Below are 144179 nucleotides of genomic sequence, written 5' to 3' on the forward strand. Positions count from 1 at the left end.
TTTCTCTTCGTTGATTAACAGTTTGAACAAGAAATATGTAACTTTTGAACTTTCTACATCGATTGCAAAACCAAACCGATTCGTTAAGAATTCTTTGCGCTTTGTGGGATCAGAGTGATGTTTCCTATGATGAGTTGCTGAAACCGATTGTGTTAGTACGTTACAAACAGTAAATAATCAAATATGGCCAATAAACATTGTTGAAGCGACCAGAATATGGTATCAGCCAGAGGAAAACGACATTCCTTAATGACAATGCTTCGTATCTCATTTAAAGTTTGACAGTGAGCATATAGAGGAGTTCAAACGGAATGTGATATCCCATGCGGCTTACTCACCTGACCTAACCTTTTCTAAATTGCGTCAATGGGACACGAACTCGGTGACCGCTTACTTCGAAGAGGTAATGAAATAAGTCGATTCATTCTTCAAATAGAAAGTAATGTATTTTTTTCTTGAGAGAATACCGCAAATGTGTGTTTAGCAATGGACAATACTTCGGATAACCAGTGGCGTACCGAGGAAATTTAGCGCCCGGTTAGATTTGCCGCCTGAACTCCACTGGAAAAATGACTTAGGCGAGCAAAAAAAAGGCCCCCATCAGAGCCCCCCCCTCGAATCGGCTGCGTCATCTTTTGAAACAGAAAGGTCAAACTCAACAAAAGCTTCGCTTTTCAACCTAATTTGGAAAACACAGAAAGCAAAAACCAGGCACGGATTTTGCAACCGGACAAAAAATATTTGAATGCATAAAAACTTATTCGGTTCTCAAAACCGATATTTTTATCCGGTTTTTGAATTCAAAGTTTTTTTTTGGATCATGTCGCCCGTAACAAATAAGCAAACCATGCTTCGTCCTAAGGGCAGTCAACAACAACTTTGAATAAAAAAAACCTGTTTTAATCCACCTAGTGGTGTAATGATGCCTTTCTTATTTTACTTATATTTCCAAAAATATCACCAGAAGATTTTGTGAAGATTTGTTTTTCGATCTGGAATAAAATAATAAAACTTTCTTTGGGTATAAACTAGCATAACCTTTTCAAATTCTAAACAGTTATGTCAAGTTGATAAGAATTTTTCTTTATTTTGCATCGTCGCACTAAATGATTAAACACTCTTTACCCTACATACTTTAAAAAAAACCCTGTGATTTTACATCTTATTAGATGGCATGAAATTCATTGGAATAAAAAAAAATACTGATAGCAACCGCCGCGACTTGAACCGAGAATCATTAGATCGCAAGTACGTCTGTTAATCGACTGAGCCACAGGAGCATGCATTTGCTTGGCTGGTGCATTTAAATTTATACAGTCGCACCTGCTAGCAGAACGCAAGTTACAGTCGAAACCAGTAAAATTCAAGCTCATCTAACATTAAGTCATTACAAATAAAATCTTCAGTGATTTTACAAATTAGGTCTTTATCAATTACATCATATAAGGGGTTGAGTCACCTGTAAAATTCAAATTTTTTGGAGTGTATGGTTCTGGAACCGGAAATCGGACCCAGATGAAATTAAACAGCATCCTATGAGACTGTCGGAACTTTTATTTGAGTCTGTTTGTGGAAATCGATCAAATCTCTAATCGATCTAAGAAAATAGAGTGAGCCTCGTATTCAACTTTTTGACCACTACTTCTGGTACTTTTGGAACCAGTACAGCCAAAGTCGGTTCGTTTAGTAAGTAACTAATATAGCCTACGAATTGAATCAGTTTTAAGCTAAATCTAGAAGAATTTTACCCTTCGTCGCTTTAAATGACGGTGTGAAATTCAATAGCAACCTACAGGACTACGAGATTTTTTTATGAGTGACATTATTTGACACATACTTACACACAGACACATACGTTGCTCGATGAACTAAAGACTGTCCCAGAAAGTATGGACGCACTTTGATTTCGCTGTAAATAATTCACAAGTGTTAGATATTCAAATCTTATTTGATATACTGATAATATTAGACTACAACAACAAAATATTATTCTCAATATTTGCTGTTTAGCCATTGTAGACTAGCTGGCGCACCTTCTTGCGAACGTTCCTCATTAAATTCCGTACAAACTTCTTGGCGACAAGTTTTGACACTTTTTTCCAATCTTGAATGGTTCCGGCTGCCGAGACATGTTTCCTAAGATGTGCCTTCGTTAATGCCCAATATTCCGCAATTGGTAGAAGTTGTGGGCAATTTGGTGGATTCATGTCTTTTGGGACGAAAGTGACATTTTCGGTAGTATACCATTCTACCGTTGATTTCGAGTAGTGGCAAGACGCAAGATCTCGCCAGAAGACAACAGGATCCTTGTGGCTTCGAATCATGGGTAGAAGTCGTTTTTGTAAACATTTCTTGATGTATATTTCGCTGTTCATTGAAACAGTGGTGATGAAGGGTTTCGGAATCTTACCGCAGCTACATATTGCTTGCCAGACCATAGCTTTCTTACCAAATTTTTCGACTTCAATCGATGTCTAGGACTGGTTTAACACTTGCCCTTCTCACATCGTATAAAATTGTGGTCCCGGTAAGGATTTGCAATCGAGTTTCACGTAGGTTTCGTCGTCCATGATTATGCAGTTTCGGACTATGTTTTGGTTGTTTCTGCTTCTTATAGGTTTGAAGATTCAAACGTTCTTTAGCACGAAGAACGTTTGACTTCGAAGTGCCCACTTTTTTGGCCACATCCCGAACTGAAACCTCCTTCTTTTGCTCGAACGCCGTCAGTATACGTTTATCCAACTGAGGGTTAGCAGGACGTTTTTTTCGACCCGTTTATCCTCAAAAATGTTATCCTCGTCGAACTTCCTGATTGCATTTCGCACGGTTTTTTCACTTACTCCTTCCATTTTTGCTATCTTTCTAAGTGACAGTCCGCGTTCTGTGCACCATTTGCACACAATTTTTCGACGTTGTTCTGCTGAAAGTCCACGCATTTCGAAACAAACGAATGAAAACGAATGAACAACTGCACAAGTGGTTAGAGAAGAGTGTAAACAACAGGACGCAGCCATAAAAAATGACAGATTCTGAGCCATTGTGAAATGGCAGCGGTTTTCGGTTGCGTCCATACTTTCTGGTACAGTCTTTATGTCGAATTATATAGAACATATTGTATAAAGCATCGTTTTCATGATCTTGTAATTACACTAACAAGTAGGTACAAATTGAATAAAAGGATTAGAAATTTACATATTTTTCTCCTTAAAAAATATAAATTTTAATGTGGCAACCCTGCACGCTATATGAAATTGAAAACCAGTTTTGCATCGTCATTTTTTTTCGATTATAGAGGTTTTAATATTGTTGTCATTCACCTCTTCGGGCCAGAAAAGTTTTCTGACCCTATGTGCGCGGGGTGGGAATCGAACCCAGGTGGGCAGCGTGAAAGGCATCGACTTACCCATAACGCTATACCCGTTCCCCTGCATCGTCATTTTAAATTTGAATGTTATGACACTCCTCGCCCTATAACTTCGGAACCGGAAGTCGGATCAGGATGAAATTGCATAGTATGTTTAAAGGCAATGAGAGCCTTGATTTGAATAATGAATCGTGAAAAACGGCTTAACCGTTGCTGAGAAATCGACGGGAGTTCCGTTTTTGGAGATTTTCTTCACTTTTATCGGTGCTTTCAGAAGCGGAAACCGGGGACTAGTAGTTTCAAAGTAGTTTTATAAATTCACTAACTAATAAGATCCGTCAATTAGATCAATTTAGCAGTAAGTTTTATAAAAATGTGCACCTCGTTTCGCCATCGTTAGTGAAAAAATACTCATGAAATTGAATATTTTCACTAATCGCACTGTAATACCGAAACCGGAAGTCGGATCTGTATAAACTTTTCGGGGACTTTTTAAAGAATTTCAATACCTTTCATTGGCTTCTTAGTTTGTGAAAATTGGTCAAGAAATTTCCGAGAAAATTGATTGCATATTTTTTCATGAATTTTAACATATTTCTTTTTAATTCCGGAACCAGAAGTCGAATCCAAATAAAATTGCATAAGGTCATAAAACCTTTTATTTGAATCTAAGTTTGTGAAAACCGGTTCAACCATCTTTGAGAAACGTGTGTGACTATTTTTTTCCTTTTTTGGTGCTTATCACTCTGTAATTCCGGAGCCTGAAGTCGCATCCATATGAAGCTCAGGAACTTTGTATGGAACCTGAAGACCTTTCATTTGAATTCAACTTCGTGAAAATCGGTTCAGCCATCTCTGAGAAAATTGAGTGACATTATTTGTCACACACACACACTTATACATACATACATACATACATACATACATACATACACATACACACACAGACATTTTGTGATCTCGACGAACTGAGTCGAATGGTATATGTTACTCCGTTCAACAGTCGGTTTTCACAGTGATTGCATAACCTTTCTATATCAGAAAGGCAAAACCGGACAAAACATTTGTTTCGGAAAATCTGGTTTTTACATTGAACGGTTTTTTTTTGTTCAGTTCTTGCAAAAAAAAACAGATGCTAAAAACAATTTGTGCATTTCAATATTCGTGCCTGGTTTTTCTCTCTCAAAGTTGTAGTTATAGCTGGTCTTCAATTTATTTATGATATACAGGTCATGTTAGTTGATGACCATAACTCATTTTTCATTTCATGACCATTTTTTCCAAGTAGTAAACATGATAGTTGTATTGTATTTCTTTACTCTTCGCTTAACTATTGTGCAATTGGAAAAGCGCATCTTGTTTCGATGATATGCTACAATTATCAAGCTTGGAAAACATCATACTAAGTTTTCTAAGTTTCACCGCATTAATATTTGATAAGTGAAAAACGATAAAATTTAGAATTAGAAAGTCGTATGTCTACACCGACTGCTGTTGAATTATATCAGGATCCGATCTCTGGTTCTGGAGTTACAGGGTTAAATGTTTTTGGAGGTTTCTTCATGATAACGTTAGTTTAGAGAATTATATCCAGAAAAAAAAATTTGAATTTCATTATGAGAAAAAATCTCTCAAACAAATCTAAAAAATAAAGAATATATTATTAAGTTACAGTGAACCATTTCGCAAACATTTTTTTTCTTGCACATTTCTTCAATCTCGGACCAGTCTACTGTGGTCTACATAAATAAAACGTTTCACGAAATACGAACATGCTTGTAAGCATATTATTGTTTCGACGAGGACTAAACAAACAGTAGGAGGAGCATAACATCCCTCTGTTTCATACTTCTGAACGTTACCCTTGACGACAGCATAAAAACGAGCAACGCGCAGCATTGCTAGTCGACTCCTGCTTTTTGCTCATTTTCTTTACTCTTCGCGCTTCTGTTTATCTGATGGTCTAGAATTTCAATATTGCTGTTTCCTGCCAAAGCTCGTTTCTACTCTTTCCGTCTCACTCTCAACATTACCATCGTTAGGACCTCTTTCTGCACACAATCAAGCTACATACACAAAGGAAAACACAACTTAATATTGTTGACAATTCCATTCGACTAGCACTAACCGAATAATGGTGCGTTCAGCTGGGATTGGGTGGTCAGAAGTTCCAGGAATGAGGGAGAGAAAGGTGGAAACTTATGAATGAAGGAACTTTTTGAAGCCGTTCAGTTCAATTCCAAAATTGAGAAGACTCAGATGTAGGCATAAAATTCGTGAAAAGTGTCTAGGTGGAAGAAATTTGATGTGATGATCACATATTAAAGAAAAAATAATTTTTTGCTCATGTAAACAGTGTATCAAAATCATATTTTGTATATTTGATCTCGAAAATTGCGTATGGATACCGCAGTATTGTCATCGTTGGCTGATTTGGATTCCAACTCAGAAGGATCAGATGCCGTCAACACGTCCTTGAACCATTTTGGAACAAATCTCTATATACCGCAAAATAGTGAGTATAATGTATTGCAGTTATTCAACGAACACGCGAGATGTTGAAATGTGTTGATCGACTATCCATCAAATATAAGTGTTTCAGACGATAAAATGTTCAGTTGATATGAAATGAATATTCAAATGTGAATTCTAACAGCAATTTCGGTATCGTAGTATTACTCTAAATCTTCAAATAAGGATTATGTATATTAAACTTTTTTATATGGAATCTTTTAATGAAATATAATTTAGTGTTTGAATACAGTGACCATTTATATAGGAAACCTCACATCAACTGTCGAATGCAGAAATCGAATTGGGGCAACTTAGTTTGAAAAACCCGTTTTATTATTTCTGAATGCAAAACCGGATAAAAAACATTGAATGCAAAAACCGGATAAATATTTCCGGCTGTTCCGAAACAAATGTTTCCGGTTTTTGCAGTCAACGTTTTTTTTTGTTCGATTCTTGCTAAACAGATGTTTTTAAAATATTTTTGCATTGTAAATTACGGGTCCGAGTTTTGCTCTCATTGTTTTTAACCGATTTTATTATTCAAAAATTCATAAACATGTTTGATTGAATTAATGAAAATTATACTTTCATATATCCATGCTTCAGTATGCCCCTTACTAAAGGATTACATGCATAAAATTATCAATAGTCTGTGGATATGTTTGCATGAGTTATTCACTTACAATTTTTATTTCTATGCCCTAAAATGGTACGATTGGTAGGCTTCATTACGCGAAGTCGAATAGATAGAAATCCATATTGACATTGTACGAGTCCAATGCCAGGTTTAACTTAAGTTATGCACTGACAATTTTAGTCAATGAATATAAGTTTGGGTTCACCAATCGCTTGGAATTATGGATTTTTTAACTTTCGGAAATCTTATGATAGATAGTAAGCAGATGTGGAATATAAACCACACAAAGAATGAAATTTCAAAAAGTTTGTTTGGTCGGTCGCATCGAAATTTCATGTTTCTTAATGTATTTAAAATTCATTCAGCAATACCATGTTGGCGGAGTAATATTAATAAAACCAGCAAATAACATTAACATGTATGTTGTGATTATCAATGATAATGATAAGAAAAACATGTTCAATCATAAAGCATGTCATGCAGCTGATTAATTTACCCTGTTTAACTTGAATATCATACACAGAAGTAACAGCCCGGGTAGAAGTAATCACTGCAAACCAATTATCAATACCAAACATCTCAATGGTAGAAAATTACATTATTTAGTTTGAAATAAGAGTTAAAATATAAAAAATCATTTCAAAGTCTGCATGAAAAAATATCAACAAAATATAAAATTCTACCATTGTAACTTCAAAGCAAGAGCAAAACATTTATAGAAGACGAATTTTTCAGTAATTTGATTTTCTAGCTTTGAGAATAGTATATCATAAGAATTTCTCTTATCTGATTCTGATGCAGTTTATTCAATTGTATTCCATTTGAAAAAGGAACCACTGGATCAATTGTACTTAATGAAATTGGTATGCCTCATCAATTACGAAATAAGATATAATAACAAATCTTGATGCTAAATAGATTTTGTCTAATCTGTCAAGAAGATTCCTTCGATTGAATATCAAGAAAATAAGAAGTATTACTATGACAGCACAGGAACATCTTTCTTTTCCTCTTCTTCTTTTCTGGTTGGCGTCACCTCACTTGAGATGACGCCGATTTGATGGCACAGCGACTAAGGCGATATTGGCAGTTAATTATCGTTTATAGTCCAATAGACTTTCTTTTCACTGGACTACAAGCGAAAATCTCGCTGTGTGGCTGCGTTGAATCGTCAAAGTACGGATGAAAATCCTTTCTTTCTTGCGAAATACTCCAATTTCCTCCGGACTAACACGATGCAACGTACACACCCGTTGAGAGTTTCGCCGGAAGTCGCACAGGAACATCAAGACAAGATATGATGGTAATATTCGTTATTATTTTGATTTTTGTTGACTATTCACATCTACTCAGGAGAAGTGCAAGTTTTGCTAGGGCAATTTAAACGCGCCTTTCAAACGCAGCGCCTGCTGTGTGCTAAAACTGCTGCTTCAAACGCAGCGCCTGCTCTGTGCCCCTGTTACTTCCATAAATGTCAATGTCATGTCAAAAAGCGTTTTATTGAGTTTCATCTAAATAGTGCATCATCATAAACATCATCATCAGTGTTAACCAGCTGGAAGTAAAACAAAGTCTTTTGTCGCTCTAATCACTATATGGTGTGAAATATTTTTCTAAACTAATTTTGCATGGAGCATTGCTATTGCGTAGAGAATGGTGTTAAATTAACAATATCAATGTGATTACGATCCAAACTTTTTATTTTCATGAAATTTTCATCTAGCATTTATTTCTCTTAATCAAGTATTAATTTTATTGCGAATGTTGTTTCATTGCGAAATCGAACACGGGATGCATCAAACGAGAATATATGTTAAAACTTCGTAAACCGTAACGTAACGAAACCGGTCTTATTGACACGCGTAACCCTTAGTTATAAATTCCTGTAGGATTACTGTTATTACTAATTTCACACCCTTCAGCGGGGGATCAACGATTTCAGACGTAGATCATGTCATGTCTTATCTTGATCATATGTGATTTTCCTCCACCAAGATCAAAGCTGATCGAATCATCCAATGATTGAACTTACATGAATCAAGAATCATTTTAGCTCAAAATCACTACCGATTTTGTGTGACGGAAGATCCGTACCGATTTTGATCGATGTGATCACTGATCACTGATCAGAAGTGATCTTTATTGGGAAAGATCACAAGCGATCTCAATTTGATGTGGTTTTGAACTTTATTTTCTCAGCCTTGTGCGCTAGACCAAGGAAATATTATTTCTTAGCTAAAGAAATAATTTATATGTGCACCCCTAGGAGAATTAAAACAGATCATATAAATGTTTCATCAATTCCAATCAAATACTTTTGTTAAATTATAAAATTACTATTAATAAAATAATTTCGATGGTTTTGTAGTTTCAGAGATATTTTTTAATCTAATGACAGCATGTAATAAATCGATTTTTCCCTCATATTTGTATGGTGTGTTATGTATTGTTATGTGTTGTATTGAGTATGTATTGAGATGAATTTTATTTATTTTGAATTCGTGACATGTGACAAAGGGGAGGTGGGGGGTCTTTGCTGCTGTGACAATTTGTGACAAAGGGGGGATGGGGAGTCAAAAATTGCCAAAAAAACGTGACGTCTTTCATGGACAGCCCCTAATAAGAGCGTCAGCAAAACCGTAAGTCAGAGATCTTAAATAAATAAATAAATAAAGTTTCCTTAATATATCAGCGACTGGATTTTTTAAAAGTTCTGCTAGTAAACCACCTTGAGAACACCCACATACACTTAGCTTTCTAATTTCTGCTTAGCGTAGCGATGAGAAAAGAGGTTACCATTGAGTGTATCCAATTTGTGATACTTAAAGGTATGCCATTACCACGGGCTGCTTCCAGAATTGAATGATGTGGAACATATCTTTACTTTTTATATAAAGGTGCAAATCAGAAACTGAAAGAAAAATACACGTAGCAATGTGGTCAGGTTTTAAACACTTACCGCGCAGTCTATTTTGTATCAATTATTAATATTATTTCATCATTTGATTGGAAATATGTCTAAGTTTCGATTTGAATTTATCAAGCCACGTATTTTCAATTATAAATTTTGATTAGTAGCGAGCAGTGTCCTGTTTTGTCTGCTAAACATCTCTGGCATACCGGATTTTCCTGCCATAGAAGACGGTTTTGAAGGAGTAAGCGATATATCAAAGGGAAAGCATCACTCTTATTGGTCGATCGATGCAAAAGCGAAGCTGTTGGAAGAACGCGAATCGATAAATAGAAGCGAAATTATAGCTAACGTTTCAGCTGAAGGAATACCTTTAATCACACCAGTAGAGAAGGCAAATGCGCTAGGCCAGCAGTTTGTGTGTTCTCACAATTTAGGACTCAACATTGTTAGTCCATATGAAAGAGCCGTTGCAGATAGCGTAGCTGAGGTTGACCAATCAGACAGCTTGGTTCCTGCGGAAAGTAGAGTCACTGCGAATGAGATGATGGCTATTGTGAAAAAATCCAAAAATATGAAGGCCCCCGGTTTCGACAACACATTCAACATTGAGCTGAAACATTTGAGTATTCGCTCATTTGTCTTCTTAGCTAAACTTTTTAACAGGTGCTGGGAGCTTGGTTACTTCCCGTCAAAGTGGAAGTTAGCTAAAGTTATCTCAGTTTTGAAACCGGGGAAAGATCCTTCCTTTTCCAAGAGCTATCGGCCCATCAGCTTACTCTCTGCCCTATCCAAGCTGTTTGAAAAGTCAATACAAAGGCGAATTCTTGCTTTCGCAGATGAACAGGATATATTACTGGAAGAACAGTTTGGGTTCCGGAAAGGAAGATCCACCATCCACCAACTCACAAGGGTTAACAAAGTCATCCAGCAAAACAAATCAGTGTCCAAAACGACTGTCATGGCAATATTGGATATTGAAAAGGCATTCGATAATGTGTGGCACGATGGCCTGGTGTTTAAACTGCATAGGTATAATTTTCCCATGTATCTTATTAAAATTATCAAAAATTATCTTGCAGATAGAGCATTCCAGGTTTTTCAGAATAATGCACTTTCAGAAAGATTTACTATTCCTGCTGGTGTACCCCAAGGAAGTATCCTAGGTCCCCTTTTATATAACATTTTTACTTCAGACATCCCACCTCTTCGGAGTGGTGGTGTTCTGTTACAATTTGCTTATGATACTGCCATTGTTTACAAAGATAGTGTCATTAATGCGCTGAAGAATAAACTACAGACAGGTCTGGACGCTTTAACTGAATATTTTACAAGCTGGAAAATTGTGATCAATGCAGCAAAAACTCAGGTCATCTTGTTTCCACATTCAAGATCTTCAAAACTTGTTCCATCAGACAAATGCCGAATACGATTCGATGAAAAAAATCATCATTTTCGCGAATTTTTTCCAGAATTATCATTCAACAAAATGAGTTCCAATGTTTTGCATGATAAAAAGCATCATTCGAACAACATTTTGTAATTTTTTCGTGGAAAAATTTGGAGAAATAAGTCGGTGAAGAGATATTTTTGAGAACGCTTCTTAAAAACTGTATCTCAGCGCAGACTAATCAGAAGTGAGCAAATGAACGCAGCACAGTTAGAGTGGAAGTTTTTCTAGACCCCAACGTTTCTGTTTGATTTTTTTTTTCAATTTTTTAAAATTGAAAATAATTTTTTCACGAAAACATCCGCCATTTTTTAGCTGTAAAACCTGACCAAAGTAACAAACAAGAAAACGAAAACGTTGGGGTCTGGTTTTTTATATGTAGAAAGTTTGTGCAAAATTTGAAAAAAATTGGTGCAGTAGTTTTTGAATGACGAGGGACACGGACCTACTTTCGAGAAAAACGCGTTTAAAGTTTTTTGTCTATAAAATCAATGGAAACAAATAATTACTCCAGGGAGCCCGTAGGGTCTAACATTTTCAAAAAAAAATATGTTTTTTTTCTGTTAATAATTTATTATAATGAAACATTTCAAGAATGTTTTGTCAAGTTTGGAAGCCAATCGAAGGAGAAATCTTGGGCCTGTGCGCCGAGATCTTGCTTCTTCGTAGAATGAGATAGCCATAGATAAAGGTCCATAGCTTCTAGAGTTTCGTTTAAATAGGCTTGAAAATTTCACAGAAAATTCTTGAAATGTTTCACTATAGGAAAATATAATGAAAACAATAAATGATTTTTCTAAAGTGTTAGACCCTACGCGCCTACGAGCCGATACGAACGCCTCCAAACCATCCATGCGTCGGTGGTTCCAAGCTCTTCTGCATAGTTTCCTTAGTCTAGCAAGTTCAGCATTCCACCAAGGAGTTCCTCAAGTATCTCGCACAATTCGAAATGGACAAGTCTCTTCATATGCTGCCATTATGAGTGAGTTTGTCTTATCGACAGTATTTTCCAAGTCCATTAGGATGTCAACTGTTGATTGACACCCGTAAAATATAGTCGACAAGCCCTCTTCATAGAGGTCACAGTTGGTAGATTCGAGATTAAGATATGTGACAACTTCAAATTAAACGTAAAAATGTACTTATGATGAACACAAAAGAGTACTTATGATTAGATTACGAAGCTCAACGGGAATGATCCAATTAACCAACTCATGCCAAATTCTATCAGAGCAGAGAGCTACGTTCAAAACTTCCAGATCTCGCACAATTTTGGACCATTAGCTCCATTGACTATGGATTGGTTTGTACTGCTCATGAATTCCAAAGCCTCTCATATTAATATATGAACTGCCCCAAATGATATGGTCGATTAAAAGTGATGAACCACTTCTGCAGCAGTATGATACAACGTTTTTGAACTTGGTGAAGGTTTGCTATGCGACAAATACGCCGAACAATAGACATATTTCCTGTCTATGCCATCAATAGTCAGTCTAATTGTGACAGCAAAAAATATCCCGAGTTGTGAGCTCAGATAAGAGAGATACATCTAGAGTAGGGGCGAATTGGCAGCCTTGAGCACCCAGTGTTTGAACAAAAAGTATTGAAGCAACTTATTTAAAATTGTTATTATAACTGAAGTGAGTAATTTCTATATCTCCCATTCAAATTTCATCAAACATATTTGATTACTTCAAAAGTAAAACTAAAGTTAATTGTAGAAACCAATTTCGTTTCAAATTTTTTTTTTCATTTTCACTTGCATGATATTATACATTATAATTTACAATATAACTTCTAGGTAAAATATAAATTTGTGGGCAAGTTTCGCAATTATTAAACAGTATTTTTCAAAGTTTTATCAATTGAAATAATTATAAATTCAAGGATGATAGTTGTGTTTTTATGAATAAACTAGCTGACCCGTCGAACTTCGTCTCTCCCAAAAATGATTTGTTCGAATTTATATTTTCGGACAGCAGAATTGTCAAACGACTAAGTAGTTAACGTTTATCTCCATTATTTTTCTGATTACTTAACCTACAATCAAGGAAATTCGACACTCATTCGCTTTAGTTCAAAAAAGCAATATCAGCAAAAATTAATGTGAAAATGTGAAATACATCTGTTAAGAAAAAAATGAGCAAATGCACAGATTGTCATCCCATCCTTTGTGTCAATAAACAATCTAATGGATAAAATATCTTCCTAACCAGAATTTTGTATTGATAACTTATTTGAATTTTGTATTGATAAACTGTATTGATAAAAACACATGCATACAAAGCATTCTGAACAGTCCGTTTTAAGGAATTACTCATACTTGAATGTTCGCCCGACGCAACAGAATAAACTTTGAAGCAGTTCCTTGTACAGTTTTAAGCAGATGATGAAGCAGAACTTGTTCTGTATATTCAAGTTGCCAAAAAGTGCCACGCTTACTTTAGGGCACTAATAAAGTGGATATTGTTCAGGTATTGATCTTACCCATTTGAACATTCTTCTCGCGCTTCTACAGAACAATCTTTTCAATTACTGATTTGTTAAACTCGCACTCACAATGACCAATATTATTCATCTAACTCCATTACACACAATCCATCAACTGGTAAACGATATCAGAACTTCTGCCTACAGCGGTTTTCTAGAGCAGTCATATGCATTCCGTTATTGAGTCATTTGGCATATATGTAGATTACAGATTACAAAAGGATCTTTTAAACAAAATTTCACAATGAAGGTAAGACGGTATACTAAAATGCTAGAGCCCGGAAGTTTTTGATACCTTTCATTTACAATTATAAAAAAAATATCAAGAGGCTGCCAACTCTCACCTCTTGTTTCGCAAGTATGCCTGCTCGAGGAGTTTCGAGAAATTTACCTTCTTGTTGAAGGAAACGAAGCTTTCCTTTTGAAAATATAATTCATAACTAAAGCTTTTCCTTTTGTAGAGGTCTGGATAAGTTCATAGTTTCTGTATTTTTATGCTGGAAATGTATTTATGCTACTTTAAACATTATCAATCATTCCATCTTCAGCACTTATCATATAACAACCGGAGAGAAGAATCATTCATTAATTCGGCATTCAACAATTATATGATTATGATTGCAAGCGGAAGCTCTACAACAAAGTTTTTGTTGTATTATTACATACTTGCTTGACGATGAGATATGAGTAATTAAATTTTTCATCCAAATCCCATTTTTCAAAGTGTTTTCAGAGCGTGTTTGACAAACAGTAATTAAAACCAATATCTTATTCAATCCTAACATTAGCATCATAATTCTAGATAGTGTCTTACAATTTATTGCCAATTTTCAAAATTCAATTCAGAAATTGAAAGTTTAATGTCCTCAAGATCGTATCTTGTAAACAACCCTGTAATTTTTGTTACTCACATTTCAACACAAATTTTCTCCTTAATACTGTGTTTAAACAGTGAATACTATTCAGTTAGAGAATATATCATATAAATGGCGTCGAATTGAAATTTTACATTGTCTGCAAAGTGATGCGATCTAGGGGAGCGGGTCATTGCGCCGAAAGCCATTTCACCGAAAGTCGGAAGCGGCGGCCTCTTGCATACAAACCTGTAACCGCCTCGTTTGCCCGGTCTACTCAAAGCTAGGTTTCTTTGCTTTAGTTAGGTCCGAACGAGCGGTAGCGAGGTCGGACAGCACACGAATCAAATCGATGTGGCGAAGCCGCATTAAATATTTTTTATTTAGTAAATGGAAAATACCACATACATTTGCTTGGTAGATACCTATGGAATTACTTTGGTGATTAGTAGTCAACAAGTTTCTTTGGGAACTCCGTTCTGAGGTTCATGAATCAATCTTTATTCAAGAAGTACAATTGTAGGTCAACAAAACGGGCGTCACGTTATTATCTTTAATTTGTCTTTATTTTAAATCGATTCCCATTACGATTTTAAGACATTTGTAGGAATCGGCGAAATGACCCTTTCGGCGAAATGGCTTTCGGCGAAATGACATTCGGCGAAGTGGCCCATTTGGCGAAATGACATTCGGCGAAATGACCCTTTCGGCGAAATGACCCTTTCGGCGAAACGGCTTTCGGCGAAATGGCTTTCGGCGACATGACCCTGATCCGCGATCTAGTTCGATGCATCGAAAGAGACCAAATCCAATAGTTGATTTCATTGAGAAACGGTTCCACAGCTCACACCCTTTGTTCTATCAAATCTATTAATCACTTAGAGAAAATATACTTATATTAATACAAATACCTACATTCTATCTAACGGTTTTAATAGATGGTATGAGTAATACAAACGGTTACTCCAAATCAATACGATAAGATAATTTATCAAATCTATTAAAGTGCAACTTGACTTAAATGAATTTTTTTACGACATGTTTTGTTCTGCAATTAGTAAGCTATTAACATTCAACGCGTCATATTTTTTTAGGTTTCCGAGAAACAGGAAATGCAATAAAAACGTTGTTTTTCTCTGATAAACTTCAAGAGTTCACTGACAAGGAATATGAACGAAAATATAGTGAAAACGTGTACCACATCAAAGTCCAAACCCAACCAGATGTAGGATATTATACAGGTACGTTCAAAATCGCCATTGTCGTGTTACCTAATGTTGTTCGTTTAAAAAAATTCAACCTACAATTTCTATGCTATCCATGCTTATAATTAGTGTATAAAATATTTTCCACCAGGAAAATTGTCATCTGATTTACATCCATCAGTGCGAGAAACCGAAAATAATGCTGCATTTCTTCAAAATGTGCAATGCCCAACAAATAATAACGATCTCGAGCGCAAATGTTTAAGCTTCAGCGGAGATCAGATACAGTGTATGTGCGAAGCATTACAGCAACAAGGTGACATAGACAAGCTTGCTTCTTTCCTATGGAGTATTCCTCAGAACGAAACGATCGTCACCAATGAAAGTTTGCTTCGAGCAAGATGTATGGTGGCGTACCATCAGGAATCGTTTCGTGAGCTATATGCCTTACTAGAATCACATTTATATTCACCGAAACATCACTCGGCTCTACAAGATTTATGGTTTAAAGCTCATTACCGAGAAGCGGAAAAGATCCGAGGAAAACCTCTGTGCGCTGTGGATAAGTACAGATTGCGCAAAAAATATCCTTTGCCAAAAACAATCTGGGACGGTGAAGAAACAGTATATTGCTTTAAAGAAAAAAGTCGTAATGCCCTCAGAGACTGTTATACAAGGAATCGATACCCAACTCCAGATGAAAAGAAAACACTTGCGAAGAAAACAGGACTCACGCTGACACAAGTGTCCAACTGGTTTAAAAACAGAAGACAGCGAGATAGAACACCACAAGCAAGGCCGTAAGTATTTTAGTGTTATTTACAACACGTGTTTTTAATAAGTTTGTGAATCCAAGCGTATCTTCTATTCCTTGTTACACAAAATGCATCTATGAAGCTGTGAATAGTTATGTAAAACTTGATTCAACGTATGTATAGCGAATGTGTTTAACTTGAACATTTGTGTGTGTCTTAGAGCAGCTCTACCACAGTTGATGTGTTTTATATTGAAACAAAATCAAATATCATCAACAGAAAAGTAATTGATTTTTCACTGCCAGTTCTTTGTCAAGTTCACATTGCCTACGGTATATGATTCAAAGTACAAATTCCACCAGATGGTATAATAATCACAGACTAATTGACATTTCGTCAAAAGAAGAATTAGAATTTACAATTTTTTCTACACTCTTAGAAAAAATTAAATTTACGCTTGACGTACTTTCAATGATGCCGTAATTTATTCGGTGATGACACAATATTAAATCTTCTAACATGTAAAAATAAATTTTGCGTCTGCATCGATGTAAGCTTGAGCTCAATAAACTGTGAAGTGAATGATATGACTTACCTTTACATGCTTTGAATTGCGAACGTAAGTGATTCGCGACGTACCTTTTATGTGCATCTATGAAGATGTAACACACAGTTAAAAAAAATGTTGTGGTTTTACATATTATAGGATGCACGCGTCTCCATTCACGCAATTTTACATGCAAGAAAATGGGTTATTGACTGAGTCACGGGAGTACATATCACTCTAACGAATAGTGTTTGTACATGCAATGAATGGGGTTACACATAAAAAAATAAATGAATATTTCAGATGACATAATTCTACAAACAATACAAACAATTCAAATTCATAACGATTTAGCTTGTCAAATGACGCAATATTTCATTCCTACAGAATTTTACAGGTTTCGAGGCTACCAAGTGCCGCTGTATGGATTTATATGTAGCAATTATTCATTAAGCAGATATGTGCTTCTGTGGCTCATTTTATTGAGTGATTTGTAATATAATGTTCCTCGGTTCAAGTCGCGCTGATGCTATCGATCTTTTGTTTTTTTTTTATTTCATTCGATTTCAAGCCATGTACTTTTCAATTCTGACAATTTTATAAGTTCTTGAATATAAATTTGTGTGAAATACGACGCTCCATTTTTGTCCATTTTATAATATGTAAAATCACAAGATTTTTTCGAGCTATGCATATAATAGTTCTGTATGCAACAAATTGGCTGTGAATCCAGTTGAAACGTAATAGATTTTTATATTCTAGATGAATCACTTGAAATAGAAAAAAAAATTTTTTTATTCAAAAATTCAGTATCCAGAGGTACGATTCCAACCTGAAACGTTTTTTGATGCGAGAGGGGATATAATTCTACCTAGAAAGCTACTCGATTGAGCAATACTTCTAACATGTTCAGATTGTGCATCTAATATTCATTTATACCTCTCGATTGTATGCACAAAAATCCCGGTTGTTTAAAATAACAAATCGATGAATGTCTTGACATAACCACACGAAAGAAATCCCTACTCACATCCAGCCCCCTGCAGTAATGACAACTTTGATCATATCGAAAGAAGCGGACTTTTCTAAACAAAAAAGTCTACTAAAGGCACAAACAAAAGAAACGCATGTTTTGATATAATCCAACTAGATATAGAGAACTTAGGTGTTTTCGGAAATGTTGTAGACCATTAACCTTTTGAAATCGATCGCTTTCGAAATAAGAAGCGTTGTTTATTGGAAACTCCAAAATGTAGTTCTTGCACAATAACTCTTTTCAAATAAATTGTTCGAATACATCTACTAGGTGAAGATTTTATATACAAAAAGTTTGTTAACACATTAGCGAACAAATACTACTTTTTTAAGTATCAATATCTCGAAAATGTAGAAATATGAAGAAAATTTTTTTAACTGCTTTTGGAAGTTTGATCATACCCAAAATGCTCTATGCGAAAAAATACAGGATTGTGTATGAGAAACGATAGATCACGAGGGCATCAAACAAGCAATTTTCAATTTCATCAAGAGGTTCTAAGGATCATTGTAATAGGCCCGCTAATTGAGGATTCTAATACTTTCCAGGCATTACTTACCTTACCTAACTGCTATAGGCCTGGGGTGTCTTTTGCTGTATCAAGCATACGTCTCCACATAACTCGGTCCATGGCAATAATGAACAAGATACAAGAAAGTCCATCACCTTGCCGCAGCCCTCTCCGAGATTCGAAGGGACTCGAGAGCGTCCCAGATACTCGGACGTAGCACATCACTCTATCCATCGTTGCTTTGACCAATCGCGTCAGTTTATCCGGGAAACCGTATTCGTGCATTATCTGCCATAACTGTTCTCGATCGATTGTATCGTATGCCGCTTTGAAGTCAATGAATAGGTGATGCGTGGGGACGTTGTATTCACAACACTTCTCGAGTGCTTGTCTCATCGCGAATATGTGATACGTAGTGGCGCGGGCTCCAGTAAATCCCGCTTGGTACGGCCATACGAATTCCTTTCCAGGCATTTCGATGTATAAATAGAAAATATTCATTATAACATGTGCATATAAGAAAAGTATAAAGCCTTTTTCAAGTCATTCAGGGGTTTTGGTTACACGTAACCGATTTCTTCTAAGTGCACATGATTGTTTTTATTATTTTTTGGTACACATATGATTGAAAATAATTCAATAAGGAACAACAATCCCAAAAACGGACGCTTGCCACTCAGAAAAAAACCACAACAATCTATGCTTGCAACTTCAAATCATTTTGTACATTTTTTTTCCGGCAGTATGGCCGGAGGATGACTTTTATCTATCAAAGAACGCTCGCTAGCAACTCTTCACACTATTTAATCAGTGCCATCAAAGAGAGACGGATATCATCTCAGCAACAAAACACCGTCATGGTTCATATAACATAGAATGGACACCAGTGCGAAAGCGAATTCCTCTCGATGACCTGTCTGAGAATCAAAGGTTAGCTCGCTGCTGTTGGGATTCTCTCTGAAGCAACAAACGGTCGCTTATTCTTGTTTTGTGATCCGATTCTATACGGACAGTGGATAATTGCGATAGAATCATTTTACTATTGCCGCTTATTCTAACTATGTGCATATAACCTTTGTATAAGTTGTATCTATGAAAATAGCTGTGACTGCTCCAGACCAGGGTTTTGAAATATTGTATATTGTGACCTAGTATGAGAATCAAGTCGAATTATCTGCGATAATTATCAACTTGCGATTCTCTCTTGGTAAATTCCTCACCGCACCGATCATTGCCGGACTGTATATATTTTGTTAAGGGCTGTGAAATACTCAGAGTATGAAGTGGAGTGAATTCTCTCACGGTTCATGCATTGAGCGACAGCGAGTTCTTGTAGCATCTTCTACCAGATTGAAAATATTGTATACAATGTAGAGAAATATCGAACCACTTTCTGCCAAATTATCGGCAATAACAAACACTGATGATGGCACAACGAATCTAACATAATATGGTCATTGCCAGTGCTTCGGCCATGGGACAATAAATTGTTATATGGACATATACTGTTTAAAGTATGTCGCTTGCAAGCACATCTGTTCAATGAACGATACCATCAGATGAATTATCATGCTGTGATTGTGACGAAAACCATAAAACCAATTATTAACAAAGTTCTGTCAGACCAACAATTTTAAATTTTCATGTAATAGAATTGAATTTAAAATCGTTAGATGTATTAGATGTGTGTATTAGAAGATTTCGCCAAACCGTTCGGCTGCCACGACTTGCTCTTTTAAAACAGCAATTTTTTCTAATGTATCTTTTAGTCAATAAACAATATTTACGATTTCGATGCGTTGATGGGCAAATAAATAAAATGATAGCAGTTAAAATGCACAATATATTGATCTGTTTTTTTCCTAATAGGATTTTAAATGCTCGTAGAGTAATCAGAAAGTACTAGTTCTTCATGATAAACTCTCCGCTGGTTTTAAACCAGTTTTATTACCAATAGCTCAACTAATTTATCTATATGAGAAATTTTTCGACAATTGATCTGATTCTAGCAGATCAATCAATAACTTTCAGGGTTTCAAATTAAGCAATGATTAGCTCAATTAGTTATACATTCTACCAGCTTAGAACTAATCGGCTAGAATACTATCGAATATAAACCCTGAAATTGTTTTGGGAAAAAAAGATAAGGCCGTATATAATTTAAATCATTACCTTATTAAAATTCCAGCATAAATCTACCATGTAATTGACGCTTACTGACAGAACCAGACTTTTATTGCGTATCACAATGAACAGACATACGTTCATCAATCTGCAAAATATTTCTCGCGTTCATGAAGTATTTCCAGGAGATATACGTATTTAGAAGTATCCAGATTTTGTCACGAACGAGCCTAAAAATAACTTAAAATGTCAATGTTCAAATCCGACTTGACCATCCAAAAAGTTGTCATCTTGGATTTGAAAATAACTTAAAACATTACTCGTTTTACCCGTTCCGAAAATGTTAATATTCATCCACTTCGGAAGTCTACTCATCGAACCCTTACTCTGTTAGTACAGCATCAAAAACGAACAAGATGTGCAGCAAACGAAAACATGACTGAGCAAAAACTATAGTGAAAAGTAAGGTATTTTCAATGCCAAAAAGTACCCTTAGATTCTCCACGTAGCACTATTTTTTCCATTATCTATGCCGAACCCATTATCTATAGCTCTGATGGAGAAGCAAAACATTATTAAAACAAGTTCGATTCAAAACTGCTTAAAGCTGTAATTTTTTAAAGAACAAAATTTCATACACCCGATTCAGTTTTGGCACTCAATTTTTCAGCCAGGTTTGTTTTTACACGGTTTTGACCATTCTTTACAGAATTGCTGTAAAAACCCTATTTTCGAACGTACTCTCGGAGACCCATAATGTTATGTACCATTCGTTTCAGCTCGATGAGATCGAAAAATATCTTTGTGCACCATTATAAGATTTTTCTAAACGCTCAAATTTCTCGGAGATTTTCACAAGTTTAATCTCTGGTTCCGGAGATATAGTGGTACAAGTGACATTACCGACGAAGCGCACTTCTTTCATCGGCTCAGTTTTTTCGATTATAACTCAACGAATTTCGACGAAATTTTTTACGCACAATATATGTGATTGATATCTACATCAATGTCAACGTTCTTGTGATCCTACTATGGAATAGTTGAGGAGCTTTAAAAGAAAATTAAACATAGATTCACTGAACAAATTATTCCGTTTTCTAAATTTTTCTAAGATTCTATACAAGTCCTCAGAAACCAGTTTCAACTCTCAAAAAGGAACTCAAATACTTCCTGTAAACGGTGAATAAGATCAAAGTCGACAACTCTTCCAATCTTGCGAGTCCTATTGACATCTCACAGAAATATAAGCATAACACAAATATTGTCTCAAGATGACATTACTGAGACAAATTATGATGAAACTTAAAAACATGAAGGCTCCTAAAAATGTTCAATAGTTTTATTAAATGTTTCCCTATGTTACCTTGAGATTTTATCATAAATTTTGCAGGTGTGTTGAAAACTTATTCAAAAATTTTATAAAATCCAACAGAAGCATCCAAATTATCCTTATTTTTCAAAATGAGCTTTCATTATGCTGTTATTGATAACAACTAAAAAACTCTGATGCTTCCTGTTTGATTTGAAACTGCCTGCAAGCCTCTAAAAATCGTTGGACGAGACATGGGCTGTGGGCCCAATTTAAAATGGACAATAATGGCGTTTTTCATTGAGAAACACTGGTGGCGTGGATTGCTCTGGTTTTGCACTTTCGAGCAGAAATGGCAAGGAAACACCGTCAAAATGTTGCATTTCTACTCGAAAGTGCAAAATCAGAGCAATCCACGCCACCAGTGTTTTTCAATGAAAAACGGCATAAGTTATTTCAACGCTTGTACTGAACATTTCGCTCAAACGCAAACTTGGGTATTGTCTCGTACTTTTCAATTGTTGAAAAAAATGGTACAAGTGACATTACCGACGAAGCGCGCTTCTTTCATCGGCTTAGTTTTTTCGAATATAACTCAACGAATTTCGACGAAATTCTTTACGCACAATATATGTGATTGTTTTTTCCTGCATTTGTTAGTATTACTCCAGTTGATCGTTATTGTTTTAAGTTTGTTATTATTGATAATTTCACCCATTTCAGCCTACTTTAATCTGTATTATTCTTTAATGTTTCAAATTTTGCAGGGATATGCTGGTTCCTGTACTTCCAGTTACTTCGGCTCAAATGGATGGAAGCTACCAAAGATTGTTCAATGTTTCCAACTACGGTGGTCATGCTTATCATGCAAGTGATATGTATGCGACTCAGTGAACAAGATTGTCGCGTGCTTGTACAGTGTATAATGTTATGGAGCTAAAACAAAAGAGTGTAAAACTGCGCTAGCTGATGCATACCTTTCCTTCCTGATCTATAAGAATTTACGGGTTAAGCGTCGCGAAAAGATAAGTTGTGATAAATTGTCATTTGGATTCATCAGCTATTACCTCTGCCAATGTACATACTAAATATATTAAGAAATGAAATAAATTGTATCGCAAACAATGGTTGCATATTTTATAAATCTTTTACCGCGATACAGTTGAAATCGATTAGATAGATAATATTATGTAACTAGATTTTTGAATACGAATTAAGCATGTTATTCTCCAGTCTCTTACTTGAAAAGAATTGTATAGAAAAAATTTATTTGTGGGCCCTCAACGTTTTTCTTAAATTGTTTTTTTTATATATATTTTGATTGTAGAGCTTTAACCTTGAAGCCATTTGACCAGAAATATTTTCTGACCCAAAGTGCGGGGATGTTGGGAATCGAACTTAGGCGAGTTGCGTGGAAGGCATCGATCTACCGATCACACTATACCCATCCCCCTTTTGAATTGTTCACAAACTAACTTCATTCACTTTATTAGCTGTGTTTTGACGACGGGTGTTTTTACAAAAATAAACAAACCGAGTTTCTTTTTTCTTCGTTGAAGGTTTCTAAACCGAGTTCCTCGCCACTGGAAATGATAAAATTACACTCAGATATTTCTTAACCCTCATCTCATCAAATAATGATTGGAAAATATACGATAATATCTAGCACTGTTTTTGAGAAGGGATTTTCCCGCTGTTGTGTTAATTCTTACGAATGCAAAATCCACAAATTCGGTGAAAAGTTTTAAAGGAATATCAATTTTTAAAAGGTGTGGTATCTCACCCGTATGTATCCAATTCGTTCATTTGTTTCTAAAAAATTTTTCTTGTGCTGAGGGTTTGGCAACTTCTTTTCAGTATGGAAGTTAGCTAAAGTTATCCCTGTACTGAAATCGGTGGAAGGATCTTTCTTTTCCAAGAGCTATAGGCGTACATTCAATTCCCTCCAAACTGTTTGAAAAATAAATTTTTGCATTCAATGATAAGAAGGATGTATTCCTGGAAGAACAGATAGAATTCCTCAATAGAAGATCCAACAACTCACAAGGGTTAACAACGTCATCCAGTGAAACAAATCGGTATCCAAAACGTCCGCCATCGCGATTTTGGATATTGAGAAGGCATACAAAAATGTGTGAAACGATGGGATAGTGTTCAAGTGGTTATACATGAAGTTGAAGGGGAAAAGTGGGCTGTGACTAAATAATTTATTTAAGCAGTTTATACAAATTTTATTTGAAAAAGTGAAACGCAATTCGTTAGAACTACTATCGAGAAAAAAAAGTAGCAGGAAAAAAAACTGTCAGAATTATGGCCATTTCTAGAAAGCATCTTTTTGGTATTTTTTGTAGATTTTGCGATGAACACTCTCCAAGGCAAACCACTTAACTCATTAACCTGTTCTAATCCATCTAGTGGTGTAATATTCTCATAAATATTACTGTGGTATTAGAAAAAACATTCCGATGAATCTTGTTAGGGCGTAATGTAGCTTAATCTATAAATTGAAACAGATTTTAGCAAAATTTTGCTTTATCACTCTAAATGATAATTTTAATTTTTAAGCGCACTTTACCTTATATTTCCGGAACCGAAAGTTGCATTCTGATGAAATTCAATTGAACTGTTGTAAACAATTTTAACAATTGAAATAAATTCTCAAGCTCTAAATATTGAAATGCCGAATTAGATCGACAACACGACATTTTACTAATTGCTCAGTAATCCCCATGCTTTTTTTCGAATTTCGTTGAAGTACTATTCTGATTAGTCCCGGGTTTGCGGTTCAGGGCCCTGGTCCTACAAGCTAGTTGTCGTATATTCGAGTCTCGATCTGGAAGGATTCTTAGTGTCAACAGAATCATAGTACTAGTACTAGCCATGCAATGACTCTGTACGTTATGAATCGGCTGCGAAGTCTGTTTAAACACAAGCCAAATTCCACAAAAGGAATGTAATGCCAGGACTTTGTTTTGAAGTACTATTCTGATACCTTGGTAAAGCGAGTGGTTTCACCGAAGTTCGACAAAATATTACACTGAACTTGTCAGTAAAGAACACATATACCGAGATCAGCAGATCCGTTTGCAGTGATTCCGAACAGTAAGTTGGCTTTTACTGAAACTCAATGAGACACTTACCATCTAATGTCTCTTGTAGGTTTACCAAAGCACCTCGTCGCCATTGCTCGTGGAGCAGCAGAACATATAAATTGAATGAAAGAAAAAGATTTTTATATATCGTGAAAAGATAAGTGAAACTATCTACTTTTGTGATATTCAGTTCAAACAATAATAAAGAAAAATCCTTTTTATTTTCGAATAATGATGACTCGGCAATTCATATTTCAATCCTGATCGTTTCTGCCAAGCTAACAGCAAAATCACTACTGATAAGTTCGGCAATAATTGACAGTTATCCTAAATTTGTTGGATTTCCGAGATTCTCAATAATTATATATTTTGCCAAGACGATTACCAAGCACTCTACTGTGCAAATATCGGCATTTTCTACCGAGGTTCAGCAATCGTTTTTTAGTGTGTATCACCTTTCATTTAAATCTAACCCACTGAGAAAGCGGTTGGATCTTATTGGGTGTTAAGCGTTTGTTGAACGACATATAGAACAAAATACTCGTACAGATTTTTGGAACGCTTTGTTGTTGTTTTTTCATCATAAAAATAGTTTGAAAAGTGGGCATTCTCGTCATATAATATTATTAGTGTTTCCTCCAAGAGTTCAGTCGTTTTCCAAATCTCGTATCCAGATATTGGGCCGTATGAATGAAATGTAGTAAAGTCTGTTGTTTGTAGTATCTTCTCAAAAACAAAGTTCACAGAGTATAACGTAATTTGGTTTAAAAAAAAACAAGTTCGAACATGTAGTTATGCTACTTTCGAATTTAAGCATTTACTGTATGCCGTTTCGCCACGGAGCCGGAAAAGCTGGAATAAATATGCACAAAACGAGAAACGTACTTACTGCTGCAACGTACTTACTTACTTCACTTTATCAACAAACACACGAGTAGCAACCTCTAGAGCTACCTACCGAAAAATTCAAGTAAACACTACAGTTTGTAGCATGTTCGAAAGTTGTTGCCCTCTTAGAAAAAACGTTCAACGGTGGTCCTTCATTGGTCCAATACGTTGGATCATTGGTCCAATGAAAGTCCAATCAATCGTTCAACGAGAGGCCAACACGGGACCTTCGTTTGCCGATTTTGAAACAAACCGTTGAACCGAATGCCATTTTTTATTGTTCAACAAACCCGGCAGACAGAGGTCCATTGTTGAGCCATTTTTAATATGAGGAATTGGAACCCCGTTGGACTAGTTTTACTGCAGAATTTCTGAAGTTTTTTCCACTTATTTGTTTAAACTAACACTACATACCTGCACAATACTTCTACTTATTTTATTTATTTATTTATTTATTTACTAATATACATAATCAACAGACAAAATATGGTCCTAATGATTATTTCTAAGTATATTTAAAAAACTAGTTTTAATTCGACTGCGCGGGACATGGAAATCGAAACCCGTCGAAACAGCATTGAAAGAACGTTGCAATCCAATGATGGCGCCATTGATTCCATAATTAGTGCGGCGTAAAGGCATTCTGAGGAGGTTGTTGTTGCGAAGAGCTCGTGCGCGAACATTTATGTTTATTTGACAAAGAAGTGCTGAACAATCGACATTGATCAACAAAACGTCGGCGATTAGCAATGCACGGGACAGATCACGTCGCACCTTCAGTGTATCGAGTCCGATAAGCAGTCCGCGGCTTTCATAACTCGGCAACTGATGAGGATTATTCCATGGTAACTGGCGAAGAGCGAAACGAACAAATCTGCGCTGTATTGATTCGATTCTGATATTCCCATTATGGTAAAGCGGGTTCCATACCGCCGAACAACATTCGAGCGTTGAACGTACAAGCGAGCAGTAGAGAGACTTCAAACAGTAGATATCTGTGAAGTGCTTAGCAGTTCTCATTACAAATCCCAGGCAACGTTAAGCTTTTGCAACAATGTACGAGATATGTTGCTTGTAGTTCAGTTGTTCGTCAAGAAAAACCCCAAGGTCCTTGGCACATGTGACTCTATCTATCGTAGATCCTCGGAGACAATAGTCGAAACGTATAGGTGTTCTTTTCCGTGTGAACGTGATGATCGAGCATTTACTGATATTTAATGTCATTCGATTAATCTCGCACCACTCCGAAAAAATTTCTAGTTGACTCTGGAGGGAAATGGCATCCTCAGTTGTCTTAATAATTTTGAATAACTTAAGGTCGTCGGCAAATGATAATCGTGGGACACTCAGTAAAAAGTTCACGTCATTGAAGTACAGGAGGAAAATCAGTGGTCCGAGATGACTGCCTTGTGGAATGCCAGAAAAAGCATAAAAATCATTAGATAGATCATCACCGATCTTAACCGCCAACCGTCGATTGCAGAGGTACGATTCAGTCCACTGAAGAATACAGGAACCGAAACCCAGTCGGTCCAGTTTGGCGATAGTAATAGCGTGATTTATTTTGTCAAAAGCAGCGGAGAGGTCCGTATATAAAACATCTGTTTGAAAACCGTTTGACATAGCATCTGTTATAAACGTCGTAAAGCTTAATAGATTAGTAGCAGTTGAGCGTTTCGGCATGAATCCGTGCTGAGTTTCTAGGATATACTGCTTACAGTGATTGAAAATAGGTTCCAGAACAACCAGTTCGAACAGCTTAGGAATTGCACTAAGCAAGGTAATGCCGCGATAGTTGTGTTACTTCACGTAGAATAACAACAAATCTTCTTTCTATGTAAAGGTAACACCCAATTTTCACACTATTTTTGCAAGAGAAAAAACAACAATAAGCCGTTCCAGCATACTGAACGAATATTTCGTGCAGTATGTTGTTCAATAAGCGCTCAACGACCAACAAAATAGAGCCGCCTGCTGAGAAGGGTCTCTGCTTTTGACAGGAACGTGATCCACATATAGTATTTACTACCGAAATTCAAGCCGCCCATTGTCAAGTTTTCTCGATTTCCTCATGCACAACATAGCTTGCGTATATGTGAAATATCTCTATCACAGTTTCAAGGATATTTGTCATGATATGGTCGTATGATGCTTTTTTCAAGAATGGTGGTATCTGTTGCTCCCAACGCCGTTTTTTCGTAAGCATGACTCGAACTCATACGTCACAGCAATCTTGAAACCAAGCCCACGTGAATCCATATTATAAAATTGTACGTCACTGTTACAAAATTTACATTTCATAACATATTGCAAGAATTAATGATTAATGATTCATCAAGTAGTAAAGTAGTAAAGTACTGTCTCCTTCTTCTCGGTCACGATTTTATCTCCGACGTACCTGATCGGTTCTTCCGGAATGCTTTCTTTTGCCCCATATTTAGAGTATAGCGGCTGGGTTGTTTGTTCTGAAGCAACAGTACAGAAATTAAATCAATTCGACCAGAAGACATGTTCACATGTTCATTTTTGCTCGAGCGCCACAGCTGCCTCCAAAATCGCATATTAGACGACAATATAGACTCGATTTTTAGGCCAAACTAACCTCTTAGACTGCATCAGTACAAATGAACGGCGGAATGCAAAAATTGGATGAGTAAAACATGGAATAGAAAACCCGTTTGAGTATTTACGAATGCAAAACCCGGATAGAAATATTGAGTACGAGAACCAAACACGGATTTTGCAACACAAAAAGAAACAGAAAGGGAGAACCTCCCTACCTTGAATCCCCATCCTCCTTCCCTTGAAACCCCCCCCCCCCTCCCACATTTTGCATTTTGAACCATCCCTTAAACCCTCTCTTGACACTTTAACCGACGACACGACCTGCCACTCGCTTTTAAAACTATATCGTAAATTCAACTACCCCTCAGTAACTCGCAATGTCAAAATGAGATCTTGGTAAATATGTTTGGAACTGGCAACCCAGGTTGATGAACTGTTGATTCTAGAATAACAATATCCTTGGTTACGTTTGTTGTTCAATTGAAAAAATTGAATAGAACAAAACAAATCAATAAGTATTTCACCACGTTTCTATTGTATGTTGGAAAGGAAGAATACGAAATTGCAATTATAAATGTATTATAGGTTTAATTAAAATGGTTAGCTTATACGGTAACCAATTCTTCAAAATATCAATGAAAACTCATACAGGGAAAATATGACGAAAAATTAAAACGATTAAGACGACTTAGATTAACTTCACCAAGATTCATAGTGAAAAATTATTTTTGATATGACAGAATTAAAAGTTTTGCGAGTCATACTTAAGATAATCCACCTGTATTCAAACACTCGGTACTTGTACAAACAGAACATCCATGAACGAGATGTAAAGTAAAATACCTTTGCAACAACTATTTTTAGTTCTTTATTGAAAAATAAATTAATAGGCATTTAGCTGCGGTCGGTCGGGTCATAATAGAATCGATATTTATTCTATGGACAGATAACAATTTGAGTGAGTAACCGGCCGTAATCTTGGGCTGTTTTATACACGCTCTCTCTTCATTTCTTATCAGGAAACAATTAAATGGTAACTTCGTTAAATTTTTGAAATTTTGATAGTGAAGTTCGCAGTCGAAGTTTATGTAGAGCTCCACAGCGAAATCTGGTATATACACAGCTAGATTTCGTATATTTTCTGGTTTGTAGGCTCTTCCAAAACACCACCATCTGGTCAGACTGAAATTATAAATCTGTTATGCGAAATATTTTAAATAATCTTCAAAGCTTCACAGAAGCAATCTTGCGATATTCGAAATCAGACGAAGTTTCTCAATTTATTTGTTTATTTTTATTTCTAGGGTACCTTGGTAACTATGTTGTAGCAACCAGAACAGTGTTGCTTAAGAATTTCATTTTTAAAATTAACAAGGGGTCGCTATATTTGCGGTAACTGGCGGTAAATCGCTCACGAACACATTTCATTCCGATTTTCCTTCGGAGTGCCTGGTCGTGTCGTCGCTTTAAACCCTCCCCCCACCCGACACCAAACCCCCCCCCCCCCCCCCCATTGAACGATTTCTGCACACGGGCCTGATTAGGATGGTCATAGATTTCATTCAGTTTCAACCAAAAAAGTTTTGATCCCCAAACATATCCGCTACCATTATTTCATTCGACATTTGAAGAGAGATCACAGTTCCGCAACCATTATGTTAGGATTTCTTTACCTCGTTGGCTGGTTTTTCCGTTCCTCTCATCTGTCTGATACCTAAGTAAAGCTATTATTATCTTAAAACTTGAAAAATAATGGAAATAAATACACTTTCTTCGACAATAAATCATGTTCATATCTTCGCCCTCGGTAGCTCAAAGTTAAGGTTGTGTAGCTTATTAAATATAATGTTTAATTTGAAGTATTTCTAAGTATTTCTAAGATTAAACGAAACAATGGATTACTTTTCTCACAACGGAAGGTATACAATCTATTAACATGATCTTACGCATTGATAACAGAGTTTAGTGATATAAATTGCAATCATTGAAATAAATTTAAAATGTTTTGAATGCATCTATTTTTATTTACATCTAGATCGATACTGATAGTTCTCCTACAATGATCCTTATATTTTAATGTTTGACCACATATTATTTGAATAGAATGAAATTTTCCTGAAAAAGATGACTATTGCTTTGCTTCAATAACGTGTGATCACACAATTGTTTCCAATGTGAATTTATATAGTCATGATTCAGAAGAGTCATTGTATGAGTTTCCGAATAACTACGAATATGTTAATGAAAATCTCACACAGAAAATTCAAATGACGATGAAATATATCTTCCTGTTTTCGGGGCAACTAAGAATCATTACTATTACCAACACATTTCTGTATATAAAATATCATATTATTGTATTGTTTTCGCATTTGTACTGTACTTTAAATAAGATAACAATAACTGCTCACTACTTGAACTTCAAAAGGGACAGATCATCGCAGTTTATATAAGCCTGATGCTGCCATTTTACATGTCAGTTACTCCCTTATTCAATAAACGAGGTCATTATCGATGGATGGGAAAAACGCACAAATCACATCTTTGGATCTTATCAGCAGTTACTGAAAATTCTCAAAAAAGTTATCACTAACCAAAATGAATCAAAACTATTAAAGTGAGTGAGAATTTTGTGTATTATTCTGTATTGACGGATTGCGCGTCAAATCAAAGTCAGATCTCAATGGATCTTTCTGGACATTTAGACTTTGTCACGACAATCCACTTTGCTTACTTTGTGTTTCCTAAATTGATCTAGACTGTGTTTCGAGAAGGGCCAAACTTTGTATACCAGTTAAATCAAAGTGTTAAACACAATTTGTTTTAGTGTAAGACTCAATTTGAATTATTTGCAGAGTTTCCATTCAAAAATTTAAATGATTTTAGGAAAACCACTGATGCAACACATTTTTGTAGGATTCGCAGCAACTATTTTCGTCCACGTATTGCGAGATGAAAATTTTCAAAAATAAATATTTTTCTTACTAAAAGCTTTTCTAGGTCAGTACTGATATTTTTTTTGCAGACTACTAGCAAAAGAGTATTCTGTAAAATCGCCTCTATATTAGATCTATTGGATTCTTGGATGATCACGACTTTCAATTTGGTTTAGTTTTCGATGAAAAAACACTGGAAAAAATTCAGCTCGGAAAAACTTTTTCTCATTGAAAGTGCTCATCTTGCTATGCACTAACAGTTGGTAGGGAACATAATTTCCGATCTTGGACCAAATTCCATCAAAATATGTTAATCGACTTTAAATATTTTTTTAGTGTATGACCAAATGAAAATTTTTCAATATAAATAATTTGACTGATTTCAGGAAAATCACTTGTACAATACATTTTTGTAGGATTATTAATTTACCGACTAACAGATCGGCTGAAAAGTTCGTATCGTTTCTATGAGAGGGCGCCACTAGAATTAAATCCATACCATTTTCAGTTAGTACCAACCTTCAAAAGATACGTGTATAAATTTGACAGCTGTCTGATTATTAGTTTGTGAGATATTGCATTTTGAGTGAAGCTACTTTTGTTATTGTGAAAAAAATGGAAAAAAAGGAATTTCGTGTGTTGATGAAACACTACTTTATGATGAAAAAAAGTGCCGCCGATACCAAAAAATGGCTTGATGAGTGTTATCCAGACTCTGCACCGGACGAAGCAACAATTCGTAAGTGTTTTGCAAAATTTCATATTCATTTAAAAAAATATATGTAAAACATGTTTGGCCCTTTTCAAAAGGCATTCTAGATCTATTTTGGACAAACAAAGTATGAAAAGTGGATTTTTGTGACGGAACTCCATTAAAATCAAAAAGGATGCTACCCACATTTGTTTGAGTTGGCGCGAAACTGATCTTTTCTTAGGGAGTGCACATTACCTCCTTACGACCAGTAATTAACACACGCATGCCTTGAATGATTTTATCAGTTAATTAGCCTTGCGCTTTCTGTAGATAAGTAAAAAGATTACCATAGAATCAAAATTCAACATTCTGGATAATACGAAACTCTAAAATCAAACTTTCGTTTTTGTTGTCTTTTAAAAATTATTAACAATTCTTCCTAAACTGACATTCTATATTCTAGACCTGTCGACATATCTTCAACTTCAGAAGAAGCTTCGTTTATAAACATAATCTTCGAATTAGTCGAATCACCATGGAACATGCCTAGATTGTGGGCCCGATAAAAAAGACATGACATTCGAATTTCGTCCGGTACATGGAATCATATTAGTAAAAACTGAACCTGACTCTAACTCAATGAAAAGGTACAGTATCTATAATGTTTTTCTATATCTTACAAACTTCATTTTTAAACAGTGTATGTCTGGCGGTAATAAGCGATTTGATGGAAAATCTAGAAAAATGATATGAAATTTGCCAGTTCCTAGCTATGACGATCATGATTATATTTAGTAGATATGTTATATTCATAGGAGCAAATATAGAAATAGGATAAGAAGCGAGACACTCATCTAACAGGAGTAGTTTAGGATGAATACGGTTTATTTTCAAGAATTATCGTATTGACCGATAAATTTTTAAATCATTCTTACACATGAAATTTACAATTTCTTAGACTTGTCGATTTTCATTTTATGTTAAGCGAATTGATATGTCACATTTTTGTGGTAGCAAATATAGCAGAAAAGAATTTGAGTAGGATACCCATTATATCAGGAAACTTTACACAAATCATAATTAAATGTCGACGTTTGTAGAAATTGTGCTTTGTATGCAAGAGTACGGACTTGTTATGTAAGTTTTTTTATTTATCTAATATATAAAGCAGAATAATTCTATTGATTTTGAATAACATCAATATGGTTTTATTTTCAGCGTACTAACAAGTCTTACCGCTGATGTGGAAGCATTTTTTATTATTATTTATCACCATACTACCGTCGTTTAAACAAATATTCCTCGTATTGGCATGATGCTATTCTTAACATTGCAATAACAAAAATATAATAAATAGTAACTAAATTAAACAGCTATCGGCGGTAATCCAAAAAGAATTTTTTTTATAAATACTCTACTCATCGATATCATTGTAACTTTAATAAATAAATAATTTGATTTACCATTCAAACAGTCTAAGTTTAACAAACATCATTTTGTCTTTACGTTACGATTTCCTAGAATAAAACAAATATCTTACATTGCTATATCAATAATTTTAACAGTTTGGTGAAATAAATCTTTGATTAAACATAGAAACTTAGTGATTTTGCAAAATATCGTTTATATACAATTTATCACAATTTTCTCGAACTTATTTCTTATCGACAGTAATTGTGGTTGCATAGTAGCATATAAGGTATAGATGTTTTTTTTTCTACTTAGAAATGCAGAGCCACGATTCTTCCCATCGTTCACGGAAGACTTTTAATCATCTTTGCATGCTATTCAGACTCTAAAGAGTAAAAAACTATAGTTTGAACAATACTTTCACTTACATTTACGATATCAACAATTGTAAAACCATAACATATTATTGCAAATAACATTGATATCAGTTTATATATCCTTATCAAATGATACGATCGTGCATTTTAATTAATACAGGAAGCAGCACGAATATCAGTTTTAATTTCAGTGCTGGTTCTATGCAATTCGAACAGTACTGTATTTGGTGTTCTTATGAAAATGACAACACCAAACAGTAACTAGAATAAGTGTTAATGCAAAGCCGAGAACTAACAATATAAGAACCCATAGTTGGATATTGTGCACATGAATACTGGTATTGTTGTATGGCTTATAGGGACCTGTAATATTGTCTTTTGTAATAATTGCGTTGCCTTTCACAATAGCAAACTCAGTTCCGTTAGTTGTTTGAATCCGTAATGGTCTAGCGCATTCACATAAGTCACAGTTTCCTTGTTGACGATACCCATACTGGCATTCAATACTGCAGAATTGAATATCTCGACAAAAGTTAGTAGCGTTGTTTTCACAAATAGGGCAGCATTCGCCGGGTATCAGCTTGTAATTCAGACAGTCCGGTGGTTGGCAATAAGATTGCTGACATTTAACCTCACCGTAGTAGCATTCACAAGTTGTACAGTCATCACTTCGCCATTTTTCACTATGCTTTCGAAATGTATTCGTTATACAGTAGCTTTTTCTACAAGGCATGCAACAATTTCCAGGGACTCCATATGGTAGATCATTCGGATCGGTGGGTGCGGTCGTATTGACTGGTATTTCATTAGGAGGACATTCTTGGTTACAGAAATTTGGTTTACATATGCATTCGTAATGTGGGCAGCAATATTGAATTAATATATCTTCATCATTGATACTCCGTTTCTGGTAAAGGTGATCCAAAGTAGTTGGCCAGATTTTATTGGGGTCTTGTTGTCGCGTACTGAAAACATTATCACGTTCTAAGCGCATATCTTCAACACTGCTTCGTTGATGATGAGGAATGTGAACCGGCAAATGCTTCACCAGGAGCTTGTGGTAACTATCCGCAGGACATGGTTCTGGTTTAGGGCAAGCTACGTTTCTGCATCCGGTTTTATCTGTAAATGAATAAAGAAAAACCTATTTTAATTCAGAAGTAATGACACCTTTTTCGAAAGAATGTTCGAACCTTTAAAACACTCATTACCTATGACTCCGGAACCGGGGATCTCATGTGACACTAGATATGGTATGGTATGCAATTTCTTAAGCCCTTACCCGATCGAAAGTGAAAACTTCTATCCCTGAACCAGTGAATAATTTTCAAACCCGACCCGATCATCTCTATATGACATCTTCAATAAGAATCTAATTTCGTGAAAATTGGTTCTGCAATCTCTGAGAAAAGTAAACGAGTTCCACTATGTGATTACTATTTTTGGGATTTCCGGAAACGGAATCCGGGGACCGGTAAAGCCGAATTCATCAATAGATTCTCATCTATGAATGAAACTTTCGAAAATACAGGTATTATCTCTAAATTCGAATATATATGTATTAACTCTAAATTTGACACCCTGTTGAACAAAATAATTTCTGCAGAAATTTACTTTAGAGTCCTTATACAAAACTATCACGTGTACAACTTTGCTTCCGCCGTTTCTTTTCCAAAATTAAAAGCTTTATTGCGAAAAAGTGCTTACAGATGTATTATTCAAAGTATTGTCCGTCGCTAGCGACAACTTTTCGAAACCCGGGCTTTCCCCATGATTTTCTGCGTTTAGAATTATCGTATCGAACCCACTTTTCATCACCGGTTAAAATTCGATGTAAAAACCCCTTACGATTTTGTCTTTGTAGCAGTTGCTCATGTACAAATAGACGGCGCTCGATGTCCCTCGGTTCAACTCGTACGGCACCCAGTTTCCTTCTTTCTGAATCATGCCCAGGGCCTTGAGACGTTTTGAAATGGCTTGCTGACTCACTCCCAACGATTCGGCAAGCTCTTCTCTTCGACATCGAAATCACCATTTTTAAAACGTTGAATCCACTCCCGACACGTTCTTTTACTCAGAGCAGCATCACCGTAAGTTTCTGAGAGCATTCGATGCGCTTCAGCTGCATTTTTTTTTCGAATTCTAACAGAAAAGGAAAACTTCTCGCAAATGGCGAGAATTGGGCACATCCACAGACATTTTCGAGCGTGAATAATACGAAAACAAGAACAACTGTCACTGAAACGGCGATGACAATTCGTTAGGCAATGTACACACTCACTTTAAAGGCATTATCATCTACGTATTTTGACCAGCCTCAGCCGGTACAGCCACCTATCGGAAAATGGCGGAAGCAAAGTTGTTCATCTGATATTTCAACGGTTTGATTAAATTTAGTTTTAATAAATGATAAAAAAAGAAAAGAAATAAATTACGTGTTCATTCATTTTCGAGACGCAATAGTAATTTTATTTTCCATGTAAATGAAAACGATTCGGAACACGATATTAACATTTAAAAGCACTAATTAGACTGTCGTTACAATACATGCTTTTTGAAATCTGAAAGCCCTGCATCAAAGGTTTCATCATCCTAAACCTTGTAATCAACTTCATTAGCTGCTTGTGCGACCGACCGACTTGAGTAAGTCGACAGTAAGCAAACCCTTGGTTTTTGTGGATTTTGACATTCTGCTACTACAGACTACGCAGACGATTAATAGTGTACAAAACCATTGCATGCAGGCACGTATCCAGAAGAGGACTCCCGAAATCATAAACAGAAACCAATAAAATGTTTTACTCGAAGCAAACAGTGTCGAAATTGTTGAAAGTGGAGGTTAAATCAGGGGTGAAATAGACGACAATAATAAAATGACACTAAATTGTACTGGATGACAGGAAAAAGAAAGTGTGTGAGCTTACCATAGTTGGGTAAGATTCCCCGAGTAGCAATCCGCAACTAGTTCTGATACGAAAAAGTCCAAACTATGTTGAAACAAGAGCACGAATATGTTTTTTATCTTATACTGGTTAAAACAAGGTGACAACAATGTTTCTTCATAACAAAACTAGTTACGAAATAGTTATTTAGGTTTCAAATCACCACATCTTTTTGTCATATTGAATTAATTATAATTTATAAGCTATCGTTACTTAATCCAAACATATCTTTAATAACAACTATGCTTCTAGCTACTAGTTGAAAATAAGTTTATTTGACTCCAATATTAGCAACCCGTAACTAGTTCTGACCAACTTGTACCAACTATGTTGTAACAAGAGCACGAACATGTTTTTTATGTTATGCTGGTTAAAACATGGTGACAGCAGTGTTTCTTTATAACGTAAACATTGAACTAGCAATCATTTGTAAGTTATCGTTACTTGATTCTAACATATCTTTAATCACAGCTCTGGTTTTAGCTACTAGTTTAAAAAAGGTTGCGAAACCATTATAAATACGTAGGCGTATATGTAAATCGTTACGGTTAAGTGATGTAGCAATATCTTTGATATTATAAGATTATAACATACAATTTCTGCATTGATTCAGATAGTTATCGGTAGGTTTTCGCAACGTTATGATAACGAAAATGTAACCAAAACAACTTTTATTGGCTTGAATATGGCGAACACAATATGGAGTCTCAAGAAGTGTATGAAACGTAAATAAAACCAGGATATTACTTTTTTTAAAACTACTTTTTGACGGAAATAATGAAAGGCTGATTAGTCATTTTTGTTCTATGCACTTTTTTAAACTCGAATAAAACAATTAGAAACATCGATTCTAATAATATTATAATTCTCATGATATATGAATTCAAAATGAAGAGAAATCACTCTACTTGGAACAATTTTGAGCATTCTGAACATAGGGTTATTTATTTGTTTTTTTTTTCTATATCTTTGTAAACAGATTTTGATTGACGGCGCATAAAAAACAGTTAAGTAAAATTGAATTCCGCTCGACAGTTTTATAATCGTTGTGAAATTTGTACCTTGTATTAAATTTTTAATTTGAAGTACTATACTGTCTTTTTATTGTTGATAGGAAAACATTATGGATTCATACAATGTTTATAATGTCAAAGGCAACAAAGTTTCAACTAGTTTACTTGAAAATAAGTTATATTCAAGTTATGGAAAATAAGTTATTTCATTATGGCATTACAACGTAACGACAACTTATTTTTAACCGACATATAAACTAGTAGAAACTGCGCTTTTAGAGTCACGCAAGTGGTTAGATGTTAGTAACAATAACTCAAATATCTGGTTGCAAACTAGTCACAAATAAGCTAGCATAACAAAAATTGTTACTTGGGTCTGCACATGGGAAAGATATCCTACCGCTGGATACCGCACATACTTATTTAGGATTAAAAAGACGAACGCAAGTGCACTTCGAGTACATGTTTGCTTAGATCTATTATTATACGTCAGAGAACAAAATGATTACCCGACAATGGACTGAAGTCGTGCTTCGAAGCGGCACGAGTGCCTGGAAGGGAGGATCAATAGGTTTTCTGGGATTGGTATCGTATACTTTAGGAGGACTACCTCAATGCAAGTATTAGCGTGCGTTAATGGAGCGATTAAAGGCCGAAATCGCTGTGAAAAAGACTCGCACGCTACCAAGGTAAAAATCAACGGTTTAGGGTTCTGATTACCTTGTTCACCTGATTTGGCCTCCTCGAACTATTATCTGTTCCCAAACCTAAGATTCCTAGATCTCTGAAGAATCGATGTGAGTTTCGTTTTAGAATTTTAGACCGCTACTTCCGGAACCTGATACCGAAATATGTATAGCCACAGTAAGTTTGTGTGGCCAACAACTAATATGACCTACAAATTTAGAAGATGTTTTCCGTTCTCCACTAATTGAAGTCAGGGAGCTATCTTGGACCACTTCTCAAAATCTATCACAGTCTTCTGGATTGTTGTGTTCGAGAAAAGGACATTCAGAAAATTTGAGACACTAAGGTTCCTTCCATGTCGGGCTCGAGAATAAACGACAACTGGCTTGTTAGACCAGCGCCCTGCGCATTGAACCGTCAACCAGGGTAAGTCGACAGTCCTGCTAGTTTTTTTTTAAATCATTGCACATTGCATTCCCTGCTTACTTGAGAAATCTTGCATAGAAAAGTTCCTGGCAGTCGACAAACGTTCTTCGAAAACATTTTTTACATTCGTAACAGCTAGTTTTGTCACATTAATTAATTTCGATATCAGATGACTGATTACACTGTACTATTTAGATTAAACCCAATAAAACGCTATTGAGCATGAATTTGATTCATAGAAGTAACATGAGCGCAACATTGTCAGCATGTCTCGAACACACAGTAGGCGCAGTGCTTATGATTCAAGCTAATGGTGTTTTCGTTTTTAATTTGCAATACACCGGTGCAGTGCTACACGGAGGCATGAATAAACGAACAAAAATGACGAAAACATAAACAGTAACCATTGACTACCATAAACGATTCCATTGCACAAAGCTACACCAAACTTTTGATAGCTACACCAGTGGTATCGGTGCAGAAAAAGTGTAGCACTGGTGTAGTGCAATTGGCAAAAACAAACGGTATCAGTGCAACCTTATCTACACCGGTGTAGTGCAATTTAAAAACGAAAACGACATAAGTTGGCTAATACTTTTTAATCAGCTGCATAATATGCTTTGTGATTGTTTTTATTAATGTTTTTAATATCATTACAACTATAGTTAATCACAGCACTTGCTGCTTCGATTAATGATTGAATACGCACATTGAACATTTCCAGCAAGGTTCAGTTTTTGTTCATCAGTGAATGTATTCATCATGCATTCTGAAAAGGGCTGAGATACAATGGCTATGAAAATTCATTTCCTAAAAATCTTCTGGTCGAGATTCATAGCAGATATATTCAATGTGTGAACTTTTTTCTTAAGTATAATCGATCAGAATGTTCGCTAAAGAACTTTTCACAACTGTTTTTTTGCCAGGTGAAATCAGTTTCAGTGAGAATCACGTTGTAAAAAAATCAGTACTGAACTTTTTAGCAATGAGTTTTCTGATCGATGATTTTTTTGTGTACAAATCACTTGTGATTTTCGAAATTTTGTTTTTTACCCAACACTGGTATCAAACCGATAAACTGAGACCTCTCGCATTCCTCTATCATTCATACCAATCGAATCTATCTTTGATTCTCCGGCTGAACAATGGTACCTATGTTTGATTTTGTTGTGTTTCTGTAGTTGTCTATTCGACTTACCCAATGTATGCTCGATAGGACCTAGAATTAACATTCCATTTCAACCTAGTTGGATTTTAAGCAAAACCTAGTCTTTTTACAGTTTCTCTCTATTTTACGTTCGAAACTCAAAAAACAAAAAAAAAAAAAGTTGATCCACCATCCAAAATTTTAAATTTTTTAAACTGGGTTATTGTAACGGTGAACCCGGTGAACGACCATAATTATGTTAAGACCGGGGTACAAAACAGTTTGGGAATTACTTGTCAATTTTGGAATAGTAAAGTATGCAAAGCGGCTTTTTGTTACAAAGTCTACATATCCGGAAAGTTTCAATCACATCTGAGAGGGTGCTGCCAACTTCAAATACGATTTGAGGCGGAATTCGTTACATGAACAAACAGAAACCGGCAGCCGGATCCTAATAAATTTCGATAGTAACTTATGAAACTGTAAAACCCTTATTTTAAATCTAGTTTTGAGAAGAATTGCTTCAATATTCCCGGTATGTACGGAACTACAGACTGAGACAATTGAAAAATTGTGTATACGGCTAGGATTTTGTCTTCTTTTTCAGTGTCATGTATAGAAACATACTCTTGAAGTTGAAAATTTCATACATATCAGTCTGAAACTCCGGAACAAAAAATCAAATCCAGACAACATAATTATAAGCCCATTCAATTGAACCAAAACAGGGGGAAATCAGTTTAGCGGTACCTGTTAAAATCGATCGAAGTTTTTTTTTAATTTTTTGCATATGCTACTCGGGAACCGGATGTCGTATACCGATGAAATTCAATATCAACCTAAGGGACTATAGGACTTTTAGTATAAATTCAAGCTTGTGGTCTTCGATAAAATCAAGCGCCCATTTTTTGCAGTTTTGAACGAGACGTTTCATTTGAATCAATGTTCGTAAAAATCGATCAAGCCATCTTCGAGAAAATCGAGTGCCTCAGTTCAAAGAAAGATTGGGAGTTTTCTCAATAATGATTACTACCTTTTTGTCCATTCATCGGGAACATGTTCTTCGATCTATTTCACTTTCAACCTTCCGAGTCACAGTCAAGCGCTTGCCAAATGGTTTGCAAACACAAAACACGGTACTTTCCGGTAATTTTAATTTCTTGGCATCGGATTTTGCTGACGTTCGTGCAAAATGCGTTTGCGCAATTTTATTTTGATCGACTGGGATAGCATTGTAATTTTCGATACAAAGCTTTCGATTAATAAACGATAAATATACTTTTTTACTTTTTGAGCTAAAGTAAACATTAGACTCCAAAACTATTTAGCCTATTGAGGCTAGTTTGATCATAATTAGCCCAGCCACATCGAAGAGCAAGACCTCTTTCTTACGTACATACATTCGGACACACAAAGACATTTTTATTATTTGTCGAATTAAATTGATTAATATATGAAACTCCGAGCCTCGGAAATTTTTTTTTCGAGCGAATTCTATACACTTTTGTAGACATAAAAATTATAAAAACAAATCAATAATGTTGGAATTGAAACACGCAATGGGAAAATTTAGTACCTCGAAATAATTTTGCCCACTCTTATCAACATTGGATGCGATGGTGATAACAATTTTATTCATTGTCACTATCATCATTCTCATTCCTATCTACAATAGCACATATGTTCTACCCTAGCGTTATCAGTTTTAGTAGCATAAAGTACAACTAAATATCAGTGTTAGATGTTTTGTCTTTGTTTTGAAATAGAGTCTTATAGTTGAAAGGTATAGAAATTGAAAGAAAAAAACGTTTATCATAAATTAATAATTAATTTTTACCTTCTTCTATAGAAAGGCTGTAAAAACCGACTTTGAACTGAAGCCCGGAGGACCGAGTGTCATATACCATTCGACTCAGTTCATCCAGCTGAGCAATGTCTGTGTGTGTGTGTGTGTATGTGTATGTGTAAAATAATCTCACTAGATTTTCTCGGAGATGGCTGAACCTATTTTGACAAACTTGGATTCTAGTGAAAGGTCTCATGGTCCCATACGGAATTCCTAAATTTCATCCGGATCCGACTTCCGGTTCAGAAGTTTTAGGGTGAAGTGTGTTCAATATTGTACACCGTCACTTAAACCGGCGAAACAAAACACGTACAAAATTATCTAAACTGGTCTCAAAACTACACAAAACGATAGTCATTATCAGTAGGCAACTAAACAAATCGATTCCGGCTATCCTGGTTCCTAGTATCCGGTTCCGGAAGCACCGGAAATAGTGGTCATATATAACAAAATGGATCCCACTCACTTTTCTCAGCGATGGCTTGACTGATTTCTACAAACTTAGATTCAAATGAAAGGTCTCGCGGTCCAATATGGAATTCCTGAATATCATCTGGATCCGACTTTCGGTTCCGGAGTTATAAGGTCAAGTGTGTTAAATATTGTACACCGTCAATTAAATGTCAATTAAACCGGCGAAACAAAAACCGCAAAAAAAATGTCTAAATAGGATTCAAAACTACACAAATCGATAGCCATTATCAGTGGGCAGCTAAACAAACCGATTTTGGCTATCCTGGTTCCCGGTTTTCGATTACCGACGGTCATATGCTCAAAAGTGGATCTTACTCACTTTTCTCAGAGTTTGCTGAATCGATGTTTCCAATCTTAAGGGCAAATGAAAGGTTAGGTCTTATGGTCCTCCAAAAATTACTGCATATTTTTGGATTCAACCAAATTTTAAACCGTTATTTAGAGTACGAAAACAAAATCGTATAAAAACTTCTAAATTTGAGTTCTCAACGGTTCTTTGAAAGTAACTGTTTTGTCCATCTCTAGTTCAAATACTTGTGTGTGTCACTCAATGTAACTCATTTTACTCATTCTATAAACTCAGATTCAAATAAAAGTTCCTATGCTCGACCATGCTTCACGTCTATCGTAGATGATGTGTTTATCTGTCTGTAAATGTACGCATGTCTTACTCTTACTCTTACTCTTTCAGTCGTAGACCACGCGGGTCTCTGCTGTATACAGGAGGCGTCTCCATTCAACTCGATTCAGGGCTGTTCGCCGCCAGCCTCGGTAGCTGCGAAAGGTCGTCCTCAATTTGATCGATCCATCTTGCCCGCTGCGCGCCTCTTTTTCTTATACCGGTTGGATCATTATCGAGGATCATTTTAACGGGTTGTTCTCCGACATTCTAACAACATGCCCGGCCGACCGTAACCGCCCGACCTTGGCCGTTTGGACGAGGGTTGGTCCTCCCAGCAACTAGTGCAGTTCATGGTTCTTTCGCCTTCTCCACGTACCGTCTTCCATCCGCACTCCGCCAAAAATTCCATCTTCTCAAAGTTGCGTGCTATAATGTCAATATCATCAGCGAAACCAAGTAGCAGGACGGACTTTCTGAAAGTCGTGCCACTCGTGTCTGTCCTCGCTCTTCTTCTCACACCCTCCAAAGCAATGTTGAATAGCAGACACGAAAGGCCATCACCTTGCCGTAGGCCTCTGCGAGTTTCGAAGGGACTCGAGTTTATCCCCGATACTCGAACAACGCACATCACTCGATCCATCGTAGCCTTGACCAATCGTATCAGTTTGTCCGGGAATCCGTAGTCGTGCATGATTTTCCATAGCTGTTCTCGATCGATTGTGTCGAAGGCTGATTTGAAATCGATGAATAAGTGATGTGTGGGCACATTGTATTCGCGGCACTTTTGCAACACCTGGCGGATGGCGAACACTTGGTCCGTGCTAGCGCGTTCGCCCATAAATCCTGCCTGATATTGTCCCACGAATTCGTTTGCGATCGGTGAGAGTCGACGGCATAAGATTTGGGAGAGTACCTTGTAGGCGGCGTTCAGCAGAGTTATCGCGCGGTAATTGCAGCAATCCAGCTTATCGCCCTTTTTGTAGTTGTGACACCTATGGCAGAACGGATGTCTCTCCAGCCATCTTCAAGAGTAGCTGCACCAACTTGCTCTTCCCTTGGTAGTGCCACTGCCAACTGCTGCGCGTAATCTTGAGCTACTCCAGCATCCCGAAGCCGCGCGATGTTACACCGCGACGATCCGTTTCGACATTTGGTAGCCACCGTCGAAAGTTTTGAGCGCATGCATACAGCAACCAAGTATTGGTCTGAATCTTTATTCGCACTGCGGTAGGTGCGGACATTGTTGATGTCCGAGAAAAATTTTCCGTCGATCAAAACGTGGTTGATTTGATTTTCGGTCTGTTGGTCAGGTGATCTCCAGGTAGCTTTGTGGATATCCTTGCGGGGAAAGAAGGGGCTTCTGACTACCATTCCTCGGGAGGCCGCAAAGTTGACACACCGTTGGCCGTTGTTATTCGATGCGGCATGTAGGCTGTTTGGCCCGATTACTGGTCGGTATATTGCCTCCCTTCCTACCTGGGCATTCATGTCACCGATGACAGTTTTTACGTCTCTGCGTGGGAAGCCGTCATAGGCTTGTTCCAGCTGCACTTAGAACGCTTCTTTCTCGTCATCCGGTCTCCCTTCATGTAGGCAGTGCACGTTTATGATGCTGTAATTGAAAAAACGGCCATTAATTCTCAACTTACACATCCTAGCGTTGATTGGCTGCCACCCAATCACTCGCTGACGCATCTTGTCCAGCACTATAAAGCCAGTTCCCAGCTCGTTCGTTGTGTCAGAGCTTTGGTAGAAGGTAGCCGCTCGATGTCCGCTTTTCCACACCTTCTGTCCCGACCAACAAAGCTCCTGCAGCGCTACGACGTCGAAGTTGCGAGGATTTAGTTCGTCGTATATTATCCTGTCGCAGCCTGCGAAACCTAGCGACTTGCAGTTCCATGTTCCAAGTTTCCAATCGTAGTTCTTATTTCGTCGCGTGGGTCTATGCCGATTGTTCGAGGTCGTATTCTCTCCTGTATTATTTGTAATAAATGTTTTACGGGTGGCTTATCAGACCTACGCCAACGCCCTGTCTCACCGGAGAATCATCGTGCTTGCTCTGTTTAACGTCCCAACTAGCACTAGGACGATCTCGTTGGTGGGGTTGTCACCTTGGATTTAGCTGGACGGGATGCAGCATTTCATACTCAGCCGCTGGATACCAGACCAAACGCTGTTTAAAGCCGTTCCTAACATGGAGTACAAACGCTCCGACATCCTCTAAAGATGTACGCATGAATATATGGCTATGTGTGTAGAAGTGTACACTAAAGTTTATTTTACACGGCACATAACCCTGTGTAAAAAAAGCTTAGTGTATATCGTGTGTATAACTAACATAGTTTACATATATTAACGAGCGAAAGTTGATAGCACTATATTCGAACTGGATCCACAAAAACCTTTCCAGAAACTCCGAACATGGCAAAAAACTACCTCGAAAGGAAATTAATTTCAATGTCTCTGGGACTGGATCGATGTCAGTTATTATTAAATTTTCGGCCTAGCCATCTATGAGATCTGCGAAACATCGTCGAACTGAATCGATCGGTATATGTAACCCGGCCTTGGAAAATGTTTCCGAAGTTTGAGCGAATTTCTTATCTATTTTTTTACCTTTTTTTATATATATAATAAATAGGAATAGAATTCGCTCAAACTTTAGAAAAATTTTCCGAGGCCGAATGTCATATACCAATCGATTCAGCTCGACGAACTGAGCAAATGTCCATGTGTGTGTGTGTGGGTCTGTATGTGTGTTGTCAACAAAGAGGTCGAGATCTCAGAGATGGCTGGACCGATTTTGATCAAACCAGTCGCAAATAAAAAGTCTCCCCGTCACCCAGAACGCTATTGAGTGGTTTTTAGATCGGTCCATTTCTAACGTAGGTATCGACATTTTTGTGTAAGCGTCTTTTCCCCCTATTCCAGCAGTAGGAGTTTTGCGCATTGTATGATAAAGCAATGATGGGAGCAACGTGAAACACGATTTTTTCTACTGCTACATACAATTGTTTCTAAGTACCAAAAAGTCTGTGTACAGCTTCCTTTTTCATGACATTATGCCTCGGACCGAATTTAGCACGGATCGTTTTTGGCAACATAATCATATGACATATGTAAACCAAATGATGGCAACATTTTCCAGTTGAAAGCAATTCCATAATTAAACTACTTACAACAATAAATGTTGGAATAACATAACACCCATATACCATTCGCATCAGTTCGTCGAGATCAGCAAATGCGTGTGTGACAAATAATTTCACTCAATTTTCTCGAAAATGACTCAACCCTTTTCTACAAACTCAGAAAAGTCGTCCTAAACAAGGTTCCTGAATTATGTTTGGATCCGATTTCTGGTTCCGGTACTACAGGATGATATGTGAAACGAAATTAAAACTGTGTAACTCATTTTTCTCGTAGATGGCTGAACCGATCTAAGATTCAAATGAAATCTAAGAATCATCTGAGATTCAAATGAGAGGTCTTAAAATCCTATAAAACATCTTACTTTTTAGTCAAATCCAACTTCCGGTTTAGGGGATACAGGATGATTAGTATATAAATGTCTATTTCAAATAAATTAATCATCGGTTTTACATATTTGGATAGTCGAATACCAAATAAATTTATTTCAGTTTTAGTGGTACTAAGTTTTAGATTTGGATGTAATTAGCACTACGGCTTCTAAAAGATGTCTACACTGATTTTCAAACATTTTGAAACAAAAGAAAACTGTACAGTTAATCATGTGAATTTATCTGACTTCGGCTCCGATTTTCGAATTCCGGTACCAGTATCGAATCGTTTTTCAAAGCTCAATCGTTTTCTCAATAAAAACCAGATCGACAAAGACAAAATTAATTAATTTTATCCAATTCCCAACTACAATCCCGAAAAGTTTCAAAGTTGGAGTCAAAACTATTGCAATTTATTCGTCATATGGCCATACGAACCGGTTTGGATTATGCTTGTTCCTGAATACCGGCTCTGGAAGTATCTTAAATAACCGGAAACTCTAAAGTGGAACTTACTTCGACATGTCATGAAATGTTCAATCGATTGTCACACTTTTAGATTCAAATTCGATCCGATTTGCAGTTTCGACATTACAGAGTAATGAGTGATTAAAATCTCAAATTGTCGCTTAAAACGACGGTCATTACAATAATGTCATGAGCACTGAAAGACTCAAGCATATTCATGCAAAAAACACATGCGAATTGATAAAAAAAAGTATCATCTCACTGCTAGGTGGATTAAGCAAGTTTTTATTCATGAAAAAAAGTAAAAAGATTACAAAAAGAGAACAAATATCCAAGTTAGTACAAACGTTTTTCAATATGTTATCGTCTATTTGAACCCAGTTATGGTCGTTCACCGAAAATACAAACATTTTCTGAGCATTAAAAATTATTTGCAGCAAATTCATTACAAACCACCCTTGCGTACAACTTTTTTCATCAGCAGTTAATAAGAAACTGGAGTGATATCCGTCTTCGAATATAAGCCAGTCATTCCGAAACTAGAAGTAGTATATTAAATAGCGTTCTATGAAATTGTAAAACCTTTCATTCGAACATAGAACTTGTAGAAATCCGTCGAGCGATGTCATTTGTTCTGCACATTTTACCATGTTACTCTAGAACCGGAAGTCTGATATGGATAAAAATTAAGAGCGGGCTATGAAACCATAATGTCCTTTATTTTAATTTTAATTTGTGAAAATCGGTTTAATCATCTCCGAGAAAATCGAGTGGATATTTTTGTTACGTACACACATACACAACATTTTCTGATCTTGACTAGCTGAGTCAAATGGTTCTTCGAGTCTCGAATAAAAAGTCGGTTTTCACAGTAATTTTAAACAGGTAGTAAACAGTCTTTATTTGTGACATGATGTTTGTCTTATGTTTCTTTCCAGATGGATCTCCATACGAAGAAAAATTGGTATTTTTATTAAATCACTAGTATTTGTTAGTTGAAAGAATCAATTTATAAGCATATTACCTGCAGATAATTCATGCGATATAAAGACTAGCAATGTATAGACGATCACTGCTTTCATTTCTTCTGTGCTCCGTTCCACCAAGTTTCAATCACTGTGAATCAGATATGAAAATAAATTTGTTTTCAAATTGAGGGTAACAAAATGCATAGACACAATTAACTTCGCAATTCATCAAAAAAAACATCTGCTATTTATTGTTTGTTCAACAGATTGATATCAGTAACAATTTCTTTACATATCTTTGTATTGGTTACTCACGATCAATTTTTAATTTATCGATATATAAGGGACATTTTGGAAAAAAGGGAATAATTGTTTACGCCTCACGCCATTTTTACTAGCTTTAAAAAAATCGAACGTACACAATTGCTTTATTTTGCACGTGATGCAAGATAAAAAACAAATAAAGATTATCCACTATTTTTAACGTTTGTCGCGTTCTTGGCAAGGTTCAATGCTTTTATTTATTTTGTCGCTATTATCCATTATATGCATCACATTATTATACCACAAACGACATTAGGACGAACGCGATACTCGTGCAAAGCACATCTATTCAATACAATATTTATACTTTTCGTCAACAAGACAACGTTTCAAGTACATATTCTCAAATTTTGCCGAAAATTTGAAAAAAATACTGTATTAAACTGAGTAATGAAGCTCACGCGAAAAAGTTAAATGATATTGAAGAATATATAGCTGTTCGCTTTAGTTAACTGCCAGTGTAAAACTAACGAGCACGTCTAAGCCGACTAGACTGGTTCTTACTGTCGTAACAAATTCACACACATATGTTATACATATTGCCTGGTATCGAGAAACATGGTGCGGATTGCACATACACTGCAGTCGACGGTACATTTATCGTTCAAACCAGCAAACTTGTATCTGCATCATCATACCAAAGCTCGTTCGTATATTACTAACACATAAAATCGAACCTGCTTAGGTCATCGCATCACTTGCAGAAAACAACCAATGTTTACAATTTCATTATGATTCGGAATGTTTTTATTTACACTCTTACTAACAAAAGAGTTTACAATTTCAATATTATAAAGCAATTATTTATTCACACCCCTACATATAAGAAAGTCAATGATTGAAACAGCATTTGGTGTACGAGATGCAGTACTGAAAGCTTTCGATTACACACTGAGAAAAACGATGTGCTATTCTATTTGCAGTAAAGGGTTGTCTAAAGGGTTGTCAGGGCGCGTTTACGTAGCGATGTCATTGCATGCATTTGCGATATAATATGTACGTAACACCCAGCACGATAATATGTACGCAAGTTTCTCAGTGTAGATGTTATCATTTCTAGCAGTTTTTTGCCATTCTCATATAGAAAGACTGTTGTACCGGGACCCCGAGGGCCGTGTTTCATATACCATTCGAATCCGTTTCATCGAGAACGCAAATATATGTATGTATATGTGTGAATGTGGGTGTGTATGTACGCATGTAACATTTTCTACACTAACTTTTGTCGGAGGTGGCTGAATGCAACTTCCGATCCCCGAATCACAAATGTTCTAGAGAGCCAATTCACAATGGCCCAGTATTTTTATAGTAGTACAGTTGAGGAGAGTTTAGAGCGTAGAAATCTTTCGGCACGAAATAGACATAATTCGCTTCATACTACTTCAGCATATCCTTTGTGCGGTGGCATAATGCCAAATCCAACCAAGAGATCGTCAGACCGTCGTGAGCCTTCAGGAGAAGGAAAAGTCGTTTTCCGAGACACTCTTTCAAATACTTCTGTCGATTCACGGTGCTTGCCGTAACATCAAAGAAATCATGAATTTCAAAGAAATCATGAATTTTACAGGTGACATAATTCTTCAAACGATACAATTCATAACTACTGCACTTCTCAAATGACACAATATTCCATTCGTACCGAAATTTATTGGCTCTGAATGTAATTTGCACTCGGCTAACAAGTGAGACTGTATGAATTTGTATACACGATTTACCAGCCAAGCAGATATGTGCTTCTGTGGCAGTTGACTAACTGGTGTGCTTTGTGATCTAATGTTTTTCGGTTCAAGTCGCATTGTTGATGTCGATCTTTTAATTTTTATTCCTTTCGTTTTAATGCCATGTAATTTTCAAACCACACAATTTCACATGGTCTTGAATATAAATTTATATTTATTTACCATACCAAATGCAGGAAATTGATATGATACCATATGTCTTTCTACTTGAGCCTAAGTTCGTGAAAATCGGTCAACCCATCTCTGAGAAAATCGGACTGAATTCGATTTTGGTGAGTTTGAACACTATTTGCGATGCTTTCGGAATCGACAATCGGAAACCAGAATAGTCGAAGCGAATTTGACAGGCTGTCTACTAACAATAGAAAAAGTTCCGAGGGGACGGGTATAGCGTGATGGGTAAGTCGATACATTTCACGCAGCCCGCCTGGGTTCGATTCACAACCCCGCACATAGGGTCAGAAAGTTTTTTGGTCCGAAGAGGCGAATGACCTTAAGGTTAAAACCTCTATAATCGAAACAAAAAAAAGTTTCGAGCCCAGTTTAGGAGTTTTGTCGTGAATACGACTTACTTTACTATGGGGCGCCTTTTCAAAATTTACCCTCTGAGAGAATGATAAGTTTTTGATCGTGAATATCTCCTGTTGTATCTGATGAATAAACATAATTCTTGCTACATGCCATCGGATATATGATCACAATTTTATGATAAAATTTTCAGTGGTCTCAAATAGTTCAAAATTGAACTTTTCTGAAATGTTTGGTATAAACGAGTATCAAAGAGGATAATTTATAAGGCGCGTTTGCCTTTCTCGTGTTTTGAAAGCTCATAGCTCAGTGATATGAGGAAGGATCTATATAATCTAACTACCAATAGAATCGAAAATGTTCAACTTGAACGTGTATTGCACAACATTGAAGTTTTTCAATAGTACACTACTGAAAAACCTTCTATGCAAGAGCATCCATATAAAAGTTGAGTGGTTCATTTTTCCTACCATTTGCTGAGCAACTGTTCCCGAAACAAGACACACACGAGAGCAACATCGAGGACCTGTCGTTTTACTGTTTCTCGTTCTGCGAACAGGAAAAGGAATTTTGGCAAAGGGGCTGTCCGTACACCGCTACCAGTAGCAGGTATAAAATAAAATGTGATGTGAGAAATAGCGTCATTTAAGTTAAAGCAGCTACTCTGAACGTACGAGACACCGTCAGCACGATGGCACCGAAAACCGGTAGAAAGGCAGCCAAAAAGTCCAGCAAGGCCCATTCAAAGCACTTTTCAGTGCTAAAGATTATCATAAAGAACTAGTTGAATTTCGTCGCTTTCCTACCATTTTCTGAGCAACTGTTGCCGAAACAAGACACACACGAGAACCACCTCAGATCTAAATGCAGATCTTGTTGATTGTGACAATTCAAGGCACTTTTTAGTGCCACAGATAATCATGAAGAGTTAATTAAACTTTCAATATTTCCTACCAAAAGATTCATCAAGATGGAAATTAAAATAATTTGTACCGTCACTAACACATTCAATTACGAACGTCAATGCGAAAGCGAAAGTGATGATGTTGAACACATCTTTACACTAGTATGGGGTCGTGTGAAAATATGACATGCGAAACAGGGTTGCCATATATACAGATTAATCTGTATTTTATCTATATTATTATTATTATTATTATTATTACTATTATTATTATTATTATTATTATTATTATTATTATTATTATTATTGTTATTATTATTATTATTATTATTATTATTATTATTATTATTATTATTATTATTATTATTATTGTTATTATTATTATTATTATTATTATTATTATTATTATTATTATTATTATTATTATTATTATTATTGTTATTATTATTATTATTATTATTATTATTATTATTATTATTATTATTATTATTATTATTATTATTATTATTATTATTATTATTATTATTATTATTATTATTATTATTATTATTATTATTATTATTATTATTATTATTATTATTATTATTATTATTATTATTATTATTATTATTATTATTATTATTATTATTATTATTATTATTATTATTATTATTATTATTATTATTATTATTATTATTATTATTATTATTATTATTATTATTATTATTATTATTATTATTATTATTATTATTATTATTATTATTATTATTATTATTATTATTATTATTATTATTATTATTATTATTATTATTATTATTATTATTATTATTATTATTATTATTATTATTATTATTATTATTATTATTATTATTATTATTATTATTATTATTATTATTATTATTATTATTATTATTATTATTATTATTATTATTATTATTATTATTATTATTATTATTATTATTATTATTATTATTATTATTATTATTATTATTATTATTATTATTATTATTATTATTATTATTATTATTATTATTATTATTATTATTATTATTATTATTATTATTATTATTATTATTATTATTATTATTATTATTATTATTATTATTATTATTATTATTATTATTATTATTATTATTATTATTATTATTATTATTATTATTATTATTATTATTATTATTATTATTATTATTATTATTATTATTATTATTATTATTATTATTATTATTATTATTATTATTATTATTATTATTATTATTATTATTATTATTATTATTATTATTATTATTATTATTATTATTATTATTATTATTATTATTATTATTATTATTATTATTATTATTATTATTATTATTATTATTATTATTATTATTATTATTATTATTATTATTATTATTATTATTATTATTATTATTATTATTATTATTATTATTATTATTATTATTATTATTATTATTATTATTATTATTATTATTATTATTATTATTATTATTATTATTATTATTATTATTATTATTATTATTATTATTATTATTATTATTATTATTATTATTATTATTATTATTATTATTATTATTATTATTATTATTATTATTATTATTATTATTATTATTATTATTATTATTATTATTATTATTATTATTATTATTATTATTATTATTATTATTATTATTATTATTATTATTATTATTATTATTATTATTATTATTATTATTATTATTATTATTATTATTATTATTATTATTATTATTATTATTATTATTATTATTATTATTATTATTATTATTATTATTATTATTATTATTATTATTATTATTATCATTAGTATTATTACTATCATTATTATTATTAAAATGACTCTTGCATACCGAAGATCGTCGATACATTTCAGACCAGGCCATTGCAATTGTCTCGTACTGAAATTTCGAGAAGAATCAGATATCTTCGAACTTCATAGCTTCAATAAAAATAAACTACAAATTTGTCGTACCTAGCCTCCTATATTAGCACATTAAAAAGGAATTGTTTCAAGTTTGGAATATATTGTTGTAGAATAGTATTTGTTTAATGTAACTAATCTGTACTTCAATGTAGGTGCATCGCTTCAAACTCTATTAGTGAAAAAGGGGAAAGCTTGCACAATTCATACAATCAATCAACTAACTGATATTCGGAAAAGTGATGGGAGCGTGCCAGTTTTTTCGTATTCACGACATCCGGTTATGTCTCTGACATTACCCACCCGCCTTTTTTTAATTTTCCGCCGATATAAAATTTTTAACACTGTTCACCCTGTAATTCCAGTACCGAATCGTATTCGGACAACATTCAAAGTTTTGTATGAGACCATAACCACCTAAGTTTATGAGAATCGGTCATGCTTTATCTTTATGCCGGGGTAAAATAAATGATATTAATAATAATAATGAATGGGGGTACCATTTCCCTATATGCACTAGAGATTCTGTAAAAACTATGCATTGATATAGAGTTTATTCTGTATACCGCAATGAAATCCCATGAAATTGTTCGCACATTTTATTTTCAATTATAGAGGTTTTAACCTTAAGGTCATTCGCTTTTTCGGACAAGAAAAGTTTTCTGACCGTATGTGCGGGGTGGGGGATCGAACCCAGGTGGGATGTGTGAAAGGCATCGACTAACCCATCGCGCTACACCCGTCCCCCTTCGCACATTCTGGTTTGATTCAGTAGGGTAACAGAGGTATTTTGACCCACTTTAGGATTGATTTCATTTTGGCCCACTTTGTAAAAATATCCATTGAATGTTGTAATATCTTTGAAACCCCCTTCCGCAATCGGTAATTTCATGTGATTAGCTTCAAATTGATGCAACATGGGTTACTTGACATCGATTAAATTCATAAAGTTTGTTAGGTGGACCAAAATATATGAAGTGGCCAAAATACCTCGTTTATCCTATTCAATCTGAACAAGATATGTGGGATGAAACAAACACTTATAAACCAAAAAGTCTTTTTAATTCACATAGTGGTGTAATAATGCATAAGGCGCTGGTCCTACAAGCTAGTTGTAGTATGTTCGAGTCCCGATCTGCAAGGACTCTTAGTGGGATCGTAGCACCAGTCATGTAATGGTTCTGTACGCTATGAATCGGCTCCGATGTCTTTTGAAACAGAAGGTCAAATTCCACAAAAGGAATGTAATACCAAGACGAAGCTGATATTTGTCAGTATCAACATTGCAATAAGCAACATTGTACGATAAAGATTGGATAGTTTATGTCACTGGACAACCTCCAACTAGCTTACAGTTAACGATGATTTTAGTCAGTTTGTCAAGGTCATTCGACGGGACTGACAAATTGTCACTCTGTACCAAGGATTTGCTCTGTTACACCATAATACCCTTCTCTTGTCATTCAACCACTTCTATTATTTTTTTTTGAATTTGGTAACTGATTCGGCTAGTTCACGATTTGTATCTCCGGAACCGAAAATGTCCGCTAAGATCTGTTTAACCTTGATCCATGGTCACATTGTAGCTTCGAAACGAGCCTTAGGTTGTCTAAATCGGTAGAGTCATCATTCAGAAAATTGTGAGCTTCCAATCAAAAATTCCTAACTTTTCCTTGATGGTGCGATGCGACTCTCAAAGTACTCGTGCAACACTTTTTCGCGGACGCACTGTTCTTTCGTCGCCATTTTAAGAATTTTTGGGGACCTTATGAAATAAACTCACAAAATAAACAATACAGATTAAACTATGCCTACGTAGAAATTTAAATTATTTTAGCTAATGAATCAAAAGTTAGAGCAATTAAAGTGTGTGAGAATTTTAAACTTTGCCTTTTATGATTGGATTTGGTACAACAAAATTCAATTAGTAGGAGAGATCGGAGCAAACCCGGACACATTTTGGAAACTGAAAACTCCATTCATTACATCAAGGTTTTTACCCAAGTAATCTATACCGTTGTGTACTCATCGTCATCCAACTAACTGACGTCTGTCTGTCACATGAAAGCACGTTCACAAAGTCAGTCAATGGATCGAAATAATTGCAGGCATATAAGATATTTAAGCTGACCGGTTCAACCCCGTATCCGGTCTCCGAAATGAGTAAAAATTTAGATGAACGCAAAAAAACTAGTTTCATTGTTCCACAGAAGCAAATCCGAGTGTGCCAAAAAAAAAATCATTCAAAATTCCATAAGGAATTCAATATGAAATCCGAATCATTGCAAACTTCAGTGAAAAAACCGATTCCGGACCAGTAAATGACCAGTTCCTCCAAAAATTCCAACATGACTTTTACACTAACATATTCATAAAATGAGTGAAAATTCAATGACATTTATAATGTAATTGTCAATCGGGTTGATCAGTCCGTTTTTGAGACAATGTGAGATTGAGTTCTGAACGGTTTTTCGGTTCTACTTAGCATCTTAACAAAAACGTACTGAATAATGTCCAGGATGAAACTAATTTGTTTTTTCCAACATGCATTACAATTTACCATTTATCACAAGCTGTAAATCTTTTATATAATCATAAAAAATCACATAACATATAAATAAACATACCTGTAATCTTCCATCGTGTAATTGTTCGCTTGGTGAAGTAATATCTGTCAAACAAAAAAAAAACATTTATAAAGAAATTCGGTACACTTCTTTCTTTATGTAATTAGGTGAAATATGAACTTATAAACAGAATCAATTGATTTCTCAGTTGGCTCAGTTACAGTTATGCAATTTGGTTATATTCACAAAATGAATAAAATTTTCGAATAAAACATTGAACAAAACTCCTATACTGAAAAACGGGTTTTTTCTTTAAATTCAAGTCTAATGACAAAAATAAACCATTTTCAATTCAAATGGGATTTTGCTTCAATGATATTGCAAGATAGCAACTTTCAGGGAAAAACAGTTTTTCCAACTAAAGCTAATATAATTATCAGACAACTAGCTATCGAGTATAATGTGAAATCTCCTCATTTTGGAATAGTTGGATCACTTTCAGTTCAGATAAGTTATCGATAAAATGACACTGGAAAAAATCATTTTGAACAAGAAAAAATTTTTGTTAGATTTTTTTTTCAAAGTGCCTGGCAATGCAATCTTGCAATGCACAAACGGTTGGTAGAGAACAATGCCTGTACTGGAAAAAAAATTCATCAAAATCAATATATATTTTATGTTTGTAAATCGACATCAAATTTTTACTATCAGTTTTTTTTTCAACGTAGAACTTAATTGGAATTTTCTGAGTACACATTTCAGGGTTTGTTTCAGTGTTTTTATTTAAACATTTGACAGATTTTTGAAAAATTATAGTACAACACATTTTTATAGGATTTGTCATTTTTCACCTAAAACCATTTAAAAAAATTTGATAAACAAATGATTTGGCCCTTTTCAAACGACAGTCTAGATATAATTTATGAAAAACAAAATACGCAAACAATGGCCCCTCCTTGCAGCGATCGTATCTTTTGATGGATAATTCACCAATGAGAATCGAAGATATGATCATTGTGCTTTAGTGGAAATGCAGAAGTATCATCCCAAAACTTGATTCTTTTAAACATCTAATACATACTCGTAATTGCGATGTATTCTCCTTGAGTAAAACTTGGCTTACTTTTAGGGATCAAAACGTGCTATTCATTTTATCGTATTAACCTCCCCTCGACACCGGGTATTGAAGCTGTTGCTTGACAAATTAATATTAAATGCAAAGATCTATGTATAGGTTCCATCTACATTCCTCCCAGAGTCTCGATAGGGCATCGTCGGCTCGCAGACATCATAGAACTTCTTCATTCACCGCGGTTGGTTTTAGGGGACTTTAACTCGCATGGTACGGAATGGGGCTGCTTATATGATGATAAGCGTTCTTCGTTAATCCAAGATCTGTGTGAAAACTTCAAATTGACCATTCTAAACACGGGATTCACAATTCATATCGGCCGATTGTCTAGCGATTTAGCTACATGGATCTTCCTCAGGGATCTGCACATGAACCATCGTTGAGAAAAGTGAGTGAGATGCATGCCGAAATATATGACCACTATTGCCGGTGCTTCCAGAACCGGTGACCGGGAACCAGGATAGCCGGAATCGGTTTGTTTAGTTGCCTACTGATAATGGCTATCGACACACACACATACACACTCACAGACATTGCTCAGCTCGATGAGCTGAGTCGAATGGTATATGACGCTTGGCCCTTCGGACCAATTTTTTCTAGTCGATTTTTCAAGAGATTGCATAACCTTTTTATATGAGATAGGCAAAACACGTCCCTGAATATGAAATTTTTATACCTATCAGTCTGTAATTCCGGAACCAAAAGTCGTATCCGGATGAAATTTGGTAGCATTATATGGAGCTGTGAGACCTTTCATTTGAACCTACGTTTGTAAAAGTTGGATTAGCGGTCTCTGAGAAAATCGATTGCACGTTTTAGTTTATTTTTATACATTTTATCCCATCACTACGAACCGGAAGTCGGATCCAGATGAAATTCAATAGAAACCTATGAGACTACAAGGCCCTTAATGTAAATCTTAGTTGAAGAAAATCGGTTGAGTGGTCTATGAGAAAATCGAGTGCACTTTTTATTCATTTTTTTTTGGCATATTTTACCACGTTACTCCCAAACCGGAAGTCCAGAAATTCAATAGACCTATGGGACCAAGAGACCTTTCATTTAAATCAAAGTTTGTGAAAATCGGTCCAGCCATCTTCGAGAAAATCGAGTGCACATTTTTGTTACATTTACATTTCAAAAAAGCTGCACTCTAAAAAATTTTGAATTTTACAGGTGACTTAATTCCTCATACGATGTAATTCATTAAGACCTAATTTGTCAAATGACGGAAAATTTTATTTGTAATGACCTAATGTTAGAATAGCTTGAATTTCACTGGTTTCGACTGTAACTTGCATTCTGCTAGCAGGTGCGACTGTATGAATTTAAATGTACCTTTTACCAACCAAGCAGATGTATGCTTCTGTGGCTCAGTCGATTAACAGACGTACTTGCGATTCAATGATTCTCGGTTCAAGTCGCGGCGGTTGCTATCAGTATTCTTTTTTTATTTCAATGAATTTCATGCAAGGAGTTTTAGATACAATATTAAATGTTCTTCGAAATAAATTTGTGTGAACTGCGACGCTCCATTTATGTGCATCTAATAAAATGTAAAATCACAGGGTTTTTTTATGTGTGTGTGTAAAGCCTACATGTGAAAATCCGTTGAAAATCAACGCTGCCTACGACTTTGCACGCATGTATTACCATTGTATGGAAGCTCGAACGAAAAAGCCCATAAGTAACTGATGGGTTGCTCGAATTGCGAATTGCTACTTGTTATTTACCAAACAACCATTATATTTTTTACACACATTGGAATCTCTACTTGGATGTCTGTTCTCTGTGCTAGTATTTCGGTATGCTATTTACAACCTTCACCAGTGTAATAGTTTTAAGTCTATTAAAAAGTAAATTTGGTGATTGATTAGTTAGATTAGAATTTCGATGATTGAAATTATCATTTTGAATGTCTAATGGTTATCGATATCAATGCATTGAAAACATTAGTGCAGTACATACCTGAAGTGGTTTTCGAAGCTACAGTGTAGTCCTCATCGAATTCTAACTCAGACCTTATAAGATTAGCTACATTAAGTTGACATTCCTATGAATTTCATTTTTTTTAATAGCGGAAAAGTTGCATATAAGCAATTTATACGAACCTGTACATTGCTGAATTCCCATTTTGTGATAGATTTTGTTTTACACACTTGCATTTTATCCCAACATTTACATTTTCTGTTCACTATTTCGCAACCAGAATCAACAGTAATAGTCTCGGAACAGTTTTTTTGATGATTCATCTCTATTTCACTTAACTTGGGCAAATCTGAAAGCACAAGGGTATTGACTATTAGATTCTCAGAGTATGCTTTTCTTTTAATCAGTTTTGCATATATATTTCATTTTTATTATTTTTCATTCAGTAAACTTCTACTCATAAGTGTCTGCAGCAGTTTTCCAATCTCTTTTACTCAGCATCAAGCTGCAGAGTGAGTAGAAGGAAAAGTCAAATACATGAAAACTCACAGAAAAGATGTTTTTTTTTTGTAAAAAGCATACTAATTCTTACGCATTTCGTGTATGAGCGTTAACCGTTAACTACATTAGTCTACTCTATGACATCGTAGAACCTCTTACTTGAATCTAAATTTGTGAAAAAAATTTCAGAGTAGCCATATCGACGACAATTGAGTGCATATTTTCTTTTTATCTTTACACATTTTCTTCTGTTGCTCCGGAGCCGGGAGTCGGATCTGAATGAAAATCAAAATATTTATAAGACAATTGCAGGGCTGAAGGCAAAAATCGGATAAGTGCAACTTTAAGTGCAAAAGCCGGATACGGATTTACGACAATATGGTATATGATACTCGGACACCCAGGTCTCGGTTAATGATTGATATTGATGCCTTTTTTCACGTTTGGTTTACGGTATTTTCAGTGAACATAGTAATGTAATCAAGATTTTTTGTAATGTTGATCACTATGCAAGACATATTGATACCATATACATTACCTAAACACATTCCTGAACCACCAAATGGAATTTTTGAAACGCAACTCAAATGAGGCTCACACGTGCCTGAAAAATCACCAGGTCCACCGCATGCCTCTCCTACAGTTCGTGCACACACTTTACAACACCTGGAAAAAAGATATAAATTTAGTTAAACTCTATTCCAAAACATGATCTACGATTTATTTATTTTTTCAACATTATCATTTATGACCATACGTGCCCCAAGAGTGTAATTGGTTGGTTCCGAAGACTAAATATTGGGATACGATTGGTAAGAAATAGGACATTGGATGCTAATTGGAGTAGTGGTAGGATCCGTACTAAAGTTAAAACTGAAGAACATAACTTAAATATGCGTCGATTGCTTGCCATTTGTAAGGGATCAAAAGTCCGTATGGATTGCTTGTATCCATTCGATGCAAGCATTGCATTGAGGTGGGGCTGGTCAATTGGAACACTGACCTCTAAACACGATTCGCTCTGTACACGAAATGAGTCATCGGAATTGGATTGACTTTATATTGAGTCCTGGATTAAATTTATTTGCGTGTATAAATAAAACAGATCTTTTTTTTTTGTAAACCACTGTGTGGCTTGGGATAGGTTAAACACACACATAAATTCAAATTAAAAAACTGACAGCCTCCTAAACGATTTACTGAATTTTATCCTAGTCAGACTTACGGTTCTAGAATTACTAGATAACAAGACGTGAAAATTTCAAACCGTCATAGAATATGACGATACCAAAAACCGTAAAAAATCTTCCAAATTGAAATCAAAATTGTACCAATTTGTAAGTCATGTTAGTTGATGGCCATACAAACTGTTGGTCATTTATTTTCATTTATTGGCTGGCTATCCACGTTCTCTCATCCAATTCCCAAATCGTATGATACCCTGGTGCTCCCTTCTCTTCATGATGGAAAATGTTATATTATTATACATGAATATAAAGAAATAAACGTTGTATGAATTAAAAGGAAATGTATATAAATGAACATGTTTATTATAAAGCAAGTTTAAGCAGAGGATGATAGATAACACATGGATCAATAAGTCCCGAGACTAAACCAGAGATGGCGCTCGTAGTAAACCAGTAACCACGTCTTTCTAGAGTACTAACCTTTGCTTGAAACGGGTCAAAATTTTAAGTCGATCCAACCAGAAACAGCTGAGTTATCGAGGTTGGAGTAAAGTCGTTTTGCAGTTTGTTTAAAAAATGAAAAAAACCGAGTTTCGTGTTTTGATAAAACATTGTTTTTTAATGGGTAAAAACACCGTGCAAGCGGAACAATGGATTGAAAAATGTTATCCGGACTCTTGTCCATCAAAAGCAACGATTTGTCAGTGGTTCGCCGAGTTTAAACGTGGTCGTACCGACACAAATGACGCGGAACGCTCGGGTAGACCTGTGGAAGCCGTTACACCGGAAAATGTGAGTGAAGTGACAAAAATTATAATGAAAGATCGTAAAGTGAAGCTCCGTGAGATTGCTGAGATGACACAGATATCATATGGAAGTGTATTTACTATGCTTCATGAAAAATTGAGCATGAAAAATGTTTTTTCCAAGTGGGTGCCACGATTGCTTTCGATGGAACAAAAGCAGCAACGAATCGATGATTCAGAAAGCAGTTTATCGAAAAAAAAAAAACGTTGGAACCATTGTATCACCCTAAAAGGTGATTATGTTGATGAATAAAAAAAAATTTTGCAAAAATATGTTGTTTCCATTGTTAGTCTCGGGACTTATTGATTCATGTGTTACACATGAAAGTACAAATAATGTGAATTTTATTTTCTCGGAGTATTCCTTGATTTTCGAAAGATAACAAAAAGTTTGTTTCCCCATCAACTAGTATAACCTACGAAATGAAGCAGAAATTCCGTATGGGACCACAAGACTTTTCATTTCAATATAATTTTATAATAATCGGTAAAACCGTTCCCGATAAAACATAGTGAAATTTTTTGACCGACGCACACATTTTTCAACTCGATGAACTGAGTCGAATTTCACAGTGATAGCATAACCTTTGTATATGAGGAAGGCATAATATAATTTATGTATGAGCATTCCAAAATAACAGAAATAATCTAAGGAGCATGAGAATTTTTGAACTGATATTGTGTTTCGCTGGATAGCACGTTTTCGGTATTCAATTTCAAATATGCTTCTCTTCTATTTTTAAGGTAATGGTTGACTCAATTTGGGACCTTTACTCTGGTGGAATAGATTATAGTTATCCCCTCTGTATCATAAAAAATAATCATAATCCAAAGAAAGATATTCACAATGGAAATATAGTTACCTGCATGGATCCCATACAATATAACCCTTGCCCGGACAATCTTCGGATCTGACGACATCACATTCACTTGGATTGCAAACACATTTAAGAGCGTTTGTTTTGGAGTTCATGATCATTAGTAAGCAACATATTAGAAATTTAGCAGTTAATTTTTCACTTGATTTTCCATTAACACATATGATATATGAGATACATGAAACTGTCTCTTCCATTTTCATAAGATATTATTATGTTAATCAGCATCGATATCAATACTGAGGAAAACGGTAAATACTTCGTTTAAATACATATTCGGATTTTCCATGTCGAAAATAAATATAATTCATATCGATTCTTAAGCTTTTTTATCTTTTTTCAGACAAGGAAGTAATTATAGTTAGTCAAGTTAGTTGCAAAGCCAGGCCCGATCACTTTTTCACTACTTTTAAGTGTTGAGTCCACTATTAAATATTTTGGCACGTTTTCTATCATTCGCCATTCTAGTTGATAATATAATTCTGAAATGAGAATATAAAAAAGAATCAGTAGGTTGTTATGAAATTAGGTGGTATAATAATTTACAAGTATTGAAAATATTTCATATTTAAATTATAATACTATTTATATATCAAATTACTAGCACATCTTCATATTTTAACACATTTAGTTTACTCACACGGAACGACCGAAATTAGCTCTGCGCCTAATTCGTATTACTGTTTTTGATTTAGTTGATTTTAACAACAAAATTTCCAAAATAACAATAAAATTAGTTAAAATTGAGAATTTACTTTGCTGAAAAAACTCTTATTTTTAGAGAATGTGTTTAGTTGGCTCATATCCTGTACACAAACCAGCAGTATTTCAATCCAACACGAAATTCTCATTGACAATTAATTTCGTTATTAAAATCAGATAATTTGTTTCTATTTATCTATCACCATCATTACTGAAGGACAGCACAAACAAAACAAAAATGAAATGGGTTTTATTATCAAGTTTATTAGCCAAAAACTCATGAGAAGTGTCAAAACAAAACAATCCATTAAAAAGCTAAAAAGGACAGTCTTATTGAAACTGCTTTCAAATTGTTTAGATGTTTTTTGCATGTGTTACGATATATCCATATATAAATTTTCAAACCGATTTGTAAAAATGACGTAAACTCTTAATGGAAAGTGTATTTATCCAGAATTGGTGCGCATTTGAAGCGATTGTGCGTAATAATGTTTTTACGCAGAACAGTGAAGTGAGTTTCGAATGTTGCACTCTAATTGTACACGTCAAATGATGTTTTTTTTGTATCTTCTCATTCCGGGCTACGCCGTCCGGTTTACTACTTGTATTCGGTTTTTGTTTTCCGAGTGCTCAAAGTTTTCAGTGAGGGAGTCGATTTCGCGAAGTCGAATGAAGGCTGGTTTTAGAAGTAAAATTTTCAAAAAGAAGTTTATGTTTCGCTTATGTCTTTTTCTCCAATACAACATCGTATTTATACCTGCCAATATAGAAAAGACAACCGCGACTGAAATTTTTTTCGGTAGTAGTGTGGCATTACGGTGTTAACATTTTTCCGGTGACAGAGCGCAAACTGCAAATTGCAGAAGCCAATTCAACCATTCATATTGGTTGAAAACAACGTTTTATTTTTCTAATTCAACTAAAAAATTAGTTGAATAGAAATGAAGTAGCTAAGAAATGACAGCACGTTTAATTGGTGAATTCAACTAAAAAAATAGCCATTTGAACAAATATTTTGTTATTATCAAGGGAATGAGAATTAAAAAATTTAAATTAGCAAAAGTAAGATCTTTTTAGTTGTCTCAAAAAATAACTAACTGAAATCAGAAAATCTAATTTTTTCGCCAAAATGCTGATTTCGGTCTTTCCGCGCAAAAGCAGTTTTTGTGTTACAGTCAGCGATGTCAGATTAACGGAAATCTCCGTAGATCTACGGATTAGAACATTTTTTACGGATCTACGGATCCGTAGACAAAATCTACGGGAAATGGATTTTTTCTACGGAAATCTACGGAAATTAAAATTTATCAACGGAGAACTACGGAAACAAGTTTTGTCTGGCGAGCAAAAAAAAAAAAAGCTTTTCACCGCGTGAGCACTTCCGAGAAAAATTCCAATCTACGGAAATGACACTACTACTATCTGGCATCGCTGGTTACAGTCCTCTTATGGAGTTAGACCATTCTGTTTCAACGAACTTCGCAGCCGATTCTTAGCGTACAGAATCATTGCATGGTTAGTGCTACGACCCTATCGACACTAAGAATTGACGAATGTGTAGTTTAGTACAATCTGGCAAAATCTCTCGAAATCGGTATGAGCATGCATTCTTGTGACTTATATACTGATTTTGCTAGATTATATTGGAATTATTTAGAAGATTATTTTTTTGAAAACTAAGGAATTAAATATCAAAAATTCATAAAATTTCAAAAAAAAATTGAAAACTGAGGACAAAAGTACGTCCATTAATCGACTGAGCCATGGAAGCACGCATCAGCGTTTCTTACACATAAATTCAAGCAGTTGCACTTGCTAGCCGAACAGAAATAACATTCGGAACCAGTAAAATTCAGGCTCATCCTGCATTAAGTCATTACAAATGGAATTTTTCATCATTTGAAAAAAAATCTTGATGAATTGCATCATATGTGGGATTGAATCACATGTAAAATTCAAAATTTGTGAGTGTGATATTTAAATGAATTCATTGTTCATCATCAAGTTAAAGAACAGTATATTGAATGCCACTGTCATTTGAATTTATTTAACGTCAATTTATCAGTCTATTGCTATATTTCGAATAAAACATTGATCTGACACGATGCGTAACATCGATTCACTACGACTTTGTTATGGTATTAGACTAGCGGTGAGAGAGAAGAGAAGTAAAAAAAGAATTTTTCTCCTGGTGATCTAAAACGATTTAACATTCGAGTTGAAAAGTCCTATTGCGTATGCAAATGCAATGACGACCCAGTCATAAGGGCAGCCATTAAAAATTTCCGAAATCAATTTGTATAAGAGAAACCGTTATTCCGATCCTGTAAACTTAGGAACGGCTTCGTATTCAACAGAATACGGTGTCAGGTCGGGTGTGCTCATTAGTTCATCAAAGAGCAAATCATATACAAGTTTTCTGCTTGAGTTTATTTTCATTGCGCATGTAATGTTGTATTTCTGCTACTGTTATGATATTGTTTTCATGTCTGTAAGTTTTGAGCTCATTTCAAACAGATCCTGAACAACTTTTTTTGAACGGTAATTTTGAAAATTTGTTTATGCCCACCACACTGGCTTTTATCGTATCAAAGAACGTTCAATAGCAATTCTTCACACAATTGAATAAGTAGCATCCAAGAGAGACGGATATCATCGCAACAATAAAAACTCGGCATGGCTCATTTAACATAGAATAGACACCAGAGCGAGAGCGAATTTCTCTCGATGATATTTCTGAGAATCAAAGGTTAGCACGCTGCTGTGGGGATCCTCTCTGAAGCAACAAACGGTCGCTTATTCTCGTTTCGCGATCCGATTTTATACAGGCAGTTGATAATTGCGATAGAATCATTTTACTATTTCCTCTTATTCTAACTATGTGCATATAACCTTTGTATAAGATGTGTCTATGAAAATGTCTGTGAATGCTCCACACAAGGGTTTTGAATTTTTTTTTTGCCCACCACACTCCCCCACACCCAAGAGCCTAAATTTTTGAAGCACCCTGGTAGTGGACGCAAACTAATCTCAGCTCAAAAAAAAAAATCTGTCAAAATACTACTAAAAGAAAGTCTTACGTTACAATAAATATAATCGAGAAACGCTGAGATGTTTGTATTTTCATGATGTGCAATTCAACATTATCAATAAATATTGCGAAATCTCAGTGGAATTGATTTCCTTTTAAGGAATCCACAATGATACATACAATTTATTGTCATTTTTTCTAAAAATGAAGGAAACAGCACACGCTCACAAACATTTTTTGAGACGGCCAAAACTATGCAGACTCAGCAGAAATATATTCTTTACAGCATGGTTCTCAATCCGGATTTTCTTTTTTTTTACCTTGCGGAGAGTATCAGTATCGATTTATAGCCATTAGTAACATTTTTGATAAGTAATGACATGACTGTAAGGTTTAATATGAATCTAAGCTCATGAAAATGGAAGTGATCTTTGAGAAAATCAAGTGCACATTTATTTGGACACAGTGTTCCTTTCCGTTCTGAGGAACAACACGTGTTGGCGCAGACAGGCGTGGCAACATGGGGGGGGGGGGGGGGGGGTTTAGGGTGCAAAGCACTTTTTGCCCCCCCCCCCAAAGATTTATTTTTATTTGTGATTTTTATTTGGTTGCTTTATGTTCGCTCTAACCTATCCGTTACCTTTATAAAAATGCTTTATATATTGCAAAGTTCAATGATCTGTAGTAATAATTATTGTGCCCCCCAATATTTCATGGAACTTGCCGCCCCTGGGCACAGATACCTCACGACTGGTAACTCTGCCGAAAATAATCGGAGTTGAACCATCTGGCCGATTTACGAAAATCGAGCTTTACCGTAGTAATGAGGAAATATAGTGTCCATGGTCTCACACAGTTTAACTGAAATTTTGAATTTAAGATAAGTATATTTAAAAAGTGAATTAAAAGTTAATTATAGTACGGTTTTATACCAGGTATTTAGTACTAAAGTACATTGGTAATTGAATTATTAATATTCTTTCTATTGACATATAAAATGAATTTGAAATTTACTATTGCATGTTGGTGGCTGTTGAACAATTAGGCTGAGTGAAGATATAAGGAAGAATGAATCAATATACTATATGCCTGAGTAAATCGTAGTTGCGTGTTTTGTTCAAGCAAAGTGTCATTTTATTTTTAGAATTATTATATGAAATTCGCTCTTGTAAGCTGGAAAAATGAAGCTAGTAGTAAAACAGTTTAATAAGCAAAAATGTTCTCTAATAATAACAAAAAAACTTCTTCGAATTATGTATTGAATCGTTTCTTTTACAAGAATTATATCACAAAAAGTTGACATTTTCACCAAACAATTGAAATCAGCTCCCATCTCTCAGCAGCATTCACCGTAATCGAAGCATACTCAATATCACATTTACATATATTTGTTATTGTTAGAACTAGCGTATACTTATTGAAATATTTTCAAATTAGTAATGTTTTCGCATCGCAGCCAAATATGCTTAATATCACCTTTCTCGTATATTTTGTCTCGTTAGAACTAGTATAAACCTATTTGCAATGTTAAAACATTCGTGTCGGTGGTCAGAGTAAAATATACGAGCTAATGCATTTCATCGTGCTGCATAGTATATATGTTTTATTAACTTCAAACCTTTTCATTTCGGTGACACATAGTAATGAAAAAACATTCAATATCCACGTTTTGGTATAAAACTGTCAATAGTAATTCACACATTATATTCTTCTATTCATGCTCTATAGAAGGGGGACACAACAGCTTAAATGGATCAATATTTGAGGACACACTATCGAATGGTTTCATATAATAACAATTCTCCACTCACTGTTACACCATGACTTGAACTCGTTAAAATCAAGTTAAATAAATTATTTTCAACGTAATTACCACTGCTTTTATTTCAACTTTTTGATGAACATCGTATATAATTTGTTTATCAAAACTAATTCCGCCAAATGCTAGTATTCAGTAATGCTGAACAAAAGAATCGTAAATAGATATTCTTTGAACGTTTCGGAGATGATTATTGATTGCACATATACTACCAACTGCGAGAGAAAGATGCGAATTTATCCAATATCCTGTGAATTTGTAACCATTGCACATGCGTAGAAATAATAAAATTATAAAATATAGACATCGACGAAGACCTCATATTCAACGGACGTATTCCAAACTCATCAATAAAAATTTTAAACCTTTAATAATATATTTCCTATGCAATATTTCTTATTACAATAACTCCAATCTCCGTGAATTGTTTAGTACAAGAAATTATATAACTACCTAGTGACCTATCTCAGTACATTATAAAATATCGGCATAATAACATCATAAAAAAAATTTTAACACCTAATTTGTAATGATCTTCAACGAACTCGGTGTTTTCCAAAAAAAAAAAATTCCATTCAATAATTTATAAAATGGCAGCATGTATGGAGAATAAGGGTTACTTTTATGTTCAATATTCTCAGAGTTGTATTTGCACATACTGAAGAAAAAAGAACGTTTCACTTTTTTCATTGCTCTATAATGGAATGTAGATTTGCTGGAATAACCGTCTTTCGATTGGAACTCTGGAAATCCCTAGTATTGACTTAGTTCATCTAGATCGGAAAAAGCCAGTGCGTATGCACGTGTGTGCATCTTTTCCAAGTTTTTGACTACTATTTCCGGTACTTCTGAAACTGGAAATTTGGAATCATAGTATAGTCGAAGTCGGTTCGTTTAGTAAGTAACTAATATAGCCTACAAATTGAATCAGTTTTGAGCCAAATCTAGAAGAATTTTATCGTTTTTGAATCGTCACTATAAATGACTATGAAAGCATGATGAATTTCAATTGCAACCTATGGGACTATGGGATTTTTTTATTTTATAAGTGACATTATTTGACACATTCTCATACACATACACCCATACACAGACACATACATTGCTCAGCTCGATGAACTGTGTCGAATGATATAGAACACTTAGCCCTATCATGATTTTGTGAACATACTAACAAGTAGCTACAAATTGAATAAAAGATTCACAAACTTACATATTTTTCACCTGAAAAAATATAGATTTAAATATGACAACCTTGCAATCTATACGAAATTCAACAAAGCACGCTGCGAACGGTGCAAAGCCGTACGTACCGACGCGTACCAGTTTGGCATCGTCATTTTGAATGACGATTTAGAAGTTTTGACACTCATCGCCCTATAATTTCGGAACCGGAAGTCGGACCTGGATGAAATTGCACAGTATATTTTAAGACAAAGAGAGCTTTAATTTGAATAATGATTCGTGAAAATTGGTTTAACCGTTGCTGAGAAATCGAAGTAAGTTCCGTTTTTGGAGCTTTTCTTCACTATTATTGGTGCTTTCGGAAGCAGAAACCGGGGACTAGTAATCCCAAAGTAGTTTTATATATTCACTAACTAACAAGATCTACCAACTAGATGAATTTAGCAGTAAGTTTTATAGAAATATGCATCTCGTTTCTCCATCGATTGTAAAAAAGTACTCAGGAAATAAATTTTCACTAATCGCACTGCAATACCGGAACCGGAAGTCGGATCTGGATCAACTTTTCGGGGACTTTGCATAGGATTTCAAGTCCTTTTATTTCCTTCTTAGTTTGTGAAAATCGGTTAAGAAATTTGAGTGACATTATTTGTCACACACACACACCGACATTTTGTGATCTCGACGAACTGAGTTGAATGGTAAATGAAACTCGGCCCTCCGGGCCTCGGTTGTAAAGTCGGTTTTCACAGCGATTGCATAGCCTTTATATTTGAGAAAGGAAAAAACGTGAACGACGTTTAAGTATTTCAATTCAAAAATTGGTTTGAATTGACCTATGTTTGCACGGGCCAATCACAGTAGCAGTCACAGTGGGTCAATGATGTCATCCCCTCGTCCGATTTGCGAGGTTCAAAAGGAAATCCATAAATATATACCCGAATACATTTCTGGACCCTTGCCCCTGGCTATGAGCGAGGATTCCTCGTAGACCGTTGAAGGTGTTTGAGTAGTGAGTGGATGAAAGGCACATCCATTCGCTCGTTGGATAGTCGCTTTTGTATGTGTGCGGTGTGTTCAGTATAGTATAGTAGAATTTTATTTTGATTCTCCGGTAACTAGCAGGCCAATTTTGAATTATCGGCGTTAGATTTTGCGGACCTAATTTGTAGAGCTTGTATCTCGATGATTTGTTAATGGATTTGCCTCATTTAATTGATTCGAAAGCTTGAATATTGTACGCTTGAAAATGTTTTAATTTGTCAACGGATCGTGTGCATACTGAAATCTTAATTCACATAAAATCAAAACGGTGGCGTGCACATGGAATCAGTATGGTAACAGAGGTATTTTGGCCACTTCATATATTTTGGCCAACCTGAAAAACTTTATCGGTTTTCTCGGATTTTATCGATGTAAAGTAACCCATGTTGCATTAATTTGAAACTTATGACATTAAATTACCTATTGCGGAAGAGTTTTTCAAATATATTACAACATTTGGTGGATATTTTTACAAAGTGGGCCAAAATAAAATCAACCCTAAAGTGGGCCAAAATACCTCTGTTACCCTATATAGTTGTATTATGATGATAATCATAGATACTTCTTTTTCATTAAATGTGGCTAAACACAATGAACTATCTCTCAGCATAAGCCCTTAGACCCTATTTTTTAACCAAATAGTAAACGTGTAACCTACTTGAGTAGTTTTATAAAGTCATAAAAAAAAGCATAATATTTTGGTCTAATCTTGCTTCCAAGAACTTCATAGAAGGAATCCAGACTAAGTGTAACAAAAACAATGCAATACAATGCAAATCGTTATGCAGTATCAATTTAAACAAGTTGTGGTCCTATCAGGAATAAAACGCTTCAAAAGATTCAGAACTCAGTACAATTGTGTTGCACAGACACACATATATAGAATTATTAGATGCAATATTATATAGCATTGTGATGTGATGTGAAGTGAAGCCACCATCAGTTCAAGGACTTGCCAGTGGATGCGGGTAGACTTACAGTAGCCCCGATATGACTCATCCATTCACCTTCTTACTATAGCTGTTACCGAAAAGCGAACAAAAAGGGTTGGGCGGATACGTAAGTAGAGTCACTTTCTCGTATTCCGCGGGAATAAAAGATGCTCTTCCAACCATAATATCCAGTGCATGGATGAAGCATTTCGCTATACATGCTTGAACCCGCCTGATGGTTTGTTTGAGAAGGGCGCGTCAGACTCATTTCAAACCTTCAGAAGGAAACAAGTTTCCTTCAAGTGACTTGGGCTGGCTATCCACAATCCCTCGTCCAGTCATCAATTCGTCTGATGCCCTGATGCTCCCTCCCCTTTACGCTCCCGTGCAAAATGTTTTATATTGATAAATACAATGAAACATAGTGTAATGAAATTAATATAACATAAAATGATATAATAGATTACAAAATAATATAATATAACATAATATAATATAATATATTTTAATTTAATATAATATAATACAATGATATAAAATAACAGTTAATGTAGTGTCAGTTATGCTCTTCTATCTTCGCAATACTGCACGAAGTAGAATATTTCTCTTCTAATAATAAAAATAATATCCACATCTATAAAAATAATATATGTTATTATTATTGATGACAAATTAATAATAATAACAATAAATATAATAATGAAAATAATAATAAAAACGTGATTAATCCACCTAGCAGTGAGATGATACCTTTTTTTATCAATACGCATGTGTTTTTGCATGGATATTCTTAGGTGTTTTAGTTCTCATGACATTATTTTAATTATCGTCGTTTTAAACGGCAAATCGAGATTTTAATTACTCATTACCCTGTAATGCCGAAACTGCAAAAGATATCGAATTTCAATCTTAGCGTGTGACAATCGATTGAACATTCCATGAGATGTCGAAGTAAGTTCCACTTTAGAGTTTTTCGTCATTATTTATGGTACTTCCAGAGCCAGTATTCAGGAATTAGCATAGCCCAAAATGATTCGAATGGCCATAAATTATTACGCCAAACAATTTACATGAAATTTATAAACTCATCATCTGTAATTCCAGAATCGGATAAAATTCACCGATTTTGTATGGGACCTTAAGTCCTGTAATATTTGTTTTTGAAGTTCGATTTGGTCTTTTTTGAGAAAATGATTGAGCTTTGAGAATCGATTCGATACTGGAATCGGAATTCTAAAATCGGTGTAGTCGAAATCAGTTAAATTCACCTGAGGAGTGTGTAGACATCTTTGAGAAATTGTAATGCGAATTAAAATTTGGGGGTACATTCCGTATCCAAAAACGAATACCGTTCAAACTAATATAAATATATTTGGTAATCGACTATCCAAATCTGCACCTGATTAATTTATGTGAAATGGACATTTTTATACTAATCACCCTGCATTTTCTAAATCAGAAGTCGGATCTGACTAAAAAGTAAGAGGTTTTATAGGATTTTAAGACCTCTCATTTGAATCATAGATGATTCTTAGATTTCATTAGAATCTTAGATCGGTTCAGCCATCTACGAGAAAAATTAATTGCATTATATTAATTTCGTTTCACATATCATTCTGTGGTTCCGCAATCAGAAGTCGGATCCAAACGTAATTCAGGAACCTTGTTTGGGAGTATACGACTTTTCATATGAATCTGAGTTTGTAGAAAACGGTTTAACCATCTTCGAGAAAATTGAGTGATATTATTTGTCACACACGCATTTGCTGATCTCGACGAACTGAGTCGTATGGTATATGGAAGTCATGTTCTTCCAGCATTTATTGCTGTAAATAGTTTAAATCAATATAATTATGGAATTACTTCCAACTCGATAATGCTGGTATCATCTGGTTTACATATGCCATATTCGAAAGATTATGTTGCCAAAAATGAACCGTGCTAAAATTGGTCCGAGGCAAATTGTCATAAAAAAGGATGCTGTACACAGTCTTTTTGGTACTTAGAAACATTTATATGTAACAGTATAAAAAATCGTGTTTCACGTTGCTCCCATGCATTGCTTTTTCATACAGCGCTCAAAATTCCTTCTACTGGAATAAGGCTTACACAAAAATATCGATATCTCCGTTAAAAATGGACGGATTTTAACAATCTATGGCTTGTTGGATAGATATTACCAAGCGAAATCTAAGTCTGGAAACATATTCTGTTTTCAAGGTCAAATGTGACAGATACTGTCAAAAAACTGAAAATTTTGACATAAAACTTCGTATAACTCAAAAAGTAAACATCCGATCTCAAAACCATTCAATAGCGTTCTGGGTGACGGGGAGACCTTTCATTTGCGACTAGTTTGATCAAAATCGGTCCAGCCATCTCTGAGATCTCGACCTCTTAGTTGACAACACACATACAGACACACACACATACACACACACACAGACATTTTCTCAGTTCGTCGAGCTGAATCGATTGGTATATGACATTCGGCCCTCCGGGCCTCGGAAAATTTTTCGAAAGTTTGAGCGAATTCTATACCTATTTTTTATATATATAAAAAAAGGTAAAAACAACATAATATAGTACAATGAATTATATAATAAATAATAGAATGAATAAAATGATATGTTGCGATATGCTATGATATTATATTACTTGAATTTATATGTCATTTCTCATCCTCTCATTCTGCCATCAACGCATTCCATCGACCATTTGTCACCACAGACACACGTGTAGGCATGAAACAGGAACCAGTGAGGACCAAGCTCACCTTGTGACTACCTTGATATTTAGTTAAAAGATTACTTTAAAAATGATAACTTACAAGGAAAACAAATTCATATTTTGCGCAGAGGTACGTAGTATTACTCATAATAAACCCTATAATATAATATAATATAATACAACATAATGCAATATAATATAACATAATACAATAGAATACAATATAATATAATATTATATAATATAATAAAATATAATACAATATAACAGGTAATGTCGCAGTGTAAGTTACGCTCTTCTAATAATAATAATAATAATAAAAATAATAATATTAATACATGATGTAATAAACAACACAATTATATGTTGTAATATACTATGATAAACACTGCACTTTAGGATGGGCTTCAACCTACAAGCCATTTCGCACCCTCTCATTCTGCTACTAACGCAGAAGGCGATAGCACCCAGTCGACGCCGTTCTATTGACCAAATGTCATCATAGACGCTCGGGGAGGCATGAGATAGGGACTTGTGAGGACTTAGTTATCTCACCATTTGACGACCATTGCAATATTATATAGCATTAAGGATAAACTCAATATGAGCTGATCTGCGATTTTACATGTATTACATGTAGGACCCCTCACCGCCACTTTCAGTTAAATTATCATTTTACATCCAAACGACAAGACATGCGTTGTAACTATGACAATGTTCTTTCATGTAATAATAATATCAAGTTACCATATGAAAAAAATTAAGGAGCTTGGTTGCGTATGCATTGGTTCCTAATATGCAATATTGAAAATAACAAAATATGTTGTGAGGACTGTGTCCAGGGGCGACAAGTTCCATGAAATATTGGGGGAGGGGGGAGGGGGGTTCACAAAAAAATATTACTACAGATCATTAAATTTTGCAATATATAAAACATGTTTATAAAGGGTACGAAGAAGCTAGAGCAAATAAAAAGGAAAAAGCAAGCAATTTTAGTTTCTCTTCCGAATGTTGTGACAAAATTTGGCTAACCCCTAAATGACCAAACCTGCATTGGCCAGAAATAGTCGAAAACACGTTTTCGTTCGGCACTCCTTTGCAAAACAAAAAGTGTTCTGTAAATAGCAGAAACTTTACGTCTGCTTAGCGGCTAAAATTGAACTGCCGAGTTTAGCACTAAGCAGTTCAGTTTGAACTGCTCTGCACTGATGAGTCAAAGACGAAACGTAAAAATAATAGAAATTCATTAGTTAATAAAAAATCTTTTAAAATTGTGAAAATTTAAGTATGTGAAACCCAGAAATATAAAGTTAAAACCTTCTTATAATCTATGTTCATAAGATGTTCGTATGCAGAGTATATCATCATTATCAATATAAAGTAGGCCTACAGATGAAATTTTTACTTATTAGTGAGTAAAGTTTACTTATGCGAACCATGGTTAAAGCCGGGGTAAAATAAATGATATAAAAAAAACTTATGCGAAATGTGAACTATTGTTTTAGAAAGATTATTATTATTATTATTATATCGTTTATTTCACCCCGGCATTAACCCAATTGAGGTCGTTCACCGTAGGGAGAAAATAATAATTATATTTGATTACAGAGTTGATAAATGATTCATCAATGACTGTGTATAGTCTCAAATTCCTTCTTTGTTATTTGGACCGCGAGATTAGAAAGATTCATCTGTCTCGTTGCTTATCAAAAACAACCATAAATCTTAGGTGTACAAGGTAATAAACAATCTGTTTTTCTCACAGTTTGTGAAGATAAAAGTGGAATGTGTCTTATTAAGATTAACAGTGGAATGTGTCTCAAATGGCTTGCCCATGCATGCTATCTTGTTTCCATTATCAGTAAGAGCTGGTTGATCCCTTCTGCCATAGAAATCAGTTTGATCACATTCATGAACCCTATATCTGTAACTGTTCAAGACAAGACTCTTCCGTAATCAGTTGTTAACTGCATCTAGATACTAATTGAAAAACTTTTTCAGCAAAAGTCAGTAACAAGTAGCTGGGAATGCTGAACTAACTTTAGTGAGCTTTATATACCTTTGGGGCAAAGAATTATTTTAACTTTTAGTCAGTCCCGTGCACAGGAATCATTCAAGGGAGGGGTCAAAAGCGGGGGGGGGGAGGTTTCAAGGGGGTGAGGATTCAAGGGAGGGAGGGGAGTGAGGAAGGTGCAAAACTGTGAGAGAAAATTATTTGCACTTTTATATAAAAAGTACTCTATTGTTCATGGAGCTTACTGTTAAAAAATCTTCCATGGGGGGGGGGGGACTAAAACCCACTACCACCCCATTCCCCCCCCCTGCGCACGGGCCTGCTTTTAGTTAAAAGTTGACAGTCGAGTAGTTATTTTGTCGTTGTCAAAAATAACCTTGCTCAGAAGCATAGTTATTTTTAACAGTTCGATAGTTATTTTCCGATACTGAAACAAATCTTGCAAAAAATTCTAAACCTTCAGATCTTTAGTTTTTTCGCGAAGTTCTTCTTACGTTTTCTGTATTGTAATTATTATATCACTTGATATCATTTGACTTTCAGTGCAAAATAAACCCTAACAACTTTCCATCCGTCAAACTTTGAAATGCGTCGCAGATTTAGTTGAATTTACCTACTCGGCAAAAATTAACTGCTCGACTGTCCAATTTAAACTAAAATCAAAGACATTATATTAACAAGATATCTAGCTCTCACATTTCCCGAACAAATCATTAGCGGCCCTTACACGATCATTAGAAGTGTCATTACTAAGTAATGACACTTCTGCTCAAACGCTCGTCATTACTGCATTACTGTACATCATTACTTTTTAGCATTACACGTTCATTATTAATGATGAGTATTTGTAACTACTCCAGCAATAGCAATAGCAATATTTTTATTTTCGTTTAGCTGAAAATAAATTTGATTTGCCATTGAAACGTTAGGTTAATGAAATATTAACAATTTAAATCTACACTTTGTCATTTTTTCGCGTATAGTTCTAAAGATATTCAGCACTTCCACCAAAAAAATAAGAAGAAGAAATAATGTTGGTAATGATGGAAAATCCGGAATTCCATCATTACTCGTGTCATTACTGAACTCGTAGACCTTACACGATCATTAAAAGTGCCATTCCTTTTTAGTAATGACACTTTTAATGATCGTGTAAGGGCCGCTATTGGCAACATCCTTTTTTGGAAGCATGGCATCCTCAGACGAGTCCGCATCGAATCACAGACTAATAGACATGACAGTATGAGTGAATTCTTATAAAAATAATTTTTCGTGATGCACAAGTTCCAACTATATTGTACTGCGCGAACTATTCACTATCTGTACACCCCTTGTGTTATGTAAAAGTTTTTTTACTAGTTGGTTTCCCCTCGTTTTTCAACACCGATCAGCTGCTTGCAGGGATGCCTGATTTCATCAAAATATTTGAAAATGAATCGTCACAATAAATTATTGGATTACGTTGATAATATATTTAACTTTTTCGCAATGTTGGAAGGTAACCATTTATTTGACTCAACGTTGTTCATCTAGACTATTTTTTATTGTGTTGGTAGTTTTCACCCGAAATTAAGTGGCGGCAAACCAGAAGCAAGTAAATATTGTAACAAAACGAGTTCGATTTTGTATTGCGTTGGAGGATGAGAAGCAGGCACAATTATGTATATAGTTATGAATATAGGCAATATGTATTAAATCCGAGATTAAATCTGTATTCTGCATGAAATATATCTCAAGATGCTTCAATCAAATTTCTACGTTGAAATTTGCAAAAACATATTTTTGGTTTATTTTAACTGATAATATACTTTGAAATAAACTAAACTATTAGGTTGTTATTAGTTCTAGTTTGAAAGTGCTCTCAAAAATATTTGTTTGGAGCAACTATAAATGTTGCTACCTAACGCGTTGAATATAAAACACTGAGCTTTACGTCTGCTAATACTATTTCGATATGCACTTATTGCACCAAATTGCCATGTCATTGCTCACGTGCCGAAAGAAACGATACTATGTGACAGCGTGAGACATTTCATAATTTCGAAAGTTTCTCGAAATTTTCATCACTAGACGTATTACGTGCGGCTATTTAATTACAAAGAGATTTTTCTTAACCGCGAGAACCAACCAGTCTCTCGAAAAATGCGTAACGGTAGCTCGGCTGTTCTAAACTCGTCAAAAGACGAACAAATTACCGAATGAAATTTAGTGTGTAGTGATCCTAAAACCAGAGATCAACGGAGAGAATAATCGTATATATGGAAACAAGATAATCATAACAAGAGTTCTGGCACCGCCTGCATTTGTATTTTTGTGCGAGTGATTTTTTTAATGTTGGTGTTTGTTTGCTTACAAAGTATCAGACTTGTAGCAAAACAATTATTTGTATACAGAGATGCTAGATATTTTCATGGAAAATCTGTATTACCCTGGATAAAAAATCTTTATCTGTATCCATTATTTAATCTGTATTTTTAAAATGAAATAATGTTGAGAGAATGTTATTCTAATATTTTATGGTTTTAGAATGAGAAACTCAATGGGCTACCAACATTCAATTCACTCTACAAGTTAAAAATTAAATATTTGTTATTTTTCATTATTAATCGGAATCAACAAAACATAATTTCAATTTCATATACTTTCAAAATATTGACTTCGTTAGTTCACTACTAACAGACTAACAGACAGGACACTCAAATTAGATTCTTCAATCATTTTAACGGTCATTTCGAAAATTCTTTTATTTGGGACAGTACTCACATGTGTCATGATGGCGCCACGTTACCCTATCAAAAACATCCTGTCTGTCATCTAGACTGTGTTTATTTTTTTCATTTACCAACAGAGTTGCCATTCATACAGAATTACCTGTAATGTATTGGTTTGTATACGTCCATGCGAATTTCATGCTAATACATGATTTAATACATATGGTTAAAACTGTATACATAATTGTGCCTACTTCTCATTCTCCAGCGCAATACAAAATCGAGCCCGTTTTGTTACCATATTTACTTACTTTTGGTCTGCCGCCACTTAATTTCGGGTGAAAACTACCAACACAATAAAAAATAGTCTAGATGAACGTTGAGTCAAATAAATGGTTACCTTCCAACATCGCGAAAAAGTTAAACATATTGGCAACGTAATCCAATAATTTATTGTGACGATTCAATTTCAAATATTTTGATGAAATCAGGCATCCCTGCAAGCAGCTGATCGGTGTTGACAAACGAGGGGAAACCAACTAGTAAAAAAATTTTACATAACACAAGGGGTGTACAGATAGTAAATAGTTCGCGCAGTACAATATAGGTGGAACTAGTGCATCACGAAAAATTATTTTTATAAGAATTTACTCATACTGTCATGTCTGTTAGTCTGTGCTAAACGTGCACCTTCAAATATCTACACAATTATAAGATTTTCAGATCAATTTGTAATACACCCATTGATTGTATCAATAATCATCTCATTAGTAGAGTCGCAATATTATGTTGCCGATTAATTGACCTTTAATCTACGAACTGTGATAAAATCGAATGTAATATCTTTGCTTCGGCTTTAGGCTTTAGCATTACAACACGAAAATAGTTGTCAATCTATCGAACAGAGACAGCTTACTCTAACTAATGGTTTCCGTATATGGGATACCTAGTGGAGCCGTTACCCGGTTACTCACTATTCGGTATCAATACACCTCACCGGTGGGGAACAACGAGCAGTGTGGCAATTGTAAACAAGCAGATGGAACCGCATTGACAGTTCAATTGAAATCATAACAATGACACCTCAGATCTGTGGTTGTTCAAATCAGATGAATATAAGCCATAATTGATACTATTTTCCTTCGGCTATCCTAGAACAAATTCCGGATTTGAGTTTTGTGCGTTTTCAACATTACTTCAAATTAAAGATATTCTCGGTCTTATAAGTTTCAAAAGCAATAGAATTTAGGCCCTAGTTTAACTCTGATTTGATTTCTCACACATTCAACATCCGAACTCAATTTTCAACAACACCTTGAATTTAGTAATAATGAATATTGCTATGCCCCTCGACCCAAGCCTCTTGTGCCCAAAACACACACATTTATTGGTAATATGTAGAAATCGGTAGTTAATATCTAGGTAGTTTTTTATAGTGTAATAAATGCATAGCAAAATGGCGCTGCGTTCACTACTGCTGCATGGGTAAAGGTAAGTGATTTTACTCGACAGATTCTCTTTGTCTCGGCTGTGAAGCGGTTGCAAATTTAGTTGTTTTACAGATTAAAATTGATTTTCAAGCAATTTTGATCTTCAAGTACAGGTTCTGTGAAAGTAGCAACAGTGAACAAAATACGAGTGAAAATGCCTAGCTTGAAAGTGTTGGAAGGTGATAAAAACTGTACATCTGATACATTCAATAATTCTATTGAGAATACTGGAGTTGAAGGATGCAATTCGGCGACAGAAGTTCAATCATCTCAAGTTATGGCAAGCATTGGGATCAGTAATAACGGAAACAGAGAACATCCGGTGAATCCTCTGCAACAGATTATTCTTATAATTGAGCATAAAATCCGTAACTTGGAGAAGCGAAAGGTAAACAATAATTTAATACATGGATAAAACGTTTACATAAAACTTCTAAGCTTGAATTTCTTGTATTATCTAGAACAAATTGGAGACATATAAGGCAGTCGAGAAATCCGGAAAACGTTTAACTGGAGATCAGAAGAATGCCGTATCGAAGTATGAAGAATGTCTAACATCTCTGGAGCTGACTCGAGAGCTTTGTAAACAATTTCAATCGATTGCAACTGCAGCAAACAAAGATGCTAAAAAAGAGGCTAGACGAGTAAGTAAAACTATCAACACTATGCTTAATGCAACACGATACAGTAACTAATTCGTGGAAGTTGCTGATCTTTGCTTTATGACAATATTGTAATTATTTTATTATTAATAATAATGATATTATTATTATTTAACCCTAATTTTACCCTGATTTAACCCTAATTATAATATAAAAAAAACGATAATACTTACTGTTTTGTGAGCCACCCATTGCGATTCATACGAAACTTTTTTCTAAATTATGTTTTATACTATTCCAATTCATTGGTTATGATCATTACTGACCAGACCAACTCCCTTCGACTATCCCATCTCCCGGATTCCGCCTCAGGAAGTATCGGAAATAGTGATCTGAAATTCAGCTCGTTTCCTCAGAAATGGTTCTACTGAATTTCACAAACTTCAAATAAAAGGTCTTATGCTTCCATACGAGAGCAGTGAAAATGGCTTTATTGTTTTTCAAAGTATTCTCCATGATGATCGATAAACTTTTGAATGCGTTCGAACCAATCAGAAAAGTATGTTTGCCACTGTGAAGATGGTACTTCAAACACATGATTTTTGAATGCTTCAATAGCATCTTCTCGTGTCGAAAATCGTTGACCACGTATTTTTTTTCCTTGATATGCGGGAATAAAAAGAAATAATTGGGAGACAAGTCAAGGCTGGACACCCTCATTCAACATAACTCAAAATTGAGTGACACACCACTCAAATTCACAAAAAGTGCCCGTACTTTAAACTTGAGTCACCACCTATCTAAATGAGTAGAGTTAAGAGACGAAGCTTTCAAAATTTGAGTATTTTTTACTCAAAATATGGAAAAAAAACTTGAGTTCCTTGCCCTCAAAATAAAGACATTTTTTGTAAATGTTTAAAACTTTTTCGTAAATGTTTAAATACAAAGTCATTCTTCATTCTTTTTAATGGAAAGCCCAGAAGAGAGATTCAAAACCTTTTGACCAGTTTGGAATCGAAATTGAACGATGTTGATATCCTTAGGTCGTTCTTCTCACTTAGCATAATTTAAACCACAAAATTTCTATTGAAAACATCTATGATTGATAATTTATGGTTTCAAAACTTAGATCTAGAAAAGAACGAACAATGAAAAACGACGTATTCTTGCATCCTCAAATTCGATAAGAATAATCCGATAAAGATAACGCATTGAACTGCTAGAAGTATTTTTTTCACTGAAATGTTTGAAAACTCAACGCTTACTCTAATGTATGAATAAATGCGAGAGAACTCATGGCCTGAGCAATTTTCACTCAAATCCATACTCAAATTTTGACATATTGTTCCTGTTTAGGAATTTGAGTGATCGGAGCTCAAACCATGAGTTATGCCCGAAGAGCGTGTACGTATTGATAGTCGAAACTGTGTTGACGTTACTCAAAAAAATTCGTTCAGTTTTTATCGCGTACCAAAGACAGGCACGCACTCAGAGGGGTACCCGAAATCTTTCATTGGGAGGCAAAAGCACAGACTAACAGACAGGACACTCAAATTTGATTCTTCAATCATTTTAACGGTCATTTCGAATATTCCATTATTTGGGACAGTACTCACATGTGTCATGATGGCGCCACGTTACCCTATCAAAAACATCATGTCTGTCATCTAGACTGTCTTTATTTTTTTCATTTACCAACAGAGTTGCCATTCATACAGAATTACCTGTAATGTATTGATTTGTATACGTCCATGCGAATTTCATGCAGGATACAGATTTAATACATATTGCCAAAGATAAACTGAAGATTACAATGTTCCATACGTTTCATTGAAAAATGTTGGGTCAGTAATCGTGAACCAGTTGGTTCAGTAATAATGTAATTTTATTGACCCTCCGTTAACAAGCATCGACTAGTTCCGACAAAATGCCATGGAAACAATACAAGTTAGAAAGGAAGCACACATATGTTTACATTCAGCATATAATGATTTCTTGCCACAACTGATGCTTCATGGGATGAGGCTATAACAAACTAAATAAATTCTAGACAATGGTTCTAAGTAGTTTTCACTTTCTTATTCTAAGAATCACTGATATAAAGCGAAATTTCTCAATATCGTTCATACTGTAACTTGATATTTTTCCAAACATAAACAATCATTGTCATAGTTACGACGCATCTAGTGATCAGACACTTGTTGTTTTGCTTCAAAATACTCAAATTGACAGTGAACCGAGCTCATCGAGGGGTCCTATTCAAATGATACCTAAGAAATCGCAGACTACTCTATCTTGAGTTTATCTTTGATATTGCCTAAACTATATACATAATTGCGCCTACTTCTCATCCTCCAACTCAATAAAAAATCGAACCCGTTTTGTTACAATATTTACTTGCTTCTGGTCTGCCGCCACTTAATTTCGGGTGAAAACTACCAACACAATAAAAAATAGTCTAGATGAACAAATTTGAGTCGAATAAATGGTTACCCTCCAACATCAAGAAAAAGTTAAATATATTATTAACGTAATCCAATAAATCATTGTGACGATTCATTTTCAAATATTTTGATGAAATCAGGCATCCCTGCAAGCAGCTGATCGGTGTTGACAAACGAGGGGAAACCAACTAGTAAAAAAACTTTTACATAACACAAGGGGTGTACAGATAGTAAATAGTTCGCGCAGTACAATATAGGTGGAACTAGTGCATCACGAAAAGTAATTTTTATTAGAATTTACTCATACTGTCATGTCTGTTAGTCTGTGGCAAAAGTTAGATAAATAATATCCCCGTAGTTCGTCTCTGTAATCCTTCATATTTCTTAACTAAGTTACTAAAATTAGGGCTGAAAAGTCACCATTTGTGGCTGAACACCCAATTTGAATCTTAATAATTTAATTTTAACTCATATTCCAATAAATAGTTATTTAAAAAAAATTACTAAAATTTTTAAACAAATTTACAACAACGTAAAATTTGCAATACTTTACCACTTTCGAATATTGGTTATTACTGGAATAGTAGGGAAATGTTTGTGATTTTTACATGGTTGCTTTTTATTTGCTCTAACCTCTCCGTTTCCTTTATGAAAATGCTTTATTTTGCAAATCTGCAGATTTGTCTGTAAATTTGCAGATTTCGTACATAGTGCTGCAGATATTTTTTATTGTGCAGACTTTTGAACATCGTGGTTTTCGCAGATTTTCGTCAAAATTTACAAACTTTTGAAATTGTCACGGCATACTTGCTGACTGCAGATATTTTTTTTTGGATATACAGACTTTTCCAACCATATCTGAAGATATTTGAATTTTTACCTGGCATCTCTGGTATTATCTCAAGAATGTTTACACAGTGTTCTGGAATAGGAAGCTATAATTGCTCTCATCATCCTACACACTCTGCAAAATAGATCAATATTTCTTTGGCGACTCCTCACTGACTAGTAAATTGCCCCATGCTATTAGAAAAAAATAATTTGTGGAAAGCGGAGCTCAAATCATGGATTATTTGGCGGCCATAACAAGCAAATGCTCGTTGTCACCGTTTCAATAATGAACATCATCGTTTAAACACAGACTAACAGACATGACAGTATGAGTAAATTCTTATAAAAATAATTTTTCGTGATGCACTAGTTCCACCTATATTGTACTGCGCGAACTATTTACTATCTGTACACCCCTTGTGTTATGTAAAAGTTTTTTTACTAGTTGGTTTCCCCTCGTTTGTCAACACCGATCAGCTGCTTGCAGGGTTGCCTGATTTCATCAAAATATTTGAAAATGAATCGTCACAATAAATTATTGGATTACGTTGATAATATATTTAACTTTTTCGCGATGTTGGAAGGTAACCATTTATTTGACTCAACGTTGTTCATCTAGACTATTTTTTATTGTGTTGGTAGTTTTCAGCCGAAATTAAGTGGCGGCAGATCAGAAGCAAGTAAATATTGTAACAAAACGGGTTCGATTTTGTATTGCGTTGGAGGATGAGAAGTAGGCACAATTATGTATATACACACTTAAAAATTTTCGCAGAATTCGGTAATTTTTTACCGAATTTTCAACAGCTGAACGTTCGGTAATCAATTCGGTAATTGAATTGAATACCGATCGTTCGGTTATTGCTGAATTGTCAAACAACTACCGTAAACTGTAAACCAAATGGATCTAACCAATGGTTCGGTAATTTTTTTGTGTTTGGTTAAAATTCTGAATTGGAATAGATTTTCGAATTTCATAAAACAACATACTTTGGATTTGGATATTTTTCTTAGAAACGGTTAAAGAAAATTCGAACCAGTCGTGACTACGATGCACTATATATCCACGAAAACATATAAAAAATGTCTAGGAAAAATTTAACTTCATTTCCCGGTTGACCGGAATTATGAGCGCCTTTCGGAGCATTGCACACCCCATCAATTCCACCACAAATAACTCTCAAACGAAATGTATTAGCAGCAAGTGGACATAGTGATATGAAATTATTTTCTGTCTATAAATAAACAAAAAGTTTTGAGTAATTCTAATGTTTTAAAAACTTGTGCACTTGTACCTCATTCCATTCGACGAACCCTTCAAGATATTTTTTCGTTTGGTTTATAAAAAGACACTTACTGAAAATTTTAATAACTGTTTGACATTTAGTTTTCACGATTATCAGTATTTACCGTACTCGGCGACTATTCAGATTTACCGTATGAATTGTATATCTATTTACAGAATTCTGTAATGAAAACTTGCGTAAAACTGATCGTCCGGTAAAAATTTGCATAATTGTTGTAAATGAAGTTCATGTACCGAAATATCGGTATTTTCTATTGATTACCGAATGTTTTCGTCAAAAAAATTACCGAACAACGGAATCGAATCTTAGTGTGTAGTGTTAACAATATGTATTGAATCTGTATCCTGCATGAAATTCGCATGGACGTATACAAATCAATACATTACAGGTAATTCTGTATGAATGGCAACTCTGTTGGTAAATGAAAAAAATAAACACAGTCTAGATGACAGACAGGATGTTTTTGATATGGTAACGTGGCGCCATCATGACACATGTGAGTACTGTCCCAAATAAAGGAATTTTCGAAATGACCGTTAAAATGATTGAAGAATCTAGTTTGAGTGTCCTGTCTGGTAGTCTGTGGTTTAAATTTAACAAATTGTTAAGTCAACATAAGTGCGCAGTTACATAAATAATTACTTATTCTAAGCGAAGACAGCAAGGAAACTTAAACATACTTTATGCTTTATACTTATATACTTTAAAATTTGAAGCACTCATTATCCTGTTCCGGAGCCACACGCGTATGCGACTGAAACTGCATAGAAATCTATTAAACCATAAGACCTTTATATTGAATTCATTATTACATTTGTGACATTTTTAGAGTATTTAATTGCTACTAAGAAGATTTTGTTCATGCTGCATCGTCACTTATTATGGCGAATTGAAATTTTCAACACTCATTGTTTTCAGACTGGTAGTTGGATCTCGATAAAATTGGATAGGATCAGAAGGGATTATAAGACACTTTATTTGAATATAAGTTTGTGAAAATCGGTTTAACTGTCCCTAAATAATCGATATGATTTTCTATTTCGAAATTTTTGACAGCTCTTCCTGGTGCTTTTGATATACCTTATGATAAAAAAAAGAATCGGAATTTCATTTTAAAATTCCCGCGCTTGGCCAATCGGTAAACTTTTATTCTCTCAACGTTGGCAACACTTTTATACACATTCTGTCAAATTTTGACGCATATCGTAAGATTAGTTTTTGTTTGGCGTCTATACAAAGAAGTGGCGATGTTTATAATGGATGGTTTCGGCTCGCCTTCGAAGCGCCATTCGGTCGATTGTTGTGCGGTTTCGACGTCATATTCATAGATCCACACCTCATCACCAGTTATGGTGCATTCGATGAATGTGGGGTCACTATCTGCGTTGGAAATCATCTCTTTGGCCACATCAACACGACGCTGTTTTTGAATGAAATTCAGCTTTTTTGGCACCAGCCGAGAAGCGACGCGTTTCAAACCCAAAACATCAGTTAAAATGTGTTCGGCTGATCCATAAGAGATGCCCAACAACACAGCAATCTCTCTAATCGGTACAGAACGATTTTGCAACACGATTTGCTTCGCCGATTCAATGTTTTCTTCAGTAACAAATGTTGTTGGGTGGCCAGGGATCTCATCATGATCCAAGCTTGTACGACCACCTTTGAAGCGTTTATACCACTCGCATGCCTGTGTTTTTCCTAGACACGATTCACCAAAGGCTTTTCCTAACATTTTCAACGTTTCGGAACACTTTAATCTATTTGCAACACAAAATTTGATGCACGCACGTTGTTCTAAATTTTCATCCATTATAAAAATCGCCACACTAACTTCTTTGTATAGACGCCAAACAAAAACTAATCGTACGATATGCGTCAAAATTTGACAGAACGTGTATAAAAGTGTTGCCAACGTTGAGAGAATAAAAGTTTACCACATTGGACAAGCGCGGGAATTTTAAAATGAAAATTCCGGTTTTTTTTTATCATAAGGTATGATATGAGAAAGGTAAAACTCGATCTCTTTTCCCTTTAACACAGAATATTTTGCTTCAATCCCTCAGGCCCATCCAGAACATGAAACGATTCAATTAAATTGTTAATTATTATCAATGCAAATTAGGAAAATTATTTCTATTAATATGTACTCATGCTTTCGTGAAAAAAATGTACTAAAGGCGTACCTAGAACCATCAGTTAGATATTTGTGTTTTATCTGTGAGCCTCTTCCGGAACGAAATCTTCTGTACTGGCCTGACCAAAGATAACGACTTTTACAAATTTTTATAAAGAATTCCATACTTGAAGATTTTGGTCCAGCCCCATAGTTTAAGTTCTGGATATACGAATTAATAAGAGTTCCTTCACAAATAACAGAGAATAATTTTTTCTTTAGTTCAATTTCAATCAAAATAAAAAATAAAGATTTTTCGCAGACATTCGTCAACATTTTTACAGACTTTCAAAATTGCCGCCGTCTTTTCTTTTTTCTCCGTGTATAACTTTTTACAGATAACTTGAGTCCGCACTTATTTTTCGTGTACACAGGCTTTTTCAACCCTACTCGAAGATATTGGAATATTTTACCTGGCATCTTTGCATCTCACATTCAGTTGATTTTTACGTTTTCGTACATCGTAGAAATTGAGGAGCGCAGAGAACAAAAGTGGTATTCAATGAACATCTATTCGTTTCTGAAACGTGAAAACCACACGTAAATACGAGTTGAACTCAAGACACTACCCAGTAAATCCGAGCATCGGACGCATCGTGCAAGAAAGCTTTTGACTGCGTTTCAAGCTTACATAGTGTATCGATAGAACAAAAGAGTGATGAAAATACCAAAGCAGAGAGCGGATGTCTTATACGCAGAGGATGGGATATATCGGGGTTGGATTTTCAACTCCGAGCATAGGGCCAGAGTTTTTCTGGCCCTAAGAGGCGAATGACCTTAAGGTTAAAGCCTCTATGGTCGAAACAAAAGAATGTTTAACACTATACCACACCTTATCGGGAAGACGTCGGCTTGAAAATGCCTTGTTTGATATTCCTTCGCTCTGTTTCTCTAGCGATACATAATGTAAAAATAAAGATTTCTTAGGACGACGCGGTTGATGCAAATGGTGCAGAATTGTCCGATGACGGGCCGATCGAAGCGCTACGATCGGCCCCATATCGTGCTCAATCGGTCCGATAATCGGGCCGATGATCGGACCGATACGGGTCGACAAATTTCATAGGGTATCCCCGTAGGCATTTATCAGTATAACTAGGTTTTCCCCGGGAGTTTTCCACAACAACAAAAAATCAGTCTATGCTATCTTGAAAAATCTATTGGCCTTCTAACGACAGTTCGACGTGTAGATGGTGCTGTTGTACAAACGATGATGTTTTCTAATGAAGCTATCAAAATAGATAGGAAAGTTTTATTCTCCAGTGAATTTTTATTTATTTGTAGTTGAAATTCGAATAATCAAAGAATATTCTTTTGTAATTAGGGAAAAACATTGATTTCTATCAATTAGAATTTCATTTTTTTTAATATTCCGCTTGAGAAAAAATGTAAGTTTTTTGCTTTCAGAATGACCTACAGATTGATAGGGGCTGGGGTCCACTAGGAGATTGATAGTACCTATTAGCTCTCTCCGAACAGTACCAGCCTAGGTGCCGTGTGGAATCAAGCGGAAAAAAAATGAACCAAGAAAAGATCCACTGGGTTCCTGCTTCCATGTCGTAAAAGGCGACAATTGCAGGAGTTTCTTTTTCCTTTCAGTTATCAGATATTTTCTATGTTTCACTTCTGATTACTCTATTTTACTAAATTATCTCTTCATCTCCTATCAATTTCCGTCTAGCTCCGAAGAAAAGTTTTATTTGGAATGTTTTCTTCTTCCATGTTATTGATTGTCTTTCAGGATTATAAATTGAATGATAAAAATCAACTATTGCGCAAATCCGTTGATATTACAAAGTTAATAACAGAGATAACATATATCGGTATATTGAATACATAGTAAAAAACATTTGATGTTAATATTTCAAACAATAAATTAATATTTTTCACGGTAGCCGGCTGCCCAGATCAACCAATATAACCAATTAATAATATTAATAAATAATTAAAATAATAAAGCGGAAATATAATAAAGAATCAAGACGCGCGTGTCAAGACAAATCAATACATTACAGGTAATTCTGTATGAATGGCAACTCTGTTGGTAAATGAAAAAAATAAACACAGTCTAGATGACAGACAGGATGTTTTTGATATGGTAACGTGGCGCCATCATGACACATGTGAGTACTGTCCCAAATAAAGGAATTTTCGAAATGACCGTTAAAATGATTGAAGAATCTAGTTTGAGTGTCCTGTCTGGTAGTCTGTGGTTTAAATTTAACAAATTGTTAAGTCAACATAAGTGCGCAGTTACATAAATAATTACTTATTCTAAGCGAAGACAGCAAGGAAACTTAAACATACTTTATGCTTTATACTTATATACTTTAAAATTTGAAGCACTCATTATCCTGTTCCGGAGCCACACGCGTATGCGACTGAAACTGCATAGAAATCTATTAAACCATAAGACCTTTATATTGAATTCATTATTACATTTGTGACATTTTTAGAGTATTTAATTGCTACTAAGAAGATTTTGTTCATGCTGCATCGTCACTTATTATGGCGAATTGAAATTTTCAACACTCATTGTTTTCAGACTGGTAGTTGGATCTCGATAAAATTGGATAGGATCAGAAGGGATTATAAGACACTTTATTTGAATATAAGTTTGTGAAAATCGGTTTAACTGTCCCTAAATAATCGATATGATTTTCTATTTCGAAATTTTTGACAGCTCTTTCTGGTGCTTTTGATATACCTTATGATAAAAAAAAGAATCGGAATTTCATTTTAAAATTCCCGCGCTTGGCCAATCGGTAAACTTTTATTCTCTCAACGTTGGCAACACTTTTATACACATTCTGTCAAATTTTGACGCATATCGTAAGATTAGTTTTTGTTTGGCGTCTATACAAAGAAGTGGCGATGTTTATAATGGATGGTTTCGGCTCGCCTTCGAAGCGCCATTCGGTCGATTGTTGTGCGGTTTCGACGTCATATTCATAGATCCACACCTCATCACCAGTTATGGTGCATTCGATGAATGTGGGGTCACTATCTGCGTTGGAAATCATCTCTTTGGCCACATCAACACGACGCTGTTTTTGAATGAAATTCAGCTTTTTTGGCACCAGCCGAGAAGCGACGCGTTTCAAACCCAAAACATCAGTTAAAATGTGTTCGGCTGATCCATAAGAGATGCCCAACAACACAGCAATCTCTCTAATCGGTACAGAACGATTTTGCAACACGATTTGCTTCGCCGATTCAATGTTTTCTTCAGTAACAAATGTTGTTGGGTGGCCAGGGATCTCATCATGATCCAAGCTTGTACGACCACCTTTGAAGCGTTTATACCACTCGCATGCCTGTGTTTTTCCTAGACACGATTCACCAAAGGCTTTTCCTAACATTTTCAACGTTTCGGAACACTTTAATCTATTTGCAACACAAAATTTGATGCACGCACGTTGTTCTAAATTTTCATCCATTATAAAAATCGCCACACTAACTTCTTTGTATAGACGCCAAACAAAAACTAATCGTACGATATGCGTCAAAATTTGACAGAACGTGTATAAAAGTGTTGCCAACGTTGAGAGAATAAAAGTTTACCACATTGGACAAGCGCGGGAATTTTAAAATGAAAATTCCGGTTTTTTTTATCATAAGGTATGATATGAGAAAGGTAAAACTCGATCTCTTTTCCCTTTAACACAGAATATTTTGCTTCAATCCCTCAGGCCCATCCAGAACATGAAACGATTCAATTAAATTGTTAATTATTATCAATGCAAATTAGGAAAATTATTTCTATTAATATGTACTCATGCTTTCGTGAAAAAAAATGTACTAAAGGCGTACCTAGAACCATCAGTTAGATATTTGTGTTTTATCTGTGAGCCTCTTCCGGAACGAAATCTTCTGTACTGGCCTGACCAAAGATAACGACTTTTACAAATTTTTATAAAGAATTCCATACTTGAAGATTTTGGTCCAGCCCCATAGTTTAAGTTCTGGATATACGAATTAATAAGAGTTCCTTCACAAATAACAGAGAATAATTTTTTCTTTAGTTCAATTTCAATCAAAATAAAAAATAAAGATTTTTCGCAGACATTCGTCAACATTTTTACAGACTTTCAAAATTGCCGCCGTCTTTTCTTTTTTCTCCGTGTATAACTTTTTACAGATAACTTGAGTCCGCACTTATTTTTCGTGTACACAGGCTTTTTCAACCCTACTCGAAGATATTGGAATATTTTACCTGGCATCTTTGCATCTCACATTCAGTTGATTTTTACGTTTTCGTACATCGTAGAAATTGAGGAGCGCAGAGAACAAAAGTGGTATTCAATGAACATCTATTCGTTTCTGAAACGTGAAAACCACACGTAAATACGAGTTGAACTCAAGACACTATCCCCGTAGGCATTTATCAGTATAACTAGGTTTTCCCCGGGAGTTTTCCACAACAACAAAAAATCAGTCTATGCTATCTTGAAAAATCTATTGGCCTTCTAACGACAGTTCGACGTGTAGATGGTGCTGTTGTACAAACGATGATGTTTTCTAATGAAGCTATCAAAATAGATAGGAAAGTTTTATTCTCCAGTGAATTTTTATTTATTTGTAGTTGAAATTCGAATAATCAAAGAATATTCTTTTGTAATTAGGGAAAAACATTGATTTCTATCAATTAGAATTTCATTTTTTTTAATATTCCGCTTGAGAAAAAATGTAAGTTTTTTGCTTTCAGAATGACCTACAGATTGATAGGGGCTGGGGTCCACTAGGAGATTGATAGTACCTATTAGCTCTCTCCGAACAGTACCAGCCTAGGTGCCGTGTGGAATCAAGCGGAAAAAAAATGAACCAAGAAAAGATCCACTGGGTTCCTGCTTCCATGTCGTAAAAGGCGACAATTGCAGGAGTTTCTTTTTCCTTTCAGTTATCAGATATTTTCTATGTTTCACTTCTGATTACTCTATTTTACTAAATTATCTCTTCATCTCCTATCAATTTCCGTCTAGCTCCGAAGAAAAGTTTTATTTGGAATGTTTTCTTCTTCCATGTTATTGATTGTCTTTCAGGATTATAAATTGAATGATAAAAATCAACTATTGCGCAAATCCGTTGATATTACAAAGTTAATAACAGAGATAACATATATCGGTATATTGAATACATAGTAAAAAACATTTGATGTTAATATTTCAAACAATAAATTAATATTTTTCACGGTAGCCGGCTGCCCAGATCAACCAATATAACCAATTAATAATATTAATAAATAATTAAAATAATAAAGCGGAAATATAATAAAGAATCAAGACGCGCGTGAAATCTGTTGACCTTTATTTGGTGATTTAAAATGATTTTATAACAACTGTTTAGAATATGTCAATGCAATGAATCAACTATTTTGTCTAAATCCTATTCACTCGTTTATTTTGTATCACGTAATTTCATTTATAAAAATAGTGAAGTTTTTATTCTTTACGTGATAGTATTGCAATTTTTTTTAGTTTCCTCGAATAAGAGCTGTGAATCAAGACTTCCCGGGGCTTCAATATAGGATATTGTTGAAACGTTCACTCGGGAAGTCAGTGAGTTTAGTGGTGCATCCGAGCATCTTGAAACCGAAACATACTGAGTCGCGCGCGAATAATACGAATACTGAAATTTTTACTAACAAATATCCTTCTCCCGTGACACTTGTGGAGTGCGCAGTAGTATATACGGCCTCTAGTAACAACAAGTGTTGAACTAACATCCCTTCCCATTCCTTAGACGATCTACGTTCGGGCCTGGCCGGCGCCGATACTGATCAATGAATTTTAGGATTACCAGAAGATGTACATTGAAGGATGATTTACCAGTCCCAGGTCGGATCATCTATAAAATCCCTGTACAATTTCAGCTAATCCCGATCAGTAACGGAGTATCATCCGGAGTAGCAACCAGGGGTGGTCGCTCAAGTTCAAGCTCCAAGCTAACAAACGAATAATGCAATCGTGTAGAAAGTATCGGTTCGGATCATTTTGTGCTAGTAAGTCGATACCTCATATGCATATATCGTGATAGCAAATTTCTGAACCAACCGATTTATCTATTCATAGATGTATTGTTTATAATAAATACTATCGATACTTCAAAAAGAATTTCAGTTTTCTAAACATCACACATTATTTGAAACATCTAAGACTTTAAATTCAAGAATACATTGATTTGAGTAAAACTTTTCTATCTTACAGAACGCGTTTTTGAAAGCTCAGCAAGAGAATGCTAAAGTTAGAGAGGTTTTGATGATTCAAGATGTTTTGAAGCGGCTTTTGGATGATAGCGTACAGTGTGATTTCCGTAATGGTCAAAATGGCGCGTGTAAAATATCTAGCGAAGATTTATTACTGCTTGAAAAATTACATGAAGAAATACAACCCAGACGCCCAACAAACACATTAGAATCAACATTTGTTTCGTCAGTTAAGCATGCCGCAGACCACCTAACGGCTGTTATCGATGGGCGAAATAAACCATTTGGAAACAGTAGTTATGTACATATTAAAACCATCATTACTAACGTTCAAGAATGTGGATATTTTGAAAAGGATATCATAGTAATTGAAAAGGAAGAGAAAGAGGATGATGAACAGCCATCGACCGAACATGCAACAGAAGATGTTATGGATACACCTAAGGAGGTAATTGTAGAAGGAGGAACTAATGTTTCCTTGGTTAAGGAAATACCCACACTACAATCTTTGGATTCAGAAAATGTGTCAACTATGACATCCACTTCCAAGGATACAAAAAATTCTATGGACTTTGGAGAGTCACCATCGGCTGCTGCTGTACCGCCACCATCATTTCCTGTGAACATAAATATTCGTGCCAATCCTTATAAAAGTCCTTCAAATCTTCCTATAGTAGATACCCCAAGTATTGCATCTTTAGTGCAAAACTGTGCGAACACAGGGATTATTTCGGGAAAGATGGAACACGTTCCAACAAATACCAATTTTGTTCAAACAGGGCCCATGGCCATTTCTGTGATACAACATTCTGCTGCTGAATCAAAACACATCCCCGAAAATCAGCCTGGGCCTACCACTGTACAAGCTGTTGAAAATGCTTATTTCAAGCAACATTACATTCAACAACAAATGCGCCCTATACACGAAGTTATTGGACCTGGTATATTCTTCTTCTTGCAAGAATCTGAAATAGATAAACCAGACGCGGTGTCATCTCCAGCTCCATTTGAAAGTGGTCATCCTATGGTATCCAACATTAATCAGCAGTCTCATCCACAAAACCAAATAATATGCGACATAGCGAATCCAACTAGCCATTCTGCGGCAGGAACTGAACATGCAACAGTTTCTTCTATAAATCAAAAAACTACATTGATCTCACCCCAGCCAGCAGCATTCAATAATCAGCCATTTCCGAATATTGTAGCCTCTACTATGAATTATATTCAACCATCACATAAACTAACAAATGAAAAATTAAAGTCAATTGATAATATTCAAATCCGACAACCATCTACTTCCAAGTACAATGACACTTGTAGTACTCCTAACGTATCGTGTTCATCGAATGTTACAACAATAGAAACAAGCATTCAGAAAAATGTTCCTGCTATCGTTCAGCATGAAAATCATACAATTCATCAGCAACATTTGCCACAAATAAACCCAACAAAATTTAGCACAGGTCAGCAAGACAATATTATGAACCCTAGTCGTGAATCCAATGAACAACAGTTCCCAACACTAATTCAAAGTCTACACGAATCTTCACACCATATACCAGCTAATAAACGAGCTAATAGTTTAGTCGAACCTGTAAGAGAAAAGCTTCGAGCTAGTATTCCTGCTGACAATATATCGATAATACCTTTGACAAATGAAAGTCAATCATACCAAACAGCAGATCAACAAGAAAATTTGGTCAAAAAACAAAAACAATCGACTCTAGTGAAACTTGATGATGAATGGGCTGGCAAATCAACTCATAAAAGTAAACCTGTTGAGGGAAACTTCAATGAAAAATCAGTTTATAATTTATCGATACAATCACAGCCTAAACAAACGTCTTCGACTAATTCAAAAACTGTGAACCACACAAAACAGCACAATGAATGCTCAGCATCGAATTATGAAATAAATAACGTTTCAGATGAATCTAATTTAACAGTGCACCCACAACAAACTTTACAAACTAAGAAAATCCAACCTTCGCATCAAAATGAACAACGCAACACTAGGGGTAATTCAAATCATCATTACTCTCAGAATAGTGGAGGAAACGGTAAGTCGTTGTTGAAGTTGAAGCAAAAATTATTCAGTATTTGAAATTAATGTCGTTCATTTTTCAGTTCGTTTTCCTAATGACAACTGCGCCAGCAACTCAACGTCAACATTCTACAAGAACAACGAAAGATTCTATCAACAGAATCAAACTAACAATTTTGTTTCTGCTAAAGCTGATACAAGTTATCCTCAACGAAGCACAATGTTCAAAAATCGAAAAGATAATGCAAATGACCCTTCATCTCTAATTACTGGGTACAGATCTGCTTCTGGTAACAACCATTCTGGAGTAACTAATAATAATGCAAACAGTGTGGATATCCGGTCTAGTGGCCGCCCAATTAATAGTACAAGAAATACTGGACCACCTTCATCCCGATCTCAGCCACGCAATCATTCCAGCAATAGCAACTATGCCGGCTCTCGAGGGTCATCAAATACAGGAAGTCAACATACTATCAATGCATGAACATATTATATGATTGCTTGATATTGAAGACATATTTTAAGAGGGCTGACAACTTCATGAATAGTGTAAAACACACAAAACTTTCAATTATTTCTAGGTTTTGTCTTCGACGCATCTTACTGGAACTAATAGTGCAGAATTTCTGTAACTTGTATACCTAAGCGAGTATTGATTTTTAAGTAAACATTTTGTATTCAGCACTCATAGGTATGTTTAAATGGAGTGGAAAATTTGAATTTCAAAAAAATGTATGCCAAATGGGAAACTTGAAGTAGAGAAAATCATTATATATATATATATATATATATATATATATATATATATATATATATATATATATATATATATATATATATATATATATATATATATATATATATATATATATATATATATTATAAGTATTGTGTAATCTGCAGTTTAACTCGGGAAATCACCTATTGCGCAGATCACCGATCTGGACAATGATGCACGCCTTACCTAGGGATGTCGCAATATCGATCGATTAATAACCCAGATAATCGAGTAATATTTAATCGATTAACTTAAAACTAATATTCGATTATTGAGCTAATCGAATAATCAAAAAAATCCCATATTGATAATCGAATGAATAATCGAGTAATCGATTAATAACCCAGATAATCGAATAAATTTCAATCGATTAGTTTCAAAATTATACTCGATTATTAAATAATCGAGTAATTCGAAATTTCCGACATCCCTAGTCTTACCTACTCGAAACTTGTGCTTGTAATAGCGGCTCACGCCAATCAAGTAGCGTTGCTGTCCATTTGATGTGACGCGTATCTCGAGCATTGTTGCACTCTATCGATACGTAACATCCTTGTGCTGCAAAAACTCACTTTAAGAATTATATTTCCAATTGTTTGTTACATTTTTCTGTGCAAAAAGGAGAAAAGATCATATTTCATCTTCAAAATAAGTGTTCGACATTTTTAAGGTAAATTGACGTGATTCGAAAAATATCATCTTATTATAAAAATGTGAATAAAACTATTTACTTCATGTTTCATTCGTAGAGAAATGGGTCGAACAGCCAAGCTGAGTATTGGGATACGAGTAGTCATTGTGGTAATCCATGAAGAAGGTTATTACACGTGTAAAATTGCTTCTAAAGTAATATTTATAAAAAACGCTGTAATGAAAGCGTTTGAAAGATAGTCAGAGTCGTCATCGCTATGGGAGGCTTAAAACAAGATGACAAATTGATATTGCAAACAACTCTTGTTAGCTTTTTTACAGCCAGGTGGCAACAATAAGGCGCTCTAGCCAGTGCTATCGTAACCAACACCTCGGTCCCTTGGGGCCTTAAAAGCTAGCAAGTCAATGAGAGCAAAGTAGGCAAAATGCGGTAAAATACAACACATCATCGATTGTGAAAGTCAGTATTACAATTTGGCACCGCACGTTCCATAACGATATCATATTTATAATCAAACATTTAAAAATCAACTTTGTTTCAACAAGTCACAGACATCAACAAACTTTTATTTATGTTTACATACTTCTTCGTTGTTTCCGTCTTTGCGGAAAAGATGATGATCACTCCTCATATTAAAAATTGCTCAACAATGGACCTCTGTCTGTCGGGTTTGTTGAACGAAAAAAATGGCATTCGGTTCAACGGTCTGTTTCAAAATCGGCAAACGAAGGTCGCGTGTTGGCCTCCCGTTGAACGATTGATTGAACGTTCATTGGACCAATGATCCAATGTATTGGACCAATGAACGTTTTTTTCTAAGAGGGTCGGATGAACACATTTTGACAGATCAGCGGTACTGTTTGTACACGATGTGAAATACAGTGGTTATCACGTTTTTCTATGTGTTAGTGCGGTTGTCATTTTATTTTGGAATAACAGAGACGTGAAGAAGAAAAAACCGGCCTCCTGTCACGACGCCATCATGATGAGATCAAAATCGGAACTTAAAAATCAGCTGATTGCCACGTAAACAAACAAACAGTAATACATTTGTTTTACGCGTTTACCTTGTTTAATGAACGAAAATCAGTGAATTTTGGGTCGACTCTCACAGTGTTTTGGGACATCAAGTGGAGATAATTTTCACAATTTGAGAGTCGCGATGAGTATCAAAACATCGCAGTGTTTGGGGCTCGAAACGCGAGGGTTGAGCAACTTAATCGGTATACTTTCAAAACATCATTTTTATCCAATACTTATTTAGTGAGAACGTTGAACCGATGACAATAAATTGTGTCAGAAAAAAATATAAGTCAAATAAAACCATACTTAAGAGTCTGAAGAGCTACAGGCAGATATTGTTTGATCGATTAGGAACTGTAAAACCAAAATATATTCGTTTTCGGTAAACCGATCGATTAAGCGATAATCAACGTGTGGTCTTCATTGTTTATCAATTGAAATTATTGATAAGTGCAACATTTTACTTATCCATTTCGGAATCATCTAGAGCAGGGGCTCCCAAACTATTTTGGGTCATGGACCCCTTAACCAAAATTAACTTAGACCTCAGACCCCATCATTCTTTTGAAAATTCAATTTCTTGCTTTTTTAATATTGATTTAAAATACTCACCAATTTCTGCGGATGGTCAAATAAACACAACTTTTTTGCGTAAATAACAACTTATATCAAACAATAAGGGGTCGATTTCTAGGCCCCGTCGACCCCCATAGTAAGTTTTCGTTTACATCGACCCCCGCGGATAGAATATCGACTTCATGGGATCTGCATCGACCACTTTGGAAACCGCTGATCTAGAGCATCACCTGCATTCAAAATACCAGCCACAGCACAATCACTCCATTATCCATGATAACTGTAACAGATTCCTCAATGCGATTCCGCCTAATCCTTCCTCCAACGAAATGAACAGAATCGGATGTGTGTACAATTTTCTATATTTCCACGTTACCTTGCAAGCCCTTTTTTTTCTGGGTTTACCGGTCGGGCAGCTGAATAGCGCAAATTCTGAACCGGGTCCATTTATGGATCCAGGATATACAATATCAATTCCACGCCTGACGAACTAGTCTATGTTGACCAATTGAACACTGGCGTTAGCCCGGAATTGTGCATTGATCCTTTCCCCATTTGTGAATTAGTATATATGTGTTGCTGAAATATTTATTAATTATGTTAATTGTAATTATACTTACTGGGTACGGTCACTGTCCTTTTATATATTTTTAACATGTTTTCCTATTACGACAAGGCAAATATATATATATATATATATATATATATATATATATATATATATATATATATATATATATATATATATATATATATATATATATATATATATATATATATATATATATATACATACATATATACATATATATACATATATATATATATATATATATATATATATATATATATATATATATATATATATATATATATATATATATATATATATATATATATATATATATATATATATATATATATATATATATATATATACCTATATATATTCATATATATATACATATATACATACATATACACATATATATACACACATATACACACATATATACATATACACATATACACATATACATACATATATATACATATATATATATATATATATATATATATATATATATATATATATATATATATATATATATATATATATATATATATATATATATATATATATATATATATATATATATATACATACACACATACATATATATACATATATATATATATATATATATATATATATATATATACACACACACATACATACACATATACATACATATACACATATACATACATATATATACACACATACATACACACATACATACACACATACATACATACATACACACATACATACACACATACATACATACACACATACATATATATACATACTCACATTTATGAATATATAATACACATTCGCACATACATTCCTCTGATCCATCTTATCATCTTCATATATGTATTTTTTATATATAATTTAATTTTAAAATAATGTCAATATGTAACGATGGATAAGTTATGTGGTTTTTACCTTTTTTTGTGATTTTGGTATAACTTACCAGCTCTGTTGAACTCATCATATAGATGATTATAATCCATACCTTAAATTTTTTTCTTTCCTGTTGATTCTGCTATTCTTAAGATACCGTTAGTAAGGTGTTTTTGGTTGTGTTGAATAATTCTGTTTTTCCTCTCTTTTTCCTGTGGACTTGTTTTTAAAGCGCTTCTGCTTCATTCCGTTTGTTCTCCTCATCGTTGATGTGTTATGAAATATAATGGAAATGTCAAGGGTTAGTGGACTTTATTCAAATTATATGTATTTTGCCACTCAGAATGGTTCAACGGATAAGAAAATGTGAACATGAAGCTAACGTTTAGTGATATTGGACTATGAAATTATACTTTTATTCTTTAATTGTTTAGCTATTACTTTTAGTACATGTTTCCATTTTATTATCTTCGATTGTTCATTGTCTGTGTTTACCATAAACTCAGGCTCTTTTGAGCATCAGGTAAACCTAGACTCCCAATCGAACTGTATCACGACCAAATTGATACAACGCGCCCATTCCCCTCTCTGAGCAAAAGGGCAGGGAATTTTCTATATTTCCACGTTACCTTGCAAGCCCTTAAAGAAAAAAAAAAAAAAAAAAAAAGATTTTCAATTAGTGCCAAAGATTCGCCAGGCTGCGCGATAACTGAAGTAGCTTAGAAGTGAAATCCCGATCTGAACTGGTCGTTTGTTTATGTTTACATGCTTGAATCCCGGCGCGCCATACTTATGTCGTTTTCGATTGTGAAAACTGAAACTGACCCAGGGTAGTTTCATCAAACAAACACTTTTCACGAAACTGTTTTGATTTCGCACTTAGCAACGGGGTTTTCAGCAAACCTGATATACAAATCAGGTTTGAAACTGACTCGATTTTCAGTTCAACAACGTTAAAACTACCCTCTTAGAAAAAAACGTTCAACGGTGGTCCTTCATTGGTTCAATACATTGGATCATTGGTCCAAAGAACGTCCAATCAATCGTTCAACGGAAGGCCAACACGGGACCTTCGTTTGCCGATTTTGGAACAGACCGTTGAACCGAATGCTATTTTTTTCGTTTTGCCAACCCGGCAGACAGAGGTCCATTGTTGAGCCATTTTTAATATGAGAAGTTGGAGCACCGTTGGACTAGTTTTACTGGATTATTTCCGAAATTTTTTTTCACTTATTTTTTCAAACTAACACTTCATATCTGTACAATATTTCTACTTCGCGTAGAATAACAACAAATCTTCTTTCTATATGAAGGTAACACTTAATTTTCACACTAGTTTTGCAAGACAAAAAACAACAAGCAAATTGAGCAAATATTTCGTGTAACAACCGCTCAAAACCCAAGAAAATTGAACTGCCTGCTGAGAGGATTTATAGAGAAATTGCTGCCAGCAAGACATAGGGTAACAGAGGTATTTTGCAACTCCACTTATTCTGGCCCACCTAACAAACTTTATGGATTTAATCGATTTGATAACCTATTAAGTAACCCATGTTGCATCAATTTGATGCTAATCAAATTAAATTACCTATTGCGGAAGGGGTTTTCAAAGATATTACAACTTTTGGTGGATATTTGTACAAAGTGGGCCAAAATAAAATCAACCCTAAAGTGAGCCAAAATACCTCTGTTACCCTACGTGCTGACTGCAGATTTTTTTTTCGGATATACAGACTTTTACAACCCTGTCTGAAGATATTTCAAATTTTTACCTGGCATCTCTGCTTTTATTTAATCCTGCAGTGATATCTATTTCAAAGCAGGGATGCCAGGTTCACAGATTAATCTGTGTTTAACAGATTTAGAATTTTCTGCACAGATTTTATAAGTGACACAGATTTTCACAGATTTCTGAAAATGATCACAGATTTTCACAGATTCTTGAATAAATCACAGATTTGCACAGATTGTGGAAATCGAGTACAGTTTAGCAACTAAAAGTAAAGAGCGGTAGAGGTAAAAGGTGTAGAGCGTGTTGGTAGTGAGACCTTTTTTTTTTACTGACTGAATTAAATTCGATGAGCTGAAATGGTACGGAAAATGGGTGGTGATTTTGAACTGCTATTGGGGTACGGAAAACGTCACAGATTTTCACAGACAGGTTTTGGGTAGAGTGCCTATAACCAGAGTGACGACATCTCATCCGTAATTTTGGCAACAATTCAAAACATTCCATTAGCTTTACATTGAATTGACAGGTCGTTTGCTCGTTTGGAACTGGGAGCTGTCATTCCAAACGAACAGCTGTCGCCACTCTGATTATAGTCACTCTAGTTTTGGGTATGATCACAGATTTTTGAAAAAAATGACCTGGCATCTCGGTTTCAAAGTCAAGTACTTGCTTATGCCAATTTCAACCAATCATGAGCTGGTCCCAAACTGGCTCTGAACGCGGATACATAGTTGTCTTGTTTTGTTTTATGTGAAAACCAAATCTCAATTTATTGCCATACGATGGAGGTAAACCCGCTCAGCATTATCATGGTGAAATCAGACAGTAAAGGTGATCGATTACTGTTCCGCTACCCGTACAATGTTCCACAGCAATTTCAGACAAGTATAATTCCTTCCCGGAAGACACCTTACTCGATTTTGCAAAACGGAGACGACATTCTGCAAAATGCACCACCAACTGTTTCACATATCTGTTTCGGTAGCCAATGATTAATAATACTTATTACAGAAAAATATTATGTATTTTTTTTGCTAGATCAGCTATATGGAATATCCGATGACGTGTTAGCTACGTTGTTTGCGGTAAAATCGGAACTATGCAACCAGAAATTTGAATTGAAAGTGAACGATGTACGCTTCGTGTCGCATCCGACATTGGTAAAGGTGACGGAAAGTGACGATCAGAAAAATTCTGCCTTCTTTCGCATCAATATAGTGTTTGCTCTTCATGCCCAAGCAAGTTATTCGATTGTAAAGTGTTACTATGAATTAAGTAAACGAGTTGGAGTCGCGTTGCTCTACGAAGAACGTCGAGTTGGATATCTTTCAAACGAGATGAAAATGATGGTAGCGTGTATAGATGAGGTAGCAGCAGCTGCTCAGGAACATGACGCCGCAGTTAGCGGTAGTGTAAATGTATTCGATACAATTCTAAGGGATAGTAGTTTGGCTCAATTCATCAAGACAATATACCAGGATCTATGCACAACAGGATTGTTGAATGTAACGATGAACCAATCTGTCACGTTAAGTTTTTGCCTTCCTCAGAAGGCACATCAGTTTCACAAAAAAGGTGTCATTGTTGAACCAGAGGCTATTGATAAATGCTTACATGCACTTAAGCCCTATCACGGAATGCTTCTACTAGTAGATCCATCAGAACTACTGGATTGTGTACCGCCTTCCGGAGCGCGAATGCTTCTTCAGCTTATCGAGGCTTACAATCCTTTGAAAAGCCTTCAGAATATGGCTTCAGACGCCGATCTGCTTATTGATCATGTTTATCAGTTGGTTGGTCATCTGGTGTACTGGGCAAAAGCTACAATAATTTATCCACTGTGCGAAACCAATGTGTATGTAATCGCTCCGGATGCCCAGTTAAACATACATTCGAATTTGTCGGACAAATTTTCAACAAAATTTCCCGGCATGTCGCTTTTTGAAGTAATCAGCGACTTCTCGCTGCCAACATCGATAGGACATTTAACGACACCGCTACAGCACCCCGCTAGACAAGGACGATTAGCTCAGATGGTGTTGTGGATGCTGCAACATCATTTACTTATGCAATTACACACCTACGTTCAGTTTATTACCTCGTACGACGAAGAAAATATCACTTTTGCATCAGAAGATGATCATTTAAGAGAAACAAAGGACAAGAACACAGAACAAGAACAGCACAAACAATCGACGACTGATAATAACAACGCGTGAGTATTATTTTAAAATCTTTGGATTTGGATTATATTTTAAACGTAGGTTTTGCAGTTCTATCGCAAACGTTTCTAGTCAGCCCCTTGCCGTACCTATAAATCGGAAACACTCACTATCGGATGATTTGTACCCAGATAGTTTTACAATGATTTCAACAACATCAAATACCCGTCCCTCATCTGCTAGTCATAGGTCCAACCTCAGTCACTCTAGTATCGGACAAACCGCCTCCAGCACTGACAATGACGAGAGTATAGCTTCAATGGAGGACGAAGATAAAATCAAACGATTACTCTCTGTGTTTGAGGAGTGCGATCGGAAGGCAGTTTTAAAAATTCCTGCTGCATCTAACCCGGAAGATGTGGCTTTAATGGTTCGTTTATGGCAGGCCGGATACTTCAAGGGAGAACACCACCTCGAAGAGATAATGTATTTCGAAAATCTTAGACGTTCACAGCTGCTCCAGTTAGTGGATAAATTTCGCGGTGTACTCATTATTTATGAGACGGAAGATCCAGCCATCGCCAGCTTGTATACGGTGCCAAATCAATAGTTTTTTTTAATGCATGACGAGCAAACGAATGTAAGTATAACAATAAAACTTTATTGATTATGTTAACACTGCCAAAATGTGCTACTTGTTCGAAAGAAAAAAAAATCCTATGCCTTAAATTCAGGTACACCATCGAATGTACAGCCAGATCTTTGGATAATTTCACGTGCAGTCCATATGCCACACTTGATACAGGTTTCATAGCTTTGCTCCAAAACTAACTGAGCTAGAAAACCTCCCACAAACGCATCCCCGGCACCGTTGGTATCTACAATTTGTTCTCTTACAAGTTTTATCACCGGATATTCTGTAATAGTGCTATTTTCAAACAGTAGAACAGGATCACTGCCTTGAGTAATAATGACAATGCGTGATCGGGCGGTGTTCAGTTTTGGCAAGGCTGCAATTTTCAGCCCGATTTCCTTCAGATCATCGGTACCTAGATTTTGATGTTCAGCAAAAGAAAGGGCTTCCTAAAAATAAACACTCTCACTTATTGGGATTTGGCAAATTTATTTTCATCGACTTACCGTTTCGTTGCCGAACAAAATATCAATATAGGGAAGTGCTTGATTCAGATTGTCCTTGAAGAAATGTGGGATGAACGGTGCACTAAGGTTCATCATGAATAGACTGTTTTTGGATAGAGCATGTTTAGCCACGACAAGAATACTTTCGATGCTAACCGTCAGAAAGAAACCCGAGATGTAGAAATATTTTGCGTTTTGCAGAAATTGTTGACTTGTTGGAGTATTCAAATGTTCCACTGTGAAATTATTTGCAGCAGCCAAGTTTGCACAAAGGCTACGTTGAGTACCAGTTACCAACACCGCACATGTCCCCGTTGAAGTGTTCGGACAGAATTGATATTGCACATTCACTCCATCATTCGTAGCTTTTTCAAGCAGGATTTCTGAATACCGATCTTTGCCAACGCAACCGAAAAAAACAGCAACCTTCGGTCGTTGTAAAATCCATTGTGCCACACGAAGAGAATTTTGTACGCTACCACCAGCGATGAATTCAGCATTGAACTTTTCGATAAGTTCTTTGTACCTACAAGCAGAGCTGGTAATGACAATACATACGTGCCAAAACAATAAAGCAATCTTACATTGGCATGTGCTTTTCCTCAGCTAAGATTGCATTGTTTGGTAGCATATCATATTTGCAAAGAAACGATTCGTCCACAATCGCCGAGATATCCAATAGCGGATTTCCGCATCCTAAAAGAATTCCATCTCTGAGGATAGATGTACGAAACATAGATTATCAGTTTGACCTTCCCGATGTTATCACTTTAAAAATAAGACAAACAATCACGTCATATTCCAAGGGGAAGAACCTCTCGAATTCACCAGTTAGAACTCAACATTAAAATCTGTACAGTAACATTCTCGATCGACTTATGCTATTAGCAATGAAATGTTCAGAAATTTATATCATGATGTACCTTAATTCAGCCATAATCGTTCCGTAGTTCGACTGGATAAAATTTACGTACGTAAATGATAAACAAATCTTGCCGCGAAATCCACCACGCTTCCAGCAAACACTGCGCTGCAATGTTCACCAACCGACTAACTTTTATTAAATTTTTTTTGACAGTATTAGCTGCGTGACCAGCGTTGCCAGGTTGCCAGATTTTTCTCGCTTCGCCAGACACTCAAACTAACCAGATCTTTTGCCAGATTTTCCAAATTTTCCCAGATTTTCAAAATTTACTAGATTTTGTCAGATCTCGCTAGATCTTTACGGTTTTGGCCTCTGTACGATAGGTAGGGAGACCTTTTTTTGCTCATTTAAAATGAAGCCCGGCAAAAATTTCCTTGTATATAGTAGACCCAGACCAATCCAGATAATTTTTGAGTTTTGACAGATATTTGAAAAAATAACCTGGCAACTCTGTGCGTGACAATGGACCCATTAGTATGAGTAGTTCTTCTTCTTCTCTCTGATCGAAAATCTGGAAAAAATAGAAAATCTGACAAAAGATCTAGTAAGTTTGAGTGTGTGGCGAAGCGAGAAAAATCTGGCATTTGCCAGACAAATCTGGCAACCTGGCAACGCTGGCTGTGTTTGACAGCTTCTGCTTGTGGCCTGATATAGACTCCCGGAAACGAGCGAGTTTCATCAATTTGCAGCACTGATCACACATCCAAAACAAAGTACCTTCAAGAACAGTCTGTTGAATCCGGCACACTTCATGTGGACCACATGATTACAAAAACCCGAGCACGAAATGAAATCCTCATCAGAAGTGACGGTTTTAGCACACCGATCACATGCATTGGTCATATCGCAATGATCTGAGCCAGATGACATTGAAACACAGATGGCGCTGCAGTCACGTAAAAGCTCTGGGAACTGGATGTCTTACTGATGTGTTGACTATGATCAGTTATATTGTGCACTCAATGAATCACCAACGGCTGCAAAAAACTGATCGAAAAACACTCTCCAAGCACTGCACTCCAGAACCAGACAGAAGCCAACCAAATTAGCAACAGAGTAGCGCACCACGAACAGAATATAAACGTTCAATAACCAAAAAAAAAACAATAATTTACTAGAGCTCACGGCACAGCAACAATGGCGGTAATGTGTTTACAAACAACTAATTACTCCACCTTTTCAACGATTTCTTATGAAAACGGGAAAATTCATTTGAAAAATCATAGTACAAGTTGAAGAAAAAATTTTTACTCTGAGGTGGTATTGTTGATCTTAGTTCATTGTGCGAAATCTATCGTTTATTCAGAATATTAAACTTGATTTGATACCATTTTTCAAATGCCTGGAAATAACAAATAAAGTATCCAAAATAAATAGTACTCGATCGCTATACAGTCTAGTATTCGAGAAATCAACATTACACTGTTTTCTGTTTAAAAAAATGTTGATCCGAAAAATCTAACCTTACCCAATTTCACATATTTCTGAAGATTTTCCATGTTTAACTACTAAATGTTTATGCTAAAAAAAATCAAAATGCAAATCACTACTGCCGATATGAAAATATCCGAAAGAATCCTCCTTTTCTTGGTTCCATTTTTCATTGGCAGGTGTCGCTACCGGTAAATCAGCTTTGCGACAATGTGCCAATAACGACAACCATATGGCCATTTAATTATTCAACGTCTCATACCTGTGACGGTTGCGTGACGTTTTGTTAGCTGGTTTTGTTTAATTGTACTGTTTACACATTTTATTTAGCTTGTCGAATAAATTTGAGTAATTCCTTGTAATACTTATTATTTTTGGATTTGAATAAATCGTGTAATCACTTTGAAATCGATTTTCTTCTACTTCGAGTGTAGTTTTATTGCTGATATCTATTTATACTATTGAATAAACGATAAGAATGTTGCAAATCACTTCTTGCCGATATGAAAATTTCCGAAAGAACCCTCCTTTTCTTGGTTCCAGTTTTCATTGGCAGGTGTCGCTATCGGTAAATCAGCTTTGCGACAATGTGCCAATAACGACAACCATATGGCCATTTAATTATTCAACGTCTCATACCTGTGACGGTTGCGTGACGTTTTGTTAGCTGGTTTTGTTTAATTGTACTGTTTACACATTTTATTTAGCTTGTCGAATAAATTTGAGTAATCCCTTGTAATACTTATTATTTTTGGATTTGAATGAATTGTGTAGGCATTTGAATTGTAATTCGAAATTAAAATTGGATCTGAACGTTTCGAAACTCGGGCAATTCATTATAAGGTGCTCAGATGTTTCCGGCTCTTCGCATATTTCGCAATCACCGGATTCCAGTACTTTCATCTTTGCCAGCCAGTACCTGTAGAAATCATGTCCTGTCATCAGTCTGTTTATAATTCTGATATCAGATTCAGTTAGATCCTGATTTATAAACCACGGCTTATCGTTAATTACTGGTTGTATTTCGTAGAATTTTTTGCCTTTTTCAATTAGTATTTTTGGTACCATTCATTGGCCAGCTGATTTTTCAAGTAATTGAATCGCTTAAAGACATCTTTTACGAAAAGTTTATTGTTAAATATTGGATCTTCGTTTCCTAGTCCTAATTTGACCAGTTTATCTGCAATCTCATTTCCTTCCATAGAAACGTGACTCGGGATCCATTGGAAGGATGTTTCCCATATCTGTGCGATGTTCAATATATCTACCAGTATAGAAGGTTCTGCTTGTTATATTGTTTCTAACATAACGCAAGATGATCGCGAATCTATTAATATCACGCACCTGTGACATTCGTTTCCTCCCTCAGTCCATAGTGGTATCGTTGTTTAGAATTTTCTATGTATATACCTACAGCGTATGTGGCATGTTTTCTCGATACATCCGTATATATTCTTGGTCTTCCTTTGTATTTTCCATGCATCAGGAATAACGACATTTGTTTGAGTCTCATAGGATTAACATTTCGCTTCGAGGCGATGTTAAGCTCCTTATCTGTTTCGATTTGTACGTGAGATGATTCTCGATATTCCTGATCAGTCATAACATTATCGAATATTTCTTGTTGTTTCAAGTAGTTTCTCTCTAAATACGTAAAATTGCTAGAGTTGTTGCAACGAGTTTTTTAAGCCCTACCGCCAAGTTGTTGTTTTGTTCTATGCATCGAGTGATGAATCTGTTCGCGACGTATTCTTGACGGATGTAGTAGTATTCAATGGCGTTGTTCTTGTACAACCAGTCACCTTTCTCAAACAGGTTGTTTGTGACTATTTTATTTCGATTTATTTTACTAGCGTTGTTGTGTATTATACAACCGTACCCCATCATACTTCTAATGAGTGCTTCGTATAATCTAGTAAGGACTTGTGGGTGGGAGCCGCATTTAGTCCCAGAGATGACTTTTAGCATATTCAGTCGTATTGTTATTTTTTTCTGCAAATCGCTGTTATGAGCACCGAATCCTAAGGGCATATTCAGTAGTGTTCCAGTTCTAGATGCATAATTTATGTCAGTTACAAAATTTAAATATGAATTTTATAACAAGAAAAACTGGCAGCCCCAGTAGTGTTTTACTCGTGTTTCAAATGTACCAAAAATATAACGGCATCGTAGACCAGTTTTAAATTCGACAGAAAAACTGGTCGAATAAATAAAACTGGAACGGCATGCTGGGGATACGTTTGTTCCAGTTTCTGCTCTATTATAGACCTTCCATATAGAACTTCTAGCTGCTGAATTTGCTCTAAGCTGCGGTCATAAGTTAAGCCTAGATAACGATGTGTGCGAACCATTTCAATTTTGACGCCATTTATTGTAATGTTAATGTCTTTGTTACTGTTCAGAAAAAGTAGACCTTTCGTTTTTTCTGGGTTTATGTTGAAGTGTATACACTTAGAAAATTTATTAATGACGTCAGTATGAACGATATCACCACGGCAGAGATACCCAAGTGCATCTAGAAAATCTCCTGGATATGAGCCAAGCCACTCTCTCTATATATTTCGAAATAATCGCGAAAGAGGAAGTAAAAAAAAAGAATCTGTCATTGTTACACATTGAACATTTTATACAGAACTTATCTTTTTCGACCTAGACAGCGCATTCAATCGTGTGAATCGTGAGTACCTTTCTAACAACATGCGTGCTCTCGGTATCAACCATAAGCTGGTAGCACTTCTCGCAAGATTCGCAGAAAAATCATCAAGACGACTGAACGTAAATGGACACAGCATAAATAAAATAAACTAAATTTCCCATTGTACGGAGACATTAACAGCGCTCCAAGTGAGAAACGGGTACACTTTTTTCCATTAGCTAGGGTAACATTGAATTTATTTTGGCCCACTTTATAAAAATATCCACCAAATATTGTAATATCATTAAAAACCCCTTCCGCAATAGGTAATTTAATGTGATTAGCTCCAAATTGATGCAAAATGAGTTACTTAACATCGATAAAATCCGATGAAATCGATAAAGTTTGTTAGGTGAACCAAAATATATGAAGTGCCCAAAATACCTCTGTTACCCTACTATTGTTGTGTTAAATGCGCAGGCAACTTTGTACATGCATTTTAGGACCATTTACGCACCCATTCTACACCAGATGGCACTGTTGGTGTCACGGGTTGCTGAACTACAGTACTATTACACTGCGGAATCTAGGTTTATTTTATTTATGCTTAAAGGCTATACGCATTAGGCCGATCCGACCGAACCGAGCTCCCCGGCGTTGACTTTATCGGCTATGGCTGAGCTGCACATGTACACAGTTGCAGCGGACAGATGAAGAGCAATGTACAAACTGCAATGCCGCTCCCGAAACTATAACACACAAATACAGTGAATGTCCACGAGTTGAAGACGCATGGCAGATGTTAAAGCAGATGGCAACAGCTGCACTAGGTTGTTGGAGAAGTGTCTCATTCAAGGATGTAATTAGACCCATTCTGAATGGAGTCTCCAGAGCAAGAAAACAATAATTACTAAAATTGTTCATAAATTATATAAACTTCATTACCAAATCCCACTAACAAATAGATAGAAATTAAATAAAATTTTACCTAGATTGATTTGTAAATATTTTTTAATAAAAACACTGACAAATAAAAAAAATTCTTCACAAAAAACTTGTCGGTTTGTCTAAAAAAAACAGCAGATAGTATTCAAGTAGAAGCCATTTTCATAATTCGAGAGTCACGATGAGTATCAAAACATCGTGTTTGGGACTTAAAACGTGAGGGGCCCAACGTAAATGGTATACTGGTGTCATATGGCTGGTTTCAATCTATTCGATTAAATTTCAATCAATTATCATGGTTTATTAATCGTTTATTTGTTCAAAGCAAAGCGAAGCTATACAGAAAAAGTCAACGGAACGAGTTGTTTTTTCTCACAAAAATAGTGCAAAAATTGGGCGTTTTTTCATATATAAATAAAATGTGTTGTTATTCTACGCGAAGTAGAAATATTCTACAGGTATATAGTGTTCATATATCATGAAACTTTTAGAACTCTCCAGTAAAACTAGTCTAACAACTATAGCTCTACAATGGACCTCTGTCTGCTGAGTTCGTTGAACGAAAATATGGTGCGTGGTCCAAGGGTCTCTTTCAAAATCGGCAAACGAAAGTCCCGAATCGGCTTCCTAATTCATTTCCACTTGATGCGGCGGTCAGACTTCTCCACAGACGACGGGCAATGTCTGTCAGATTCCGAAATTATTTCCTTGCACTAAAATAAACCAACAAATTTATGAAAAATAAGAAGGAGAACGCAAATTTTCACACGCGGTTCTAGTAATTTCGAAAAGTTACCAGAATATTGCAGACGGTTGGCAGTCATGTCTTCCTCAGAACCGATGTGACGTAATCCAGGTGGATACGGTTGTATCGTTTGAGATGTATGGCAGCCGGACACCAGAATGGCTGCCAGTCATATTTTGACCTTTGGTAGCTGTTAGCAAAGACATCATATTAACAAGATATCCAGCTCTCACATTTCCCGAACAAATCATTGGCAACATCCTTTTTTGCGAGCATGTCGCCCTCAGGTGAGTTCGCATCGAATCTCATACATAGAAGTAGGGGAGAGAAATGTCAAATTCGTGCGCGCCAAAATAGCAGGGCTGCGCACCCATACAATTGACATGATATGTTGAATGTGATGCCGTGCGATGGCGTTGCTGAACTGAAGATTGATGTCGGTAACAGTACTATATAGAGGGCCAACCTGACCATGCGAGTATAGTGGTTTTCAGCCGACTATTAAATCAGATGATTTCAACAATAGTCAAGTTCATGTTTACTATAAATGGTATCGGCTCTCGAATAGTAATATTGAACAGTATATTGTATGAATAACTAATACGATTGAGATGGTTAGGCTAACCATGACCGAATCTTTATTTACATTGTGGTTTTCTGGTTTTCGCTATAACCAGAGCCATGGTATTTTTGACATTTCACTTCTAGTTATTTCGAAACTGAAGGCAGTGCTTGATTCAACAATGCTGAAGATCAGCAAAACATGAGCTAATGTTAAAAAGTTTTATGAATTTGAATTCTAGAACAAAAACAACAAAATAGTTTCATTGAATTCTATTTTATTTTTGCATCAAATCAAATGACGATGTGCCTGGTGAAATATTGATTATAAACGTAGACACGGAGCAGCATTGCTTGGTTGCAACTGTTGATCCCAGGCTCTGTTCGGTGAAGTTTCTCCTGAAGAAGAAATGGAAGAAATTAATAGCCAAGTCCAGAAGCAAACCTCAATACCCACCTGCCATATATTGTTATTTTTTCCGTCGGATTCGAGCGATTTGAATCCGGGAATCGGATGATGTTCGTCGTTTTTAATCAATCGCTTGATGTTGTTTCTACAGCGACCGATAACGAATAATAAAAATTATACAGGACGTCGATTTCACTAGAAAACAGCCGTTACCGGCAAAATTGTTGAAAAATTTAATTTCAACGACGGAAACTAGTAAAGCTACAAAATTTACTCACCTGAAAGACCTTCCAAATTGCACAATATAAGTCACAATATACATTTTTTTTTCAAATCATTCACTGATGTGTTACGAAATTGTCTGCTGTATTGTAACTTTATGTGACAATAACAAAGTACATCCGTTTATTGACAATTTGTATAGTCAGCACAAATGAAAAACATAGTCGGTTAAAAAACACTATAGGATAATGTGCTTACTACATAAATTCTGTTGATATGAAATACATGAATAGTGTTTTCAAACTTCATAATTTCTTTTAAACCATGTATCTATTTATGGTGACATTATTATACTGTGGACATATTTACACGGTAGCGATAACAATTTAGCTCCTCATATATATCTAGGCTCGAGAGCAATTTCACCTTACTAGAAATTGTGATTTTAACTATTAGTTCTTATATTTGAGATGACTACCATTGTCAGGATGACCATGCCAGAAAAGTCATAAATACAAATAGTTTAGTCAAGTCGTAGTCTTTGTTGTCTAGTAATTTATACAAAGTCCTGGCATTACATTCCTTTGGTGGAATTTGGCCTTTCTGTTTCAACAGACTTCGCAGCCGATTCTTAGTGTACAGAATCATTGCATGGCTAGTACTATGGATCCTACTGACACTAAGAATCCTTCCAGGTCGGGGCTCGAACATACGACAACTGGCTTATACTGGTAATTTATACAATACAGATGGTGAATAGTCATATATCATGATTGTTGCTACTATTTAAGCGTATAGTTGAAATGACAATGAAAAACAGGCTACGGTTACTATGGTATTTTGCTCAGTGTATGATCAGAACTACCACATCGTTCTTTTCAGTGTAGTTTTCTGTTATGTCCCTCGATCAAGAAACATCGATTTCACTGTCTTCACTAGCTTGAAAATATTTTCGCCTCCGGATGTGACGAAAACAAAACGACGAACAGTGGAGAAGGTAGCTGCGAAAAAAGAGTAGACGACGACTGCGACGAAAAAGAGGAAAAGTAAATGCAGCAGCCTCGAAGAAGCTCACCAGGAAAAAACTAAAAATCGTAATTTTGAACTGTTTTTGGGACATTCTCAACGTGAAAGATGTGCGTTTAATAGGTAGAAGTGTCTGTATGCTGAATATCTGTGCACATATATTGAAAATAGCTCGATAAAGCCTCTAGAAATAGCGTTCCGGGCAAAGTAGGAAAACGTAAGTAGAACTTGTATTTTTTCTTCTGCAAAATCGATCCGTTTAGTAAAAAGGGGAATTTTATTGCTGTTAATTTTCTCGACCAGGGGAAATGGCCATTATTTTTCAGATTCTAGTGGTATTTCTGGATCGCTCGAACGTTTGTTTCTAGTATTTACTAAAAATTTGGGTGTAATTCGTCGCGATATTCTATGGCCGTATTGGTGTTGAGAAAAGACATTCGTATTTTCCACCATTTCTGATCGAGTGTTTGTGTTGTTTCATGGAGAAGTGGAAAAAGTAGCAGAAAAAGAAAAATAACTATTATATATGTAAAAACCGTATTAGAAGAATGCGTAATATTTACGTTATACTTTATTGGTTTTCATTTATAATAATTTAGAAAAATGATTTTACTGAACTAAATAGAAGGTAAAGTGGAACGGGTTTGTCTACTTATGACGGCGATAAAAGAAGAAGAAAATCGAAGTTTTGTGCTGGGTGTGAAAGGCGAAAGTGAGAGAGTGAGGAAAAATGTTGAAGGAAGATTGTGTCACGAAAACGATGAAATTTTTCATCTCACTGACGCTTCGTTCGGAATAGAAGCAAATATTCATAATGCCTTAGTAAATCTACTCAAGATCGGAAGTCACTGTATATGAATAGAGACGAGAGAAGACAAACCATCTATTACGCAACAAAAACAAAAGTCACACAAAACGGGTTGAAATTGCCAGCATTTTCACGTACTACTTGCTATGATTGCTGATATTTAGAGCCCGTATTCTTCCGCGGTTGAATCACATCGTTTCTGATAGTGTCCGTGAAATGGTCGAAGTAATTCCGGTTGAAGAGAAAAATCTAGATCCAGGAAACAATAACATCCTAGCAAGCCATTCGTTGAAACTGTTTTGCAAGCTTGTCTCGAATTTGCGCAAATAATGCAACGACGGCAGACATTTTCTTTTGCCATTAATCAATCGTGTTGGCAGAGCTGAAAAAGGCGAAAAAATCCGCGACTCTAATTGCCGTTATCGGATTCTTGTTTCTGTGAACTTCTCTTTCTGCCTCGCTGACTGTAGCTGTACTCCATCTCAGCTTCACGTCGCGATTTGAGCTTGCGGTAATGTGTGCGTATCGACTTACCGTAAACGCAAGTACCAAGAAGAAAAACCGCGAGTATCGTAACGACACATACATACACAAACGCTACGTTCATCGACGATTGCCAAGATGATAATCCACAATGACAACTGCCTAACAAATTAAATTTGTCCCTCTGAATTAATTTGTCTGATTGATAAGCGTCGTTGGATGATTCGTAAATGCATTTCATCAAATTTATAATCGAGATTGCTGAAATTTTCCGAAACCATCCACAGCATAGATCTTGAGTACAACTGAAAACTTACCAACACGCATCAATCGAACTAAATTAATGAATATTCTACGATGCCCTTTTGGTAGTGTGTGTGATTTTTATATTAAAACACCGAATTGAATTCACTTTTATCTTGTTACATTTTTATACTATTCGTCGCGATGGTAAAAATAACGTCATCGTACAGTCAGTACTGAATGCTGTGGTACTTCGCTTTCAGAATTTTAGCAACAGCAAAACAATGCAGAGATGGTGTTACTTGAAGAATACATACATTTCCCAGTTATTGTTACAATATTTGAGTTTCGCATGGAAAAGACAATGTGGAATTTCGAAAACAAGCATCAGTACTCTGTAAATTACTGTACGGCGTTGTACTATCAAGAAGCATTTCTGTTTTATATAAAGGGTGATTTTTTAAGAGCTTGAGAACTTTTTTAAACAATAAAACGCATAAAATTTGCAAAATCTCATCGGTTCTTTATTTTAAACGTTAGATTGGTACATGACATTTACTTTTTGAAGATAATTTCATTTAAATGTTGACCGCGGCTGCGTCTTAGGTGGTCCATTCGGAAAATCCGCTTTTTTATCGACAAATTTTGTTCAGCGATGAGGCTCATTTCTGGTTGAATGGCTACGTAAATAAGCAAAATTGCCGCATTTGGAGTGAAGAGCAACCAGAAGCCGTTCAAGAACTGCCCATGCATCCCGAAAAATGCACTGTTTGGTGTGGTTTGTACGCTGGTGGAATCATTGGACCGTATTTTTTCAAAGATGCTGTTGGACGCAACGTTACAGTGAATGGCGATCGCTATCGTTCGATGCTAACAAACTTTTTGTTGCCAAAAATGGAAGAACTGAACTTGGTTGACATGTGGTTTCAACAAGATGGCGCTACATGCCACACAGCTCGCGATTCTATGGCCATTTTGAGGGAAAACTTCGGAGAACAATTCATCTCAAGAAATGGACCGGTAAGTTGGCCACCAAGATCATGCGATTTGACGCCTTTAGACTATTTTTTGTGGGGCTACGTCAAGTCTAAAGTCTACAGAAATAAGCCAGTAACTATTCCAGCTTTGGAAGACAACATTTCCGAAGAAATTCGGGCTATTCCGGCCGAAATGCTCGAAAAAGTTGCCCAAAATTGGACTTTCCGAATGGACCACCTAAGACGCAGCCGCGGTCAACATTTAAATGAAATTATCTTCAAAAAGTAAATGTCATGTACCAATCTAACGTTTAAAATAAAGAACCGATGAGATTTTGCAAATTTTATGCGTTTAATTGTTTAAAAAAGTTCTCAAGCTCTTAAAAAATCACCCTTTACAATAAAATATGACCAAATATCCTAAAATAGATTGCATTCACGTACAAATAGTAAAACGATACTACGTACAGATATTTTCTACTACTTTTTTCACTTTGGGCATGGTCTTGTAGATGAATCTTGGGGAACAACTAATATCTAATTGATTGAATTTCAGTTCGTGTGGCACAACTACTTAGAAAGCATAACAATCACAGTTGATTCGCAAGAATGATTTGTGGTTAAAATAATTTAACTTTCACAACTAGAGCTGATGAAATTTAAAAAGTAATTCTGTATAGATTTTTTTTACGACCTAAGTGCAAATGACAAATTCTTTTTTCTTTTTCTTTTAATTGTTTCGGAAAATATAAGAATATTTTTCGATAATTTCTTTAGTACAGATCAAAAGGAAAGAAGGATAGCAGTAGGTGTGCCTTTTTCGTGAAAAATAGTTTCCGTCGATTATTGAGATCTAGAAAAAAGATTATTGAGATCTCGAAAAACGTGAATTTCCAAGTTTTCTGGTTTTAGTTCTGTTAGATTTGAGTCCAAACTGCTGACATGATCACCCTTATTCTAAATAACGACGTATCGTTTTTTCGATCGTATTTCATTCGTATTCCTAAAAACGCTAGCAAAATCAAAGGTAGCTAGGATTCGACCGAAACATATTCGATCGAAAAAACAAAACGTCGTTATTCAGAATAAGGGCGGATATCGTTTTGTGTGTTTACGCCGGTTAAACGGGTCGAAAAACAAAACAGCCATCCAGCAAATACGCAATACCGGGATATGGTATCCAAGGGCGGAGTTTATCTAACATTTGAACTCGGCGGGGAATCAGTGATAAGGGCCGATCCGCATATCGGTTCACAGTTCGTATACATAAGCGCTGAGCATGTTTGATACCGGTGAGATCGTTTCATAATTTTTCACTCGTGTGTATGAATGCTATTATATATTTAAACTCAAAATTCGAATATATATTGTCAAATTCCTCCACGGAAATAGTGTTCGTTATTTGTGTAAATTAGTTTCACCTTTAATTATTTCAGCTGTATTTTTTTATCCCATTTATGAGAACGAATATATGTTCGAGCACAAAGTATGTTTTTTTTTGCTGTGGTTGGTAATAATTTGACTAATCTTCAAAAAAAGTTAAAATTATTGAATGATTGGTAAACTTGATCACAACATCTTACTGTCAAAATTTACTGTCTTGTTTATTACTTAATACCAAATTTGGGAAAACTTGGCAAAAAAACGTATACCATTAAACTTTTCGAATTTTTACATATTACAAAAAAATCGTACTTGCGCACAACTTGGCGCGCATAATTTATCATTGTACGAAAACTCGAACGCAAAAGCCACGATCTCAAGTTAATTTTTGAGTTATTTAAATGATATATCAATTTGACCAAGACACTTGTCTCAAGCGCTTGAACCTAAGGTGATATATAAATGTGAAATATCTAGCATCAACAATTGCATATCCGGATACGGTTCTTCGAATTCGATAAATGACCCAGAAGTACTTTTCAAACGAGCCTGAATTTGTTGAAATTGGTATAAGAAAAAATACGTTTTGAGTTCAATTTAAAATTAGAACCTTCATAAGAATCAAATATTCATACAAAAAAATAACAGTTTAAAACGAATTATTGATTTATGCAATCAACTACTTGCTTTGTTGTATTTTGTTCCTATAAACAAATAAATGCACTCACTGTGCTTACTAGATTGTGTCGATTTCACGTTTTACTGATTGTGTGCGTGAGCTGGAATTCAACTTGTAAACGAACGGCACACATCAGGTATCCATCTATTAGGTGCCCCTCATGTTTCCACCCACTAGCATAGTGCTCCTGCTGTTGCTGCTAACGATGAGCAGTTGAGTAGGCTTGATGTGTGCAGTAGTAGGCTGGGTACGCGGTTGCCTGATCGAAGAGAAATAGTATGCCATAGCAGATGTGTTCAACGTTTCAGTTCGTATAGTAAAATGTTTGTTCAAGCCCATTGCTTGGAGAAGTTCGTGCCATAACACACAGTCCTCACTAGCACTACAATAGCAAATCTCCCGCACGCCATTTAGCGGGACTAGTACGGAACAACGATTCGAGTTTGTTCCCATCGAGAGGAAATGATTTTTTTTTAGGAAAGATAGAATGCGCATGTTTATTTTTTGTTGTTTATTCGCTTGCTTTGTGTTTTTATTTCTCTACTGGACATACACAACACATTCGAGTGCGCACTGTACCTACTGACTGGAAGAGGTGTGGGATTGAAAAAAAAACTCAAACCTTTATTTTTGCATTTTTCTACCGATGCAGTTTTTTCAACTGATAATCACAGATTTTTACAGAAGAGAGAATTTGCATCATGAAAGTCTGTCGACGGCCTTCAACTTTCCTATTACCTATTGGATATGCAAGTTATTCGTAGTGAAGGGTGTACGTGTCATATTGAAATTTGCTTTATTCAGCCAAACACAAAGACTTTTTGATCGCTTTGTGATTAAATTATGCGTACCATATTTTGCATCACAGTTGTATCATTGGTTTCTTAATCGGCAATTCTGTTTGCGATAGAGGACTCGAATATGAAGGAAAAAGTAACAAAAATGATTAAATTGTTCTGTTCACCATTCCCACCACTACTTACTTCATCATATTTAGATATCATCGTATAAACGTTTGCAGCGCTTCATTTTTTCATTGGCTGATTCTCCTCATTATACAAACGCACACTCGCTCGTATTTCATAATGAGCTCTTCCTCTTGTTTAGAGAGAATCGAGCAAATACTCAGTAACCGTTGCCAGTACAACAAAAATTGTAAATATGTTCGTTTTCGAATGGAAGACACTGTCGAAATTTCGTTAGTAAACATTTCCTAACAATGACGTAGTACTTATAGAAAAGATAATTTCAAACATCGACAGTAATAAGGATGAAATTTCAGTTGACGATAAAATTGGTCATAGATTTCTATTTCTTACGAAAACATGTAAGAAAAAGGTAAATTTAAGATCGAGTACTACTGAACTGTCAAGGATTAACTTGAGTTAAGTAAAAATAAAAAATCTAAATTAGGTTTGTAACATTATAAACTATTATAACCCAGGGCTTCTCAAGCTTGAACCAAATGAACTGAGAAACGCAAAATCACTATTGGGATTCTTTTTCAAACGGAATTATCTTGCGAATAATTTTTCTTATGCTGAATCAATAAAGTATCAAAAAAAATTATCAAAGATTGGAATATATTTTTCATTCATCAAACAAAAAAGTGTTCTTCAAAAAGCAGACACGTTGAACTGCTAGGTGACATAACAGTTAAAAATAAACTGTTATGCACTGATGAGGCAAAGACGAAACCTAAACATATTCAGATTTTTTGTAAACGATTTTCTATGGGCCAGTAGGTCAATTGGCTTCAATTTGCTCAGAATTTTTGCAATTTGTTGTTTTGTTTACATAAAAACCATATGTATCAGTTCTTGTTCAATTGTGTTTTTACCTATTCCAAGCCCTACATTCTGGCAGTGGTATACAGGAAAAAAAGATGTTTTTAAGCTATGATATAGGATAGATAGATAGGAACTTGTGAGCGCTATCTCATCTTTTGAGAACAATTGATTTATACTGTGAAAATCAATTTTCTTTTTAAATGATTATAATCATCAGTGCATCACTTATGGAACGGGAAATTTGCGATAGTTTCGGAATAGAATCGATTTATATGCAAAAAACATACACTTCGTTGTCAACGCATCAACTCGTTATAGTTTCATTTGAACTACTAGCAGATGTAAAGTTTGGCTTTTATTCAAAGGAACATTATGTATGTAATGTATGTAACAAGTATGTCACCATCAAAACCAATGCTCACAATAACTTGATGATTGTTGCTGATTCTAATTAAAAAGCCATTTGTACCATAATTAATTGCTTCAAAATAGATTTGCTGTAATTGTAGACGTTATCGGATTTGAAAGTATAGGAAGTTATGTACTAGTGATGCAAATTAGTGACACTCATAATGTTACTACTACCAATTCGAGAATGAACAATATTTGCAGATCGATGCTCGTTGAACAAAAGTTCATATGGCAACACTGAGTTTGTTTAACCAGATGAGAGAAGTTTGACCAAGAGAGTAAAACTGTTTATGCTTCGGAGATGTAGTTGCTAGTGAAAGATCACTATACCAGCTACATAAGAAAACAACAATAACAAAGAAACATATTTGTGACTTTGACTAGTGCGAAAAACGAGCTGAACGGACGAGGAAAAAAATTCGAGCTGGTGCAGTTCGGTATAATGTAAATTTTCTTTTCCGTATGCCGTTGATGTAGTTGCAATTTGGAGGATTTGCCTGCCTGTATGGCTGGCTGGCTGTCTGCCTGGAATTTGAAACGAATCAGCAATGAAGCATACATCTGCCTAGCAAACCACAAATACATGCAGATGATACCATCTTACATTTTGGAAAGTACACGAAACAGATGAGCACTTTAAGAAAAAAGTTAAAATGTGAACATTTTTGTTGTTGTAATTCTTCCCACCGTTTGTTACGTTTGCTTGAGGTGTCATCGCACACTAGGATTCTTTCTCAAGGTCATAATAATAGTTCTTATTTTGCGCAAATTCTAAACTAATCCCGTTTTTTCTCTAATCACTCGTCTTGCAGATTCTCAGGAACCCCTGATATGAACCACTTTGTCATGGCCGTCTTGTCAGAACCAGTTTGGAACACTAGAGGTCAACCAACAATTCAAAACATAGGTGATCCTCCTTCTGATGTCACAACAGATCGTAATCTAGTAGCGACGACTGTCGGAGGAAAATTGACAGTTACAGTTGCGCCTGGTCGTATCGTATAGGTTCGCCAGGACTTCGTTAGAAAAAAGAAAAGGTTAAGACAAAGAATGTGAAATTAGTGAACATACTGAGATACCGATTTCCGTTACAGGTGTTATCGTTTTATTTGAAGAACTATTTGATGTGATACGTTATTGTACTGAAGATGTCTGCGACGTCATCTGTAAGTTCGACATCGGCATCCAGCGGCAACAGTAGTAGCAATTCCGGTAACATTCTATCGTCCGCTTCTTCGAATATTGTTATTTTGGATAATCAAGTGTTGGACAGTAACGATGTGGTGGCCGCCGCAGGTCTTCAGCAGCTGTCCAATGCGGGCACAATGAAGCTGCCGAGGGATTGTGCGGTGCAGTATTCGAATTTAATCAACAGCTACGCAGCGAGTAGCATTAATAGTAGTAGCAGTGTTAGTGGTAGTGGTAGTAATAGTGGATCAACTATTGTGGGCACCAGTAGTTCGCAAATAAGTACAGTGAATATGATTCCCGGGGACGCAAACCAAACTAGTTCCCGAGTACAGGTGCTCAGCAATGTGCAGTTAGTGTCCAAAGGAGGCTCACAACCGTCTACGTTCAGTTACGTAGACGCTAGTGGCAAGAACTTCAATGTTCTGACATCCAGTGGAAAAATCGGTACCAACAAGCTGATTAGTGTACCGATAACAAAGGTAAAAAACTTTAACCACCTTGGACCACAGCCCCAACAACAACAACAACAACAGCAACAGGCGCAACTCGTTTCGGCTCCTACTCAAAGCCAGGCACAGAAAGTGACTGTTCCGCGCAGCATACAATTGGTAACGAGAATACCAAACTCAACTATTTCTGTAAGCAATGGGCGAATGTCACAAGTTGCGTCGTCATCTTCGCAACAGCAATTCACTATTCAACAGTATCCTGATTCTAATATAAGCTTTGCAACTAGCACATTAACTAACACCAGTACCAATACTGGTGGTAGTAAAGCTGTACCCGTCAAGGGTAAATCGACAGCATCGTTAAAAATGATGCAAAACTCTCCGATAAGTCAGGTTAGTTCAAAACCTACGGTTGGTAAAGCCATGAGTGTCAGTCTCAAGAATGTAAGAACTAATTCCAAGGGAGCTCTGGCTGGAGTTAACTCGCAGTACTATGTGAAAAGTTCTGCTAATGGTACATTGCAACAACTGGGAACGACCACGTCTATTTACACGACATCTCCAGCTCAGGCAGTCTATCATAATCCGACTCCCCATCCACTTTCTCAACCCACGGCAACTCATTTTGGAACGACTTCCAACAGTGCCGGAAAGGGTCGGAGTGTATACAAAACATCGAAAAATCAGCTTATTCAATTGCAACAACAGCCGCATCATTCGCCCCAACGATTAGTGACACCGTCGAGTCCGGTCAGTGGAATGTCTCAGAACTCACTGCACGGTGGAACTGGTACTACGATAATTCAAGGTAACAATCGTTATCAACAAAACTATCAGTCAGTTGCACAAACTCAGTCAAGCATAGTCACAAGCAACTATAAACCATTGAATCATATCTACACAGGCGTTTCAACGAGTACGGTCTACGATTCCTCAACTGGTTGCGCATCCAACGTGGACCATTCAGTTCCGTCGGTGACGGTCACTGGCTATAGTTCTACAACGGGCAAAGGTAAAAAATATACTGCAATCGTGAACAACGACGTTACTGTTTCACCCGCGAAAATAAGAAGTGCCGGTCGAGGTCGCAATAACAGTCTTTCGGCAAGCTATCAGCAGCAAGAAAACTCCCCTATCTATCAGAGGTATTCGGCTTCACCGTCAAGAGCTTCGCAGCAGCAGCAACAGCAGCATACACACCCACTATCCAATGCTATCTATCAGACGCATCCGTCTACATCTGGTACACCAACGGGCAACCGCGACGATCCACTTTTTATAAACGGTCAGCAATTGAGAGAAGAATCGTCAGCACGTATTCTACAAGGTTTATCGAGTAAAACAATCGACAGTGGAAAGTACAGTTATGGCAAATCCCAGCAAACATTCAGTTTCTACGGGTCGGACAATGTTCCTCAAACCTCCAGTACTAACATAACAAACGCTGGAATTGTTAATCCACCCGCTTCAGTTGTGTATGATCCCAGTGATTCTCGGTTTTACGAGGAAAAATCCGATGGCAGACAGTTGAGGTGTGTTGTTAGTGTAATTTGGTTTCCAGAAAATTCGTTGCTTATTACGAAATGTATTTTTATTTCTATTTTTAAAAACAGCTCTTCGGAAATCATCACATATGCCGACAACATCCCACTTCGTGAAGGTTATCCACCTTCCTACAACTATAATCATCGAGATGACGATGATCAAATTGGTGTGGAAGTACGACCAGCTCCAGTTGATACTACCAATGGAAGGTATCATGTACTGCAAGCGGTTCTTCAAGACCATACCTACTGTGCCTCAATTCCGGAGCCTAAACTACCAGAGCCACCACCACATTCAGTGAAGGAACTATTTCCTTTGAAAACATCAACGTCACTGCAAAATCAATCTACACAATCGATGACGAGTACCGTTCACCTGTCTCAATCATCGTTAAAACTGCAGTCCAGTTTGTCATCTTCCTCTGGTGGTACTAGTAATGCTGCAGCAGTTTCGTCGATGGCACAATCACCATCGGCAGCTGTACTTCCAGGAACTACTATTGCAATTCCTACTGCATCTGTACCGGCTCCACTTACTCAGATGAGCTTAAGTACACTGGCAGCTATAACGGCACCAGCAACTAACAGCAGTGGTGGCAGTGGCAATGTTTCTGTGACTCCGTTTGTCGGTGGTAGCACTTTAGACTATTATCAACGGCAATCGGTGGCAGCATCGTCGGCGTCTGCGCAGGATGACGATGCCAGCTCGGTGATTAGCACCGGTTCTCGAAATCTCAACAGTATGGACAACGATTTGGGTGAGGAAACTGAAACGGCTCCGGAGGGTGAGGGCGAGGACGATTCAGTCACTCGTTGTATCTGTGATTTGACGCATGACGATGGCTACATGATATGCTGTGATAAGTGCTCGTAAGTATTTTTATTTCATTCGTATTTGTGTTATAGTTTATTTGATTCATTTTGGGTAAAATTCGGATAATCGTAAATAACAAAATATAATAAATTTGTGAATTTTGCTGGCATAATGTCGTTTGTCAAGGATTGAATTCAAAGAGCTTTAAACACAGTCGTAACATGAAAGAAGAGGTCAAAGAGTCTCGGAAGGAGGACGAGAAAATTTCTGCGGCACAAAACCGCCTAGGTGACGCAGTCCGAGTCGATCAATGACTGATCGCAGCAAACTGGGTAGCCGCCCCTAAGATAATCCAAATGATACTCGATTGTATTACGAGTAGCTTCGCGTATTTGACTAGATATTAGTTTACAAATGTTTTTACTTGAAATAAGTTGTTAAAAGATCATTGTTCAGCCAAAAATCCAAAACTAAAAAAAAATACGTTTCTTTCATCAAAACAGAGCCTGGCAACACGTCGATTGTATGGGTATCGATCGAATGAACATCCCGGACGAGTATAATTGTGAAATGTGCCAGCCTCGACCAGTGGACAAAAACCGTGCACGTTTGTTGCAATTGGAGAAACGCAAGGAGCAATCGTTGTTCCTAGCAAACAACAATCTTCAGTTACCGCTTGTCGATTCCTCTGTAAATAATTCCAACCCTGTCAGTGCTACCGGTGGAGTAGTATCCAATTCCGGTGGAAAAGGTGCCAACCAATACACAACCGGGAAGTCAGTGACCGGTTCAAAGAAGAATAAATCCGCCAGCAGTTCAAAGAAAAAATCAGCGGAAAGTTCTTTTGTAAAGAAAAGCAATAAGAAAGCAAACGACAGTGCATTGAATCGAGTCAATGGAAAACGGAAAGAGTTGAAGAAGCCATCAAAGAAGAAAGTCAAATCCAATGAGCCAAATGCCGAGAAAATGACCAACATGATCCGAACCTGGATCGATAACTATGAGCGTGCCATCACAAACCATTACTCTCCGGAACTTCGTGCACGACTGCAAGCTTTCGGGAAGATGCAGTCTCAGAATCCCCTCCTGAACACAGATCGTCTAATCCAGCCGTCCACAGTAGTAAATCTGCAGCAAAAATGTACCACAGTTCCGCATGCTGGTGGCAAAATCCTAATCAGCACTGGGGATATTGAACCAAATTCGCCGATTATTGAGATACGTGGAAAGTATATGCTCTCTTCTCAACACAAGCCTCTGCAGTCGTTGTTCAACATGGCCGCTAATGGAAAATTGGCCAACAACAAGAATGCTGGTCCATTCTTGTTCCTGTACCAGATAACGGCAGGTGGAATGGAGTTATGTGTTGACACACGAACTTATGGCAACGATGCAAGATTCATCCGAAGGTCTTGCCGGCCGAACGCAGAAATTTTGCACAATGTCGAAAAGGGAGTTGTGCATTTGTACATAGTTTCGACAACGAATATCAAAGCGAACACTGAGATAACGATCAAGCATGATGATCAGTTGATTCAAAGGGTTGGCGGAATTGTTATTTTAACGCATACGACGGTCACAAACCTGTGTGCCTGTGGTTTAATCAAGGAATGCCAATATTCAATGCAGTTAAGTGAAGGACTGTTCCCGGTGAAGGTTACTCCTGGCGGTACGATTGGTTCTGATCTGAATAGTAGCGGAATGGTACAGCTTGGACCGGGAGCTGTTTCTACCACCGGACCAAATAAACCTTCGAAAAACAAGAAAAACAATGGTGCTTTAAGAGATAGTGACAAACAACCGGTTAAGAAACGCAACAGCAGATCTACGAGTTCCACTGTCGAAACACGATTGAGATCAATTTCCTCCAGTGGTGATAGTGCAAACGAACTGATGCTTTACGCTCATAACCAACAGCAGTCACCGCGTCAATCATCATTGTCACAGCAATTGGTAATGGGACAACCGCCTTTATCTCCTATTACTGCTCAATCTCAGTTTCCTCAAATGGCTCCACAGTTAGTTTCTCAGCAGAATTCAATGCATTACATGCATCAACAACCTCAACCGCATCAGCATCAGCAACAGCAACACCATCAAGTACAAGTACAACATAAACAGCAACAACCAGTGTCCATGGGTCATCCCTCGGTGGCACAATCACAACCGGTGTACATGTACAGTCCTTCGCCAACTCATCAGTCGCCGTCTGGTATGCCCATTTCTCATCAACACAACTATCCAGTGCACCCACAAACACCGCCTCCAATGAGTCCCGTGATGGGATTAACCAGCCGACCTGGTTTCTATACGGAAATAAAATCTCCACTCAAGTCACCCCCTTTGAATCTGAGTGGTCCTCCACCACTGGTGATTCCCGCAATGCCCTCGCCAAGTAAACCCACAACGAACACTTCGCAGGAACATCAGTTTTTACCAGTTGTCACAAGTCCTGTCCCTCAACCGACATTAGAAGAACAACCTCGTTCGGAATTGATTCAACACCAGCAGCAGCACTGTCATCAACAGCAACACATTATGGAAGATGTGTTGAAGATAAGGATAAAATCTCCGACTGCTAGTCCGGTGAAGCAAGAATCAATTAAATCGCCAGCACCAATCTGCATGCTGTCTCCTCCTCCTCCGCCTGTTCCAATTACACAACGATTACTCAGTGCGGAAACGTTGAAAAGTGAACTATTCCATTCCCATTTTCAACAACACCAACCACCGCAAATGCATGTGCCTCCACTGCATACATTACGAGAATTGCCAGTACAACAACCACCACCACCACCACCACCGCCGCAGTCACCGGTTAAAGTTGAATGCATGCCGCCAAAGGTGGATGTTAAACAGGAACCACTTTTGTTGTCTCCACAACGTTGTACTGTTCCAATCATTCCATCGACCGATTTCGTTGAAGTCAAAGAAGAAAAGGAAATTAAAATCGAACCACAAGCAGTAAAAACAGAAGTTCAGATGGTGCCAAAAGACGAGCCTATCGAAGCAAAATCACCGAAGAGAGAATCTTCTCCGATGCCAACTGATAGAGATGAAAATGAAGAAGAAATCTCATCACCACATGTCGCGAGTAGCACAACGTTATCGAGTAGTGCCACGAATTCCCCAGTTAAATCTCAGACGGTTACAGCTGCGACAACACCAACAACAGCCGAGAAGAACAGCAGTAACAGTAACAACAGCTCTCCTCATTCCACTACGCTTAGTCAGACCTGTAGTGGCAGTAAAAAGAAAATAAGTACCTGTTCAAAGGACACCGATGTGGTGAAAGAGGAAAAGAAGCCCTCGAGAAAGCTAACTCGCGAAGAACGGAAGATGGAAGCAATTGTGAAGGCATTTGAAAAGATGGAACAGTCCCAGCAGCGGAAGCAGGAACTTAAAGAGCAACGCAAGGAAGGCAAACGAAGAAGTGTGTCTTCGTCAACTCCAGACGAATCTGGTGGAGTTCCTGTTGCTTCAGGAACCGTTTCGGCAAAAAAACTATCTATTAGTTCACAAAAACGGAAGAAAAAGAAAAATAAATCACTAAGCCAACATTTCGGATCTCCCAATCAAAGCCGTAAAAAGAAGGTATCGAAAACGTCGAAATCATCACCGAAAAAGAATGTACACACGAGACCAGTTTCATCGGAGCAGGGAAATAAACGATTGCACGATAGCCAAACAGTTCAACAGCAGCAGAATATGTCGAATTCCATCGAAAAACTTGACCAGAGTTCTTTTTTTGGCGATGATGTTAAACCGATTTCTGCTGATGACACTACGGCTACTACTGCAGTTAAAAGTAGCAACGATGAAGAGAGAGAAGTATCATCGGCCCCATCGTCTATAGCTGGCATACCATTGATCAGTTCCGCTTGTATGTTGGTGGAAGCTGCTGTTGGGCCATTGGAACAAGCTACCAGTACGACACCAACTGAGCAGGATTTCAAATTTCCACAGAAAGCGAAAACTAAAAAGAGCATGAGTCGAGAATGGTTAAGTGGACAGTCGTGTGGAGATTTACCACTGGCACCGAGCCGACGAATCACAGCGGATCATGACTCAGGTTACTTAAGCGAGGAAAAATCGGTTGAATATCGACGGGTTATGGTTGATGAAGTAATCGCTACTCCCCTTGGAGTTGATGTTGGAGAACCTAATATTTGCATCATGGCAAAAAAGGTAGAGGAATTCATCGCTCAAAATTCTCCACAGTCAGACGAAGTCAGTGGACACAAGTGGGACGACAAAGCAACTGCAAGTATTGCAAACAGTCAAACACCGACAAGTGGAGGAAATGTATCGGAAAGTGCCTCGGTAAAAAAACGTTGGCTAAGGCAAGCCATATCAGAAGAAACCGATGAATTGATACATGCTTCAAACTCACCTCCTCCTCCGAATGGATTTACGACACCACTCAAGAAGCGACGTGTTATTCGGCAGTCGGATGATGAACCACAACCAAATGCGATTTTATCAGCTCAACAAATTGACTTTACCGGTGGTCACGTTCAACTGCAGCAACAGTCTCAGCAATCCCAACCGATGCCAATCAGTCCGCAGCAATCATACCATGAAACTAGTTTGTACTGGTCCAACTCTGGTCCTCCTCCTCTGGCATATTCAACACGTTCTCATCTGTTAACTGATGAAAAACAAGCCATTGATCTTTCCAGAACTGCCCCAGTTCGAGTATCGCATTCACCCCGGATTCAACCATACAAAATTGTTCCTATCGCGCAAGCTTTAACACCACTACACTTCACCAATCCAGATCCACTACCGGTCACGCCGGCAACTACAGTTTCGCCGTCAGCTGTGGTTCCACCACCTGTGATAGTACAAAATCACAATCAGACGATCGTCCATGAATCTCGTTCAATTCGAACACTTTCTACGCATGGTTATGAGCCACTTCCAGTTCCGGCACCATCGGCAGTGGCGGCAATGGTACCGGCCTCTCTCATTCCACCGGAACTACAAACAACATTAGCACAACCGGTAATGCAACATCATCAACAACAACAACAACAGCATGCTCGAATAGATATGAGCTACTCGAACTCGTATCAACAGATCAACAACCCAAGCCCAGCAGTTACAACATCAAATAATCCCATCAGAATTATTACTCGCAGTAAGGGCAGCCAAAAGTATATCGGCAGCCCGGCTAAATTTCAATCCACATCACCTGCAGACTCACAAAGTAGTTGTTCAGTGACAGAAACACCCGAGAAATGTTCCAGTGTTAGTAATGAGAGCCGTTGTAATTCTGATATTGAAGAAGATCAGTCTTCCACGAAAGTGACTGCTGACCAGCAGGTACCTATGCTATATTCAGAACCGTCACCGCTGGAGGTCCCAATGCAAACAGATTCTCAGATCAAGGTAAAAGATGAAGAAGAAGCTGTCAGGTATTCGAATGAATCATCGGTACCAGTTTGTAACGATGCGGAAATGGCCAACGAAAGCTCTTCTATCGTACAGGAAGAAATTGTTGGAAAAGAAATTTCAGGCCAGGAAGAACAAGTGGTTATGACTGAAATACTGGATGAGCAGGACGTGGAACCATTGGAGGCCAGTGGCGAAATGGCAGCGAATGATGCAAGCGACTTGTTCGAATCACAAGGAGATGAACCGATTGAAGTTCAGAATAGGCTTACTTCACCGTCATCTATGGAAGTATCGCTCACCTTGCATGCCGAAACTATTGATAAGGAAAACTCACGGAACGGTAAGGAAGATCCACCATGTTTGGCTGGGCATGGCTTGACTAAAAATCGGGATGAAAATGAACTAGAAGACCTACAAAAGGTGATTGCATCGTTCCATTCGGAGAACATAATGAATTTGATTTCCAGAAACAGAAAGGCACATAAGAGCATCAACCGGGAAAACAGTGACGATGGAAAACAGTGTTCAAAAAGAAGGCAGTTGAAGACTAAACATACCATCAATAATTCTCCTTTGTCATCGCCCGTATCATCGAAATTTACGAATTACGCAGAATCAGAGGCAATGGAAGACGGTCCAATGATTGCAGAGGCAGAACTAACAACAACAATCGACACTCCTGCAGCAGCTCCCGCAACAGTTCATGTACCGGTAGAAGAACACGGTTCAGCAATACCCACCCTCACCCGGTCATATTCGCACCCGTCGTGGCTTTCTGCAACAGGGACCTACGGTGAATTAACGGTAGAGGAGAGAAATTTTTCCACCACTCTTCGACCTGATATTCCTTCGATCAGTTACAATTCACCCAGCACGTATCAGTCGACTGCTGCTCGGAACCTGCTGTCATCACTTTCAGTAGGTTCGGAACCACTATCCACGTTGGGATGCTACCGTTCCAGTGTTCTTGATTATCCAAAATCGTCCCTTACATCGGGGACTTCCGTGGGAGGAGCAAGTGGCATCTACCAGTATCGTCCTTCAACTGAAATTAGCACTTTACTAGAGAAAGGTTTCTCTAGTTCACGTCCAACGAGTTTTTCTTCGTTATCAGGCTCAATACTAGGAACGGAACGTATCAATAGCGCATCCAGTGTCTGTAGTAGTAATTTGTTGTCGTCATCATCTCTAACTTCGACTGAAAATCTGTCTACCCTCGGAGGATCTAACAGTACAAGCTATCCTAAAATTTTTACCAAAACGGCAAGCTCGGATCCACGATTGAATCCTGCATTGACAGTGCCAGAACCACCTGCACCTATCACTCCGAAGCGGAAATTGTCCATCAACGAATATCGTAAGCGAAAGTTGCAATCCTGCACCGCCACGACAACAACCATGGCTTCTTCATCCTCGGATTGCGTTCCTGCAAATGCTACCTCAACGTCATCCGCATCGTCTAGTGGAAGTAACAGCCGCGACGGTTGCACAGGAGGTAATCTGATCACTAGCAGTCTGGAAAGTAGCGATGTTAGTAGTTCCATCAGTAAAGAATTGAATCTCGAACTTGAGCTGGAGATGAGCAAATCGGAGGATGAGGAGGATGACGATACTGGTAGGAAAAGTGGTGATAATTTTGTTGACGGCTCAACGGTATCCACGGCGGTCTCGACATCAACGGGCACTGCTTCAGTGATTACCGTTGGCGGATCTGCAGAGCCAAGCCCTAGTGAAGATGTCGGTAAGTTATTAATTGCATCTATGTTCTAAAGTTCCATCGTCAGGTTTCAAAAATCCTTGCGTTGGTTCGTTTTCAGTGTGAACGGCAGTGTTCGATAAATCGTTTACCCAGCGAAGATGCGGGATATAAACGATGTCTGCCGGATGACCAAACTGTGCCTAGCTGAAACACGGTGTTCAAGATGTGCTGTTACTCATTCTGACTTAACCAGATTACACACAGTTGACTGCAATCAATGACCGATCGTTGAGGTAAGTTTTGCTCAGTGGGATTTAAGAAATTTGCCTTTTTTTTTTGGGTGTATATACAAAGAAGTCTTCTGTTTTTTCAATAACGATAAAAATGAACTATATATAGTGAGCAGATTAACCATTTAGTATTACTCAATTAGGGGCCTTTTTGAATTTTACTTGTGCTGAGGATATGGCAGATATTTTTTTAGAATTTAATCGAACACCAGTAACGAGTGGTCTATTTATTTTTTATAGTCGGAAACTTATAGTTAAATTGGTAGAAATACTGCACTTTTCTCAAGAATGTTGATCAGATTCAGTTTTTTTTCCTTATATTTTGAAAATAACTATAGTTTGCCGCTATTTCTCCTTTACAGCAAATCGAGTGAGACGGGCAATGCTCGAAGCAAACAAAAAGCATCCTTCCAATGAGCCATACACTAATCGCAGCAACTGTTCCCCCAGTCAGCAGAGGAACTTACTTGGAATGGTGACAACTCTCAAATTTAAGTTATTAAACTAACGAAGCTAAGGTATGAAAGACGCTGGTAGTCGAATTCAGATTATGTTTTAGTCAACGGTCAGAAGAAGCAACTTGATACTACTTCCTATAGCCGTAAGATCAACCGGAACCGCAGCAGAAAAGGGTACAGATGGGAATTTGTTTATTTATAACAAGTGTACTATTAGAATCCGATAGAAGAAAACTCATGTTTAGTGTAACATATTGCATATGTATATAATTCTCGAAATAACTCCGTGAGAATAAATTAACCTTCTTTTATTCCTTTCCATTGCTTCATTACAAAGTCCTATGAATTGAGTAAAATTATATATTTAGCCTCAAATCAATATGTAATTCAAACAGCTGTACAGATTTTAAGATTGGGACGTTTGACGATTAAATAAGTTTATCGGAATTCGTTTTTCTAATGCGGAAACTAACGCATATACGTAGTAGAGAAACTTTGTAGTTTATTGAGTAGAATCTAACATAATGAAAGCATTTTTCCCCTGCGAACACACAAAAATTGCACATGGAAAGATTCAACGCTTACGTTCAGTACACTAAGCGGTGAAGGTACGAACCCAAATATCGGAAAACCACATACACACACGAGCCCATATTTCCTTTCTCTTCTTTTTAGCATATTGTATTTTGTAAATAGTTTGAGAAAAACAAAAAAAATCGTTAAGACTGATAACGAGAGTTGTGAAGCTGTGTATTTTGTACAGTAGAATAGAAGTCCAAAGAAGAGAAAAAAAGGCATGATCTAACAGAAATTGGGCACTGTGTGTAGAAACAAAACTCAGCAAGTACAGTTAGCTATCTGCTATATCTTTTGTAAATTGAATTGCTTTCTTTCTTCATCGACCTTCTATATAAATGTATTTATATATCCTTTCTCTAGAGAACCCGGTGAAACAACCAGTGACAGACATATGTAAAAGTGTGCTTAAATCGCAAAACATTCTCAAAAACCCACCCGTTGTGAAAAACGTTCATTTGTAAATAGCTGTACAGTCTTTCAGTCTATCGGCAGCGAAAGTAACAATTACGCAACGCCACTAACGCTACTTTTGTATAGAAAGCAAAATGTAAATGTGGCGATATTGAACATAACACAAAAAAAATTAAACAAGAAACATGGTGTAAAATAGTACAAATAGATAATATAAATGAGATTGGAAAAGTTATAACCCATAGATTAGGATTGTTAGTTTAATAATCCGAATCAATTCAATCACTGTAAGTGTAATAAAGTAATAAAAAACATACTTAGATGAATAACGGAAATAGCTTGTACATGTATATTGCAAACTGAAATCACGGCTAATAATTAGCATATAAGTGAAAAATTTTAAAATCAATCGAAATAATTGATTTTAAGCTGATGCACTTCAGCCGCTTTTAATCGGCAACGGAGCACGAGGCAAACAGGGACAGACATCTTGTTCGAAAGATAGATTCAAATTATGTTAAGGTCAAATTAAAGAAACTCTACTAAACGACACATACAAGTAAATTATTGAAACTAATAATTAAAAACGGAGAGTATCCTCTAAGGTCCTAATATAGGAGACATTACAAGTCAGCTCCCATCTGGGAATGAATACTACTATTATGCTATTTTATGAACCGCTAAACCTGCTTTGCGATCAATCAGAACCGAGTTATATTTTTTTGTCGCTTCGCGAATTTGCATCCACCATCTCCGGGAGGCCTACTTATTTTTAGCTGTAAATGTTAGACATCTGGAAATCTTGATGCGGTGCGTTACAGAGATCTACGATAGTGTAAAAAGTAAACGATAGCTAAAACCATCCCTCACTCCCCCTTAGCTTGTAAGGAAAAGTCCAGTAGAAGACGAGCCTGTAGTTATATTAAGGCAAACACACAGATGAACCATAGAGTATATTATGTTTAAATGTTCTTTTTTGTATATTTATAACCTTTTTTTAAACAAAACGACATAAGTTTATTAAAAAGAAAAGAATGAAAAATGCTTAAAAAAGAAGAAAAACACTTGTAATATATAAAATGAAAATCGATCAAGGTTAAAATAAATGAAAATTTGAAAAAAATTGCATTGATGTTTGGAGTTGACAATTTCTATGCTCCTCCTTTGCGTGGTCTATCTTCCACCTGACCTATGTCGTGATCTTCCTGTGATCAATGGACACGTGGAGTCATTCTTCTTCTTCTTCTTCTCCTTTGATGTGACAGCTGTCACATCTGTTTATGGCACAGCTATTTGCTATAACGCCAGTCAGTTTTTATGTCGTAATTATGGTGATTATAATTGTTATATTTGTAATTGAAGCTCTTTTAGGAAGTTTATTAGCTTTTTGATATTGTTGATATTTTTTGTTTCAAACACTTCTGGTATTCTGAAGAACGATTGCAGTTTGTGTTTATCTCGTAATTGAATATGTTTTGTGCATTGTAGGATTATGTGCTCCGATGTGTTCGGTGTTTCGCATAAGTCGCAAAATCTTTCATCCTTTTTGTTCATGATGCTCAACCAGTATGGTGAAAAATCATGGCCAGATATTAATCTGTTCAGAGTTCTGACTTCGGAATTGGATAGCGGCAGGTTATGGTACCAGGATTTATCATTGATTCCTGTTTGATATTGGAAAAGTTTACGTCCTTTGCCTTGTTCTTGTGTGTATTTCACGTACCATTCTTGAACATCTTCTATTATCGTATACTTGCATATGTTTATTGCATCATGTGGGAAAATTTTGTTGTTTGCTTCAATCTCTTGTTGTAATCCTAGTACGTGGAGTCATTGCATGAAATAACGTTTTTTTAACATGGTTACTGCGTCAATCAAATCCTGTTGTGTTACACTTATAATAAGTGCCGTTCCCTGCTGTAAAAACTGTTCGACATCATCCTCCATTACCCACACTGTCTCAAAAATGGGCTGAGTAGTGAATTTTTACTTGTTGTTGTATGTGTTTGCGATTGGCCCAAGGATCTTGCCTCATAAACGCCAGTAACAGTGACGGTAAGTCGTTACACTTTTATAGTATTTTCGTTTTTAATTTGCACTACACGGAGGCATGAATAAACGAACAAAAATGGAATTGACATGGTCTAATCAAGCTAAATACTTAGGTTTAACGTATGAAAAAAAACTCACTTTCAAGGATCACATTGAAGGAATCCAGGCAAAGTGTAATAAATATATTAAATGTTTATATTCGCTTATAAACAGAAATTCTAAGCTCTGTCTGAAAAATAAATTGTTAATTTATAAACAAATTTGCAGACCAGCCATGCTTTATGCAGTACCAGAATTTTCCCTACACAAAAATCTCAGAATTGCGGAAGAGCTACGCCAAACTTTTGATGAGTGCTACACCAGTAGTATCGGTGCAGAAAAAATGTAGCACTGGTGTAGTGCAGTTGGTGAAAACGAACGGTTTCAGTGCAGCTTTCGCTACACCGGTGTAGTACAATTTATAAACGAAAACAACATTTGTTTAGTCATGCACATCTTATAACTACACATGATCTTATAACTATGATGAACTGATACAAACAAACTTATAACAAGTTTGTTTGTATCAGTTCATCACTTTTATTCATTGACTAATTGGTTGAACTCATGGACGAGAAAACAGTCATAAAACATAAAATAAAATTGAAATTGGAACCTCGGTGGACTTAATGAAATGATAAAGAAGTTTCATGAAAGGAAGGTCACGACAAGCAAGAATGTCGCGAACTGGGACATTGGATAGTCTACCATGGGTACGCAAGGAATTCATTAGTTGAGATCTGACATCACGATACTCCACGCATGTCCAAACGACATGATCAATATCGCCACAAGCATAATTATTAGTCTCGGAAAGTCCAATTCAAAGGAGATGTGCATCTAACGTGTAGTGATTGGACATGAGTCTGGACATCACACGAATGAAGTCCCTACTCACATCCAGTCCCCTGAACCATGCCTTCGTCGATATTTGAGGAATAATTGAGTGCATCCATGGTTGGTAAACGACTGGACAATGCGCAATTCAGGCCCCAATGTGGTTCATAGCCTCTTGTCCAGTAACTCCTATCCCTACCTCCCCGTGGTGCCGGCTGGGGTGCGAGTAACCATAGGAAAGATCGGGTAACCTTGGTCGTATGCTGACAGGGAAGGAGGGCTTGCTTTCTCTTTACAGAGAGCCACCCGGAAAACACATGTTACGTACGATCAAGAAAGAAATACGACTCGATATAATCGGCAAAGATCTACGCGACGAAATAAGGACTACGATTGGAAGCTTGGCACATGGAACTGCAAATCGCTTGGCTTCCCAGGATACGACCGAATGCTGCATGATGAGCTTCAAATCCGCGGCTACGATGTCGTAGCACTGCAGGAACTTTGTTGGACGGAACAGAAGGTGTGGAAAAGTGGGCATCGAGCGGCTACCTTCTACCAGAGCTGTGGGACAACCAACGTTCTAGGAACGGGATATGTAGTGTTGGGCAAGATGCGCCAGCGCGTAATCGGGTGGCAGCCAATCAGTGATAGGATGTACGTATTTAAGATAAAGGGTCGTTTCTTCAATTACAGCACCAGCAATGGGCACTGCCCACATGAGACGAGTTCCGATGACGAGAAGGAAGCATTTTACGCGCAGCTGGAACGAACCTACGACAGCTAGAGGAATATAAGGTCCGCCGTGAGTAGCACTGCGAATCGAGGAAATGACTGGTTTGACGGCGAATGTCAGCAGTTGGTCGAAGAGAAGAATGCAGCAAGAGCGAGGATGCTGCAACACCGCACTAGAGCGAACGAGGAACGATACAGATAGGCACGGAACAGACAGAACACGGTTTTCCGGAGGAAAAAGCACCACCAGGAAAACCAAGATCGCGAAGCGATGGAACAGCTGTACCGCGCAAATGACACACGGAAGTTCTATGAGAAGGTGAACCGCTCACGTAGAGGCTACACGCCACAGACCGAAATGTGCAGAGATACCAGTGGTAACCTTCTCACGAACGAACGTGAGGTGATCGACAGGTGAAAGCAGTACTATGACGAGCATCTGAATGGCGAAGCACAGGATACAGAAAACGACACAGGAATCAATCTGGGTGCACGCTCAGCTAACGACAGATTCCCAGCACCTGATCTGACGGAGATAAGTGAAAAGATCGGCAAGCTGAGCAACAACAAAGCCGCGGGCAATGATCATTTACCAGACGAGCTGCTCAAACATGGAGGAGAGGCACTGGCTAGAGCGCTGCACTGGACGATTTCTCAGATTTGGGAGGAGGAGATTCTACCGCAGAAATGGATGGATGGAGTGGTATATCCCATCTACAAAAAGTGCTATAAGCTAGATTGTTGCAATTACCGCGCCATCACATTACTCAACGCCGCCTACAAGCTACTCTCCCAAATCCTTTGCCGTCATCTATCACCAATAGCTAAGGAATTCGTAGGGCCGTACCAAGCGGGATTTACTGGAGCCCGCGCCACGACGGATCACATATTCGCGATAAGACAAATGCTCCAGAAGTGTCGTGAATACAACGTATCCACGCATCACCTATTCATTGTCTTCAAATCGGCATATGACACAATCGATCGAGAACAGCTATAGCAGATCATGCACGAATACGGCTTCCCGGATAAACTAACGCGATTGGTCAAAGCAACGATGGATAGAGTGATGTGCTACGTCCGAGTATCTGGGACGCTCTCGAGTCCCTTCGAATCTCGGAGAGGGCTACGGCAAGGTGATGAAAACACTTTTGTATCTTGTTCAATATAGCCTTGGAAGGTGTGATTCTAAGAGCGAGGATCGACACGAGTGGCACGATCATCCGAAAGTCCGTACAACTTTTTGTCTTCGCTGACGATATTGATATTGTAACACGTAACCTTGAGAAGATGACGGAAACCTACATCGGACTGAAAGCTGAAGCTAGGCGTATCGGCCTGGCCATAAATGCGTCGAAAACAAAATACATGAAAGGAAGAGGTTCTAGAGAAGAAACTTTACGCCTCCTACCACGAATATTGATAGACGGTGACGATATCGAGGTGGTTGACGAGTTTGTGTATTTGGGCTCACTGGTGACCGCCGACAATGACACCAGCAGAGAAATACATATTTTGGCAGGGAATCGTGCATACGTTGGACTCAGAAAAACCCTTCGATCAAGAAAAGTACGCCACCGCACGAAATTTACCATCAACAAAACGCTCATTAGACCGGTTGTTCTCTATGGCCACGAGACCTGGACTATGTTGGCAGAGGACCAACGCGCTCTCAGTGTTTTCGAAAGAAAGGAGGACCATCTATAGCGGAGTGCAGATGGAAGACGGAACGTGGAGACGGCGTATGAATCACCAATTGCAACAGCTGCTAGGAGAACCACCTATCGTACGGACAGCTCGGTCGTCTACGATGGGCTAGGCATGTCATAAGGATGTCGGACGACAGCCTAGTGAAAATGGTTCTTGAATCTAATCCGACTGGTACAAGAAGAAGAGGAGCGCAGCGAGCAAGGTGGATCGATCAAGTGGAGGGTGATCTCAGAATCATTCGTGCCTCGAGTGGCTGGCGACGAGCAGCCATGGACCGAGTTATGTGGAGACGTATGCTTGATACAGCAAAGGATACCCCAAGCCTATAGCTGTTAGGTAAGGTAAGAGAGCTGTATTCCAAAACATTTGATTTGGTGAGGAGAGCCGTTTGTCATATCCAACTGTTATCGATTCTGGATCGAAAAGCAACGATATCGGTAAAAATATATTGTGAATAGGAAATAGGTTTTCAGTTGAAAACGTTAGTTCCTTTCGGCAACATTTTCTAGGTGAGCGGGCCACTAGAAACAACATCGTGAAAACTGCTAATAATGTGGCTTTAATTTAGAAAATAACAACTTTTTTCACATATTTGCAGCACGAATCGAAAACGCACTTAAACTTCCCGTCGGCTCGTGAAATCATCTCACGGATACGATTATTTTGCGTCTGCCTTACATGCTTCATTATACTCCAGATCGTTAAAAGAAAGGATCGTTTTGAATCACAATCCAAAATACTTGCAAATTATCGGATTACTGAGCGAGTTAACTTATCATTGGTTCGGATTAAAACTGAACAGGTACTAGGCAAAATTTAAATGGCAGCGCACCATAACGATTGAAAGAGAGAAGAAATGCAAGAGAATTAATTATTGCGCTTCGCCGATCGGGTGTTACTTGAGGCAATCGGGTGTTCGGCAGAAGCACAATTATGCACGAATAAAATCGAGTAACTCTCAATAGGTAGAAAAGTGTATATGAGTGCTAACCGACTGAATATAGATACGATTATTCCCTTCCTTCCCACTCAGCAGGCTGTTCTATTTTGTTGGCCCTTGAGCGCTTGTTGAACGACATACTGCACGAAATATTCGTTCAACTTGCTGGAACGGTTTGTTGTTGTTTTTTCTCTTGCAAAAATAGTGTGAAAAGTGTGTGTTACCTTCATATAGAAAGAACATTTCTACGTGAAGTAGAAGTACTGTACAGGTATGTAGTGTTAGTTTAAAAAAAATAAGTGGAAGAAATTTCAGAAATTCTCCAGTAAAACTAGTTCAACGGGGCTCCAACTCCTCATATTGAAAATGGCTCAACAATGGACCTTTGCCTGCCGGGTTTGTTGAACGAAAATAATGGCATTCGGTTCAAAGGTCTGTTTCAAAATCGGCAAACGTCCCGTGTTGGCCTCCCGTTGAACGATTGATTGGACTTTCATTGGACCAACGAAGTACCATCGTTGAACGTTTTTTTGTCGTGAATACGACTTACTTTACTATGGGGTGCCTTTTCAAAATTAGCCATATGGAAGAATGGGCAGAACTCAATCATGAATATCTCGACTTGTATTAATGGTAGCAACACAATTCTTTCACCATTTCATCAAAAATATGATCAGGAATTTAGGATAATATATTGAACAGTGTGAGATAACCACAAATAACTCTGTTGTGATGTAAAACGAGGTGGATTCACAACAAACAAATATATTTTATTTAAAACAACTAAAATATTATATACATTAAAATGTGACTTCTACTGCGAGCCATGATCGGAAGTAAAGTGTCGTAACGATGACAGCTGTGCGTGTTTCCTGCACGGTAACGTCAACGGGCTTTTGACAGTCATCAAAAGCTGTGAGCTACCGGCTGAACAGTGTTGCCGTTAGTGTGGTCCTCCCAACATCTCCCCTTTTAATAGAGATGATAAGGATCATACCTCACGGGTACTCTTCTAGTCCGCGAAGAGTGGCGTGAGATTACCGCTTCTTGTTGACTGTTTGCTCTCGTTGTGCGTGTATGGGAACGTTGAACAATCTCCCTAGACTCGGTATTCTGGGGAATTGAGTTCTTTGTTTCCGTTGTTTGAGTTTCCAGAATAATCTCTTGAGACTCTTGAGACGCCTGCTCAAGTGGTGCTGGACGAAGTCCCCAGGTATCTAAAAGAATATTCAGGGGAATATCGGTTGACTGCTGCTTGACTGAAGTTTCAGCTCCATAGCGCCTTCGTAGTTGGTTGCAGTGAGACCTGATAAGGTTCTGCTCTGATGATAACCACACGTTGTAGATTACCCGACCAACTCGTTCTAGCACCTTCCCGGGCTCCCAAGTCCAAGTATTGTTGCGATGAACTTTGGCCCAAACCGATTCACCAATCAAATATTTCCGACTTTTGGTACCATGCTTCCGGTTGAACTGTTCTTCTTGCTTGGAGTCTGCTGATTTGTAATACGCTGTAGGAGGCTTCAACAGGTCCAAGGATGTTCGCAATCGTCTGCCCAGCAACAATTCTGCTGGTGTCTTACCTTCCGGTGCACTACGGCATGGTGTGGAGCGATAACACAGAAGGAAGGTATCAATTGCTTCCCGAAGGCTCTCTCCCCCCGTCATAATTTTTCTGAGTGTCCGTTTGAATGTGTCCACAAAACGTTCAGCCAGTCCGTTTGATTGTGGATGATACGGTGGTGTTTTCAAATGAATAATGCCGTTGTTGGTACAATAGCTTTCGAAGTTCTCACTGGTAAACTGCGTGCCATTGTCTGTAATTAACGTTTCCGGCATGCCATGCCTCGAAAAAATTTCTCTAAACATGGTTAACGTTGCGGCCGTGGTGATTCGTTTAGTAGGAATAACTTCCGGCCATCTGCTGTACGCGTCCACAACAATCAGGTAGTAGATTCCATCTACTGGTCCGGCGAAATCGCAATGCACTCGCTGCCATGGTTGCTGTGGAAGAGGCCAACTTTCTAGCTTGGTCTTGCTGTTAGTTTTCGCTGCTTCAGCACACTTATTGCAGGAGCGAACAACCTGAGCTATCTGTTCATCGATACCAGGCCAGTACACGTAATTACGCGCTAACGATCTCATTCGTTCCACACCTGGATGTCCTTTATGCAATTGATGAAGTACTCGATTCCTAAATTTGGTTGGGATGACTATCCGTTCTCCGTACATCAAACAGCTTGAAAATACTGAAAGACTATCTCGGCGCTGTTGAAACTGATGCAACTGTGGATCGCTGAGATCGGATCTATTAGTAGGCCATCTGGATTGCACGTAACTAATAACTCTCTTAAGAAGTGAGTCTGCTTGCGTTTCATCTTGGATCATCTTGAATGTGATTGGTAAAACTTCTAAAGATAGTTCAAAACTGTGCTTGACTGATTCTTCCAACTCGATCGATGCGATGACATACTCTTCATTAGGCCGAATGTGATTGTTGATCAGCCGCGAAAGAACGTCTGCGTACCCAAAGCTTTCTGTTCTGACGTACTGAATGGTGAAGTTATATAATAGTAACGTCAGTGCCCACCGCTGCAGTCTGTTTGCAGTGTACACAGGAATACCTTTTTTGCTTCCGAAAATCGATAACAACGGTTTGTGATCCGTTTCGAGTATGAAACTTCGACCAAATATCATGCGATGAAAACGCGTTACGGCGAAGATGAGAGCGAGTCCCTCCTTTTCTATCTGACTATAGTTGGTTTCAGCTGGAGTGAGACTGCGTGAAGCATATGAAATTGCTTTAATTGTTCCATCCGGAAATTTATGAGCTATGCGTGCACCGATTCCTTGCTGGGATGCATCCGCTGACACCACAATGTCGAGTTTTGGATTGTAGTGTGTCAACGCGAGCGGCGACTGCAGAATTTTACGAAATCTGTCAAATGAACGCTGACATGCTTCCGACCAGATCCACTTTGAACCCGTTCTGAGTAGTTCATCCATCGGGAACCGAAGGTTGCGCATTTCCGGAATGTACTTTGCATAGTAATTGACAGCACCCAGATACGAACGCAACGATGGAACATCATGTGGCGGTGGCATGCTTGCTACGGCTGCTGATTTGTCTGGATCTGGCTTTATTCCATCGCCATCAAGTATCTGTCCGAGGTACTTGATTTGTGACATTTGAAAACTGCATTTTTCAATCCTCACTGTGAAACCATACTCTCCGAGTCGACGCAGAGTTTGATGTAAATTGTGGTCATGCTCTTCTTGTGTACGGCCACCGACTAAAATGTCGTCTAGATAACCACATGTTCCGTTGAGATCGCTGACCATTGTGTCCACCAACTGCTGAAACACTCCCGGAGCTGACTTGATGCCCGGAGTTAGACGGGTGTAACGAAACAATCCCTTATGTGTGTTGATGGTGAGAAGGTACTGGTCGCGTGTATCAATCTCTACTTGAAGGTAAGCATCTGACAAGTCGATGTGACTAAACAGTTTACATCCCGCCATTTTCGCAAATATGTCCTCAGGCAATGGTAGCGGGTACTGGTTGGACTCTAAATTACTGTTTAGTCCTGTAGAGAAATCAGCACAAATACGCACGGCTCCGTTTGGCTTCCGTACTACCACAATTGGTGCTGCCCAGTCTGAATGGTCAACTGGAACAAGAATACCAAGATCCTGAAGCCGCTGAATTTCATTTTCCACAGCGCTTTGCATGCTGTACGCCACGGGTCGTTTGGGGCGAAATATAGGCTTAGGATCTCCTTTCAAAGTGAGCTGAACTTTCGTCTTAGTACACAGTCCCATTTTACTGCTGAAAACGGTTGGGAACTGTGCCTGTAACACATCAACATTGTGCTTTTGTGAACCGGTGACTTTGTGACAAATTGAACTAAAAGGAACGTCCCACAGTCCGAACAATTCTTTCCAATCTGCGCCTAAAATGTTCAAATCAAGATTAGATGATACAACACGACACAGACCTTTTTTAGAAATGCTGCCGATTTGCGCGTCGCACCAGAATTCCAGCGCTAGATCAAGTGGTTGTCCTGACGCTGTTCTAGCACTGCATGTTGGCCTGACTCCTGGAGGCTGCCCAATGTGTTTCCAAAGCTGGTCAGATATAATTGTAATATCTGACGCTGAATCTATTTGCAACTGGACTGGAACCTTGTTGATTTGGATCTCAGCAAACTTCCTCCTTTGGCTGACGTTCTTGACTGATACCCCCTTGACGTCTTTGCTCACAGTAAATATCTTTTTATTTGAAGTACACTTTTTCGAAAAACAGGCACAATAACCTTCCTTGTGCCCTTTCTTTTTGCAGTCACGGCACT

General features: G+C 36.4%; 7 protein-coding genes across 20 annotated transcripts in view; 4 read left to right on the forward strand and 3 right to left on the reverse strand.

The window, feature by feature from the left end:
• The first annotated feature begins 5519 nt into the window (after positions 1–5519).
• Positions 5520–24819, forward strand: LOC131436894 (homeobox protein six1b). The gene is made up of 4 exons (XM_058605868.1): positions 5520–5879; positions 15318–15464; positions 15580–16228; positions 22478–24819. Exons 1-4 carry the CDS (start codon positions 5765–5767, stop codon positions 22602–22604), a joined length of 1038 nt encoding a protein of 345 aa, XP_058461851.1. The 5' UTR covers positions 5520–5764; the 3' UTR covers positions 22605–24819.
• A 5430-nt stretch (positions 24820–30249) lies between these two features.
• On the reverse strand, positions 30250–67966 carry LOC131434857 (cysteine-rich motor neuron 1 protein-like). 9 transcript variants are annotated; one of them, XR_009230412.1, is made up of 8 exons: positions 67803–67966; positions 62182–62678; positions 59864–59991; positions 59007–59173; positions 58864–58948; positions 55824–55867; positions 47843–47934; positions 34752–34794 (listed from the first exon to the last, which is right to left on the reverse strand). XR_009230412.1 is itself a non-coding variant. In XM_058602069.1 (7 exons), exons 2-7 carry the CDS (start codon positions 62397–62399, stop codon positions 34771–34773), a joined length of 666 nt encoding a protein of 221 aa, XP_058458052.1. In that variant the 5' UTR covers positions 62400–62678; positions 67741–67965; the 3' UTR covers positions 34626–34770. The 9 variants fall into 9 exon arrangements, 8 of the variants coding, with proteins under 8 accessions (XP_058458046.1, XP_058458050.1, XP_058458048.1 ...); XM_058602069.1 differs by lacking the exon at positions 47843–47934 and having other exon boundaries at positions 34626–34794; positions 67741–67965; XM_058602068.1 differs by lacking the exon at positions 47843–47934 and having other exon boundaries at positions 34626–34794; positions 67803–67964.
• Positions 67967–79863: 11897 nt separating this feature from the next.
• Positions 79864–96153, forward strand: LOC131435987 (caprin homolog). The gene is made up of 4 exons (XM_058604318.1): positions 79864–80242; positions 80316–80498; positions 93421–95482; positions 95550–96153. The coding sequence occupies exons 1-4, from the start codon at positions 80009–80011 to the stop codon at positions 95951–95953; spliced, it is 2883 nt and encodes a 960-aa protein (XP_058460301.1). The 5' UTR covers positions 79864–80008; the 3' UTR covers positions 95954–96153.
• Positions 96154–102254: 6101 nt separating this feature from the next.
• On the forward strand, positions 102255–104542 carry LOC131436865 (GATOR complex protein NPRL3). Of its 3 annotated transcripts, none has more exons than XM_058605818.1 (3): positions 102255–102685; positions 102743–103919; positions 103969–104542. In XM_058605818.1, exons 1-3 carry the CDS (start codon positions 102487–102489, stop codon positions 104474–104476), a joined length of 1884 nt encoding a protein of 627 aa, XP_058461801.1. In that variant the 5' UTR covers positions 102255–102486; the 3' UTR covers positions 104477–104542. The 3 variants fall into 3 exon arrangements, with proteins under 3 accessions (XP_058461801.1, XP_058461802.1, XP_058461803.1); XM_058605819.1 differs by having other exon boundaries at positions 102344–102685; positions 103978–104542; XM_058605820.1 differs by having other exon boundaries at positions 102512–102685; positions 102748–103919.
• LOC131436867 (uncharacterized) lies at positions 104508–106068 on the reverse strand. Of its 2 annotated transcripts, XM_058605822.1 has the most exons (4): positions 105930–106068; positions 105591–105719; positions 105007–105532; positions 104508–104949 (listed from the first exon to the last, which is right to left on the reverse strand). In XM_058605822.1, the coding sequence occupies exons 1-4, from the start codon at positions 105941–105943 to the stop codon at positions 104584–104586; spliced, it is 1035 nt and encodes a 344-aa protein (XP_058461805.1). In that variant the 5' UTR covers positions 105944–106068; the 3' UTR covers positions 104508–104583. The 2 variants fall into 2 exon arrangements, with proteins under 2 accessions (XP_058461805.1, XP_058461804.1); XM_058605821.1 differs by lacking the exon at positions 105930–106068 and having other exon boundaries at positions 105591–105742.
• Positions 106069–113893: 7825 nt separating this feature from the next.
• LOC131439452 (uncharacterized) lies at positions 113894–133691 on the forward strand. Of its 3 annotated transcripts, XM_058610458.1 has the most exons (8): positions 113894–114122; positions 121492–121716; positions 121774–123127; positions 123224–123851; positions 123933–124733; positions 125181–131818; positions 131895–132069; positions 132429–133691. In XM_058610458.1, exons 3-7 carry the CDS (start codon positions 121828–121830, stop codon positions 131897–131899), a joined length of 9372 nt encoding a protein of 3123 aa, XP_058466441.1. In that variant the 5' UTR covers positions 113894–114122; positions 121492–121716; positions 121774–121827; the 3' UTR covers positions 131900–132069; positions 132429–133691. The 3 variants fall into 3 exon arrangements, with proteins under 3 accessions (XP_058466441.1, XP_058466439.1, XP_058466440.1); XM_058610456.1 differs by having other exon boundaries at positions 121774–123851; XM_058610457.1 differs by lacking the exon at positions 113894–114122 and adding an exon at positions 120250–121418 and having other exon boundaries at positions 121774–123851.
• A 7108-nt stretch (positions 133692–140799) lies between these two features.
• Positions 140800–144179, reverse strand: part of LOC131438230 (uncharacterized protein K02A2.6-like) — a 4284-nt gene continuing 904 nt past the window's right edge. Inside the window, exon 1 of the mRNA XM_058608103.1 lies at positions 140800–144179. This exon is cut by the window's right edge and continues 904 nt beyond it. Coding sequence (XP_058464086.1) covers positions 140800–144179 — 3380 coding nt within the window.

The sequence above is a fragment of the Malaya genurostris genome, chromosome 3, assembly GCF_030247185.1.
Source record: "Malaya genurostris strain Urasoe2022 chromosome 3, Malgen_1.1, whole genome shotgun sequence".
In the NCBI taxonomy this organism is placed as follows: Eukaryota; Metazoa; Arthropoda; class Insecta; order Diptera; family Culicidae; genus Malaya; species Malaya genurostris.

Coding starts and splice junctions, on each gene's coding strand:
- LOC131436867 (XM_058605821.1), bottom strand. CDS start 105,742: ATGTTTCGTACATCTATCCTCAGAGATGGAATTCTTTTAGGATGCGGA. Junction 105,533..105,590: donor GAGGAAAAGCACATGCCAAT/GTAAGATTGCTT, acceptor CTCTGCTTGTAG/GTACAAAGAACTTATCGAAA. Junction 104,950..105,006: donor TTTTGTTCGGCAACGAAACG/GTAAGTCGATGA, acceptor GTTTATTTTTAG/GAAGCCCTTTCTTTTGCTGA.
- LOC131436865 (XM_058605818.1), top strand. CDS start 102,487: ATGGAGGTAAACCCGCTCAGCATTATCATGGTGAAATCAGACAGTAAA. Junction 102,686..102,742: donor TGTTTCACATATCTGTTTCG/GTAGCCAATGAT, acceptor TTTTTTTGCTAG/ATCAGCTATATGGAATATCC. Junction 103,920..103,968: donor ACGACTGATAATAACAACGC/GTGAGTATTATT, acceptor TTTTAAACGTAG/GTTTTGCAGTTCTATCGCAA.
- LOC131439452 (XM_058610456.1), top strand. CDS start 121,828: ATGTCTGCGACGTCATCTGTAAGTTCGACATCGGCATCCAGCGGCAAC. Junction 123,852..123,932: donor TCCGATGGCAGACAGTTGAG/GTGTGTTGTTAG, acceptor TTTTAAAAACAG/CTCTTCGGAAATCATCACAT. Junction 124,734..125,180: donor ATATGCTGTGATAAGTGCTC/GTAAGTATTTTT, acceptor TCATCAAAACAG/AGCCTGGCAACACGTCGATT.
- LOC131434857 (XM_058602063.1), bottom strand. CDS start 47,900: ATGAAAGCAGTGATCGTCTATACATTGCTAGTCTTTATATCGCATGAA. Junction 34,795..47,842: donor ATCGCATGAATTATCTGCAG/GTAATATGCTTA, acceptor ATTCATTTACAG/ATAAAACCGGATGCAGAAAC.
- LOC131436894 (XM_058605868.1), top strand. CDS start 5,765: ATGGATACCGCAGTATTGTCATCGTTGGCTGATTTGGATTCCAACTCA. Junction 5,880..15,317: donor TCTCTATATACCGCAAAATA/GTGAGTATAATG, acceptor ATATTTTTTTAG/GTTTCCGAGAAACAGGAAAT. Junction 15,465..15,579: donor AGATGTAGGATATTATACAG/GTACGTTCAAAA, acceptor ATTTTCCACCAG/GAAAATTGTCATCTGATTTA.
- LOC131435987 (XM_058604318.1), top strand. CDS start 80,009: ATGCCTAGCTTGAAAGTGTTGGAAGGTGATAAAAACTGTACATCTGAT. Junction 80,499..93,420: donor CTAAAAAAGAGGCTAGACGA/GTAAGTAAAACT, acceptor TCTATCTTACAG/AACGCGTTTTTGAAAGCTCA. Junction 95,483..95,549: donor TCAGAATAGTGGAGGAAACG/GTAAGTCGTTGT, acceptor TTCATTTTTCAG/TTCGTTTTCCTAATGACAAC.